The following is a 143,021-nucleotide window of genomic DNA, read 5'->3' on the forward strand; positions in this document are numbered from 1 at the left end:
GTGTCTCTTTCAGTTAAGTCTAAGTACTGAAAGCAGTGAAACTGATCATATAATAATAATAACAATCACCTACTTTGCTGGAGTTGTGCTGTTATTATTTGAGGCAGGCATCTCATGCTACATCTCACTCCTGCTATTGTATTTACAGTAGAAGACATTGACGTGTGCCAGTTGAAATGCATTGTTTGCTGCTCCAGCCCTTCATCTCTAATTATAAAATGCCAAACTTCATTCTGTCTGGCTCTCTTTCTCGTAGGTCGACAGCTAGGCTGTTCATGCTTCATAGCACTTCCCCCGCTCAAGCTATTTCCCCCATAGCCTAACCTAATATTGACTGGAATGGGAAATTCAAAGCTGCTGTAAACATTCAAATGTCTGACAAGCCCACTTCCAATTTCACAGATACAGACCTGGGAGTTATTATGGCAAAACAAACTGCAATCTCGCTGTGCATTAAAGAGGAAAAGACAATACTGTTTTGCTTTCTGGGCAAGGTCTTCCAATCTTGTATGCCAAAGAGGCAATATTTTTACAGGCAGAGCTAAATCAAAATATCAAGTTGATTTGTGTTTTCTCAATAACACACCATTTTACAGGTTAATGCACTGTCTCTGCAGGGAGTTTGTTGAAAATGATGGTAATAATTGGCATTTAAGGAGCCAATGTTTACCTTTAAGGCTTATCTCAGCTGGGGTCAACCCCATGCCTGCTACAACTTCAGCGATTCTGCCCCCTCTGTACTAGCAGGCCTTCGAGGGGTCAGAAAACCATGTCAATGTGTCTCTCAGTTTAATTCTATTAAGCACAGGTTCAAGCTCCAAATTAAAATGCAAATTACCTCCGTAATAAAAGCGAGCGAGAGTACAGGCAGAGATAAGGTACATCCTTCCCTTCTATTGCCGGCGCTTATGAAGTACAAACCTCTTTTTAATGTAAAACTTAATTTAATTCTGAAGAACAAAGTGTCTCGAAAACACATTGTCTCGCAACAGGTTCTGTCCAACTTGTGTCATGTTTGAAACAAAAAGGAATGATGGCTTCAAAGCGTGTTTTGTGTCTTCTCTCATGTTTTTGACTGGGGATAGGTTCTGAATAACATGGACAGTTTTTTAGATTTATGTCCAACTGTCTCTGTGGGATGACTGTGTATCTGTCATTCTGATTTCTGTAAAATATAAAACAAAATCTGATTTATTCTGTCTCCTAAAAAAACAAATCAACTGAAACTGCCAAACTGATGAACCTGAGTTTAGGCCAGCTCTAGTAGTAATAGTAGTAGTAGAAGTAATGCTGCCAATACAAAAATGGATCAGTTAAAAACATAAATCTACACTTCAGTTGGAGGATATAGCTAATTTATTTGTAAATGCATTTTTTGTTCAATTATCAAAATGTGAGCCTCCTTGGTTCCCTGCAGCTGTCTCAGTGAGAGCACTGTACCTTTTGGACACATGTTACAAAGTATATGAGGTGAATGTCAGCATCAAGGAGATAACAGCTTGACGTCTCTCGCTGGTCTGTTATCACTGTGCAACGCTCCAGAGCAGCACAGCTGCAGGAGCAGAAGTCTTATCAATCCCAGAGTTAAGGTGAGAGAACAGCAGGAGGATGAGACTCGAAAACCAACTAGCATGAGCCCTTCAGACACCCCCCCCAAGCGACCCCCTCTGACTCCCCACATGCAGATAGTGTGACTAATATTCAGAAGGGCCGACCTTTTGCATTCCTATAAGGAGAAAAATGGGGGTAAAAAATAGTGTCATAATTCGAGCTCTCTATTCATCCAAGGACGATTAGTGTGGTGCCCTGCGACACAGAAGGTGACGCAGATTCTTTGACGGCTCGGTGCATACTAATTAGGGCTTTTGCTGTACAAGGTAGACAAACTGTACACCTCAATTATAGGTCACCTCAAATCTCTGGGCTGAAAATAAATGACGTAATTATAAACAGAAAATTATGCCCAGCATAAACAGAGAAGAACACAATGAAACATACAGGAAGAGATTCACAGACTGTGACGCAGACACAAGCATCAGTGTCGTTAGTATATGACTCAGATAACATCACCATGGTTATCTTACACCAGAAATACAAGAGAGCATCGTATATGTTCACAGTCACAGTGAGTTGTTGAACAATTCAGTATTGGTGCACTGAAAGAGGCAAGTGAATATATTTTCTTTTATAAATGAACATCTGGTGAATGCCCCAGGCTACTCTTCACCTTTTTCATGGATACATTACTTAAGCGGAACCTTAAACAATACATAATAGATAGCTCTTGTACTCTGAAGTGTTTTGGCCTATATCAAGGCCGTGTGCACTTGAAATTGTTGCATCTCAGAAGCTATGTGAAATGACAGGGAACCAAGGCAAGCACGTATTTCTGTATTTACTTGCCACTGCAGTGTCTACTTTTTTCAGCTAGTGCTGTGTGTACTGTGTACCAAGGCATCAGACAATAAAATACCCACTGCGATTTTCTGCACTGTCAAATGTAAAATAATAGGGGAAAATGGCCTGTGCAAACATTACGGTGATGATATTCCAAGATTATCTACCATCAGAGATTTTGCTGTGCTATCTTTTTAATTTGGGCCAATTTAATTAGGCCATTGTGGACATCAATGAGCACGACTGCTTTGTGATTGCAGTTTTTAATTGTTTATCAATATGATCTTGATTTTTTTTTTGTTTTCTTGCTGTATTAGCCAAAAACAAACATTCCTGACTTTTTATTTCAATGTCAGTTTATCAGACTTCACATAGTTACCTTTGGAGCCACAAATGGCTTTAAAGAACTTTTTTTTTCATATGCAGTAGTACTACGCATAATGTAAACAGACTCTGATGTGTAAAATTGTTTGAGTTCCCCTTTAAGTGCTTAGCTTATTCCTTCAATGAAAATACATGTTTTATATACTGTAAGATGATGAGATGTTTTCAAATCAGACCCAGCAGCATAGGGGAATGTAGTGCAAGAAGTGTAAACATGCAATAAAGAATTATAAAATAAGAAATTATAAAATCTGCTTATCCGGGATCGGGTCGCGGGGACCACAAACTTCCCTTTCCCTGGCCACATCGGCCAACTCTGACTGGTGCTAATCTCTCAAAATGAGATGAAGATGAGATGAATATTATAAAATATAAGACTATGATTAAAAATATATACTGTACACTATATGCAATATGCAGTAAAATAGGGTGCAAAATATTTTAAACCTTTGTGTGACATAATTAAATTCTAAAATGCTGATTTTGTCCTCTAGCTTTACTATGATCTTTTTTTCATTAGCGTTGAAGCATTTGTTTATTAGTGTATAATCACCTGAATATGAAATTGTTGTGTTTTTCGTTACCTTAGAATGAACCCGCCATGAACTGCCATGTTTGTACAGTGTCTGTGAATGGACAAAATACTGGCTGTAGATAAGACCTTTCACACTTTTTGCACGGCCACTAAAGTTTCTCTCACAAAACTTCTGTTCTCATTCCCAGGTTGTCAAATACAGATGCGAGCAGTGTTCAGTTAACTTCACCGCTAGATGCCAAAATTTTCTTTTAGAAGAGAAGTCATCGCTAATGACAATATATTTCCTCGTCATTTCAAAGTTACTCTGATCTGAAGATGTTATGAGTTAAGACATATAAAATAATTAGACTGATCTAGATTACCTCTCGTTTTTTTTCTGAATTGAATCAAGCTATCTGCTGTGGTGTTAACCTTACCACCACATGACCTTCTGTTCATTATGAAAGGCTTGGGGAAGTGCTTGCTCATAGGGTTCTGGTATTACATAAGTAACTGTGCAGACGTTGAGGGCGAGCCAAAAATTAATCGGCACGATTAATTACAAGAGCCATATGGTCAGCAGTGTCTCAGTGCCATTTCCAGTTAGACTGCTAGGGAGGTGCTGGGAGGCCTGCTGACATTTGCACAAAGTCCCTAGTCCAACATTCGTGTTCGGCTACAGTCCCTTTCTCACTCACGTATGTTACAGTCTCACAAACACACACGCACGCATGCACAAATATATAGTATTATATAGGTTAGATGCACTATATTTTAACTGCCACTCCAATATTAATGTAGTCCATTGTTGCTCATTTTCATATGACCATAAATTCATTCATCATTCAGCCATGACAGTGTGTGATGTTGATACAAATATTTAAAACATTGCTGAGCACCCAGAAAAGTCATTAGAGACCAGGCTTCAAAAGAAGTCACAGGTTTTATCCTCTCCTCTATCTAGCCTTGGTGTTTGAGTATGTATGGGGAAAATGGAAATTGAAGTTAATAACAGCCAAGAAGATTCAAGAGCTTACTTAATCACAATGACAGGTGATCGTACACCGTTAAAAATGACAAAGCAGAGGATGGCACCAACATACTCCTCAGAAATTAGATGGATATTGTCCCACCTGCCAACGGCTGTATGAGTCATGGCAGACACTGGTGATATGGTGAGGGTGTACACACAAGCTGTATTAATCATGCATACATTGCCATAGGGAGTTTATGGAGTTTATTTTATCTGAACTCTGCATCATCCTGCTGATACAACTTTGCCATAGGTGTAACATGTAACAATCACATACTGTACTTATTTCATGATAAATGATACAAATATGAAGATATTTTTGAGCAAAACAAATAATAATTTAAGGGAAATGATGATGTAGATTTAAACTAAATGACCTAACCCTTAGTAAAACTAATAAATAATAATAAATGTAGGCGCTTGTTGTTGCCGCTGGTGCTAGTTAATTTTTTTCTATTGTGAGAAGGCCTGCCAAAAAAGTCTATGAGTGACGACATCGTCATCTTCAGTGTTGACAGTGTGTTCATTGTTGGCGAGTTACTGTGGAGCACTCATCAATTAAATTGATTATTTGGTCAGTTTATTCTATATTTGTTAACATGTATTTTAGATTTTTGTGATGGAATAACTTTAACATACATGCCCTTATTCTGTTTACTGTTGTTACCTTCGGCTCATGTGGTTTTATAAATGAAGGTTCGTATTCAGTGTTGCACATTGTTTACTGTTACAGTACTCTCTGAAGATTCCTCAGAGGCAGAGAGAGAGCTCTGACAGAGGCAGCTATAAAGAACGGGCGGGTTTCAAAGCAGCAGCCAACATGTGAACCACTATGATATGAAATATATCTAGTTCTGACACACTTTCTCTCAGTAACTATTTTTTGTCTTTGTATCTTTTTGCATGTTTTTATGAACTGTAAAACTAGCTTGAAGTATTACATCGCTGACATTGCACCCTTTATTTTATAAATTAAGTGTTTTTTTTGCAAGCAGTGTAAGTGCACATTTCTAGCCTACTCTATGTGATGATGAGAGAACTAGATAACTATGTTATGTTAATTGTGATGTTAGCGACACCGCAAGGCCTTGGTATAATTCCTGCCCTGATCTCATACAGATGCTAAAGGGTACCCTGTGCTTCTGTATGAGATGCTGAGAATGGGCTGGTGCGTGCAGGGGCGGGGGAGTCCCCCCCACGGAAGACCAATTCTTTAAAGAGGTACTCCACCCTAAAACGTGTTTTTTGAGCTGTAAACTGTGTTAAAATTAACATTATTACCATATGAAAATCTGCATTTTGTGGGTTAAAAATGGCTCCACACCCCCTCTACTGTTTTAAATCGCTCCAATGCGGACATAGGTTGATCATTTAGTGCAACTCTACGTCATGACATCTATATTAAAAAATGTTAATGCCCTCAAATCACAAACGTGCAGCCCATCACCCCCAACCTCTGCTTTGAGTGAGAATCTGTGAAACTGCTGCACTAATTTTTAGACTCTGAGCGTACCACACAGAAACTTTGTGAACGGCCGTCTGTGTCAGTTTGCTGAACGGAGCAGCTGGCAGAATTGAGGGGGGCAGCTACACTTAAAAGTAACAAACTGACTTATGAACGACTCTTTTGGTTCTGTGTTTTTTAATACTCTCGTTCTCTGAAAAGAGACCATTAAATTAGCAAAATAAAATCATGCAGCTACTAACAGCACGAAAAGAGAACAGTCGGAGCACACACACAGACAGGAATCAGTGTCTCTCCCTCTCTCGCACTGTGTGCAGGCAGGAGTGAGTTACTATGATTACAGGGATGCTCTGTTGCTCTGAAACCTTCTCATAATTCCCAATAAGAGGTTATTATTGGGTTAGTGTTCCTTTGTAAAATCATAAATGTAATTGGAAAGATCCCCAGATTTCCAGGTTATGTCATTTAGGCTATGATGTCTGGAGGTTGGCAAGCGTGCTGATCAGCCATACTCATTCATCATTGACCATGATTATTGAGTTGATATGATAATTAGGATTATTATTATGAATGTGAGATATTTTAGTGTCCAAAAGCTTAAGGCCAGTGTCGGGCCGTGGTTGAGCGTATGCAGCCCTAGTTTTTGGCTCTCGTCTGTGGCTTTTCCCGGCCGACTGAGCATGTGGAATCAGCAGCAGGGGCTATTGGTGAGAGCAATCACTCTGATTGGCTGTTCAGCTTAAGCAAATCAGTTACGAGAAGACAAACGGAAGTGAGGAAAGTAGCAAACGACTTTGTCAAGAAGGCACGCAGGAAAGGAACGTCTAATTTTTTAACTTCATCTCATCTGATCATTCAAAATACACGGACATTTTTTTCGATTAGAAGCATCCGTTTTATGAAACTGTCTGAGGGAGAGCGAGCAGACCTTTTGTTTATAGCACAGTCCTAGGTTTTCTGGTGTTCTCTTTTGAATGACTACAACTGCTGACTACCGCCACCTGCTGGTATGGTATTATTATGTAACATACCTGCTAGTTGGCTGTTCACTGTAGTCGATGCGGTGTGTTCTAGTGTCATTTTTTGCCCAAGACACAGGCAACGTGAGGCGATGCACAGTTGGCTATTTCTACAATATCTGCATATGGTTACTAATATAACACGGAAATGCCACAACACTAAACTCAGCTACCGATGAAGTGTGTGCCTTGATTGTCTGAAGCAAACAAGTATTTAGATCAGTTGTGTGCAAGTTGTTAGTAATTGTGCTGCCTGTGTTGGGCAAGATTTGAATGGTCAGACCATCTGTATAGTCTCTAGCCTCATTAATGACTGTCAATATCTTTGCTTTTAAATTCCTTGTATTTCCTTATTAAATCCTTGGAAATTCATCAGTGTGTGAATGAATGAATGAATGAATAGTGTTTTGCTTATGTACAAGACACATACATCTACGGTGTAGGTAATTAAACATACAGTAACACAAAATCTGTAAATGCTCATTTTCCACAAATTGCAATGCAATATTTTGGAGGAACCACATAGCCCCACAGCTCAGAATGTTAAACAGAAACTGAAACCTTTTCCTAACTAGTTCTCAGAGGAACCAGTGGCTTATTATTAAATCAATTAACAAATGTCAGAAATCTAATTAATTCATTATCATAGTTCAAATAAAAGGGGGAAAAAATGCCTAAAATAATCCAGTACCATCACGCTGGTTATTGTAGAGTGCTGAACTGATGTTACACTGATCTATAGTAACTACAATCCCTTCAGTTTTATTTTAACTAGCTGTGGAAATAGTCAGACCAGATGAAGACTTGTCAGACCAGATCCAAATATGCTGATTTTCCACGCAGTGATTGACAACAGTTCCTAATGCCCTAGGATATTCTGTCCTCTACCATTCCAGGAAGATAGGATTGAATGACGGCTTTTCTCTCTCTTCAACAGCATTTTACTTATTAATCACATTGAGAGTATGAACCGTGAAATGAAAGCCATCCCGCTAAACTACTCTGGCCTTGACTAAATAAATGGTCCTCCAAGGGAAATAACTTTTCATGGGATTGGTTTGGTGGCAATATTCTGAGACTATGCAAAAAAACCCAAATATGCTGTAAATCAAACGCTGACATAAAAATCAAACGCTGAGTATTAGAAAGCTGCTTCTTTTGCATTGATTTCAAAGAACTTCAGATTACTGGAGATTATTTTCAAAATAATCAAACTGAGTTTTAACTATTTCTCATGCGTTGCATTTTTTTTTGAGGAAGAGTTTTTTTTTTGCTTGATTGTTATTTTTTTGTAACAAGTATTATATATATGTCTATATTATGTTGTGGTCCAGAAAAAAACTGGCATACCTGTAGTTCTTTTGCAAATTTCACTACTTTTATCAATAATTTAAGGGAGATGTGCTCCAGATAGAATACATTTTTATTTAGATGTCCGTTTATAGAGGCCATGAATATATATAGTCACTTCTGGCTTGAAGTAGTTTTTGTTACATTCAAGTGACATTGTATCGTAATGGTCAATGCAAAAGTAACCAAAAAGAATCTACAGTACATGTCTATATGGGTATCATAACTGCTTGACTATTATATGTCTAGAGTCAGCAGACCAGACTTAAATTTTAAAACTTTTTTAACACTTAAAAAAATCCTCTCCAACTCCCTCGGAAACCACATTTTTCATAACAATGTAAATACAGTAGGGCCTAATACTGAGCAGTGCTTGGCATCAGCTTTGCCATACTATATGAAAATGAGTCGGTTGCATCTTTTGATTCATTTAAATGAGCTCAATGAACTGTGAAAAAATGTTAATTTTCTTCATGGGAGCCTTTTGTGTTCCACATCCCTAAGGGAGTGGCAAGAATACATTTCCAAAGTTGGACCAGCTCAAACTTGGTTCAAATTCAAAAGTGATGTCATTCTCTGGGCACGGTAAAGCATGTCCTTATTTTAGGTGAGCTTTGCTTCGCTAATATTACATGGTGCATTGGGTCCAACATAAAGTCACCTAACGTTGCCCGCTGAACAAATGGTGACAATCAGGGAATGAAAATATATTTTTTTAAAAAGGCTCTTCCATTTAACAAAGATCGTTAGGACACACTGTAAACTATTTATCAGAGAATGCACACACACACACACACACACATATATATATACTGACTAATTGGTTTAGGATATTTGAAGCTAAACACTGTTTAAAAATAGCCCTGGCAATATCATAAATCCAATCATTAATATCACCATATGTTGTGCATGCAGGTTGATCTGTATATATGTACACCAGGCTTTCATAAACAACACCAACCACTACTGAGTTGCATATGTTATGTGAGGTGTACAATTGCACCAGCATCTTATTTAAATTCAGCTTCATATCTAATAACATTATGTAAATTTTGCTGGGACTTTTTAAAATGTTTATCCCTGTTCCATACACTTATGCAATATGGTGCATAGTTTTACTGAAGATCAAAGACTTAATGGCACAAGTATAGAAAAGTATACACCCCCTGATATCGGTGGACATTGTAATGTGCAAAGTATTTAAGCTGTGATTATAAAGTATGCATGCTCATGATCAACTCCGACATCTATAATTATCATTATATAATCCATCAAAGAAAATGTGACTCTTCTAAGACCTTTCATCATTTAGTTCAAAGAAACCACGTCAGCCATTTGATATGTCTTCCACTTTATCTGATGGCTCCATTTGTAAGAGGCTTTAAAGTATGTAAAACTCACTTGAGTGATAATGACTCTGCCTCTCACTTAAGGTTCTCATCACAGTCCCGTGTCAAAACTAGCTGTTTTAAACAAATAAAATCCACATTATTATATGCAACAATTAAAGAAAGGTGAAATAAAAACAGACTGCTGCTGGCAACAAAAGAAGGTTGAGGAGAACAAAAGCATTTATTTTATTGATCAATAATGGTGACCATTTTGTTAGTTAAAATGACTCATGATCAGAATTACTGACTGTTAGTTTGATTATAGTTACCAGGTGTACTAGAGACAGTAATGCTACTGTGTTCTGGACACTGAAAAAACCTCGAATCTCACAAATTTTATTCATTGGACAAAGAGAAGGGAAATATAGAAGTTATGACCACATTTGGTATTATGAAACATATTAACATTTATACTGTACCACCATCAGGCCAGTGACTACATTAATATAGTCAAATTAAAGTTAAATATCTTTTCCTACTGGGCATTGCATTTCCTATTTGCACATGACACACAATGATGCACACCATTGCCACAGCCATAAAGTGAGAGTGGACATCATTTTAAAACCTGAGCCTGACCCAAGCTGCAGCAGTGTGCAACAGACCAACTACCAGGAGCAGATCCCAAACCTGATACTGTGTCAGGACACATCAGGCTCAGGTCGGCTACCAGAGCTCTCTTTATTAAAAGTGGTGTGACAGTTGGATAAGAAATTTGACCATTATGTGATATAGTAGGCCTCAGCCAGTTTCCAAGTATGGTTAGATGTTGTTGTTAAAGTCAAGTGCAAGTAACAAACATAGACATATTTCATAACACACATAATGGACATTCACTGTAGTGAACCCAGCTGGTCATATGGGAAATGTTTAAGGTAAATAAGGCAAAATCTGGCGTTACTTGAACTTCATCTGTGTAAAATACAACCATTGTGCAGTCTAAATTCCAAATGTTTGCTCTCACAGACACATAGACTTTCAAATTCCAAAAGAAAGTATTACTTTTAAATAGGTCACAGACTTGGATAGCCCAACTAGCTACATTATAGAACAGCATCCTGGGAGTAAGTATGCCGCATTTTGCGTAAAACAAATATGCTGCCACATTCGTAAAAATTTGGACTGAAATTATTGCATTGTGTGGTGAGTATGAGTATCATACTTGTACATTTTTGTTTTAGTTCAGACTTTAATCCTCTATGACCTACCATCACAGGCATGCACTAGAGGTTTTAAATCTTACACAACCCCCAAAAAACGAGGAGGACAATATAGTTATAATCCTTTTGTCTTACATCTTGAACTCTATAAAAACGGCCACACCAAAAATATATTTTCACCTAAAACCAAAACAGCCTTATGCATCAGTGCTTTCATCTCACCAAAACAGCTGGAAATAATTGCAAGTCATTATTTTTTGAAGACAGTTAGTTTCCTTTAATGGAAAAAAGACAAATGACCTTTCCCGTCTGTGCGAATATTAATGGAAATTTGTACCTTTAGGTAACTTTGAGTCCAGCAGGCTTGATGAATGTACACCAGAAAGCAATTCAGGAGGCCGTTATAAAAGTGTCAGGTTTGTGCTCTTTCAGACTCCTGTCACCGAAGATGAGAGTGGGTTCATGCAGTGCGGCCTGTGACAAGCCAAGGCATTGATGAAGGAAACAGCAGGGGCCACACACTCTACGTCCCATCTCCATGGTGCAACGTATTAAACTCTCATTTACTGACAAAAGACATTCAGCCCTGCTGTTAGTCACACTAGTGCTACAACAAGTATTGGCAGAATGAGAGATGGCCTCTCTTTGTCTTAATCACCGTTCAACATATCCGCTCTCTACTTTAAGCTTTTCAGTGGCTTGAAGCCTAAAATATTAAATGCAGCAAGGACACAGCATATCACACAATTCTAACTGAAACACTTGCAATAACCAGCAGGAAGGTACATTACGCTGCTGAGCACTGTGATTGTACTTTGCATGTCTCGCATCCAGGAAAATGTAAATTTGCTCCACACATTTTGGTTCCTATGTTGATAGAGTTCCTATTTTCCATTTCAAACGGGAATTAGAGAGAGAATCCTTTTAACAGAGCAGTCTAAATTCCTACAGTACAGTAAGTGGTTTAAAAGCTGTGGACAAGGATAAAAAGTGAGTCTGTTTAATGGGTGGATTTTGACATAGAAACACCCTAATCTGCTGTTACTTCTGTTGTAAACAGAAATGTTCAAGTCAGTTTTGTCAAAAGCAGAAACATCACTTTTTTTGCTGCTGCTCCCATAACTGATCAAAATGCCATCTGGTATTTTCCTAAATGCCGTTTTTCAGTGTGCAATCGTTTTAATGGCAGAGGTGTGTATGCTAGCAAATTTCAAAGCTCAGTTTTGTTAAACATTTATAAACTCTGAAAGAGAATATCCAAGGCCTCATGTCACACTTTATTGTCAAAAACACATGTGCCGCAAACCTTTTTCCTTCCATATTTTCCAGATGCAAAAAAAAAACTGCAGATGGTGTTCCTGTCAAAGCCCTCACTCACCGAGGAGAGGTTCTGCTAGATTCTCCCATACTGTATTCAAACACGGCAATGTAAGAACAAGGAAGAAAACTGGATCACAAATCGAGGGAGCTCTACATTTGCTATTATTATACAACAGAGAGATTTTTACAAGATTATGTGAATGCAAGTTTACTGGTTTGCTTTGAGAATTCTGTTTCTTGATTAACCACACAACCACTCAAGGCAGGGCTTCAAATTGCACATTTTAAATTTTTTTATTTCACTCACACAAGGGCACAGTATTTTTATAGCACACACAGGATGATTTAGGGTGGCTCAATAGTGTGGTATGCGGTAATACCACCATTTTTGTTTTCTTTGCAAATTAATTTGTGAGGGGTAAAACGGGATAATGGGACAATGTTAGTGTTTTCTGCTACAAGACTGCTGGTGTTTCCAGTCAGGAGTTTTTCCAGAGCGAATGAAGCGGAGGCTACGTGACTTTTTCTCGTGTGATATTGTATTATTGTGTCGAGTCTCTTCAGCCTAGCCGCTCTTAGACTCTTTCGCATTAAAAACAAATACTGAACATGACGTGATGATGTAATGTTACATGCGGTGGCGGCAGCTTGCTATCCCCTGCGGTTGGATTGTCAATACCACAGTTTCATTATTATTAGATGTGTTATGATCCACTAAAGTTAGACAGGAGAGACGAATAAATCCCCGTCGTCTTGACTGTAAAGGAGCCTTTGATGCACCACTCCCTTCACATATCTACCACCCTGTCCTTCCATCTTTCAGTTTCTACACTGAACTTCCTACATCAGCACGTGTTCAACAGGTCCCTTGCAGGTGCATGTCTCACATTTATCTGACATTCTTTTTCATGGTGTATAAATTGACTGTAATGGATCTATTGAGTGAGATTCAACTCTTTGTTTAGGAGTGGAGTGGAGGTTTACTTTTTATCTATTTTTTACATTAAGTGACATTTTCAAATTATTATAAATTATTTTTTTCCCACTGAATTACAATAAAGCAGTCATGGCTGTGGTTTACTCAAACCATGACAGCAGAGTGAGTTATAGCCTACATATAACAGCATTAATTTAGTTAATGTCAAACAATAGTTATAACACATTCATAAATTCCCATATGTCCAGCTCGTAACCAGCATAATGTGCTGAGTTGTTGAAAGACAAACTTTCTCTCTACTTTAATCAAAACTGCCATAGTGTTACAGTGTTACAATCCGCCCGAGGTCCATAAACTCCAGAACTGCTGGCATTTTGACACAGACAAGCAGCATGTAAATAGTTTATGAAGAAAGTTTACGGTTTTATGGTCTTTGAGATTACAGTGGCAGCATAAATGCGCAAAATTTAAAAAGAGAAAAAACTAAACTAAGCAAAGTAGCAACAACAAACATCAAAATGCTTCTTTTGTTTTCTGTTTGCAGCACTCCTGTAGACCACAGAGGAAACTGTGATCATTCAGTAGTTAATCTTATCTCTCCTTATGCAGGCTTAAGTCGGCATGGTCTCTAATTCTGTAGAATAGTGCAACACCAGCATTTTGAGACTGCCTTGATTCAACTGAGTACAATGTGTTCTACAGCTTGACCAGAAACTGTTACAGAAACCTTTGCGGAAACAAATGTTTCTGCACGATAAACAGACACAATAGTCAAGTTTAACAATAACAGGCACCGGTTTCCTCACTTTGCCAAATGACTACTGCTGCCTAATCAGGAAGGAAGCTTTAAGGAGTAAAATCAAAATGGCAAAAATCCAGACATAGAAGGACAAAGCTGCCAGAACAGACATTTTTTATTATTTTTTGTAACACATTTCATAGCTAATGATAATGTGAAAGTTTGTAGGTCCTTTGAACACCACAAATCATTGAAGAAGCTTTTCCTGTCAACAAAGTGCCCCTTTTCTCACCAAGTCACACTGTTTTTTATGCAACATAGAATATCATAATAGGACAGTAGCAGGACTAATGATGAGACTCTCTTTATTGCAAAAGAACTAAATGTAATTTCTACATTTCCTTGAATCAAAGCCCAGTGTGTAATCTGTATTCCAGGCTGGAATGGTTCTGTGCTTTTGCCTTGTCTCTACTCATTCACCTTGTTCACAGCAGCTTTAGGTGACAAACCCAAACAGAGCATAACACACTGAGGAGTGTTGCAGGAAGAGGGATCAGTGCCCAGGGAATGAAAGCTGTTTGCTTCAGACACGCTCATGTCAATGAACTGCGATATCTTAAAGACGCCGAGGCCCCACTGGACACTGTTTCAACTGTGCAAGGCCTCGGGGGGGGAAGCCGGGCCTGATGGCGAGTGTGCTACGCTGCCATTGTAATTCATGCATGTAGAATTCATAGACATGAATCTTTTTTCTGTAAGATTTCATAGAAAGAGCATAAAATGAGATGAGCCTGTTTATCACAAGAATATGCTCGTTCAGTGCAGATATGTGGCCAGTGAATACATTGTCACCTGTTAAACCTAAAGGATTAGCTAAGTAAGAAGTAGCTAATGGCTAACAACTTCCATTAGGGTTAGGATTTAGGCCTGCACGATAGGAGGAGAATCTGTGATGTGCGATAACACGGTTCAGACGATATGATTTGCGATAATAAGCAAATACTGTAGAGTGCATATTAGCTGTATACTTCCTATGTCGGCCTGGGACTGGATAAGAATTGAATATCTAAAATGAAACTAGATGTTGTTACTGGAGCAGCAACTGTAATGTTTACAACAGCAAAGTCACGATAAAAACTCAACAATATCCTAATGTAAACAAATCTTAAATGGTTATAAAAGAAATCATATTGCTTACATCAAAATAGTGACACGGTGTTTACACCAACAACGTGTCAGCTGCGTGGCTGATGCGGAGCTGCTGCTGGCAGCCCTATCTTTCTATACTGGGTATCTTTGATAAATACCACACAATAAAAACCTTGTTAGCATGTGAATGGATTCTGTCCATAGAAACGCCAGAGAGCTTTTAATCTGAAACCTATAGGAGGTATTGAGTTTAAAAAATAAATGTATATTCTACACACACATAGGCATTGGAACTATAGTGTAATGTGTATATGTTGCTGGTGCGTTGTCGATATGACTATGAACAGATCCTTTTCACTGTCTATTTCTTCTGGGAACCGTGCCCGGCTAGCTTATAGTTTATGCTTTTTGTGTGTATTGATAAAGTGTTGGCTTTTTACTAGCACTGGTTTTAAAGCATACTTGTCGCCAAATCGAGTAATAAGTGTTTCTGTGTGGACTCTGATCAGCTGTTTTTGCTCCTTCCGTGTGTGTGTGTGTGTGTGTCTGTCTGGATGAGCTGAGCCCCAACAGAGAGCAGACAGAGAGGCTGCAGTGCCTTAATAAATAGCGTGTTTATTAAGATTAGGGAGTCACTTACCGGTGCACTATTGCATATGCTAACTCTACAAGTTGCTAGCTAGTTAACAGTCTTAGCTGGTAACAGAAATATAACAATTCTTATTTTCACGTGATTATACACTAATGAAAACATAGTTATACATATTATCTTCCATTTCTGCCAATAGATCCTCCTAGATGTTACACACCGGACACTGTAATGTGGTAATTAAGAATCCTATACTTTTTCAGTGCACAGCTGTGGGTGGCTGGTATCATACGGTTTGTGTTGGGTTAATTCAGTGGAATAACAAAGGTGTTGCAATTGGGGCCCATGTAGAAATAAATCATTTTATACTACATTGGTGTTTTGACTCTGCCTTTAGAGCTCAGTGAAAATCCCATTACCAATTATTGTAGCTGCCTGACAAGTTACCACATGAGAGTAAAGCCTTTATTGTAATGCAGTTTCATTTTTCAGACAAAAGATTTTGTAGCAACAACTAGAAACAGGGCTATTTATACAAATGATATTACTTATTAGCTTTGTAGAAGCAAGAACCATGTAAACAACAGCAACAATTGAACAGCAAATATAAACATATTTGTGATAATACTGTGTTGGTTGGATTTGTTGGCTGTAGAACTGATGGAATGTTTCCTGCTTATATTTTACTTGAGTATTTCCATTTCCATTTAAGGGTAAATAATATACTTTTTACCCAACTACAAAACATATAATTATAAAATATGATGCACTGATATAGATTAAAACACTAACCTGACTCTAGATAGGGGTTTTCGTGTTTTTCACTTGTTTTGCAGCCACTGCGTTTGAAACACGAGGGTGAGGCGAGAGTGTGTAGCAGCAATCAGCAACTACACCACTAGATGCTACTAAATCCTACACACTGGATCTTTAAGTCATACTTACAGAGATAACAATTCAATAGAAAAAAAAAGATTATAAGATTAACCCAGAGGGTCCGCTTTTGGGGAAAAAAACCTTTTCGCAAGCTTCACAAACACTGGATAGAAACAGCGTGAGAGACAATTTCGAATGAATGAGGCATGAAGATAGTCTTCCTGATTGAACTTACACTGAACTTCATAATGTAAGACCAAGAAAAGCAGCACATTTTTCTTTTATTTTTTGTTTTGTATTGTATGATTATTTTCTGTTGACCAGCTAATTGATTAATCAACTAATCGTTGCAGTGCAGTGCAAGTGCTCAGTATCTATTTACAGATTAACAGGGCAGCTAGGTTGTATTGTAAGCACTGATTTTTCTCAGTCTAGAAAACAAACCAACAAACTAAACAAGGAAATACTGAGACACTGATTATAATCACACAGTAATACAAAAGTCTGACCTAAGGCCTTTAAACCTGTCAGACTTGTTTGTGCTAAGTTTATTATTTCACACTGTTAATAATGTATGTACTGTGGTCCATATCTGTGAGGTCTTGAGAAAGTCTGTTACTGAGAGGCAATTTCAGATTTCATCTAGATAGACAGATTCTCTTTGGCAAGCTGTGTATTTATAGCAAAGATGAAAAAAGCTTAGTCAGGATTTAAAAGCAAAAGCACAGACTGAAATATCCACATATTTAACAGTCCTTGTACACAGAGCTAGATCATAGACTTTATACAAAGTGTACAGCTGATATAGGCAAGAAAACAAGAACAAAAGAACAAAATATGTGAAATGAAAGCAAAAGGTTCACATACCACTGTGGTTACAGGCTCTTGTTATGTGATACATTCATTAATGAAAGATTGCACAGTCAACATTTATTCTTGGAAACCTGTCTAATCCAATTATTACTTCAATTATTTACAAATATAGTTATATTTTTACATTCCTGTGCAATTGTATGTTGTTTACAGCAGTGATCTGCTGGCGTGTTTCAGTGCTGAGTGGGAATACACAGAAAACCTATCTGCTGTTGAAGTGGAAAACTTTTTGTGTAGAATAAGATTAATATTGAAACACTGAAGAGAAAAAGTATACACATGGTTAGTTCCTAAAACACGTAAACACAAATGTCTTTACTGAGCACAGCTACCATTCTCTCAGCCTGCAGGCTTTCCAGTGTCTCTCGACAACATCACAAGGCTAAGCTGAGTCTGCTTTCAGTTCCAGGACATTTTCTGCAGGCAGGTGCCCTCTCTGAAGTGGCAACCGCAGCATCGATGGTGCTCAGGGCCACTGCATGGGCAGATTATATAACGTCTTAATACTGTACAGCGAGGCTGAAATCTCTCAGTGATGGTGTCTGTTTACCGCTTGACGTAGATGCGGCATGATAACTAATAAAGCCAGACAAACAAAAGCAACAGAAATTCAAAAGTAGCACAATCCCTACAGTGGACACTAATAACATAGTGCCAGAGTAATATAGTGTTAAACATGTGATTCACAGACCCTTTTGAATTTAATGAATCGTAAAATAACAGACCAACATGCATATTCTCATGTTTACTTTAGAAGCCTGCAGGTCAGGTCCACTGGTAGAAGCATCCGATTATTTACTTCCAATCACTGGTCCTGCAGAATACTATTTTTGTTCGAAGCATCTCTGCCACCAGCACTTTTCACTGGAAACTCACACAAAACACACACAAGCAACCACACATAACCTCTACTCCAGTGCTCCAAATAGTCAACCACCAGCAGTCTTCAAGATGACAAATGACTACTGTCACTTGGCTAAACACCTACTTGCACTTTTATTACAGTTATGTACTGTAGTTCTTTTTTGTTTTGGGGTTTTTTTTGTTTTTTTTTGTGAAATGCTCAAAATAACACACAGATTTTTCTTTGTCACACAAAACCCTAACCTTGTTCAAAACTTAAACACCAAATGTCCATAGCCGCATTAAGAATGGGTTTATTTTAAATAATAGCAGGATCTTGTATCGCTGGTATCTGAATGTGAATGCCACAATAATAGAACACGTTTGACTAGATAGAGAAGTGGTTGAATAAACCTGTAACCCTGTGCCCTTCACGCCACCCAGTTTTCTATCTGAGGGCCATTAGGGGACTCGCTAAGAGAGCGAATGTCACTCTGCATTAGTCCACCAGTCTCGTCCATTCATTCCATCCTGTCTGATAGGATACAATCTTATATCATAACCCGCTGTGTCAAATCTAAAATCACATAGACTGCACCAAGCATTATCGCCCCTGCACTGATCCTAATCACGCTAATGCATTCTTTTATGCAAAGGCTAGAACATGATGTCTTGGTGAAAATATCAAGATGATGTCCATACACAGGGATCCTGGTGAATCACCATATCTGCAGCTGGTCAGTGTTGCTCATGTCCAGACAGCAACATTAGCCCTAGTTCTGGAAAAGCACAATTTATTATTAATTGAGCAGAAACTGCACAGGGTCTCCTCCTGATTGACCAAGAGAGAACCAACATGACAATATACCAATTTGCTGTAATAATTCAATGTGTGTGACAGTTGGAGGGGAAGTTCCAGTGTGGCCCGGGGCTTGGAGGCCGTGATTAGTGGGTTTTGTTTGTGTGGGTGTCTCTGTGTATAGGGAATGAGGACACAGTGTTACATGTGATGAGATTTTTTTCAGCTGTTCATTTTCATTTTGTCAAGAACTACTGTCTAATATCCGAACAATCAGCTGAGCACACCTCTTGAACCTGTCACTTCACTGCATTGTGTGGGCGTTTTATCAGTGATGTGATTATTATGTAAGATCTTAGCACTCCAGTTAGATCCTCTGTAGGTATGATATGCAATATCTTGAAGCCATTACTGGTGTTTATAAAGATCATCTGGGAAAAATCAAGGCCAAATTATTGTTTAACTACTCTAAATTTGTATTAATTCGCAAAACAATGGGTCGTGGATTTCAGACAGAGGTAAAAAGCAAGTTTCTAATTCCTAGTCAGTGGCCATTGATTCTGTCGACTGAAATAACTAGATAATTAAACCAACGTTAGGTTCAAGAGTTACCTGGGCAGATAATCGGACTACAATGGAAAATGTATGTTATTATGAATTAGTAGTTAGTAGTAGGATAGTTAAATTATAGATGATAAATTAGCATTTGCAGAACAGATGATAGCCTTAATGTTCTATTATGGGAAAGTATGTTTGAATATTCTTGCCGTCAAGTGTGTAAAAACTACAGGTTATGAACTTAACAAAATGTGAAATTATCTGTATTTTATGGGTATCGGCCATGACGAGCCGGTAATTATCGGTGATCGTTTTGGCTGAGGAAAAATCCATATCACGCTTTAAATGTTTCCGCCTGATTTGTTTTGAAAAGAAAACACTGTTCATGTCTTAAATATACACTTGATGGTTACATACATGACATCATGCTAAGTGCGAGGCTAAAGCTGCATGTCCCAGGCAAAAAGTGAGTTGATGAGCGATGGAAAAGACAAGAAATAGCATTTGTAGATCTAGCTAGTCTTAGTCATTTCTGGTTTCCGAGAGGTGCCTAGTGTACCTGAAGTATGGTTACTAAGCAATGAGTGACAGAGCATGATTAATTTACACAAAAACAGTTCCACGGAATTAGATTTGCAAAAATGATAGTATATAATAATGATACTATCTGTATGTATGTACAGATAAAGTAATACAATATTTCCTCTGTTCACTACTGTATCTTCAATCTGACATTCTACTGATTTCTAAATGATGATATAATATTTGTGAGATATGCCTCCACAGTGATTAGTTGATATTTTTTCTCTTTGAGAAGAAATTATTTAATTAGCTTGCCCTTTCTAGGTAGCTTAACCTTTTGAAATGTCAGGTGAAAAGGTTTTAAAATAAGTGTGCCATATTCTTAGAAAATTCCTGTTTTAGGGGGTTCATGATGACCTATAGAAGTGTGGCAAAAAAGAAGGTCTGACAGTGATGAATCTTACAGCTCAGAGCAATTTGTTATAGTTCCGATATGTTCTTGGAAACCCCTCTCAAAGCGGAACTCCCACCGAGCTGCGCTGACCTGTCTGTGGGCATGTATAACCACCTGTCCAGACTTGTGAAGAACTTAGAGGAAATTGTAATTTTAGGTTTGTGTTCAATGGTGCTGTATTTCTATATAACATTAAACAAAAATATGGGTTTGCTAGATGGGCAATAGAGGGTAAAGTATAACTATTTCCCTAGGTGACAGGGCCATTTGTTTGCTCTGAGGCAGATCAATCCAACTCTATCTTCTCTAGATTTCCTCTGCCTTTGTTGTTACCGCTCTAGCTGTCTTTAGTAATCATCAGCTTTCATGTCAAATAAATGAGCTGTTCTATTGCCAGTGTTGCCGCAGCTCCACCACTGGTCAAAATAAATGGAAATGAATAAGTGTTATTTTGCAAGGACATACCGTATATGCAGAGTAAATGTGGCAAAGCAATAACAATAATAAAAATAATCTTTATTTATCTAGCAATGATTACAAGCACATTACAAAGCGCTTCACATAGAGAGAAAAATATCATAAATATCATCATGAAATTATCGGGTTTTCAAAGAAAAGTTATAAAAAAACAGTTTGGTGTATGAAAACCAATACATTGTAGGAAAATAAATGCATTTTTAAGGAAATATAAGATAGTATAAAAAATTACAAGTAATATCAGGAAAGGCCGTATAATAAAAGTACTCAGTGGTTTAAGAAGGGACAGATCCCTTACTCAGCTGACCTGAGAAAGGCTTCTGCCAGAGTGAATTGGATCACACGGATGACACATCTAGCACACTTTACCTCTAGAAGGAAAAAAAATAAAATATGTGAAAATTTTATGACTCTAAGAGGAATATGGTGTTCAGTAAAAGTGATGTGATAAACAGTAACTTGTCAAAGAAATGTCACAAGCACAGGATGTTAAAAATAAAACAGAAATTGTGGCAAAAAATCTTGTTTTAGCACGGTAAGTTTTTAAATTATGATTTCAGTATAATTTAGTTATTATTAGTTCAATATTGCAAGAAGATCACTTTTATAGACACCACAAACCACAGTATGCACACTTGTCATGACAGCTCTGTGGTTGTCACTTTTTCATTTTTTTATTTTACCTTTATTTATCCAGAGAAGTCAATTGAGAACCAATTATCATTTACAATGACAACCTGGCCAGGCAGCAGCAAGAGGCGATTCAATACAACAAGTACAACGTACATACAGCTAATGCGAAAGACAATACAGTTAAATAAAGTAAATACAACTCAATATATAGAGTATGTACACAACAGAGATCAAAGCGCTGTGCTCCAGAGAAGTACATTTAAAACAGTTAAACTGCAAGCAGTATTCTTAATCGTTATGAAGACATGAAGTGATTAAAGTGCTTATGGAATAACCCCTACAGCTGTCAGGTGTATACTGTATGTTCTAGACATACAGCAGAGCATCTGTGTTTCCTCTGCTGGCATCAGTAAATAATGCACTCCTGTGCATCTGCAGCCCGACTTAATATATAATTCACACAACGTATGCAACCCTTCTGCCATTCACACTAGAGATGGGAACACTGCTTAAACCTACCACAATATGTTGCTACTGACTTTTATTAGCTCCTTAAAATGCTTCGTGGCAAGTTTGTTTTGTGTTTTGTCAATAGAAACATTATCAGCAGCTCTACCACTCACCTATATCACCCATCACCGATCTATCTGTACATAAAATATAGAATAAATGACTTGTACTGTAAAACATTTGCTTAGAGTAGCTCTAAACAGAGAGAATAATGCACATTGTAGATGTTTTAAAGCTATGTTTGCTGTTGTTGCTTTCTTTTTTCTTTCACATTATTTTCCCTCGTATGAGTCACCACTGATGGAAACCTTTCTGAGACGGCTCAGTCTCTGATTCAGTGTTTTACAGAGTCAAGCCGGCATACAGAGATCATTTTGAAGGCCTTGCGTTCCACAGGTGGTGTTTATAGCCCGTTGGTGGCCTTGCAGATGTCCTAATATAATTATAGCAATAGTTGTCTGCGGAACTGAACAAACACTGAAGCCTCTCCGCGCTCCACCGCCACCCGCTGCTGCCACTGACAGCACACTACATGAGAATATGCAAATATGCATCAAAACTGAGAACATTTCCATTAAACTTCATATTCCAAGGTGATGGTTCTAGGATGATGTGTATTTGAAAGAATTCTCATTCGCGTGCATACAGGCAGACTGACCTTGGCCTTGTCAAGCTCTCGTCAGTATCATACATGAAAAATGTTGCAGTTGAGACTTGTTTGGAAAAATGGCTTTGTTTCAACTTGCACTGCTAAACTATTCTGTTGAGAGCATTGCATTAGCTTGATTATAGTTTTATCTGTCAAATGAATGCACAGAAATAGCTGACATAACATTATGTTGCAAATCCAATTTGGTATTGATTGACAGTCCGAGATTCACCAAGCCCATGTTATGGCTTCCTGCACTATTAGAGCGTATTGCGGTGTTATTTGCATTGGAAAGAGGGGGCATTTGCTGGGAGTAATTAGTTAAGCTCCTCTGACTTTGGAAATTTAATTGCAGGTACAGTAGAACCGGCTAACAATGGGATAACTGAAGCATTACAGTCTGTGAGGGACTAACAAACAGCAGGAGCCTCCCTCCTGACAAACAACACTGGAACACACATACAGACACACATACGCACCCATTGGACATACAGTGACACACAAAAATAGAATACATCGCTTCCTGACCTCTTGATTCTTTGATCCATTAATGACATGCAAAATTCATTCTCCCAGCTACTGAATTTTTCATATAACTGCAGAGATGTGGAGTGCATTATTAAGAAGTATCGCACAGACTATCTACAGAATGTTTATCATTTATCATGTGCTGTTGGCTTAGTATGCTGTTCCTATGAAATGCTTGACCTTGAATGTTGCTTTCATGTATCCTTGTATGTTAGAAATCAAAGCATAAGGGACCGCCATTAGGCTAATATCACGTACTAAATGTGCCTGGAAACCTGCATGTCTGTTATATAAAGATAAATATTTTTCTTGCTCTACTAATATGCTCGCGGTTATCATTATTTGCCACAATTTATGAACATGGACTGATCATCATGTTTGCTGTACAGCCTACACAAAACCTTATGTAACAGTGTTGTTAAACCACCTTAAACTGTAGTATTTGCTCACAGAGAATATCTATCATACATTATAATATGTAAGATTGATTTCTCTTTACATTAGCAGGTTTATCTTAACACCCATAATAGCCGGAACATCAATCATAGGAACAGTGCTGGTACAGACACACTGGACACTGGTAATTATTTAAAAGGATCACTGACTATTAATGGTATTTTTCCTCACCTTTCCCATTATCTGTAGCAACCAGTTTGTTTTCCTCTCAATTAGGCACGCAGGCTGTGCGCAACAACCATCTCCTATTACTGCGATATGGCAACAGAGGCCATGGGGGAAGGGAAAATAACAGGCTGCTGTTGTTACCACTGCTGCTGCTAAGGGATTGCTTTTAGCATTTTCTTGGCTGCAATTCATTTCTTTATTCTCTCCACCATAACTTGCCTCCGCTATTAAACCTTTGTCACTCTCTTGTGGAGGTCTAAAATGACTGGGTCACTGAAACCTGACCTGAGTCAAAGGCGTGATGTGGTTGGTGTGTGTTTCCTTTATACCTCATTGCTGTACAGAGGACATTAAGGAGAAAAAAAAAGGTCTGGGATATAATGAAGGAATCTGAAATTCAGCCAGCAGTTAGACAAGCATAATTTAACATGTTCCTTTAGCCATAGCTATTACATGTTATCAGACTGATCTTTAATAACCACATACAGGATCTGAGACTCAGTTTTTAACTGGTTTGCTCCAAACTAATATGATTAGGCATTGCCTTGTCCACTACAGTGACCACATTGGGGTTAAGGGCTTATAATCAATAATCATATAATTTAGAAACTGTCAACAATGCCCATGTTCTGAGACCTCATCTGAGATGCATATAGATTTTTTGTCAAACTAATACGTCAAAGATGCTGATTTATAATTATGTAAAGAAGAGAAAACCAACAAACCTTCAAATTTCAGAAGCTAAAACTAACTATTTCTAGCATTTTTCCTTTTTTGGCATTTGTGCTTCTTAAATGATTTCTGTTGGCCCATTAATTGTGTAATCAACTAATCATTTCACCATTAGACCACATATAATCTCCTCGCCGCTCACATGCATACATTGACATGCATAGGTACATAAACATGTTTGTCCAGTACATATTTGTGTACACCGGGGTACCCTTCTGCGTGCAGACGGCCTATTCCATGAAGCCCAAACCTCATGTGGTGAAGATGTCTTCCTGCCACGCTGCGCTGACTGCTGCGGTCGCATGGTTTCCGTCTCTGCAAAGCCTGAGGCAAGAGAGTGAAGTGTGTCAGCCTGTGCAGCTGATAACACTGCCTCTGTCACACTCAGGCCAAAGAGTGTTTGCTGGGGAGCCAAAGCGCGTGATGGGTTTGTGACGCAGCACGCAGTGGCATTCAAATAGTGAAATTGGGGAAGGCACTTTTTTCCTCATCCCTTGAACTATGTCACGTCATTTATCTTATGCCACATGATGCGTTTTCATTCTCCTCATGGGGAGTTCACAGCGATTCATCCCGAACATATTTTCTATCACTATGTTCTGTCACTTGACATAGTTTTATTCCACTGGAGATTTCTTTTCTTTTTTTTTTTAATACACTTTGTTAACCAAATGTGATTTCCACACTGTACAGTGTTTGTACAGAATGTTTTATTCAACTAGATTTGTTGTTTCTTTACATCTGTGTGACACTCCACCACAATGGCAAGTACTTCTCTATCTCCTTAGGCCATTGCCTTCCCGGAGTCTCTTTCATGGGAAGATGCACTGACAGAATAAAGAAGAGCTCCTTGAGAGCAGAGTCTCTTATCAGCCTCCAACATCTGGCCAAGACTGATGGGCTCTTGGAATAGCTCTCCAAATCATTGAGTTTGAGCTGCATAATGCTTGTTTAACTGCATCCTTCCTACAATACTAATTCACCTTATCTCATTATGTGTCTTTCACTAGAAGAATCCATTTCTATGATTACTGAATTTTGCTCTTCAGGTCCAGGTCTCTGAGGCAGTACTCTAACTGGTCAGGAAAACAGAGATCGAAAGGTGTCCTATGTGAGCAAAGGAAATGAAATATAATGTGCCCAGTCCTGGTCATACGCAACAAGTCAGAAAAATATTGAATTTTCAAGCTGTTCAGCATTTAACTCTTTGACATGAAAGGCAATTTTCTCTGATGTGCACACAATTTCTGCAGAAAATGATTCTCGCTAAATTGAAGTCATCATTGTAGATTTAAAACGTATGGCCTTGAGGCATTGCAACCCATTAGATGAAAGCTCCAAGGTAATCTGCAGCAGATTTAAGAATTTACCCAAACACCTGGTTCTGTATCTGCAAGTCACTGGATGCCAAGCCTCTGATCATACAAGAGGAGACGTTGACCAGATGCGTCACACTGAGCCAGTTTTATTCTTGTCTCATTATAGTATGACATGAGCAGGATGGACCAATCAATTATGTTCATGTTCTGTTTTCTCTTTTACACAGACAAAATATTTTGTTATCACAACATGACACACTTTCTTGTGATCATGAAATAATCATTTCATAACCTAATGACTGAAACTGGTTTTGTATAATCTTTAGATAAAGAGTTGAAGGTTCTTGCTATATTGTAATTTAACTATTAATCACCACTTGTAGTGAATATTTTAGAACTTTTTGGTCAGTTTATGCTGCAGTCAACTCTAATAATGTTGTCTGCTGATGTTTTATAAATTTATTTATTGGTTTTCTTTCCCAATTTCTAAAGGCCAAATCCCCATGTACCGCAGAAACCCGCCGTGGTGACACCCGCTGCTCTCCTGGGGAGGGCGTAGACAGCCACAAAGCTTCCTCCGATGCACATGGAATCACCAGCTGCTTCTTTTCACCTGACAGCGAGGAGCTTCACCGGGAGGATGTAGCACATGCAGAGGTTCAAATAATCCCCTGCAGATCTTAACCCTAACTCCACACAGACATCCTGACCAACCAGTAGGAGTCACCACTGCAGCTACAAGGAACTCTGCCAATTTGGTTTTATGGAGCTGGAAGCACTGGAGCCGGGGATTAAACGCTGCAGTGGTGGGCGAGTATTTTCTCTCTGCACCACCCATGTGCCCACCAATGTTAAATGAAGGCAATAACACAGGCTTTTTGCTTCCCTTGGACTTGCAATACTGTATTGTTTGACTGTTACTTTTGTACCTGATGGTGAGCCAATGTGGGCATTGTAGTTTTTCTAAATGTAACAATTTTAAAGGAAACATTCAGTGCAGTTCATTGAGTGTTGTGAGTCCTTGGGAACAAGACTGATGAACTAACATGACCGCTAACATGAGCTTCAAAGATAAATCGGTGGGTTTAGAAGATGATTCAAGGAATGAGAAATAGCAAATATGTCTTAAGAAAAAACAATTGTTTATTTCATGCAATGTTTCTCAAATGTTTGCCTTTTTTCTTGCCAAATTCTGGATACTTTCAGGCCACTTAAACAAATCCTTCAAATGAAACAATCTTTGAAATGAATTATTCTTTATTCTTTTACTTTTATTTGACAGACACAGTGTAAAGAGAGTCAGGGATCGTGAGGAGATTGCAGTTATGTAGTATGTATTATATTGCATTCAAACTCACAATCATGTTAATGCCAATAATCTTGTCCTGGTCCACCCAAAAAGGACTGACTAGTTTTATTTTCAGCTGTAAAACGTCGTGCTCGGTTCATACTGTGGTAACAATACTTTAATCATTGTTATCAAATGTATGTCAAATATTATTATGGGCTGACATATCATTATGGAGTAAGTTCAACTCTCATATATTGATATCCGTAATATATGGATATATCCTAAGAAATCAGTGACAGTAAATAAGCTTTAGAAAGAACTTACTTCCAAGTGTTGGCCATAGATGAATCCAACATTGCAGGTTTTTATTGTATGATCACAAGAAGACAGTTTGTGTTAAATCATTATTTTATGATCAGCGAGAAAACATAAGCTAGTTATTTCAAGATGACACAATAATTATCCAATAATCATGAACAAATCAGACCTAAAAATAATTACACCCGTGGCCCCTAGACTCCCATAGAGACAGAGACTGTCATTTTTTAAATAAATGTTATAGTTTCTAACTTATTTGTTCACGTATCCTCAAAGAGCCAAAGATGAAGATTTCACCCTGTTGTGTTAGGTAGAGAAGGCAGGGAGCAAATGAATAATTCTTGCTGGTGAGGTTCGTACTGCTCAGAGCTATAGCCTGTGAATCATCATCATCATGAGATAAAAGGCAACATCTTTTCATCTATTTTTCAGTCTTTTCATTTTGCCTGCTCGAGTAACACTCCAGTGAGTGTTTTCAAATCCAAGAAGGCATATCATATAATTATTTGTTTTCATATAGAGATTATATCTGGGATTTCTTACACTCGTGACAAAATTGAATTCCTGCAGAGGTTGAGCTTAGAGGATAATGCGGCATGGCCAAAATGTCCTAATTGCAAATAATGCAGCAGAATCATCACCATTTAATAGCTATTATATTAAGGCCTTATCTAAACTGCCTGTGCTCCCCTCTTAGCAAATAATGTTTCTTCTGTATGGGTTTTGTTTGAAATGATGCATGATTAGCTTGGTTCATACTGAGAATCAGCATGCACTGTAAGTGACCAATTAAACGGCTCCTTTGGTATTCTTTCAATTAATTCTTTTAAACAACATTTTAGCAAAACCAACATCACAGGTGGCCTCTGAAAACAACCATCAACGTTTCACATTCAGGTATGATGTGGTGACAGTTGTGCGGAAATGCCCGACCAGAGAAGTCAGCGGGTCACCATGTGACATTGGTCATTATGACTTCAGCCATTAAGGTCACACAGCCGACGTCCCACGGCTCTGACACAGAGGCTATGGAGACCAGAGAATCAATGTGATGTCATCCCAGATTCATCCCTAGAGAACTGCTGAGTTGTGGGAAGAGAGATCAACTCTGACCCCGTTTGGAAAGGAAATCTTCCCCTCTGATGACTGGGTCACACCACAGCATTACTTTGATTGACATGAATGCTTAACAGCACGCCTTCAAACACATGATCACGGTTACACTTGTGTTATGCACCTCTGAAATATAAATCTTAAGCATTAAGTCATTTCCTTTTCTCGTAGATGTAACACAGGTGCATATGTCCCTTTATTCGGTACTGTATTATTTATGTGTCATTGATGCTTGATCAGCTGCAACGTTGTAGCAGAGCATTATTAGTTACCAGTCATTCATTTTTCTTTAAGATCAGGCTACACAGTGTTACTGCACATGTGTTTTAAAGCTTAGAAGTTAAAACAGGACACAGTCTGCCCCATGTTAAAGGGAAGTCATTGCATTGCAGCATTGCAGTATCAATAGCCGAAGCCTTAGCCATTTGCAATGCAATTAAAAACTCAATTTTCAAAGCGCTTTGCTGAGGGTGATAAATGGGCCAGTAATCCCTTAATTGTTCTCTCTTAGGCAGAATCACAGGAATGATAGATGTTTCATTAGAGACAGAGTAAAACTTAAAGTAAATAAAAGGAGATGCAGATTTTACTGACAGATATCAGTTAGTCGATTATGGTCATCCTACAAAGCAAGCTAAACTTGTGTTGTTGTTTTTTTTTACATGTTTGTAATTTGTGATGAGCCAAATAGAAGATAAAGATATTTTCAGCAGTTTCAGGACCATAGACAGTTCTTTTAGCTCTGTGTCCCCGTGTCCCTCTGCCCTCATCTACGTGTGTGTTTATGTAGGATGCTGTTGTGTGTGTGTGTGTGTGTGTGTGTGTGTGTGTGTGTGTGTGTGTGTGTGTGTGCGTGCGTGTGTGTGTGTGTGAGGGGGGGGATTTTGACTTACAAACCACTTAGTTGCTTTACCTCAAACATTAATGTTGTCTCAGCCAACGCTGGAGATAAACACCGATAAAGTAAATTTGCAGAATGAATGAAAAAGACACAACAACAACAACAACAACGTGAACACAAACTTTCCAGACACGCACCCGCAGCTCTGCACGTTTCTCCCCGCAGGATGCAGCCTTTCCACGGGTTCGGGAGATACGCAGCGGCTGGAGGTGACCGGGCTATGCGGAGTCACTGGCCACCTGAGATTGCAGTGTTTCTATTGATTGAGAAGGCTAATATTGACAAGTGCGCCGCATATTCCAAGCCGTCGTAGTCTGGCGGGCTGAGGCTTTTTAATTTAACGTCAGATCAAGTTTGACCAACATTGGCCCGCCGCAACGGGTCCAATCGCAGTTCAGATCAGCTCCTTCCCCCCCCCACATCTCTCCACCAACCTCCCCCTCCCCCTCTCCTTCTCTCTGTCTCTCTCTCTCTCTCTCTCTCTCTTAGTTGCTCTGCAGCTGGGCTGCACCTCAATGAACCTAATTGGTGCACTGTGAGCGACCATCATCTTTCCACTGGATTTCCATCGCGCCCGGCTTCCATCCAGAACATATGAATTTGCTCAGACAGACCCTTTTAAGGAGTTGAATAGATAGGTCGGAGAAAATGGCACAAAGCGTGGTTTTGTTCCTACTGTGGCTCTTTGACAGATCGTTCGCAGGATTTCCCAATCAGATCAATATCGGTAAGTGTTTTGCTGTGTTGAAAAGGCTGGAGATTTGGGGGGTTTGGGGGGACAAATCAAACGCAACGTTGCAATTTTGTATCGGTCCGTACGGAGCGCGGAGCTCTGCGCAATGATAGAGACTAACTTGATTTTACAGATGCTGCGTGCTTAAATCCGCTGAAAAACTACACAGATTAAAGATACATGTAGTGTTGACTGTGGCATTGTAATCATTGGCTTTAGATAAGTAGAGTGCACAATAAGGGAGACGGGAGACGATCTGAAGAGTTACACACAGGCGCACTGGTTAAAAAAAAATGCATAATTCTTTCAAATAGCAACCAGCCTCCTTTATAATACCACGGGCATATAGAGTTCTTCCTCTCTGAGTGAAATGAGGTCCAAAGCTTACACTATACTATAAAAAAAAGCGACTGTGAGAGCGTTGTCTGTCTGATCTTTGGTTTTCATCTCTTTAAAGGGGGACTGTTCATGCGTTCCACGGTGCAGGAGCACAGTGCGTTCAGGTTCGCAGTCCAACTCTACAACACCAACCAAAACACCACTGAAAAGCCTTTCCACCTCAACTACAATGTCGACAACCTCGAGTCGTCCAACAGCTTTTCAGTCACCCATGCGTGTAAGTGTGCTTCTATTTTCAGTCATGTCCACATTCCACACACCACTTCTGTCCTCCCAGAATGAGCAGAATTATTTATGTCCAACTCATACAGCGTGGAGCTTATAGAGGCTATACATCTCAATCCAGGGGACAAGTTCATCTCACTTCACTCTGGTTCAGAAAGTCACAATAGGTTACTCAGAACATCTACACATACAGATGTTTGCAATGTACACAGTGTTATGTTCTGCAAATTTTATTTTGTTTTTACCATAAATGCATGCACTCTTTTTCTTTTAACAAATGCACATTTGTTTATACAGATAATAACATTTTAAAAAGGATAGCTATGGTTGGAAAAAACTGGACTGGTGCCACATTTACAGCCTTTGTGTCTGTCTTGAGGTGATTTTTTTTATTTTACAACTATATGATATATATATTGTAGAAATAGCTTCATTTGGCAACATGCTGTATACCTGCTGGCCTTGAGAAGAAAATACAGCCAGTTACACAACCCTGTGTCAAGGACTCTGGAGGAGTTCATATGTTGCATTATGGAACAAAATTGGATGGAAGCAGTGGATTCTAAAACTTGATGTTGTGTGTTTGATAAATTTCTTTCATTTTTTATCACATAAAGAATTAAAAAGACATACACTGGTATATTCAAATACAGCACATGATTTTTCCCCCCATGCCTCTCTATGGGTTATATTATATGGCTATAATCCATCCCATGGTGCAACTGGTGCAGTGGCTGATCCAAAAAATAACCTGTTTTCTGTACCCTGCTTTGACTGCAGTTCCTTGAAATCAGCAGAAACAGACGGGACAAGAAGTGGGAGAAATAGAGTCAAGAATGCCATTTTGTGATGTCATTTTAAATGATGAGTTCAGTTTGGCTGAATGTCCGGCTTTAGAGACACACGGCTCTGTCTGACTGGTGAGGTTGAGTCTCTCTAACCCCTGTGTGGCACATAATGGCCCCTCTGACTCTCCTTGTGCCAGAGCATCTCTGCCTGCTCCGTCCTCTGACTCCCCCTGTGTTACAGAGCATCTCCCCCAGCATTGCAGAGTCAGCTCATTAGCACCCAGCCCTCATAGCACCTCACCGTGCTGTCATTGGGTGAAAGGGGGAAAAATCCATAGCTCCCCAACCAACGCCAGCAAATGAGTTGGGCTCAGACCTGCAGAGGAGGTGGGTCTGAGCAGTGAGGGAGATGAAGGCGAGCGTCATATCACAGGCAGCAGAGCTGCAAGCGCCCTAACGAAGGCATCCATAAGAAACAATAAGCAAATGAGAGTGAATAAATAATAGATAGTGCTGTGCAATTTCACGCATGTTGAAGAGGAAGGGAAGCATAGGAGAAAAAGGCTTGATATCAGAATCTAATTAAATTCAGGGGCAGACAGAGCTTTAGTGAGAGGAAGGGGTTCCTGTGGGAGCAGTGGCCCCGTTTCTTGTTTCTTGCTGCCACATCTTAGCATCTCCGTCAGGAGCTGTGTCTCATGACTGCCTTGAACTTCACATACAAGAACACTATGAGCTTTTAATGATGCAAAGCAACTATTGCCTAAAAGAAATTGATTGTTCACTGATGCAAAAGTAGCCAAATTTAAAATGTCATTATAATGTTTGGTGAGAGGATCTCTTTTGCTGCGGTGTGTATATTAATAATCTGCTCTGCTTGAAATTCCTCTTCTGTGTTGAATGTCTAGCCTGCTACATTATATAAGAATAAGTTTTGTACTGAACACACTGAAAGTCCTCCATTTAATAGTAAAATAATCAACAAACCTTTAGTAAAGACTGCTCTTGGAACAGTCTTGAGATGCAGTTTAGTTTTCTTTGGAATCTGTTTTGTGTAATGTATGATCTGGGACTTTTTTCAAGATAGTGCCCTGAGACTCCTGTCAAGCTGAGCTCGCAAACCGCAGACAGCTCATGCTGAGCTCACAACAGTCCACAAGCACCTCAGATTGTCTCTACCAATGTAGTGAACAAAATAGAGATGACGGTTATTAAATATCACTTATCTGCTGACTTCCAGGCCTTTGAGGCTTTGCCTCTGGTGAGTGAGGACCTCCTGTGTTCTGAGTTTTAGATTTGTCAGCGCTGTTGTTTGTTCTGCAAGCTGTCACAATTATTTAGTGGACATTCAAATTTCCTGAGCCCCCTGTGGATGACTCAGACCTTTGTCAGCAATAACACACATCTATTTTATGATCGGTCAAGCTAGGACTTCACAGAAGTGGCATTTATGCGGGTTTGGGGCGTAAATCTATTTTGAGGCAAGCTTCATTGCTTTGATCAAGATGAGATCCGGCTGGCCTTAGGCCTTGCAGAGTCGTTGAAATGACAGCATTAGTTCTGTTTCGCTTGGACTCTCTTTTCTTGAAGCTGATGCTTTAATGTGCATTCTTCCTTTACTTTGGGACAGATACTGCCAAAGCCCTATAGTCTGACTCATCATGTAGATCACTCCCCCTCATTTGCTGTACATCCTTTAAAAGTAATATAAAACAGGCAGAGGAACCTGCATACAGTAATTCAGATTAAACTTGCTTGGAGTTTATTTAGCTTTTTAGCAACAAAATATGGAAATCCTTAGGTATGATGAAGGCTCCGTCTTGTGTCAGAACAATTTCTTTCAAGTCAGTTTAAAGCCTTATGCTATTAATTGAATTAGTGACCGGCAGCAAAACAATGTGTGGCTTCAGTAATCCTTAAGGCTTGGCTTTGTACTGCAGAGGCATGGTGTGTGCTTTGGTGGCAAGACTGTTGTTGCTTTGAAGTGACATCAGAAATTGTGAAATGTGTAATTACCAGTGCAGGGTCCATAATAGCTGTGGAAGCTAGGAGTCAGGTATGCTCACAGAGAAGACAGGAGTAGTTCAAAGCAAAGGGTACCCGTTTAAAGAAAGCAGAGCAGACAGCATTAATGTTCCTGATGGTCACGGCTAGCCAACTTAATGACACCGACATCCTTTTCTCTCCTGTTTACCCTTCTTCCTCTCCTTTCTTTACCTGAGGCGAAAAAACACATCAAGCCCCCCTCCACCTCTCCTTGCCACGCTGTTTATTAGATTACCCGCCTTGATTCCTGTTAAAGGCAAATTTTGCAATGCTTGGCTTTTGAATCTCATCTCACTATTCCTCATTCCTCATTCTGTCATTAAGCTAATGGTCTGTGTCCCCTCTGCCAGCCTTTTTACATGTGCCTACCCCTCTTTTATTGAATCCTCCAGGTCCTTAAACCCTGGCAGTAGCAGATGCTTCTTTGGCTCTACCGTTCAGCCACCGCCTCCCACCACTGTTAGCTACTGTAGAGGAAACTGTTTTGCTCCAAGAGGAAAAAAAAAGACAGGATAAAACAAGTCACTGTGATTGCCTTTTGTCACTTCCAAAGGCAAGGGACAAGAGAGAAAAGGAGAGTGACTGTAAGGTGTGATATGTTATTGTAAATGGGAAGAAGATGAGGTTAAAGGAATCGTTTGACATTTTGTGAAATGCGTGTATTTGCTTTCTTGCGGAGAGTTAGATGAGAAGCTTAATACCACTCTCATCTCTGTACGGTAAATATGAAACTGGAGCCAGCATCTGGCTAACCTAGCCCGGCTAAAAACATGGGGGGAAACAGCTAGCCTTGTAGCTAGAAAGATCTGAAAATCTGCAGAACAGAACCACTAAAGCTCAGTACAGTAATTAACATATATCTCATTTCTTTAATCCATACAAAAACTGGAAGTGTAATAAGAACAATTTTTTCTTGGCAAGGGAGCCAGCTAAGACTCCAGGAAGATACTGTTCCCAGCCAAGAAATAGTCCAGTACATAACCCCACAGCAAATTGTTGTTTTTGCACTTAATTTTTTGTATGGATTAAACAAACAAAGTATAACATGTCAATTATTGAGCTTTAGAAATGCTGGTTGGTGTATTTTGTTACCTTTGGACAGAGCCAGACTGGCTGTTTCCCCTTGTTTCCAGTCTTTTATGCTAAGCTAAGCTAACCTGCTGTTGGCTGTAGCTTCATATTTACCATACAGACATGAGAAAACCATTAATCTGTGTTACCCAAAATGTCATCCTATTCCTTCAACACTGCTTCAGGTAAATAGAAGTTGACTTATGTGATGGTAGAAGCTCATGCTGCTGTATTGCCAATCTGAAGTAGCGCACAGAGAAATGAATTCCCGCATTTAATATGTGTGCTGCATTCTGACTGCATGTTGTATTCCACATACTGCAGGATGATCTATGGTGATAATGTGTGAGCCGTCCTGGATACAGTGTCAGGAGCAGAAAGCGTGTGGAGCCCATTAAGATGCATGGCAGTCAGGAAGAAAACTCCAGCAGATGTTTGTATTTGTATGAATGTGGGATTGCAATATCATTGATTAGGATCATAAACACTCAACAGCACAGTGCACAAGCCTAATTTTTGTCTAGACTCAACACATCCTTAGAAACATCTTCTTCACTGACCTTTACGCCCACCCAGAGAGTGCTAGCTCTGCACATGTTGCCCAGAAACACCAACAGTCTCTTTACACTGGCGGCCTACACTATGACTGAGCACATGTGGCAAATGGCATATGTCGTGAAGCACAGAAGAAAGGGCCCGTACAAAATCTTTGCATGTATTGTTGAGTATAGCTTTTGGGGCTGTTGTTGTTGTCGGTGGTGGTGGTGTGTGAATGGATGGTAAACAAAGCGACAGGCCGACATGTTTTTTCAGACAGGCTATGGTTCAGAGAAGCTCCTCAGGTGATTGTAGTAGTGCCACACTTCTTGTCCTTGCAGGCTGTAACTCAGCTTGAAAGGTGTGACCAGGGAAACATGGCAGGGGAAGCCGGGAAAGAGAGGGGGAAACTGAGTGGTGGGAGGATAGAGATAAAGACTGCAGTAGGAGAAAACAAGAGGAAAAAGAATTTAAGGAGTGTTTTAAAGATTGCTTATATAGAGCGTATGTGTGTACTTAAGTGTGTGACTGGGTGTGAGTGAGATAATTCTCCAGGCCATGGGGGTTGTACTGGGACATGCCATCACAGTCCAGCTGTGTTGGAGGCACAGATGGAGGTTTGTTTATGGCATGTGCATATGCACGCATGTGTGTGCACATATGCACAGAGTTACACACACATAGAAACTGTGGGTGTATATAGTCACACATGCTCAGACAGACACATCCCATCTCCCTCTTCACATTTGTCACTGCATAAATCTCACTGTTTTGTACTAGAGCTCCCATGACACACTTCATCGTTCATCCAAAGTAAAGGTCACGGTAAAAAATATTGCTGGCTCACCCTGTGTCTGTTTGTGCAAACAGCTAACACAATTTTAGAAAAATACAATTTTTGAAATATATGCAGGCTAGGAGTCCAAACGCAAAAGAATAAACAAGCATCAAGCCTATTTGATAAGCACCATGACTGTGCAAAAGCCTCTGAGAGAAACATGAGCCACCGTACTGTAACGTAATGGTGCGATTTTGAGGCCAGCAGGCCAGGCGGTCTCAGAGGCCTTTTGAGGTGGCTCGATGTGGGCCTCAGTCAGATGAATGGTACAGTAATGACCCTGGATGAGGTTACATGCTCTGGGAACTGCAAGGTCTCCGGGAAGGGAGCAGGAACACCAACAGAAGGGGCTGACTGACAGCATAGTTCAGATAGAGAAGCATGAAGCAGAAAAAGGGTGGAGTCACATGTTATGATCTGACTTAAGCTTAAAAATGTCTGGCAGAGTTGCTATCATTTATTTAAGAACACTACTACTAAAAAAAACAAAAAAAAACAAATAATAATTGTTACTACAAGTGCTACAGTAATTGCTACTACATTACAGCAAATCACTGCATGTCTCGTTGCTGATGAAATACATTTTCTACAGTTTTTTTTAAGTCACTGGTACAGTTTGTTGTGATCACATGAGGTTAAAGCTTTTTGATACAGCAAACACATAAAAGCCTGGAAAAATTCCAAAGGCCAAACCTCCAAAGGGAACATTATTTTGACCTAATTTTCTGGCCATGAGATGCCCTCCGCTGTATTTTTATTTATTTATTTATTTATTCTAAAGTCAGGCACACAGCTGAAGCTGTAATGAGATTCAGAATAGAAAACATAGAACACACTCTAAGGCAGATTCAACACAATGAATTTTTAATCAGAATATCAAAAGATCCTCTTAAACCCAACCTGAGGAGAAGTGTTGCTGTCGGAGTGTTATTTGTCTTGGAATCAATGACGCTGGCAGATGTTGTTTGATAAAACAACAGCTTTCCTCTCTCACTGCTGTGGTAGCTTCGAATCTCCATATATCTTTCACAAACACTGGGCATTTGGCCATTTCAGCAGCTATAGGATATAAAAAGGGTTGGGACAGATTTTAGATTTGGAAAGTCAGTATATCAAATCATAAATTTACATCGGTACTTTTTAAAGATTTCTCTCGTCCTGACAGTTATCAATCTTTTGTGGTGTGTTCAGACCTACAGTGGGGATGTTGGGGTCTTTGAATTTCTTATTGATTTTCTTTATCTATCTTCTCAATTTTCTGGGGATGTAATAAATTGCAGAAGAAGTGAGAAGAGGGATTATGGTGAATTGATTATGGACCGACTGTCATGGCACCCTTGAAGATATCACCCTACAGCCTGCAGTTATTTCAAACAGACAACACAGCCAACATAGACTTACTGTATATTGTGTTGTATTAACATGACAGCCGATGCTTTTCATATAATACATACTGCAGTAGCTCTGCCAGACTGGGACATATACAGATGCAGCCGCCTAGAATTGCCGACTGGTGTATGACTGGATCATGCTTATCTGAATGGGATGAATGGATATATCCGGCTGGCAGCCAGCTGGGGCAGACTATTTTAAGTGGCTATTACTAGAGATGTAATGACACTTAACTCACGATTCAATACAAATCACGATAGTCGGTTCACAATATGATTGTTTCACTATTTTTTTTTTTAACAAAATGAGATGAGAAGACAAATTATACCTGAAAAAGATTCCTTTATTTTGCAGACAAAAATCTACAAAATATATTTTTTATTTACTTTTTTTATTTATGAGGTAGGATATAAACAATGCATATCTCCTTTTCTTTTTAAAAGTCAAACTGATGTTGTGCATTGGTGCAGCTACTGCCACAAGTAGCGTAGGACATTGAACAAGCTAAGTCATCTGCCGTTTATAAGACCGTGACAGATCTATCTCACTGATTTGAATGTTCACATAATTGCATATCCGCAATTTAACTGTCTTGCGATATGTCGTTACGTTCTTAGCTAGAACTGTAATATTGCTCATAAAGCTTCAACACTTAAATAGATCTTGTTGACAATAACATTCTACAAATAAAATTTCCTCCACAACCGAGCAGAACAAAACCAGATGTTACCATTAACCAACCAACCAAGAATAGGTTCAAGAATAATTTGTGCAACACTGACCCATATGTGAGCTTTATGACAGACCCATGAAGGCAAGGCGTAGATCAAGTCCCCTTTTTCATCAGCAGACATGATGCAACATGACAGCCCATCTATGCTCCGCACATCTGTTCACCATGGTTTCTGAACTATAAGTAAACAATGACAGGCTAAGTCTGTGTTCTGTTATTGAAGATGATATCAGCGCTGCGTTTTGATGAACAAGAGGAGCAGGTTGACCATATAAAAAGCAGCGATAAAGACTTCCAAGGACCACACAGGAGGATGCACAAAATCTTAGTGGTGCATTACAAACATTCGTTGTTGAGGAGGAAAACTGTTTATGATAAGAAAAAGGCTGTACATGTGGAGCATTTCAAGTAAAATGAACAGGGGGTAGACTGCTATTGTGAACTATTCATCTCAGGTGCATCGGAGATATGTCTGCCAACAGCTCAGCTTCGTGTGATGGCTGCTTTCCATTTTGTTTTCTCAATGAGCAAAACCTCTCAAGGAAAGTGGGATACGTTGTTTGTGGCAGAGATTATTTTTCATTTCAGAATGTCATTTACCCTTATGCACCAGTCATGAAAAGAAAGGGACAGAGTCGGTAAAGAAGAAAAAAAGGAAGAGCATTTTCAAAACTTGTCACTTGTGAAGATCTCTGACATTGCAGTCAGCATTTTTTTTTCTTTCACTCCGCCTCTCTGTCTTTCTCATTTCTATCTCTCTCTCTCTCTTTATATATATTTAATCTCTCCCACAAAGCCCATTACAGCTATGTTCTTGCAGCCGTTGCAGTCACACTCAGCTAGCTATTGGCCATTCACTAGACTCCCCTACAATACCCATAATCACTGAATCAGTAATCCCCTTCTTGAGCTGGAATAGCACATCCGCATCGTGCCTCATCGGAAGTTGCTGCATTGGCCTGGCTTCACTGGGTCCAAAAGAATAAGAGGGAACTCTGTAGTCTTCCTCAATAGGAGCCGCTGACTGCATTGTCCTAACCAAGGTCAGACAGCTTATGAAAGAAAACACTTTTGGGCCTTTTATTATTTCTGAATAGCCCAGAGAAAAGCATTAATTGGCACCTATGTGCTGTCTAATCTTCTCAGTCCACTTGCACTTCGTTGTTTATTGTTTTGGTTTTCCTCTGTATGTGTGTGGTGGAGTATATTTTCTGTGCTAAAGACAGTCAAAAATGAGGAGGACATCAGGGCGGTGTTGTGATGAATACAAAACATCAACAGGGAGTGTCACGATGTACTCTCCCAACTAGTAAATATTGGATCACAGTGCGACGGGGCTTCCAGCTTCCAGCTCTCCGTCTGCCGACTGAGCAGATTGATCCGCACGTTTCTGGCCTGTTTCAAAAGAGGCAGTCGCTAGCAAAGCGCTGCCAGAGCTGCATGTCTGTGCAGAAACAAGGGCTCCATCATAACTGATTGCTTGTGACAGTTCACAGTCGCCGGGCCACTGAAGCATCATAACCTTGTGAAACTAGTGTAGAGGCACTCTAGCATACAGGCTGAAGGAGAGGAGGAAGAAAAAAAATTATATTAGCATATTCCTTGCAGTGTTACAGAGATGCAAATAAGACATGCCGTGCCATGAATAGCCTCTGTGGTTAATATTAAACGCATCTTATGTAATGAAAGACATAATGCAGACCAATACCTCTGGAGAAAAGGTGGATTTATAGACAATTACTGCGACTGTGATTGCAGTTGTAGATTGAAGACCCGAGCGATGTCAGAGCAGGATCTGTTGATGTGTTGGAATAAACTGCTGATGACACTGAAACAGAAATATCTTCTGCCAGGCCTGAGGAGCCAATCCAAGCCACTCAAATCACTTTATCTGTGCTGTCACCATAACAAGCGCCAATATATTTCTGATTGTTCACTGATTCACACTGAACGTGTGAGTTTAATCAAATCTGCGTTATTGCTGTAAAGAGCAGAATGATAATCAAATGGCCATGAATAATATGCTTGGAATTATTCGGTTGTAGGCAACTATAAAGCTTTGACTCATCTGCTTCTCGGTCGCCAAGGAAGTAGTTGCCATTGCTGTTTGTCAGTTTGTCCAACTTAAATTAAGAGGATGTAATAGGTGTGAAGGATAAAACCATTTCGTCAAGACGCGGTGGTGTTGTCTTACTTTACATGCGTCTTACTGCAGTTCTCCTGTTCTTAGTGCTCACTATCCCCATGAGTGAGAATTAAGTGAACATGATGTGCTCGCTCAACCATGACCCTCCTCTGTTTCTCCCTCCAATGGTTAATTCGGAGAGTGCTGTTGTGTGGCTCTTGCCATTTCACACATGGCTACATAAAACCTGTGGGCGGTTGCTCCCAGGCCACTGTCCATGTTTGTGTGTCCATGCATGACTCTGTGATGAAATATTGAAGTGTTCTATCATCGACCATTGGGTCGCCGCTGGCGTGATACCTGTTCCTTAATTTTATTTTTCCTTCCTTCTTTATCTCTGCGGCATGTCTTTATTTTCCCCGGCATGGTGTGCAGATCAGGAAGGCAAACCTCATCTGGACCCATGACAGAGCTAAACCATCGCAGCTGCAGAATGAAAAGGCCGTTTGGAGTGAATCCATTCCAAAAGCCTCAATGGGAAGCTTCTCTCAGATGCCGGTGCCCTTTGCAGCCCTGACAGTGCTAGAATATGATGAAAAAGGACTTGGGAGAGTTCAGTGGCTTAGCTATGTTTATGAGAGAAGGGAATAGTGGAGGAGAGAGGCCCAGTTACTGAAGATGGAGAGATGAAGTGACCAACCACTGTGTTTGTGTATGCCTGTGTGTGCATGTGTGGGTGATGTGAACTGGATTGTAAGTACATAGCACAGTAGCTCTTCCTTCATCTCTTCACATACCTGTCTTCTATACTGAACTAAAGCAAGATGAATATCTAGACTATGCTGTCTTAGGGTATGTGAGGTTTTATACGCTTCTGTAGATAACCTGCAGACATTCAACAGCAATGGAAGGGGACAATGGCTGTGAAGTGGACAGTGGCCAAAAGTAGCCTGATGTCCACTTTGAAATGAACTTCCCATAAAGGGCCGTACAATATGTGTGAATGGTTGAAGCAAAATAGCCCCTTGCTCTTTCTAGTATAAATGGACAGTGAGACTGAATAACATACGTCTTTTAAAAAATGTCAAGGGCCCAGAGAAGTCTCATCAGTTCCCTTGCTTCCTTCTCAGCACTTTGTAGAATGTATTTTCTTCCTGCCCGTTGCACTGCTGCTGCTGCTACTGTAGGCCCATCCCTAAGCTGTAAGGGGATAGACTTTGGGTCTTTTATGCATAAAGAAGCTTAAGTTTGGAATTTGTCTCAAGTGGCCGAAGTTTGTGAGAAGTCAGTGAACATTTCACTCCCAATTTCAGGGGTTTGTCTCAGAGTAAAGCTTTTTAGCCGTAGGACACCCTGTAACTGTATGAAATATTTAGGTGTATAATGTCTTGTTGCATGATGAGTTTCCTACTGTAGAAATTGTGAAGCAGCCTTGTTATTTTTACAATCCCCCAAAGAATGTGATTAGTGCAATTTAAAACATTTATACAACACAGTCTAAAGCTTAAAGTGTCTGTTTACCTCCTCACTTACCACTAGTGGTTTCTAGATTTCTGCCTTCACCCCAATACAGTGGGGGTAAAGGAATCTTCCTTATACTCTGGATAACCCAGAAAACGTGTTGTTGAGTACGATAAACAATTCACCTCCATTGTATTGGGGTGGCTGCAAAATCTTCAGGCCAGCAAATAATACTAATGGCTGGGACATACTGCCCACGTGAGTGTGCATTTCGAAAACTCTTGCTTTTTATTCCAGCGCCCATGTAGCAATGTTTCATAAGAGAAGTCTTGTCTACTTTCCCCACAAACTGAGCACAGTTCTCAGTAAAAATAGACTAAAAATGATCTGTTAATAATCATGTTGACATTATAACAACATCATATACACCTATATCTGTATAATATGTTACAGACTTACAACTTAACTCAACACCTCCTGTATCTGTTTCAGATGAAAAGCTCTCCAGCTTTTCTGTGCAAAGAACTGATTAATTTGTTAACAAGGCTTTTATTGTATTACATTTATCAAAGGCAAATTCAGTGTAGAAAGATAGGGCTTGTAGCAGCAGCAGAAACGCTCTCTGTGTGGACACCACATGCGTGTGAGCCGCGTCAGTTCAGTGAGGCGGCCGCCACGCACTGCTCAGATGCGTATCATCAGAGGTTAGTGAGAATATATGCCTCTTTGTTATTTGGGTGAACCAACCCTTAAATTAAAAAATATTATTTTATGGAAAATTTATCAGTTTAGCTGAAAAGTTAAATTACTTTTGTGGATTTTGCTTTTTGCTGATAAGTCTACCAGGCTGACCCTATCCATTTCAGTGTATCTTTATCATGCTGTCATAAGAGTCATCTCTAAACCTGGGACTTACAGTATTTTGAATTGAATACACTGCCGCAGAGTTACCATGTCATACAAGATATCAGATTGTCACCAAATGAAACTGAAAGTGTGCTTTTGGCGTTTGTGCCCAGCACATACCCAGACAATGAAAGGTCCACTGAGAATAAAATGGAGCACATCTTTTCATCTAATGCAAGAAAACTTCTCGCTCTCGTCTCTCCGAGTGACTATATGAAATGGCTCTAAAGTGAAGCCCCTTGCTAAAAAATCTTTATTGGTTTTTGTGGGGAAATTTGCTTTAGAAAAGTAAGGTGGGTTAGGCATATTCATATATGCCGGCATAAATAGGATTACTGCTCACTCACTGTCATAGCCCTCTGTTTTCCATCTCTCTCTCTCTCTGCTACCTCCAGCATTATCATTCAGGGATGGAGCGCCATCTCAGCAAGGGCACTAATAAGATGAAAAGTGCCACTGGACTCTACATACTTAACCAGGACAGGATTGAGGCTGAGAAGGAGAGGGAATTCTTTATGTGATGTCTTCAAGGTTAAACAACTGGTCCCATCTCCCGCCCTCATTCACTTATTCTATTATTCTTCGGAGAAAGGCAAAGAGCTGGGAGAGACTGGTCCTGGAGAGGGGCTGCTTTAAAATTCAGCCCTGTAATCAAGCTTCACATTGCAAATCCCTCAGTGGCTCGGCTCGCTTTATTTTATCGCCATAGGATATGAATGGTGACATGTAATTTGATTAGTGACACCGGGGGCAAAGGCTTAGTTTACATGCGCAGGAAGGGGACCTTGTGAGAGTGGCAGATAGTCATCCCCTCTTGGTGGCCCCGTGCGGCACGGTCTTTGCTTTGCATGTGCATATAAGCTATACATGAGACACACAGATCAGAAATCTCCCTAAAGGACAGAAACAACCAGTCAGAAAGCATTAAACTCAGATGATTTGCACTGTAACTGGAATATGGAAATTTCAAAACTCATTTCTATTCTGTCTTGGAGATGAGAAAAAGAGAAAATGACAAACAGAAAGTAGTCTAGCAAGCAAGGAACAGATAGATTTGATGTATACAGGAGTGCAGGACAAACAATCCAGCGTTTTGACATTGATGGAAAAATATATGTGCCTGCCAGACATCCAAAAAGTTGACTCTTCTTGTTTTTTTCAGTCACCAAAATAAGAACAGGAACAAGGGAGGTTTTCAGCTGCCAGGTATTTCCCCTGCTGTGTAGAATTGGATTCAAATCAAGTCACCTGGGTGCGGCACTCTATATCACCACAAATCTTTACCCAGGCGAGCCCATCTCTACTGTAGTCAGGTCGAATAATGTAGAAGCATATATTTTTCTAACTATTTTCTATTTTGCTTTAATATCTTTGATGTGGCTGCAACTTTCTTTCCTTGTGTCTTCGTTTCTTCAAGGCATCTGTCATGGAGTCCTAAAGTTAACTGTTTCCTTTGATTCAGCAGGGCTAATCTTCCCTGTTTGTTGTGAAGGCAGCGCCCCAGACCACTTCTGACAGCAACAGTTTGAATGTTTGCTGTTCTGGTCTGACATGTTGAACTCTGTCTCCCTTGTTCCTTTTCGCAGCTGTCCCGGGCGACCTGAAGTCGTCTCACTCCCAGCACAGAGATGGTGATTAGACTCTGTGTGTTAGGACACGTCGGCACGCCTTCAGCGGCTGTCTGTCATCGTGCAGTCATGGCGCAATCCACACCCTCTTCATCTGCGATCTTGCGCTCTTCGTTGCTTCGTGCTCCATTCTCTTCCCTTCCTCCATATTCATCTGCAAAGAAGAGCACGCTTTTAGGCCCGCAGTGCTGATTGGGAGGATTAGTGGTGTGTGAGGGACTTTGTCACCAGCTTTCTTGGAAATCCAATTACAGAATATCATAAGCCTTACATGTTTCATACTCTGCTGAATCCTCCTTGAAAATGCACACAGCCACACTCAAAGGGTCAGTTTTTAGTAGCTGTCCTTGCTGTGTACTGTTGTGACATCTTCCTGAAGGTGAGAGGAGGGATCTTCTCTGAAAGGTTAAGACAAGTCCTGTAGCACTCCTCTTGCCTCTGCATTGCAGCAAATGGTGGACTGCATGAGCCTGTCGAAGAAAGGGATTGTTATTTGTTCAGCGTGATGGGCCGGGATCTCGGAGCATGGCTCTCGAGGTGAAGCGAGGGCCAAGGGTTTAGGTTTGTTATCTGCTCACATAGATAGTCCTTAATTGCATGTGTCAAGGAAATGACATGGAGCAGATGAAGGCATACAAAGTTGGATTTCTGCATGTATCGGTCGAGTCCTATCAAACTGATTTTCCCCAGAGTTATTGAGCAAACAGTCCAATCTCGTTGCTGACATCACAACACTGTTATCTGAACTACTGAAATGGGCAATGTATTGAACATTTGAACAGCATTCTTGGTCAAACCTCCAGTTTTTTGCTCTGCATAATGATTTTTGCTGGTCAAACAAAGGGTATTGCCATGGTAATGAAGACATCACCACATGTGCAGGTCCTCTGTGGCGTGTAGGTCTGTTTGACCCGCACAGTGCTTTCAGCCCTGTGGTCAAACAGAAGCATGACGGTAAGACCTTGAAGGTGAAAATATCTGTCAGAAGGAGATGGAGTAGAGAGTCATTGACTCCTTGGGGACTGCTCACCAGCCACTCTCACAAGTACAGGACTATATCATCAAGATAGCAGGTGGAGAGAAGAATGAGCTGCTGGTTAAAGGGCTGCAGAAAAAAACAAGACAGGAAAGAGAATAGTTAATAAACTCCAGTGATCGGGAAGTGCGTGCTTGTAGGCCACTGCTGACCTCAGTAACTCCTGGATCAGTTTGTCATCTTCAGGGCACCATATACAGTATATATATATATATATATATATATAGAGTATATAGAATAAATTGCAGCAGTCAAACACTTGATGTGTCAGGCATTATTAATGATTAAACAAAGGTTGCAGACGATGGATGGGACTTAGTCCTGTACATTTTTAACTGTGTATATAGAAGGAAAAAGATGTGCTTTTGAGGAAGAAAAAATGGTTCCACTTTATTTGGATAGACATATAGTTTACAGTAGAGTATCTGTAACATTTAAACATCTTATTAGTTGAGATTGAAAAATTCAGCTCTTTTACAAATAAAGGTTTGGTTAGGTTTAGGCACAAAAAACATTAGGGTTAGGCTATATTCACAAACTGTTACATATACTGTATAAATAATATGTTAAACATCTACAGACAAACCAAATACTACAAATACTAAACCACTGTAGGCATACTATCCAAATGAAGTGTTACCAAAAAATATATTGTTTAGATTAGTTACATAATTGTACAGTTGTAATTTACACAGATAAAACTTTGATTCGTGACAATAAGCAATCCTGATTCAAGCCATATATGAATTATGTTGGAAGGGAAGTATTATCAGAGAACAAATAACAAAATAAACATTGAATATCTTAGTATAAAAGTGTTAAAAACACTAGTAGATAGTAGATGTAGCCATTTCTCTGCAGTCTTTCACCTACCACAGAGTCCTAGTTTTATTGGTTTTTCAATTTTAGCCATCTTATTAAAAAATAATTAGACTCATTACATAAACCGTGATTGCAGTCACATCTCAAAATTGTTCAAAAATCATTAGTGTTTAATGGGAATACCAATTTAAAAAGCAGACATTTCTAGTTTGCATAAGTAATCCTTCCTGTTTACTTATTTTGACAAACAGAATCATATCAAGTCATTCAGATGTGATTCCTCAGCTTATAATTTTGTCTTTCTTACAAACAGAGCATAGGTTCGGTCACATCTCATTTGGAATGACCAGGGTCTGAGATTGTATATGAGCATTTCATCAGACGCAGTGAGGTATGGAATACGTAAGTGGTCTTCCTGTAGATGCCTTTATGTCCAATTCATGAGGCTTCAAAGAGAATATAAATCATGTTAACTCGAGTCTGAATTTTATGCTTTTACACGGTCCTTCTCAATTGGATACACTACTCTGCATTGGGCTTGAATTGAAATTTTTATTTTATACTTTTACAAAAATGTCTATTAATAGTTCCTCAGAGGATATTCAAATAGTAACTGTGATCAGTTTTACACAAACCAAAGTCAATATTCTAACTTATCACTGTACCATGCTAATAAATGTTGATCCATTGCAGTTTTTCTATACACTGGTTAACATTTCAGTCTATGCTTGTTCTCATAAATTAATCCTCTCATATCTGCTAGCCATGTAGTGGGCTTCATGTGTTATACAAAAAATATGAGCAGCAGGGGTGACAAAAAATCACTTAACACTTGTTTCCATATATTTTTGGAAAAATAATTTTGTGTTATTTCTAACCTTACATTTCAATCTAAATCGTAACTGTGAGCAAAATTCTCACACATGCGATTGCCATGTTGGAATAAGAGTATGTTTCTTCTAATAGTTGTCCAAGCATTGGAGAAGTTTATATGCTTTTCCTTTGTGTAGAGCCAGCATTACAGGCAGCCACTCAGCCCCCGCTTTGATAGAGACGGACTAATTTGAGCCATTAAAGTTACTGGCCAGTAACCTTTTTTGATGTGACTTTTACTAATGTATCTAGCAGAGAAGGAAATGCATTGGATTTTCACAATCTGCAGTTGTATACACAAGATAGATACAATAAAACTTCCCTTGTCTACTCTATTTCTGCTTTACAGTGCTACTAATCTTGATAGGAAGGTAGAAAATTCTTGAGGTGAGTACGAAGTTCATTCAGTCACCAACAAAATCAACATTTTAAATAATAGATACAAAATATGATAGGTGGGAAATTCATTACATGAAGCTGCAGAAGTTAGACAGCACCTGTCTCCAGCTGTTGTCTTGGTGGGTGAGTTCCAAGCTAACAGGTCTTGGTGACAGAGTATCCCCAGGCCAGGCTCCTTATCCCCTATCATCCATCATACACTTTAGCAGTCAAACACACAAGTACAACATGCATAAAGAGACACATACACAGAGGCACCTCTGAATGGATTCCCAAACTAGCAGGGTTAGCCCAGGACAGAAGATAAACTAAAACTGGTCGTTAAAAAAAGTGAATTTTAAATGTTATCACTTGTAAAACAGCAAGTTTGCTTTAGATTATTGGAGTAGATGGTGTAGGTGATTGGAGTTTTCTTGTAAATAAACAAAAAAATCTGTTTACAATCAGTGTTACTCACCAAAACTCACTGTGTATCCTTGAGGTCTTAAAAAACAGGTTGCATGCATTTCCTTCCTTATAACATATTTGTGAAGCAGCTTTTTTTTTTACTACCACTATCGAGTAAAAATATAAAATGCTCCAAAATTAATAATATTAATGCCAATTCCAATATCAGTAAATATCATAGTATGGCAAAAATCATGTAACAAATATCTGAAAAAACATTTCATACTGTATGTGTAAGACTACTTACTTTATAATTATTATTATTTTTTTTAAAGATTGCATGGAATAACAAAAAGATAATTTCATCATGATCCGGTTCCACATAAAATCGATTAGCAATTATACATACATACAGTATCCCTGCTCTAATGCCAATTACTGGATACATTTTATCGCTGTAGTAAATGTGTGTTTTTATTTGCTCTTTCCACGTTGTGTGTGCATTCATGTCATTTACCCCGGCAGATAATTTGAAGTGTAAATAGGTACTAGATGTTGATGGAGCAGGACCAGTAACAGCTTCCTTTTAACGTTTCACGGCACCGTTGCAGATGAGTCGTTCTTGAATCTGGGTGTGCCATTTGAGTTAACAGTTTGAAGCACTTCACATCTCTGTATGACAAGAGCTGATGCAATCCCCCAGGGCACTTACGAGCTATCTCCCAGTGACAGCATCTCTTCTTTAGAGCAAGCTGGTCCTGATGTAGGCTGCTGGTGGTGGTGGTAGTGATGGTGGGGTGGGGGATCAGTGGATACCAGGAAGAGAAGCCACGAGGACCAGAGGGAGAAGGAGACCGAGGCACAGGCAGGAAATGGAGGACATGTGACTGAGAGGAGAAACAATGGAGCGGAAAAGATAGAGAACGTGGGTTTTGTGAATACGATGAAGAAAACAGCTAAAGAGATACAATCATCATTGACATTTACTGTTCCCGGCCCCCTTCCCAAGGCTGTGCAAAGCTCTGGCTTATGGAACGCGAAAGAACATGGAAGTCCTAATACTTTGAGTGCATGAAAAGGTTTTTTTTTTTTTTTTTTTATGAATTAGCCCAGCATGCCTGCAGGATACCACATATCCCTCTGAACTAGCATTCCAGGCCAGCCATCTCAAGTGATGCATCAGAAATGTAACATCCCCGTAGCACTGCCAAGTGTCCTGATTATAGAAGGGAATGAGGGCGGCACACTGTGTGTGTTTGACCAGTGAACTGGAGATGGGATGCATGGTTCCCTGCAGCAGGGTGGGGGAGGAGAAGGAGGAGGAGGAGGAGGAGGAGGAGGCACGGTTAGCTGCAGAGGAAGAAAAAAAAAAGGGAAAATGAGATTGGAGAAGAAGGAAAAGAGAAGGAGCAGATGAGAGAGATTTTTCTTTGTGTTGTTTACCACTCAGTCCTTATGCAAGCTCCTCTAATGACTCTGTGTACATGCACATAGTTGTCTGAGGACTTGAGTAAATTAGCATTATTGAAATTCAAGGTGACACTCACAGAATCATTGAATTATATTAACTGATGTGTTATTTCTTCAGAGTCGGAGACAGGTTTGGCCGTCTTAATTGCACCTACAGCACAACATTTATTTCATTTTTATTTAATTACTGAGTGGGATGAAACCGAAGCCGGGCCCTTCTGTACAGCAGCTCTCTCCTGACACTTTTCTCTGGCACTTTTTTTTTTTACTAAAGTCCAACACCAATCTCTGCTCCACTGATGGAGCGGGGCGATATTATGGGGGAAACAATGTGAGAGGGGAAAGAGAGGGGCACTCAGGTGGAGAGAGATATCACCATGCTCAAAGAGGATGTATGCTTTGGGGGCTGACCAGATGGCTGAGGCAAAAGACAACAAAAGGAGAGGTCAAATATAGTGGTGAGGATAGAGGGGAGGAGAGGAGAATTGGGAGACAGTGAGGCGTTGAGAGAGTAGGGTGGGGGGATCAGTACTGCATGGAGAGACATCTTGAGTGTAGGAATACATACATATACAGAGTAGGACTTTTTTGGGCTGCAATAGGGCAATCCAGAACTTTCCATACTGTATGTGAAACCTGACGGAAACAGCTACTAAAGTTTGGCTCTTAACAATCACAAATAATAGGAAACTCAGTACATGAATTCTTTGTGTTTAAGTTGTAAGCATTTATCATGTATTTAAGTTATTAAGCTGAAATCTTGGCGCAATTGACTTTCCTTTTCACTGCAAAGACACTTTTTTTTGTCAATATGTTTCTACTGATTGCTATTTTGTTTGCTGTTTCCTATTAATAAACTTGCCAGTGTATATGCTGTGCTCATTTGTTCTGCTGTCTTGTTATTTACCCTTGACTGAAAGAATTAGAGTTTATTAAAATTGAAATGGTTAAGAAATGTACATGCGCCGCAAATTAGTGAGGTAGCAAATTGGTACAGCTTGTAACAAAAAATGTACATTAATTAAAAAGTTGCAATCTTATGCAGAAATATGGGATTAAAAGAAGTAGTTTCAAACCAACTTGCTCGTTCCTCGCAGGTGATCCCGGCTGTTGGTGATAATAGCCAACACTGCTTTGTTTTTCTCTACCCGCGCTGGGTGGAAACCAGCCACTATTGTTTTCCACTATTTTCTCACAGCATTTTGTCTAAATGATGGCTGTAGCTGCCTAGCTTGCCAAAGGAAGGGTCATTTTTACTCATGAGATGACACATTTGCCTAATCAATCACGATCAACAGCACTTCTAGCTCCACCTGAAGGTTTCTGGAGCTCAGATTTACAATCCCTGCTACAATTCTGTTTATAAACACCTTCAGAACCCATGAAGTCTCCACATGTGGTGTTGGCTTGTTAGCCTCTGACCATGGAAATGGGCCAATAGTGATTAAGAGTCAGAAAACAAGAGGTTTTTGCACAGCACAGCTTACGGCACTCCATTGAAAATCAATAACACTGCTTCCAGTAGTGTTACACTAACTGTGGTTGCGTCTATTTATGGCAGTGCATGTATGTGGCTGGGAATGCCAGTCCAGTAGAACCACATTACCTGTCGCAAATGCCCATGAGGTTAAACTCTGATGAAGGTGGAGAATGGATTTATTGTGAAAGAAGCAGCGTGCAGCTTTTGTGGCAGGGTGACTTGTGTCTTAGGGGCAGAGTTGCAGGATGCTGGCAGATCTCGTGCAGTGAGACTGGCTAGTGAGTGCCCCCAAAACACAGCAGGTCATTCTTCATCTAGAACACCCTTCTAAACCTCACCGCCATGGGAGAACCTACCTGGAGCTCAGATCACCTGAGATGGTGTAGCTCACGGGATCCCTGCAACACGCAAACCTTTCCTTTGCAATAAGGGGGCGACCCTGACAAGGTTGCAGCACGAAGACATTGTATCGCTAACAGGGGCAAAATGAGAGCACAACAGGGGGAGGGGAGAGGAGGGAGCGAGATATGGGTGTGTGGACATATCTGTTATTGAAGCTTGGGCTAGCTCAAAGCTCAACCTAATAAGCAGAGGACAGCTGAGCAGAGAGAAAGAGGCTGCCAGATCTTGTCCCCTAGGATAGGTTCTGTGTCAGTACTGGCCCAAATTAAGAGGGAGTGCAGAGAAAACTGGGCCTCGACGAGGGCTGGAACTCTTACTGGCTCCCATTCAGTGTGGGAGATTGCACCACTCACCCTGCAGCACTTAACCACAATACTGCTGTCCATCTGTTGATTCACTTATCAGCAGGCAGTGTTGTCTGTGAGTGTGTATGTGTGTGTGTGTGTGTGTGTGTGTGTGTGTGTGTGTGTGTGTGTGTGTGTGTGTGTGTGTGTGTGTGTGTGTTTGTGAGTGCCTGCTTGTATGTCTGCATATGTGTGTGTGTGGCTTATCCTGCATGTGTGTTGCTGAGAATGGATGCTTATACCTTGGGAGAGGTGTCTGTACCAGGACAGATAGGGAGGGAATAGAATTAAAAAGGATGAGGCAAATCCCACCAGTGACTAGATCTCTCATTCACACAGCAATTGTGCTTAAGAGCCAAGTACGTGAGCGCTGTCATGTTGTCCTCTGAGTGTCTGAAAGGTTTGCACATACTGTAGCACCGTTCTTAACAAAGACAGACATAGGCGGAAAAAGAAAAACACAGTTGTTGTGTGAGCATATGTGTGTGTGCGATTGCATCTTGTGCTTGATTAGGATTAACGAAAAAATACAAACTGTCATGTTGGATAAAGAATTGTTTCCAGTACTGCATCAATAACCTCAGAGAATGCTGAAAGTCATTTTTTTAAATAAGGTCCTAAGCAACAGTATGTCGGCTGAATCCCACCATGCATTAAATGATAACCGTCAGCCAATCAGGAACACATATTTAACATAGTCATTACATAAGATTAGATAGAGCCTTCCCTCCTGTCATCCAACCATTGTACTGGAATACTGGAAAGTATTTACGGATGTTAAGAATGCTTGATTACCCAGCGGGAACACTTGAGAGTCAATCAGAATAAGTGAACAGCCATTCATGATAGGATAGGAAGGCAAAACACATCTGTAGCTCTGAATGTTAGTTTACACATTAATGGCTTCTGACTGAATGGAAGTCGCTCCTGCCTGACAATTTACGCTGTCCCACTAGAGTGCATGATGAATACACAAACAAATAGAAACCTTTTTTTGCCTCTCAAGAAATGTCATCAGATGCACACATTGATAATAGAAAATGCTTGTATTACTGAGATGTTCATTCCCTAAAGTGGTTGTGATAGATTTGATACAGTGAAACACATTCAAATGATTGTGTAACTGTTTATTTTCTTTTACCTTTTGTTGCCTCAGATAGTAATTTCACTGAACAGCGTCTAGTTTTTGTGCAGCTTGTCGTACCTTCTTGGTCAAGCTTGTACTAAAATCTGATCTCTATATGTATATGTCAATACATTTTATGCCTTTTTGTTTAGATTATCATAATTTGGTCTCATTTGTCATCCAAGCTATTTAAAGATACAGAGTATATAGCTGTGACTGACAACGTGGTGCCAGCAAAGACGAACGTTGTAGGTTTAAGGTCATTTAAAAGGAAACCGTGTTCACTTTTTACTCCAGGCAGAAAGAGTTGTCTTTTTCAGCTCTTCCGTAGAAGGCAACAGAAGCGGCGACAGGCAGGAGTAGCGCTCACAGATGCTGTGAATGCTGCAGTGAGTCGTTCACTGTGGATGAGGGAACAGAGCGATAACTGGTGGGAGCTCCTGGTGGGAGCTGGAGACCTTTGGTGAATGCTGTGACGTTTCTGTCCTTTGGCTGGCACTTTCCTACCAGCACACTGTATACTTGCATTTACACCTGCAGGATTTATACTGACATCCTGTCACAAAGCAGGGCGCTATCATCGGATCCATTCACTTTCTGCATGCATGCTTTCTTTTTGTGCAATGTGTATTAACATGTATTTCTCTTGTTCAGATGCAGATTAATGTTGATACTAGATTACTCCAGCATTTTATTTATTAAACAAACTAAAAATAAATTTTAAAAAAAGTATGGCAAAATCGAAGCAGCAGAGGTTCATATATCCTGACTTTAAGTCCTTAGTGTGCATCCTACACTTCCTATAATGCAACTTGATAGTGTGTTTCATTAGACCTTCTTGCTTGCTAAGTGCCTGCATCTTTCAATCTCCTCACTCCCAATCTGAAACACAGGATTTCTATCATCATTTTGTTACTGCCAAACCTGACCCAAGATAACCCTGATGACATCATTAGGGTTATTATACCCAGAAGCCATCATACAGAGTACACCTAATGACAAGTGAACTGAGCCTGATTTGTAAAATCGGTGGAGTGACAGCTCATTTGAATGTCAGAAAATATTGAAAAATGCCCGACTCAAGCCCAAGGTGATGTCATCATACTGGTCGTTTTGTCAGTCCAGACTTTAAAGAGATTCACTTTACTGTTACACAAGACAGATAAAGGCATTAATTCCTTCCAATAAATAAGCATTTTTGCATTTTGTTCATCAGTTGTGCTTAAAAAATTATGATTCGCTGATTATCAAAGTACTTGACACTTAATTTTCTGTTGATCGATTAATCAATTAATTTAATATTTTTTAAGCTCTGGTATAATTTCAAATTGTTTAATACAAAAGTTGCAGTTACCATACCAATGATGAAACATTTTTTTTTAGAAAACCCTTTTTTCATTTAACAAAAGTGTCAATTGCCATATGATATGAATTGTTTAATGAGAAAACAAAACTATAATCTGAGCAGACAGAATATTTAAATAACTTAATACTTACTTACGCTATTATTATAAGCAGTATATATCATTATTTTAAGACATGCAGTACTGTAGATATAAATGCTTTGTAAAGTGAACTGGGGGTCATTTAGACTGACATTAACCCCTAATTGTTGGGTCATTAGTGGTGGGTCAAACAACCCAATCGATCAATTACCATCTAAAGTGATGAGGCACTTATTTGTAATTGTTCATACACCTTTTGTGATTAATGTCTTAACACTTGTGTCCCCGCCCTCTGCTGTCCCTGCAGTTTGCTCCCAGTTCTCCCGCGGAGTGTACGCCATCTTCGGATTCTACGACAAGAAGTCCATGAACACTTTGACCTCGTTCTGCGGCGCTCTGCACACCTCCTTTGTCACACCCAGTTACCCCACCGATAATGAGGTGCAGTTTGTCATCCAGATGCGCCCCGCCCTCCGGGGTGCTGTCCTCAGCCTGCTCTCTCACTACAAGTGGCAGAAGTTTGTCTACCTCTACGACACCGAGCGAGGTAGGTGACAGTGGGGGCCTTGAGTCAGGACTTAAAGCTTGAATTACAGAGTGGAACCACAGGAAATGTTACAGTGACTCAGAATAGCAGCTGCACACCAGGGTTAGCAGAGGATAGATTTACCTTGTAATACTTTATGAAAGCCCTGTAAATGCTCGAACTGTTAACACTGCACTATTTTATTCAGTAGTTTGGCATTATGTAAATGTGAAATATATTCACTAGCAGCTTGTAACACTTGTAATAACACATAACACTTGAAGAAGAGCTATAACCTTTGGTTTCTTCTAACAGTTGGCTGGCTGGTGTCAGTTAATCTTCTGTTTAATCATGTTGTTGATTTTGGCTCGTCTTTTATCTGAAATGAGGTATGTCACAGCTGCTGCTAAAATGTTCTCTACAGAAATCAGAGTCTCTGTCTGCCTGTGGGGGCTGCTTATTGTGCTGCGTCAATGAGCATTTTTTGTGTAGTTCCCAGATTGCATTGCCTTGTTGACAGTAGACACTGGTTTAATGCAACAGCGCGACGTGTGTATGACGACCTGTCAACATGGCGAAGTGTTCATTTCTGCGTGTTCTAATGTCAAATGAGAAAATGAGCTCATTATCTCGCAATAGAATAACGATCCCCTCCTCCGACGGAAACTTCAATTTGTTCAAACAGCACCTGGGTAGGAGAGAAGAGAAGGATATATTCAGGATATGACAGACAAAGAAGACACAATATGTCTTCCCCTTTGTGAGGGTGCCCAAATAAGGGTGACTACACATTCCTCTTGAACTGCACATAGAAGTGTATCTGCTATGTTTATTTGCTCATTATTGGAAGGTCCTGACCTCCAGATATGCGCCAAGCAACCAGTCTTTTCTGCAGTGTGCTCTCTGCTCTCTGTATGGTTCTTTTTTCTGGTCCAGCCTCCCTCCACACCCCCACCTCTCTGTGTCTGGCTTTGAGGCAGAGTATGAAGTGTGCTTTAGCACAGAGTCCTCTGTCTTTGGGTCGTCAGGCCTGTAGGCTCCAGAGCTGAGGGCCTTAATCCTCCACACAGCCTGCAGATAATATGTGGTTAATTAGGGTCACTCTGACTAGAACACTCATTGGATCTTCCCTGAGGATTGTAGCAACCCACACGTCCTTCAGCACAACCAATACTGCCCAGCTACCGGTCCCCAACCCTCTGCTTTTCCTGTTCTGTCTGGCAAGTGAGACTGTCTGGGGCACAGTTGGAAACATAGCGGAGGTGGGGAAAAGAGCCTGAAATACAAACAGAGTAGAGGTGTTAGAGAGAGAAAGAGTGATGACAAATAGACATATACTTTAAACTGAGAAATGAGGGACACAGGGCAAAAGAGGGAGGGGAAGTGAGAAAGAGCAGGAAACAAAACACCAATTCAGTCCAGCAATTAAGGCAACAGCAGGTGCTTGTGATTTACACGCTGTTACCTGTGTACAGACAATTCCCTGTGTACTGTACATCCCCATGCTGAAGCCCATGCCAAGCCACTTTTACCTCTCTCCTTACTGCCAGTGGTGTAAGACGATCCCTTATTAGTGGGAGGACATTGGCCCCAGGAGGGGATTAAAGTCGTTTATTGATGCACTCCATCCAGCACTTTGGGGGGCTTTGACACTTGGCTCATCAAGCAGACAGATGTGTCAGAGAGCCTCTACCTCCGCTTATCAGGTAGTGCAGCTCCCCTGGCAATATGGACACTGACTGCTGGCTAAACCAGAAGGAGTGACAAGGGAAAATAGTCTTCAAGGGTGAATGTTTTTTACCCTCTGGCGAAGAAGCAAAAGGGAATCTGACGGACAACTACTTTCGTCTGTATTATTTTGTGTTATTTATTTATTTAGGTGTTTCCCAACCTCGTTTGGCTAATATACCCCCACAACCCTTTTCAGATGAGCTCAAGCACCCCTTCAGTGAACCCACTCTCCACATTTCAAATGTGTTTGCATTTGTATAATTACCACACAGAGTGGCGGAAGCTGGACTTTACCTAATTATTTCAACTGTTTATACAACACTGTTAGATAGTCATGTCAACTGTTTATCTATTAATTAAGTTAATTACGACACTGATACACACAATGCACATTTCAGAACAATTCACAATATTATTTTCTCACGTTTTTAAACAAAAAAATCCTATATTTTTCAGACAGAAATCTACAAAATATATTTTCTCTTATATCTCCTTTATCATTTTTACTTTTGATGTTAGGTTTAAACTGTGCAAGACTGATGTCTTGGCGCCTCGGTACAGCTACTGATGTGAGTATCGTAGGACATGAAACAAGCAAAGTCAAAAGTAGATTGTGCCCTCTGCTGTTTAAAAAGAATATCGATTTATTTTTAATTTCACCGATTTCAATATTCACATATTTGTATATCACAGTTGAACTGTCAAGTGATACATCTATAACATCTATACAGTCCTACTGGTCGTCCATGAACTTTAGCTTATTATTTCAACTGTCCGCCCATTACTTGTAGCTGTTTCCTCAAGAGTTTTACCTAAGTATTAAGTTAAACTATCTATCTAAAAAAAAAAAACAACAATGATAGTACTGATCATTTTATGCATTTCTTTTAGCTATTTCAACTTGCTTGCTTTTCTGACTATCGTAGTTTTCATTCAACATGTATTACTTTGCTGTAACAAGTACCCCCAGATAGGAATCACAAATCTATTTAATTCTTTGTTCACTCTTGATGATGCTGCTTTGGCTCACCTAATTGAGAATCACTGAAGGATCATTGTCTTGCAGTCCATTGTGTTACTGCTCTACTGTGATTTTCTTGTGGTAGCACTGAAGGAGAGAAGAGGCATGTAAAGAAAAGCCGCTTAGTGATCTCTGACCTTAAATGTGAATACTCTTTACACGGATGGCAAAAATATGAAACAACACATCCCCATAAGCAGCTGGTTCTGACAGATCTCTAATTTTGCTGTAAATCAGAACAGTGATTGAACACATAAACCCAAATAACAAATTAGCCTCCGCTCATGATTTGTGACACAAATGAGATGAATTATTTTCTTGAGTGCCTTTTTGCCTTTTGATTTGTGTTTGATAAAAGCATTGATCATTCACAATACTGGGAGCAACTTTGTAATTATTTGCCAAACTCTTCTATTAGGTAGGGAAAACACAGCATATTCACTAGCTGAGTTCCACCAAGAGGTTTTATTCAGTCAATAGAAAAGATTAATTACAACCACACTATTCATTTGGCTCTGTTATTGGGCTGGCAAAAAATGCTTTTAGGCCTTAGTGCAGTGCTTTCAGACGGAGAGCGATGGTCCATATGCCTCAGTTTCGGATGTATTGGAGGGAAATGGAGGTAAATTGGTACCCTTAATGCCAATATCAGACAGCTGTTTGAAAGCAGACGTTATGATGAAGGAACTGCATTGGAAGCAAATGGAGCCTCCATAGTCAGCCTTATACCAGCCTAATGAGTGGCTACTCTTCTTTTACCCGTGTACCCGTACTTTTTTGTGTAAGGAAATAGAATATTTAAGAGCAGATCCTTTTCCAGAGTCCGCCATTTTGAACCGACATGCTTCTACAGTTGTCCGGATCGGAGTAACCAAACATTGGCTCTAGATATGGCTTTTTGTGTTCTTCGTGAGTTTTGCAGCAACCGTAGTTTCTCCTAAACGCCTGGAATGGGAGGGTGAAACGAGAGGAATGTAATCTGTAACTGCACCGCGAGATGCCAATAACTCCTTCACACTGGATCTTTCAGGTGATGATTGATTTACAATGTTCACAATTCATGCATTGAATAACACGCAAGAAAACATTAACCATTAAAGTTGCCAGTATCGTCCAGCAGCCTTTGAGCATCATAGTGAACTTGATTATTTTTTCTCAGGTGAATAGCTAGCTAGCATTAACTAGTAAAGATAAAAAAGGACCAAAACATTACAAAGCCAGGCTGTTAAATTTGGCCAGCTTGTGTTGCATCCATTATGCCTGCAGGAAATGAAATTTTGCCTACAGTACCAGCCACTCAGAATTGCTGCCCCCAGCTGGCTGCTAGCTGGCTGCTAGCCAGATATATCCATTAATCCCCTTCAGATAAGCAAGGGTTATGGACCAGCAGGAAATTCTGGCACTTGCATCTGTAGCTACGTTTTCATAGCCTAGCTTATTAGATGAGATTGACATCTGCCTACACTGCAGCATCTCCTCAGAATGGATGTTTCGAATGTGACTTCATTTGACTTCAAAAGTAAGTAAATTAAATCCTTCAAAACACAAACTACTTGTGTTCTTTATTATATATTCAAGGTATTGCCCAATACTACTTAGCTAGATGTTTGGCTGATTGCCGCGTGATAACCTCAACATGATGAAACTATTCATAACGTCAGTCTAATATAGTAACATAATATTTAATGATGTGGTCAGTTATAGTTGACTATTATATGTAAACTTGCCTTTAAAATCAGCCACAACTTGCACGCATCTCTGGATGTAATATTTTTGACAGGGTGTGTGTAAATTCATGTGGGCATAGAGAGAGATGAAAGATCCAAACAGATCTTGAACCATTCATTCTTTTGAATCAACCCAAACATCACATACGACTAACTGGAAAAAAATTGTCAATCCCTGCGACACTCCTTCAGCCAAATCCTTTGTTTTCCCAAATCTTAGCTCTCCAAGAGTGAATATTGTTTTTTCTGTCCTTTCAGTTTGCATCAGCAGACGAATTTCCCCTTAAAAATCTCGAGTTGTATAGGGTGAAGGTAGATGGATCTTGCCCTTTCTGTTCTGGCGGTCAGGTATGGGCAGATAATTGCCAGGTCTGTGCAGCAGAGACAGATGATTACAGGCTTTATTGTCTCTCCCAGGCACAATCAACCCTGATTCAGCAATCTCACCTCTACTTGATTTATGAGTCGCACTCTCTCTTTCTCTCTTTCTCGCACCCCTCTATACCATACCTCTTCCTTATATGCTTTTAGCTTTCTCTGGTGTCCCTTCTTCTTGACTGTCTGCCTCTGAGCTAGCTGTGACTAGAGCAGTCACAACCTTTTCTTCCTTAAATGCTACAAAGTGGTCAATAATAGATGAATAGTGGCAGATTTACTGCTCAAATTTTTTTTTGAAACAAATGAAATAGAGGTAGATACAATGAAGGCTTCTCATTTCTACCTGGTGACCACTGATTTGCCAGCTGTAGCCGATTAAGCTAATGTTATCTCCATGAGTTGGTTGTCCTCGGCTGTCTTCTTTTTTTGCAGCTGATGTGCTTTAAATCGAGAACCTGAAAAGGGTCATCAAAATGCACATTATGGATACATACGTAGTACAATGCAGAAAGACTGAGGCTAAAGCTAACATGTCCCAGGCAAAGAGTCAGCATCCTTAGCAGCTGATCCATGTAGGTGACTTGGAAATGAAGAAACAGCATCATGTTGCAGTGTAGAGCTAGTTGGTTGGAAAAATAGACTTAATTCTAAACCTGTTTGGCTGGTTAACTTATATACTTGTTAATTTTTCAAGTATATTTTCATTTTGAAAGTTTCAAGAAAAAAAGCTAACTAACTCACGTGTTTGTCTACTATAACGCTTTCCGAGTTAACTTCGTTGAGGTTGCTGAATTGTAAAATCCAATAAAGAGCAGGACCAAACAGAACAGTTGCATCTTACATTAGAACAGATGATCCTTTTCTTAATCGTTTGCTCTTGTGTTTTGGGATTTGGAAAGGCTATAAGAAGACTTCACCGTCCCAACACAATAATTGCAGAGTATAGCTCTAAATCCAAAGCTTGACAAGCCAGCTGTGCCTATATACAGATACTAAGCTATGATTGGACAGTCGCTGTTTGGGGGAGGGGTTTAGCAGCGGGTCAGTCATATAAATGTAATAAATTGTATATCTATCCTTCCTTCATTGCTCCCCTGCTTTATTTTTATTTTGTCAGTTTTGAGAAAATCCAGTTCACCTTGAACTGAGCAAAAGACAAAAAACAAAACAATGTGAATGAAGGAATAAATATGACTGATTGAGAACTCTGATGGTGTAAAAGCACTTATATTTTCCATTGACATTTTGTGAATACCAATCTGCAGAGAGCAATGCCTGTGATATTTTGTGGTAAGACCTGGAGCTGCCACCTCTTTATATCCATGATGGTGTTGTGAGACAAAGGATTTTAGCTTGTCTCACAATATCCATCGCCACACCAAGGCATTGATGACTTATTAAGAACACTGCCTGGCCTCCTGTCGTCTCTTTCCATCATTTCCTCTACCAATCAATATTCTGAATGTGATATAGTTGGGAGGAAAATGATCCAGCATGTAGCTGCTGTACAGAAAGCACAGAGCTATTTACTTTTATCAGTTAACGGCTGACAGTGGAAACTATAGTTGAAAAAGTGTTAGGTGTCATAGCCTCATTATAGCACCAGGAAGTCAAATGTTCTTTGAACACAAATCTGCCAGGTGGAAGCTGTTTTTCAATATTTAGTCCAAAAATATCTCCAGGGCATTTCTTTTATTCACTCTGTCAATATTTGCAATGACCCTGCAGCAGAGTCAATTCCTCAAACTTATCTGAAACAATAAGGTGCATGTACAGTATTGATCATTACAGGTTGGTATTGTATTTGTAACCACAAAGGGAACAGCTTATAAAATATGCAAATATGTGCAAATTCTGACCTACTATATACCCTCCAAAGTGTATGCAGGCATTTATACATATTATATATATTATATATTTATTTAAGTCAATTGTGTGTTACATTTATTGTTAAAGGTCTTAAACTATTGAATAGATAGCAGAAAAGCAGAAAAAACAGAACGTACCACAAGCAAGTTCTTACAGTGTTCCAGTTTAACTTTAACTATGCCAAACCTGTCCTCAAGAGAAATATATTTATTTTCTAAAACAAAGTTACTGGCTCCTTCATTATAACGCAGGCAGCTGTCTTCCAGACAACAGTCTGAACTTAAACCTAAATCAAACAAGCCAATTTGGGTTTCTCACAGTGGAAGCAATGATGCGCTTCTGTTGTTTTTAAACACAAATTCACTGATGAAATGAAATTGTCCTTCATAAAAACACTACATAAATATATGGTGTTATTCTTTTTACAGTCAAATATATATGTATGGTTGCGGTAGTTAAAGCTAAGTTTTTCTGTTTGAAATGTGCTCCAAAACAACTCAACCCCAACTCAAAATCATCAAGTAATAAAACATTAAAATCAAAAGATTAATTTAATTGAGCTCCTCAAGCATCCACACAGTGTACATAAAATGTTTGTTTAGTGACTGCAGTAAAACTACAGGCTTTAATGAACTTAATAACAAGTAAGAGACTGATCAACTTACCCTATTATAGCAGACGCAGGCAAAATTACTCTCACACTGAAGCTATTAACCATTTTGATACAAGAATGTTAACCAGACACATTTCGGAGAGACAAATAAAATAAAAAAAACAACTAGTTTTAAGTTCCTTTTGTGTATTGAGGGGTCTGTTGGCTCCGTCAGAAGATGTTGACTGGATGTGACTAAAATGACTGAGTGGAACCAGTGTGACACTGACAGAGGACCCGCAAACACGACAGACATGCCACTTGTGTTATGTGGCTTGTGTGGCATTTGAGTCACATGTAGTAACAGTGTAATGTCAATGTCTCAAACTGTAGAATTGATCGGAGCTTTTCAGCACGCTCAGTCTAAGATCTAAGATACAGTAGCTTTTATTACTTTATTATTGAAAAGCTAACGTGAATCACTCAATACAATCCTGACTCCTAACACACTCATTCAAGTAAAGAAAATAAATGAGTATTTATTGGACGCTACAAATAACACAGCCTAATATTCAGTCTTTAATTTTTTTGAAAGAAGTGGATAATGAATTGTTTTTGTCGATATACTTGAGCCTGTAAGTATGAGTTTTGGGCTAAATTATATGGAAGTGGCTGATAATTCTGAACATGCGATTACCTCTGTAATGGTTGCCATTGTCAGTGTATAGGGAATACAATTATTTTCAAGCATGTTAAAATGTAAGAAAATCATCTTATCAGTTTGATAATTTTCTGGTTGCATCAATCAACTGCCACTTGGCTCTGTATTAAACCCTCATAACTCACCACAGACCCTGTTGATCAGCTGTTAAACAGGCAGACAAGATAACTCCAGCCTGGCACAATTGGCAGAGTGATGTGCCAACAGGGCCAAGAGGCTTGTGAATGGGAGGATTGGATGACCGCACATAGTTAGCCTCATTTCTTCTAGCTCCTGCCAAGCTACTGTAGATAGAAAGATAGAAAGGCTGTTATGAGGGTGGGGGGACAATCAGGCAGAGTCAGATACACTGTAACTAAAGTGAACCTTGCTCCCTATTCCTCAGCAATCCCTCTAATTGGCTATCCAGAGACAGTTGCCTTTGTTCCCTAAAAGACTCAAATAATTAAAGACTCCTGCCGTTCTCCTGGATGCCTTTGATGGCAAACCAAATCAAGTCTGTCCTTTGGTTTGATTGTAGTCGTTTGGCATTGCTCTTACTGTTGTAAACATCATTACAAATCAAGCAATGTGATACACTACCAAATGCACTAAGGATAGTCCAAACTCCAGTGATTAAGCAAATGAACACAGGCATGAAATTGCTATTGCTTTTTTTCTTTTACATAACCAGTTAAGAAGGTGTGGTGACATGTTGTCATGTGCAGTGTCTCTGTAGTTTGCATTTTATCTTTTAACCACCATTAGTTAGCAGATGTCTGGCAAACCAAAGCAATATATTTCAATGTGATACTAAAAACCATCAGCTGCTTTTCCCCTTTCAATTTGTTATACAAGTAATGTTTATGCCATTCTAATACATTTCACACAAATAATGTCTAGTCAAGTGCAATATTGTCACCCACAATTGTTGATTTTTACTCTCTGCTCACAATGTGAGATAATAAGTGTGAATGCCAGCTCCCCACTGCAACCATGTCTATATCATAGGCTGCAGCTTGTTTCCTTGGCTTTGTGGTCTCATCACAGCCAATATAATGGCACATCAGCTGCACCCAGCTGAGACTTTATACACACACACACATGCCTCTTGTGCTTTAGTGGCCCTCTCCTTCACGCTGGCTTCATAACAACTAAATTATGCATGCATCAGGAAAATAAATCAGCTTGGACACGCTGACAAGAAAGGGCACATCAGAGAAGCCATAAAATGCACAAGAAAAATAATATTAAAGAAATATGGATGAAGCTATGCATCACTGGCATTTTCTCTCTCTTTTTATTTTGCACACATAAACTGGTATCACTGCTAAAGTGACATCCCAATATACAGATCCAACCTGCAGCAGCAACCCCTGTAATTCAGTAAACCCTTGAAAAACTACGAGTCAAGCACCTGTGCCTTAAAAAAAAAGTGATACGAGTGCCATCGTCTGTCACAATAAGCACACAATAAACCTCTATGCTCTCTCAGTGTCCTCTTTTAACTGAACCTGGAATAAAGCCATTTTACCACCTACCCACTGCTAGCTTCAGCAGCCATGAAATTACTGCTGGGAGCTTTTTCTTTTTTCATTATAACAAAATGTCCTGGCCTTTGCTTCAAGCAGCCATAGTAGAGTTTGATTGCTTTGATGTTACACCATGCCATGGGGCCAATTTGTTTGTAGAAACAACACATCAAATATATATGTCATTCTCAAGAGTAAACAGGAGAGTAAAATAATATTGAGTCTCTTTTTGTCATTTTTCCTTCAGTTTCAGCTGATCAGCCAAAGCTGCTCAGAGAGGTTAGAGGAGCCCTTGATCAATCCCTTCGGACACACACACACAACTCAATGTGTGTGTTAGCGCACATGCCAATGTGCAAATATGTCACAGTGTGCAGTGTGAGTGAGAGAAACGAGGGAACAAAGACAGACAGGGAGAGATGGAGAAGCTCTGAAAAGTCTGTGGGTGGATTTTCACAGTGGAAGAGCGCTATACTCTCCTCCCTCCTGCATGTATGCACTTCTAAAGATACAGCTAGCATGCTGCTTCTGTTTGATTTGACATGCGCTGTCTTTTTGATTAGGACAACACTTGGCAGTGAGACTGTTTTGGTTCTAGGCCTACTGTAAACACCACATCAAAGCCTTGGCTGCACACTGTTAGGCCAGTTTGACATTCGCTTGCTACGTTTTCAACATCGAGGTAAACGTCTAAAGCTTCGACTTTCCCTTGGGCAGGGAGACGAGGAGGAGCTCATACTGTAGTTCCGACTGATTTCACATCTTTTAAAAAAAAAATATTTCCGCCTGTAAATCACCCAACTTGAATGTGCTTGTTTTTGATTCTATATTTTCTTCCTTTTTTAATTGTCTCTTTTCTCAAAGGCACCTAAATTACCTTATCTTTACAGCTGCTTAGAGATTCTCACCTCATTCCTCATCAACCATCAGACATTGATTGCGTTGGTTTCTTGCTTCTGTATATAGTTTGCTGGAGAAAAACTGTATACAGAAGCAAGACAAGTCATGTAAATTTTTATGTATATAGCCCAAAATCACAAATCACAATTTGCCTCATTTACGATGTGTACAGCGTACAACGCCCTCTGTCCCTCCAGAGAACAGGTCATATAATCCCAACAAAATGAAGTCTATTTTATATAAATTGTGGGCCAATGCTAGATGACTAATGAGAGGAAAAGCCTTCTTTCTCTCGAAGCCCAGTCTTTGATCTCCACTGCACAAACACTGGAGGGATCCTCAGAGCCCTGTGAGCATACTTAGCCCAGAGGCAAACACTCACCAGGCCCTAAATACTGTAAGTATTTATTTTGGCTCCCTCAAATGACAATTGGGACTAAGCATTTCAGTGGGAATATTTATAAATTAGAACATACATAGAGATGCAGTTAATGTAGAATGAGAGTTTGACAACTTGAGAATTTTAAGTAGACATCTCAAGTTTGCTCACGGCACAGAGTGCTACAGTGAATGTAGCTCTCAACTGTTATTGTATGACCTTCCTACTTGTAGTAGCTGTTTTGTATTTTTCCAAGGTCACTTAGTGACAATATGGACATAGTTCATTAAATTAATTACAAGCTTCTTGTTAACATACTCATAGTCCAAGTCTAAACCTATTGGCATCACTTGAAGCCTAGAGGTTGGCATTATGGCCGTAACCATGCTGGTTTTTCAGAGCCAGCAGGTGTGACATACTGCAGGTTGATCTGGGCTTATTGGCTGCTCTTAGTTTCAACTCCTCCCTAGCAGGAAACAATGGCGGCTCACCTGGTTACACATGATTGTCATGCTAGATAGTGGTACACAAGGATTTGAACCCAAATGCAGACTAGCACAGCAGCATGTGGGGAGCGAAGGACGACAGACGGAAAAACAAAATTTGCTGAAAGAGGTAATGCTGGTTCTGATAGAAAGGTGTCAGAACACACAGTACATCACAGTTTGTTATGTATGGGGCTGCATAACATTATGACCACCAGCATGCCCAGGTGGTCATAATGTTATGGCTGATCGCTGTATACTCTAGCAAGGGCAAACTCATTCTCACACAGGCGAACACAATGAAGGCGGGGCAAACAATGAAAATCGGTGGGAAAAAGACAAAGACAGGAAGTAAAATAAAACAAGACACAAGAGGAGGAAAACTACAAAGTAAAACTGGAAATAATGAAAACCCATTACATAGACAGCATGTTCAAGATACTGCGCTTTGGCTTCACTATACAGACCTAGAAGCTCTGCCCATTATTTATACTGTCAACAGTGTAGTCGCAAGTCCAGAAGGAAGGCCAGACCTGGTCCACATGATGTCCTATTGCATATTGCACACCATTAAGACAATATAACACAGTGAAAATGGGTTTATATCCAAGTTTTCTTCCTTCTCTATAGCTTAACTAGTACCATGTTTGCCTCACTGCCTCAGTTTTAACTAATGAAAATATATGTACCTGTATTCAGGCATCCAAGTAAATAATAAAATAATTAACTTTAGCATACAAGTCAAACAATAATAAACTCTTATAACTCTTATAAACGCTTAACTTACATGCCTCATCTTAATTGCATATAAATACACTGTAATGTAAGTACAGACAAACTTTAGAAATGTAAGTGACCTTTAATTATGTGTGTCTATGGCAGTGTCTCTTACTGCAGTATTAAAAGGTTGGATAACATCATATATATGTACATCCATATATTTATATTCGTATTTTCACGCCTTCCTCAGACAAGTTTTTATATTATTTGCCCATGTTTTCAGATTTCTGCCTCCACCCATGTATAATGGTGGTAAATTGAATTTCTTCTGTGAATTTTAGATCTAGAAATTTGTTAAAAATATATAAAATAAAATAAATGCACAAAAAACCCTACAGTAACATAACAGTGCATAACTCAATACCAGTAACTACATTTGGGTGAACTGCCAGTTTAAGCAAATGTTACATATAGCAACATATGACAGTAAGTAAATTGCTGTGGCATCTGTAAGGTTCACTTTTCTCTCCAGATTTTCAGTTCTAAACTTGGTATCAAGCCAACCCCACAATTATGAGTCAAAGCCATTATCTTTATGGTTTCAATTCAGTTGTTTCTGATGTCCTCTGAGACCCTGGACAGTGCTCAGCAAGGCGTTTCGGCCTACCACAGACCCTCATTTACCAGAGGATTGGCAAGTTAGAGGGGAAAGCAGCCACATTTACTATTGGCTCAATGACCACTGCCTCTTTTTCCTGTGTGTGCCTTAGATTTTGATCCTGTAGAGATGAGTTCAGATGGTATTTTTTGTGCTATTAATTTCTCAGTCTTTGCTGTTAGCTGGTACAGTTAGTTGCCTGTAGTTTCCTTTATTTATTGTGTACTGTAGTGAAGTTGATGATTACTTATTTACTTACATTTCATTATTTGATTAGATTAGTAGATTAGATGTTGGATTGATGTGGATTAGTGTAATACCAGCAACGATACAGTGTAATGATACAGTGTAATGCTACAATGTAATATAGGCAAGTGGTATAGTTGCGGCTCCAAAGCTGACAGTCAGTTGTGGTTAATGCCGAGTTGTAGTTGTACGCTTAGAGAAATTTGCAATATGGTTCCTCTGATTTGCCTAGTTATCCTGGATCAGCTGTGAGATATGAGAGGGTTGTGTAAGAGAGAGAGAGAGAGATGGAGGCCTGTGACACTCTGCACCGTATCCTAATGAGAGGCAGGGAACCAAAGGAGCTGGGCAATGAGATTAGATGCAACTCAATTCAATTACTGCTGAGCCGCCACGGGTGACGCTTCAAAACTCATCCTGTTAAGATCCGGTTCACAGGCGAAGAAGAGGACTGCGGCTCTCACTCAGCCGCTGTATGCTACGCTGCAAGAACATCTCATTCGCAACAGCTCTGATTTATAAGCACATGGGGCGTCATTAGGCTCCGTCGGGATTTGACAGCAGACTCTGCAATGTTCTGATATAGATTTAAAGGAAAATGCAGAAATAATTGAGTTTTCACCCATCGCAGCCGTTTAATACACTAGTCCACAAACTACAGAGTTGTTTTGAGTGTGTGTTTAGTGATTTGTGTGTGAGATTAAAGACACGCTTAACATCCCGTTTTAGCTTAAACACAATTCAAATGCATTCAGACACTGACTTTGACCCCCACGGCCCTGCCCTTTGCTGTTACCCCATAGGCTCTTCGGACAGAATGCTGAGAAAGGTGTTATGGGTAACCACGGCTCTAAAAGAAACAAAAATACACATGAACTTTATAGTCTTTACAAGTTTAAAAGACACTGACCTCCGTGAAGCCCAAGCATGTTACCGTCTTAAAAAAGTGTTTGTCTGTTTCAGTGCAATCCACAGTCAGCTCCAGCAGACCCGGCAGTTCACCTTTGTTTAACCTTTGACCTGCATCCTGGCAACACTGTCCAATAAAAACACTGTTGTATGCAGTGTTTGGAAATGAAGACATCTTTATATTTTGTGTGTAATATTAGACCACCAGACTATAAACTGCAGTATTTCTCTAATGCACCGTTTACTATCCGTGAGGGTGGTGGTGACCGTGATGTTGCCTTGTTCTTTAGGAGTGTGGAGTGTTATCAGTTTCTCACAGAATGTTTTTTTGGTCTACAGGGCCTTAATATTTTGTTTTCTCTGTAAAAGGGAAAATACTTTTGCAATGAACAATATAGACTGGGGCGAGAATTAATTGATAGTATAATTAACTCAAAAACGTGGATTTAGTGTTAAGTTACTCTATAAACATTATGCAACCCACTGTGGTCCCCTGTGTCCGCAATTGCTGTGATTATGCAATTATAAGCCTGGTACAGTCACTACTTATAACTTACACACAATTACTGCATAAACACTGTACATACTTGCACTACCACTTATTACCTAACTGAACTTTAAATGATCCTCATAGGTGTGTTGAATTGCTGAGTTGCATACTCTTAAAACTAAAAGACTGGTGTACTATGAATAATAATGATTACAATAAAAAAAATTGAAAGAAGACTTTGAAAAGAGAAATTCATTTGTGCAATTTTGCAGTATTAATTGTCTAAAATACAATAAGTCACAACTCACCATTCATGCAGTACAATTACTGGTTACTTTTTTCTGCCTTAATTTTAATGAGTGATTACCAGATACTGTGACAAAAGTAAGAACAAGGTCTATGAATATGAATACACATATTGTAGATACCATGAATATCAGTTCCTGTGTATCTTGAGTTAACATATACAAACCAAATGTGTACAAATATACACATTGGAATATGCAACAACAGCTGTTTGTATGTTTCTCTGTTTACAGTACATAGTGTGACTGGCAGCAGCAGTATCACAGCATGTTAAAACTGTCCCTGTCTCGATGATAGGTAGCTGTGAGGAGCATGATCAGCAGAAGCTACTGCATGCTGCTGCGCCTGCATAGCAAGGATTTATAAGGAAATCTTGTTGTTCCGTGATTTATGTAGTTGGCTATATTACATTTTTAGATGCAGCACAGTTGTGGGGCTCCCAAAGGTGCAGAGGTGAATGGGATTTATATTGGGACTTTTCTGCATGTTGCAAATAAAAATCACTTGCAAAAAACATCTATGAGAGTCTCCAGTGCTGTTTAGGAGGTTGAATCCATTGATTTGCTGCAGTTGAAATAGACTGTCCAAGAAAGGTGACTGGAAGATGTAAATCTATGTGGAGAAGCATGGAATAACAAAATTATGCATTATTTTTACTCGCTGGTAGAGATGAAAAGGGAGCTGTCAGTCCCGTTGCTGCTGTCAGATTAAGTTGCGCTCAAAGGATTTTGTTCATTTTCGATTTTGAAGTCTAAATCACTAAACATAAACTTTTCTGCTGACTGTAAAAAAAAGCTGGAGTAAAAGTAATACATTTCTGGACAAACTATTTACCACCACCAGATTCCATCTCTTAATTTCCATTCAAATGTAAAACTAGACAGGCATGGAATCTTCTGTGAATCTTAAATGAATCCAATTGTTCCAACATAGTTCAGGGTTTGCCAGAGGCAGACACCGCACAAATCAGCAATTTCAAAATAAAAGCCCTGTGTGATTCTAATCTGATTGACAGGACATTGTTTCCTTCTTTCACGCAAGAGTTAGCATAATTCATGTTTTTCTTCCACCTCAGACCTCAGAAATGGAAAATTGGAAATGCACTCAAATATACTCTTATATATGAAGCTCAAATCCCTAGAGCATTCCCCTGTGAGAATTTGTATTTTCCTTTGCCATTTAAAATCTTCTGAGACATGTTATTGTGCCTTTCAAGCAGCACAGGAAATGATTGCACTGATACTTGCAGCCCTGAAGCAAATATCCACCCTATCATTTTAACACATATGCATGGCATGTCGTAACACTCAATGTGATTACCTTGTGTGAGTAAAATGGTTCATTGGCATTTTCACCTATACCAGCCGTATTCTCGGCAATTACCAAACCAACAGAGACCACTTTGACCCAGCTAATCTGCATGACATCTCTTAATGTGAGAAGCTTTTATTGCTGGGAAGACTGCCATGCTATCCAGCTGGCTTGTGGTTGGTGAAGTTCTGAGCATATGCCTGAGGAAGATGAATAATGCATCCATGTTATTCAAACCTTCGTTCTGTAACTTTTGCTTTAGGTAGGGGAGATGTGAGGAGGTATAGTACATGAGAGACTGCCGCTGCTGTGCTCATGTAAAAATGATGATACTTCAGAAAAGCTTCAGATGTTTTCACTCAGAGGAATGAAAAATTGTGGCTTTTCCCAGGTAAAAATTCCTCTACTTTCATATCCTTATTGTCCCGTGGTTTTTCACGTCAGACGTCGAGCTTTGCTTCTTTTAACCAGGTCACCGACCCCGAAGCCACAAAGGGACTATATGTGTACATCTACTTATCATCTGACCTCAGTGTTGTGCTACAAGTTACATTTATAAACTATAGGCTGAACTCCTTGGAGATGTGACCTGATAACCTGGTTACCAGATAACCTTGAGGGCAGGATGAAGTCTCATCTGGACAGATGACACACTGTGCGTCGGTCTCGGCGACTCGCTGTGCCGCTCGCCAAAAGATCATCCGGTGGAGTGCAGACATACACGGTGCAGCAGTCTCAGAGCATTTACAAGTAAAGAAAAAGGCTGCTTGACCATTCAGATGGAATGGAAACGAAGGGAAATGTAAAAGCAGAGCGAGTCACAAAGTAGTTTTCTTGTTATAGCTGTTGTTGTTGTTTCTTTGGTCTCTGTGCTGGCTTTGTTGGCTGTCTGCAGCCGGTTCATAGAGATAAGGTTGAACGAAGGAATGACTCGCAGTAAAAAATATATGACAAATGTTTACTTTGCCCACTGCTGTTCAGACTGTGTCAGAAAATTTGCATAATACCCAATCACATGCAACGATATAAATCGTTATATAAAATCTGTATATGTCTGAATGTGTGCCAGAATTTGCTGTTGCTGGAAATTCTTTTCTTTCCCTTTTTTGTATCAGTTAACCACATGACGCACAATGAAAAATGAATAGTAATATGGGAAAAGAAGCTTATTGTACATACAGTTTGCAATTTCATTGTCCATGGCTTAATGAAATACCAGCAGTGTGCTTGATTTTCATTAATAACCTTCATGTTCATTTCCCGTTGTACATTGGAGAAGAGTTAAGCCATTTTTATTTCAGCTTGTTCTATATGCCATCTATCCCTCCAGAAATAGAACTACATTATTCATTTTGTGGTATGTGATTTGACCATAGTGTTTCTGAGCGCCCTGTTAAATGAAAATATTTCACGTGTGAATTAATCATTAAAAGGGCTCATTCTCCATTCTTCGGGTAGCATAATGATCTCTTTTTACCACTGGCCTGGATGAATCTTTCATTGTCTTTATCTTTAAATGAGTTGGCACAATCCTCCAAGGAGACATGGGCCTTGATGTGTTTCACCACACTGTCAAAGTTAACATGTGGCTGAGCTAAATGCCATAATTTAATTGATGCCAAGCGCAATAACATCACCCACTGATCTTTTAATAATATGGAGATACAATTCCTGTCCTTTCACTTCATTATGATATTGCCTTCTCAATATGCAAATGTAAATTGCACACACTTACACACTTGCACACAAAGTCTAGACTCTAGACAATATTTTAGTGGGCCTGGAGACTTTGGAATGCTATTTTAGATTGTAATGAGATGGCCTTTGACCTTTGGATTCAAGCAAAAACCTCTTTAGAATAAATTAGCAGCCACTCAGTCCTTGCATAACTGTTACTGTGTGCCAGTCTCTTTTGTGTCTAATCCTCTGGGTCACTCTCTCTCTCCCTCTCTCTAGGTTTTTCTATACTGCAGGCCATCATGGAGGCAGCGGTAGCTAACAACTGGCAAGTGACCGCTCGCTCTGTTAGCAGCACGACAGACGCTGCTGAGTTTAAACGCATCATTGAGGAGATGGACAGGAGGCAGGAGAAACGCTATGTGATTGACTGTGAGGTGGCCAGGATCAACACCATATTAGAACAGGTGAGCCTCAGAGTCACTGTACATGTGGTAACGCCTGTAGATTGCATAACCAACCACCTACACTGTCCATATAGCACTTTTGTTGGTTCCCGATTTAGTCATATAATTGCCAAGCAGATTACATTGAAGTATTAAAGGTCCCCTCCACCAATTGTACATGCCAGAGTCAATTTAGTAGTCACGTTGAATACTGCTTAGAAAACCGTTGCAGCACGTCTTATGTCACTCTGGAGGAACTTTGTCACAACTGAGATAATCGTGACTTCAAAATACTGGCCCTGTGGAGTATTAAAGATGTGGTTGTTTACCAGGCAAGAAGGATTTAACAAATGATGCTGTTGAGTTGCATTATGGGAAATGTAGGAGACTGATCATAGTTTTTAAAGCTGCTCTTATCAATATGTATTGTATGAACAAAGATTAAATTATTGCATATAATGAAACAAACCCCCATAGACTTATCACCTGACTCTGCACTTCCCCTCATTTCCACCAAGTGTTTTAGAGCCATTTATTTCATTGTTTTGGTTTTAGGGCTTGCAGCTTTACTACTTTGGTTGCAGCAGCCAAACCAACTCACTGCTCTCATTAGCAATGTTGCTGTTGTCAACTGAACAAAAATAAACACTAAAACTGTGCACTACCTGCCCAGCACCAATCCGAACACACTAGCCGGTGAACATAGTGGTGCTTTTAGCAACTAAAGAGCCAGATTATTCCCCAACAGAGACTAATATTGGACTCGACTAAAACACAACTCTAAATGAATGCTAAAGTTCACCATGGCTGCTTGATGTGTAAATGCCACTGTTTGCATATCAGTGTTATCCCCCAAGTGGCCAAAAAAATTAGTTCATGCATGTTTTAATTTGTCAGTCTATAATTCAGTGTTTTAGAATGCAAAGGCTGTTGTCAATAAACATGTTAATATACTGTGTACAAAGATTTTTTGTAAATGTTTGTACTACTGCTCATTTTATAATAGCAAATCATTATCTTATTATCTAATTTCTGAACAAACTAATTACTTTGAAAGGTGTAGCGTTTGTGTAAGGTCAAATTTTAACAGTGTGTTAAATTGAATGTTTGCCACAGCAGTAGTCTTACCTGTTGGAGGAGCTCAGTTTGGTGTTTGTTTGGCTGCTAAGTTTGAGGCCAGCTTATTTGAAAATCAGTGTGTGTTGAAGCTGCCCAAGAGCCTGTGGTTGAGAGGTCTGAGCGTGAGCAGCCATTTGGAGAGACCACTGATGATGCATCCTTTTTAATCCTCTTCTAACAACCCCGGACCCTTCCGTTCCTCTATCACGTCCACTGCCTGAGGAGGAAATGAAAGGTCCACCAGTCCTTGTAGTAGGGGAAACACAATTACCATGAATAGATGAGTGGCTATTATGCCATGCATCTCCTCTGTTCGCCTGCCCCGCTCCACCCTACACCCCTCCGCTTGCTGCTGCCTGCTTATAAGGCAATCAGCTGCCGAATTGGATTCTGCTCGTTAACATTCATTTAGATATTGGCTTCTCTCTGCCTCACAATATCCCCTCAACGACTGTTAGTTTCACTTGTTTTTTTATGAATCTAATTTGATCCCAGAGTCATAGTTTAAAGCAGAATGGCTTTTAGTATTAATTTGCTGTGTCTAATTTAATTCTTGTGCTGCAAATTTCCTCCCTTTACAATCCAGGGACCATACTGAAATCTATTTCCTTTTTGTGTTAAGAATATGCATCAGCTTTTAAGAAAAGCTTAGAATATTCATTACAAATCACATGTGAGGCATATTAATGGTTGCGTCTTTAATTGCTTTTTTCCCCCCCTTTTGCAAACAATAATAAGGATGCAGGGCAATAATCTGTTTGATGTTCTGCTGTTTCTGCCTTTGTTCACATTAATGAATTATTTCTTTTTCTTCTAGAGGGAGCTCTTTCTCTTCCTCCACCTCCAACTATCACCATCATACATTTTTATGTCTAAAGTTTGTTTTAGCGCAAAAGGGGGAAAAGAAAGCTTTAAAAAAAGCTAACCTTCAAAGCAGCTGTGTGCTCAATTTTGCCCCTTGTTTAAGTGACAACCACAGCGTGGGATTGTTTTTATTCTATTTGATTTTTTTGGTGGAGCTAATTGAAATAATCTGGCTAGCTCTACCAATATGAATGAGTCACAGGCATTCAGGGAAGCTGCTGGACTTCACTCTGCAACCAGCCCCCTACTGGGCCATATCGTTATAAATTGAAACAGGGATGGACCGTCTCCCATGAGGGCAATCACACCACAAATGGCACCCACTGTCAGCTATGTGGAAACCTGCTGCTTTCACCTGCTGCTGTAGTTCCATTAACCAATGATTGTAGACAGATAGAGTTTCATCTCTGGAGGACAGGAGCGAGAGTTCGAACAGAACGCGTGTGCCGAGGCCAGTGTCTGTGTGTCGCAATGTCGACATGTCCCTTCAATCCATCAAGGTCACTGCTGTTGAGAGGGGATCATGAGGCGGGACAGATCCAGCTAGCTGATTGCTGGGGGAAATGGGAATCAGCTCAGTGGCTTAGTTTTATGATTTCAGGCAGAGTAATCCCACCACAGAATGAATGTCTTTATACCAGGCAATGAAGTTCATGGAGTGTGGAGTTATCTTGAATAAGCAAGTGTTGAGCTTTCACACTTTGGTACAATTGTGGCACACAAAGAAAACTCTCTGTGCTGTTCTTCATTAGCACCACTTTTGATCCAGTCATTGCAAATTCTCTAGTCCCACTGGGCCATTGTTGCTCTACTGGTTCACTGAACTGTTAGTTTTTCAATGTTTCAGTAATGTTCCTAAATGTTTTAAAGGACACCCAGTGGTATTATATTTACTCAAGTACAATTTAGAGGTATTTCAACCCTGTGCACGTTTATCTGACTGTGGCTTTAGTTACTTTTTTTTTTTTTGCATTAACAATTTTTATTCAAAACACAAAGAGTATGTAAAACAGCAGCAGCAACCAGCCAGCTATGACATTAAAATACTGCTTACATGCAAATGCATTAGAAACAGTAATAATCAAATTATATGCTCTCTATTTTTTACAAATATATTTAGCCTACTTTTTTATTATATATTATTATATACATGTAATATTTTTACACTGAAGTACTTTTAGGTAAATTAAGCTTCTGGGTACTTCCTCTACCACTATATGTGTTTGAACTAGGGGTTCAATCAAGAATCAATTTAATTTTTTGTCAATTCTTTTTTCAGAAGAATTAAAGACTAAATGTCTTACACAAGTTTCGAGAGCCCTAGATGGTGTCTTGAAATGTCTTGTTATCGGTCCAACAGCCTAAAACCAAACAAATATTATAAAAATCCTCATATCTATCTAGAGCCTGTGTTTGGTTTGTCCGTTCTGGGTTGCTGTAGACACATGGCGTTTCAACATGGCAGCCTCTGTTCCCAGGTAACAAAAACACAACTTGTCTAACGATTCTTATTTTAAGGTGATTATACACTAATGAAAACACATCTATAAATATTTTATTCTGTTTCTGCCAATAGATCCTGAAATGTTTCACACTGGAAATTTAAGAAATAATTGGCATTTCTGCCTCAATAAAACACTGAAACAATGGTGATGGGCCACTAATCAATTAATTAACTAATTGTTCTAATTCTAACCTTTAGCCTTTGGTACAGCAGTTCCTTTAAATGGACTAGGGCTCATCATACATCCACACACACTGGATGTACCTCTTCTTCAGTCGTAAGCATACTCAGCTGACTGTCACTTTTATTAGCTCCATTTATCACTTCACATGATGTCGAAACACAGTAAGAAAAGTATTTGCATATTGCTGCATCAGGCGCAGCTTTGTTTGCTCGTATAAGAGCAGAGTGAGTCTCCCGACAAATTTGTTTTGGGATGCTGAAGAGAATGCTACACCCAGGCTATTATCATTTTATGCTGTAACAACCACTCAGGATTTATCGCCCATAGGACTTTTCCATCAATACACTGCACTGCAGATAAATTAACCCAATGGCAATCCTTCCCTTACGACAAAAAATGGAAGAGCCTCTGCCAGCACAGCTCTCTGAATCAGATCCAACAAATGTGTTTCATTGAACCATCTAAGTTTATGATATTATAAGCTGAGAAAAATGTCTGTGGCATCAAAGAAGGGCAGTATAAACAAGAACTATGATTGAGTATAAGATAATCATCTTTGTATTGCTTCCACTTGTCATAATGATGATTTTTAGGAGTGGGTATAAGTATGCCAATATCTGAGTGTATGTGCATATGCCTGTGTGTTTGACTGTATACACTATAGGCTCATGCCTAATCTGATCCATCTGTGAGATTGCACATATAGCATCATATCTGCCTTTATGCTCCTTCCTGGACCTCTTCCCCCCGGGATTTCTGTGCCGAAGTCTGCTCAGAGGCAACAACCTGCTCATCACTAGTGTAAAGAGAGGCAGGCATGCAAAAAAAAGAAGAAAAAAAGAATGGCGTCTGGGACAGGCCCAGGGCACGCAAGCTGTTCAAAGACAGGCAGGCAATGAGGGCTCTGCCAGCCATAAAGCTGCATTTTCATGCAAGAAAAAGAAAACAATAGGAAGTGAAAAGGATTCACAGAAAAAGAAAAAACTGAGAGGTACATCTGGGGATTTGTTAGAACAACATTCTGCCGCCTGTGGAGGCATGAAGGGTGGCCATATTGCTTCCCCATGGAGAATTGGAGATCCTCCATATCCCTCTTTCTGCTCTTGAATGAAGAACTCAGAAAAAATCCATGGTTAGATGTATTATACAATGTGAAATCTTTGTATTATATCAAATTCAAGAAAGGTAGAGAAATTTGACCATGAGAAATAAGAAGTCATGGACGTTAGATTGCCAGCAGTTGACAGAATAAACTAAAGGTCCTCAACCCTCAATATTGTGGATGACACTGTGAAAAACACTGAGCAATAACAGCATTCTGTAAACCAGAAACCACTTTTGTATGCTCATGTAACATATTGGCAAACACAGATGTATCTAGAGGTATTACAAACCGAAATAAAATCTGAGTCAATGTACTCTGACACTCTTTGATTTGAAGTTACGACACAAAATCTGACACGCAAATCCTTCTCACGCATTCAAAGGTTCTTGATTACTCTGACTCTGTTTTCTAGTAACACTACCTGACATGTTTCTCAATTTGTTCCAAAAAATAGAGGAGAAAAGAGGCACGAAAGTGTATGCTGATATGAAAGTTGCTCCTGATCTCAACATCAGCTTATTGTCCCTGGGCCACTGACAGAAGTATAGCCAAACCCTTCCTGCTCAATGTAAAGCCAAGGATACGTAGTGCTTTCAAATCCCTGGCACCAACCGTGGCCATTTACTAACTGCGATTATAGAATTAAATGGGATTAAAGTGTTATCATTAAACAGAACGTGACCCGCTGACTCTATGACTGAATGAGCGGATGACAACAGTGATGAATTTCACATGTAGTTAAAAGTGGTATTAAAATACAATATCTATACCAGAAGATATTTTTTTTCTTTTATCAATCAAATGAAATTACCCTGATCATTTTCAGTGAAAACAGAATAGGACATCTTACTGTTTCAAAGCCAAGTTTTGGCACACAAACATGAGGGCGTCTCAGCTGCAGTATCAGTGATTCCTTTCTCCCAAGGTATCAAGTCTCGCATTGTTCTCGCATCTCAGAGCAATCACAGACATAATCATCTGAATATGAGTCAGGTGTTTCTAAAATGTTCTGCATTTGGGGGAAGGCCACTAGATGCCCCTACTATCTTCAGGGGCATGTATCGCGACTGCCAAGAAAAGCGTCTCAGCCACAGCCACTGCTGGCTGTTAGGGAGTGCTCCACCAAGAGCACTTCTACCAAGTGCACTTCTACCAAGAGCACTGAAGCAGAAATAGAAACTGAAGAAGAGGAACGTCCTTTTGTATCCAAGCATAGAGCTCAAATTCACCCTTCTGTCCCATCCTGTGTGAAGTGGAGCACTTTGGTATCTCTGCAGCCACTAAATTATATGTAACAATTGTTATTAAGACTATTAATTATGCAAATATGATTAAAAAGGGTGTTTAATGTTTGGGACAGAATGCACCATCGCAACAACCCTTAAAACATAAAATATCCTGTCACTAAGCAGCAGCTTTTCCTGTCAGTTGGTGGAATTGTTACATTAGCTAACGTAATGTTAGCTCAGTAGCCAAAGGGTTTACTGAGAGAGTCAACAGGATTAATTTAGATGATATCTGATATTTTTCATTTTAATTGTTAGACGTGGCTTAGCAGCAATGTATTATTATTACCATGATATATAGCAGTCACTAATTATAATTCCAATTTTGAATGTAATGATTAGAATAATGAAAAAGTAATTTAAGGTATCATAATGTAGCTATTGTCACTAAATGTGCAGTACAGTTAAGGTCTGGCTTGACCTGAAGCAAAATACTGATTCATGATCACTCTTTTTTGATCCGTATAATTTTTGTAATTTCCTAGAAATTAATAAATAATATGTCTAATATAATGTCTAATATCAATCCTCATATAATTTCATATGTGTTAGTAGTATTCACTGGGTGTACAGTTTTTAACAGTGTTGATTATTGTCCCCCATGAATGGAATGGCCAATGATGACTTCCATAAACACCTGATCATCTTTATAGTTATACCATGCCAATTATAGCTAAAATGATTATCTTTGAAATGGAATATACAATCTGCAGAGATCATACTTTTATCTTTTTTGATCATTTAGGAAATATATCAAGGAAAAATGTTAAAACATTTATGTTTTCAGATGTCTTTTATCTGTTTCATATGATTGTAAATGTTGTGTGTTTTGAGTGTCAAGTATTGGTTGGACAAAAGCTTTGAAGCTCAGTTAAAAACAAAGATTTTATTATTTATTGATATTTTAATTAACTGTTTAATTGCCAGAATAATCAACCAATTAATTGAATTTGAACATATTTGTTTTATACAGCCCCAATGCTAATGGGGAAACTCACTAGTGTGGTCAGGAGTCTTGTGTTTTCATATTTCAGGAAGAGACTAAAGTAACTGCATCATTTGCTCCTCTTTTATATGTCTCAGTGAATGCTTATTTACAAACTCTAGGCAACCTATCATTTTCAGTCTGCTTCTTCCTGTGCTGCAGCAAACTCCACGGTAGAAAGGTCAAACTTGGAGGAAAACAGTCTGGCGTTTACTGAAAATGTGTAGCTGTAGTTTTACATTTCGGGCTCTCTGTCTGGCAGGGCTGAGGCACGGCGAGTCTGGATCAGGGTAAAGTCAAGGTCATCCTGGTTGTCTGTCCCCATCAGGCTTTAAAGAAAACTCTGGTCTGCAAAATGCTGGCTCTCCTTCAGAAGCAGAACAAAAGGTGGTGGAGCAGGCTAGTGGATCAATGTGCAAGAGCACACACTGTATGAAAAAGAGGAATCGCATTATTGGAGGGGTAGCACACTAAACGCATTTCTTCTCTTGAGTGTCACCAGGAAACGGAATAATTGGTTAGTAGGCTTGTGTTTGTGTTGAGGTGCTTCAAAGGTGACTAACAGCAGCAGACATCAATTCAAGAAAGAATGGGAGGCAAAAAAAAGAGATTAAAATTCAAGGTGTCTGATTTAATTTAAAATCACCCAAGTCTGTGCTTTTGGTAAATATCCATTTGAATCTGAGCAAAACTATAGTAGCATGAATGAATAATTTAACATAAAGGGAAAAACCATATTTGCAGGAGTAAGATGCATAGATTAATATCACTATGTTAGTTTAGCAGCTAAGTCAAAGTAAAACAAACAGCTAATTATTTTATGAATTAATTATATTATTTGTTAATATTAACCGTAACGGTTTAATTAATCCGAAATCAGTGTTTGTAGGTGGATCCCAACTTCAGCTACGTGTGGACAGCATCGTTCTTTCTCATGTCTTACGAATCACAATCTGTCAGTCAGACTACATGACTACATATTTGTTTAAAGTGAACAAACATACATTTATGTTTAAACATAAATTATTGTCCAACACAATAAACAACATTTAACTTTTGTAACCTTTGGAGAGCAGCCATCTTTTCACCCTAGTGTAGGGAAACATTGATTTTAACATTTCTGAGCCTTAGGTGTTGTTAGGTGTATTTTTGAACGATAAACCAATTCAGGATAGCTGTTTCTTTACGCTAAGCTAAGCTAATCACATCCAGATGTCAGCTATGTAGACATGAGATTGGCATCGATGTTTCTATCTCACACTCGGGGGGTGTATTTCCCAAAACTAGGCCTTCAAAAGTCTGTAACTTAACATTTTCTAATGTCTAATTCGGCTCAATTCTGTTTCTGATAATGTGTTACTGCTCAAATACTATTGGATTGTTAAAGGATACACAAAGGGATCATTTCTTATCATCACCGTAAAAAGAGTTATCTCCATCTGCAGTATCTGAGGGGCTTGCGGACAGGGCAGTCAGCGGTGCATCACAACTAGGAACAATAAAATCTTTCTGTCTCAACTGGAGTTGGGTCTTGCCGTCTGCCTAATTAAAAAGGTTGAGGGGAGAGGCTGGTGTGTTCTGGCCGGAGGTTCTGTGTATCTCTGTGTCATCAGCGTCTTGCTGTGCTTCATCCCAAGGTTGCTGCTTGTAGCCGTTGCCAGGCTGGCTGTGAGCTGCGGGCTGCAGGCGGGGGGTGAGGCCTTTCTCTGCCCAGCTCCAAGGCAGGTGTGAGGAGGCTTACGGCCAGTGTCAAGGTTAGCACACGGAGAAGGAGTTTGGAGCTGTGGGGTTTGTCCAAGAAAATGCAGCGGAGAGCTAAAAGTCTGAAAGTCAGATTTGTGAACAATTACAGTGGACATAGCAGTGCTGCACATAGCTCTGATATTACTGCAGTAGTTGCAGAGATTTCTTTTCATGGCGTTTTCTGTCACTTACTCATTAGATTGATGGATTCTAAAAGCCAGCTCCCGCTATTTCTGCATTATAATCAGCTCATTTCCTCTTTGTTTCTATTTTACTTTCTTAGTTTCTTCCATCTGACATCCTGCAGTGTTGGAAGTTTAAAGCCTTAATGATGGGGAAGCTGTCAGGGAACGCTGACCCACACAAACAGCTTGATAGCATGAGTGAAAGGCTTTGTGTGTTTGTGCTTCATTGTGCGCTGTTCTTTGTGAAAATCACCACCAACCTCTCTTTCTTTTAGTGGACAACCTTCAGTTGTCCATGAAAAAGGGAGAGAAGTGGTTTATTTAATGTGTGGGGGGTTGGGGTAGTCATTCCAAGCAAGGATGATTGTTATGTTGTTTGGTGCTACTGTATACTAGTTCAACCAGGTCAGTGTAAGTTCACCAAAGCTCAATTAAAAAGCTGTAACTGAAATGGGTGAAACTGAAAACGTCCTTCAAAGATTCTTTACAGCCTGAGATGTGAAGATACAAGTTTGCTTTTCATCACTCTCTCCTGCTCAGCGGGAATGTCGTAAACGATCCACAGTAACAAATATCCAATGTCCCTGGCCTAACACGCACACACAAACAGATGATAAACTGACGGTTTGTTTTTGTGACAGAGCCAGAGCCAGAACATGTGCAAACATGCTGATTTTGCTGTAAACTTGTGTTGCTGTGTTTGTAGAACGCAGATGAAAACCGAGACATGGTTGACAGGTTTCTGCATGGCAGCCGCTCAGAAGTCCATCCACAGCAGACTGCAGACTCATAAATAACAGACCTCACAAGGCCCAGTTGAAAACCTTGTCCAGCATGTAATGCGCAAAAAAAGCCAAAGCAATTTAGTTTCACTATTGGATTTATCTGTGGGCCTAGAACAAAAGGAAGAAGAAAATCTAGAATAAAAGGCAGCATATGGTTTGAACCACAGTGATGGAATGGCTTAGAACACCACTTACTATTTTCAGACAGGCTGCGTGGGTTGAAACATGCTGTTATGCTCCAAAGGTGTGATATTTTCAAAGCAGAGCGAGATCTACATCTTACTGTCTCACTGTAGATTCCTTTGAAATATTTTTTCCTATTTCTACCTTCTGTCCAGCAGTTACTGAAGACTCATATCTCTGGACCGTGAATGACTTCAAAGTGAGCAGAATATTCAAGGCTGTTCCACGTCGTTCCTGTTTCTCTCTCATTATCAGCGCCTCCTTAATGAACACTCGCTGTCTGTTGTTATTCCATTGGACATTATTGCATTTACAGAGACTGTTGTAGCCACTTACACAATCTGTGACTCTTAGCTCTCATCTCATGGTACGTTTACTATATTGATGTTTTTCTCCCATAGGTTGTGACCCTGGGGAAGAACAGTCGTGGTTACCACTACATTCTGGCCAATCTTGTGAGTAATAACCGAGCTACTCCCCTGGGAGGGAGTGGAACCTGCTTTGTGCTGCATGTGATGGGACTTAGTCTCAGCCATGAGCACAAATGTGCATGCACAATAAGTGGATTATAGGCTTTTGTATGAAATCAGAAAAAACAGACCTGTATATATTTTGTTTTGTTTTTTCTCTCTACTGTATATATTGTGCTTGTTTGTTCCATGTCATGCTGTGCCATATCAATCACAAACTGGCAGTAAGGACTACACTGCATATTTACTTCGATGAATATATTCATATTTTGCTATAAATTAATGTCCTACGCAATAAATAAACAGCATTTGACCTTTTTAACCATTGTTGGAGGGCAGCCATCTTTTCCTCCCAGTCCAGGGAGGGAAATCTTCATTTAGCCTTGATATTAGCATGAGGTTTTAAAGTGGAGGCCAACCCTGCTCTCACTCGCTGATCCCCTGCTGCTGTTTCCCCGACTTTAGAAGATGTGATTATGCAACAGTCAGACACATGTCCTTGCACGCCATGACACAATGCCGCACTTAAAAAACAGCAATTTGACCATAAAAAGAAATAACTCCATGTCATGGCTCTGGGGTGAAGAAGTAAATTTAAAGGCAGCTGGAGCAGCAGAGGTTTTTGAAATGCATTAAAAAAATGTTTTTTCATGGCAAGGCAATCTGAATGAAAGTAGGCCAGCTGGTTCAAGTAAAATATTTAGTCTTCTAGATGATCTGACACAAACTCTAAAGTATCTACTGGCAGGTTGTTTATCTGTAAATGAATTCAGGTTACACCACAAAGTGTGAAGAGAAACATTTGCCTCAGTGTAATGGCAAACACATGTTGCTTTGTCACACAGCACACAGTTCATAATAAAATGCACCTTGCACTCTGCCAGAATAGCTGATAATATTTTGTGGTGCTTTACCCAGGTTATATATAAAAAAGAAAACTCAAGGAGAAACAAAAAAGTGATATGAGTCCTCTCCTCCCATGTTTCCTTCTGCCTCATCTCAGGGATTTTCTAATGTGAGCTTGGACAAAGTCTTCGCCGGTGGAGCCAACATTTCAGGGTTTCAGATAGTCAACCCTGAGAACCCGATTGTGCAGCAGTTTATGCAGCGCTGGGAGCGGCTGGATGAAAGAGAATTCCCAGAAGCCCGAAACGCTCCGCTGAAGGTACTTTGCTTGCAAGGCCTTTCATTGTGCATGCAGAATACAGCGACCATCCCTTCTGAAGTGCTCTCTATCGGTTCCTCTCATCCTCTGTTTGCCTTTGCCATTCCTCTCTTCCTCCCACCCCTTGCTTTCTCCTCTTTGCTCTGCATCCCCCCAGCAATCAATATATTGATAGGCGGTGCAAGGCAAGGTTATATTGCAGCTTCAATTTACATCTAATTAAACAATGATCAAGAAAGAAATGGATTTTGAATGGCATTTAATTAGATTTTGTCATGGTGCAGTGGTCAACAAACAAGTGGCTCTACCCTCAGTGGTGAAAAGGTCAGGCAAAGTTGGAGGGGAAGTGTGTGGGAGATAAAATCACGCATTAAGGCTCTATTTTCTCCCCAACTCTGCACTAAAAGTTTTGAAGTTGTCTGACAAGTCTTGGCTTTTCTGACCAAATATGTCTAATCCAACTATTTTTATCATAAGCAAGGCAGCAGAACTTGCACCCACCCCACCCACACTGACCTGACCTGACCTGAATTTTTATCTGAAAATGACACATAGTGATTTTAAACAATTAATCTTTACTCTCATTATAGTTAGATAGATTTTGTCCTAAACAAAAATAGTCCCTGCAGACCGTTGTCTCTTTATCTTCAGCCTCTCATCATGTGTTTCTGTCTCACTGTGTGTTCTGCTGGGTTTGATTTTGAACAGTACACATCAGCACTGACCCATGATGCCATCCTGGTGATAGCAGAGGCCTTCAGGTACCTGCGGCGCCAACGTGTGGACGTCTCTCGCCGGGGCAGCGCTGGAGACTGTCTAGCCAATCCCGCTGTACCTTGGAGCCAAGGCATCGACATCGAGAGAGCTCTCAAAACGGTAGGGGGGTGAAGAGAAAAAGAGAGAACGAGGGGAAGAGAGTGGCAAGCTGATAACTAAAGAAAAGGCTAGAAGAAGTGAGGCAGAGATAGCAAGTGAGAGTGTGATAAAGATGGAACGTGACAGAGGGAGAAGGGAAGAGAGTGTCGGGCTGTTCTCCTCCCTCTGCCCCCAGATATCTCTGCACAGAGCTCCCTCAAATCCAGGCCCTCATTACCATAAAACTACATCTTTTATTAAAGCGTATCCAGTTCATCATTTGATTAACAGACTGCTCGCACTCCAGTAGCTCCATGGACACGAGCACCTTAATACCAGCTATATATGCAAAGTGATGGCTATTACACATTCCCCTGTGTCTGTCTGTGTGTCTGTCTGTCTGTCTGTCCCTTGTGGCAGGTCCAAGTGCAGGGCATGACTGGGAACATCCAGTTCGACAACTACGGCCGCAGGACCAACTACACCATAGATGTTTATGAGATGAAAACAGGTGGGCCGAGGAAGGTAAGACGTAGCAGTGACCTATATCAACTGTCATCTATCAACTGTCAAATCCAGACTTGATCAAAACCCCTGGTCTTTATAAAAAGCGAGCAGCTGGCACACAGGTTTGGTTCATTACTTGTCAGAAATCGTGGAATCTGGCCAACACGTTATTTTAAATGATTTATTGATCAACTGTGCTTAAGAACAAAATTGAATGAGTGTTGGCCACATGTTTAAGTGTGCCAAAACATTGCCCTGTTCTGGGATAACTGCAGAATTTTGTGAAAGCAGAAAACATCCTTCAAACAAGCTTCTACCTCCATAAAGTACTGAGGGCATTTGCCGTCATGTGGGACCAGCAGGGTTGACAGGACAGAGCGGAGTAATGCTGATTGCCTTTCTCTACTCTGTTAGGTAGCAGCATCGAGCATCACAAGCCCTACAAATCACACACAGCCTGCGATCTGATAGCTAAAAGTGTTCTCTCAAAAGAATGATATAAGACTGTTGCAGTGCAGTGGGATAGCACAGATACGATTTGACAGTAATTACCATTCAAATAACCAATTACTATAAAAGGGATCCACGAATTCCTCTGGCTCCCCTTCAAAATGGTAATTCCCAGCGGTACATTCACATTATAACCGGTACCATATGATGACCTCTGGTTTTATTTCATAACCTCACAGAGTTCCAAGAGACAGCTGTGAATTTCTCATTAGCTGGATAAGTGTGGGCTCAGTCTGATATGACGTGTGATTATGCCGCCTGCCTCCCAGGCCTTTAAAGCCCACACTTCAGTTAGCATCACACGGCCCTCACAGCCATCCCCTCGCAGCCAAACAGAGATGGGGAGAGCAATAGGAGGGATGGAGATAGAGTGGGAGAAAAAAGGTCAGGGGGAGAGAGTGAGGGAGCGAGGGAAGATGAGACAGGCCGGGCAGCAGTTTGTCAGGACCTGGAGCCCCAGTCACCCCACTGACAGTTAGAGGATGAAGGTTCTTAGCTGTGACTGTCACAAGTGATGTATGGGCTGATATCTGTCCCAGCTGCTCAGGGTGAGATCAGGACTTTGCCTCTGGAGCAGCACTCCATGACACAGCTCCCCACAGTCTCGTCCCCCCGAGCACCGCTTCTCAAATATCACTGTCGGACAAGAGAATAAACTTTTAGAGCTTTCTCCAATCTGGCAAGTGCACTAACTGAACCCACAACTGTAACCACAGTTTTGGAGCTGAAGTTTAAAGACGTTTGCTGCTTTCTAGCGCCTCCACTTGGTTTTTTAAAACCTCTGCACTGTTGTACACCTGTCTGGCCCAAACATTTAAAGATCTGAGGCAAAAAAAAAAAAAAAATGTGGACCAGATGTGACGGGGAAGGCCCTAGCCAGCAACAGTTAGACTATTGGCAGCAACATATGCAACATGTTTCATCGTGAGCCAGAGCAGCCATTATTTCAGATGGGCAAACAAACACTTGACATTGGTTTGACTTAAGCATCTGTACAGCAGAATACAGCCTAACTGCAATGGCAGGACTGTGCAGAAGAAACTGTGGAGCCACTGAAATATTATGTTAAATTATTAAACATGTATGCAGTTCACAGGCCTGAATATCAATTATTTACTATAAAACCTGGGAAGCTGAAGGTGGGCGGGATAGAAGTTGTCTGCCGTATGCTCATGCAGTGCAGCTCTCGCACATTTGGCTATTTGAAAGAAACCATTCGTTTATTTTCATAAAATCTTTTATCATCATGTCACAAACTGCATGTTGAATGTAGAAATATCAACTCTTTATTTATAGTATGCTTAGATTTCTGGGCCATTTTAGTATTCTGCTCATTCGCTGCTATTTTGGTTGAAGTTTAGGGCAAAGGCAGCGGGCCTTTTGGGAAATGCAGTGTTGTTTTAATGAGCCCCACATCACAGCAGTTCCCAATAATACTACCAGTATTCCTGCTATATGCTCACTTACATATTGTCAGTGGGTTGGAATGCATCACTAACCACTGTTTTCTCTTTGCAGATTGGGTACTGGAACGAGTACGCACGATTTGTAAATATTATGGACCCGCAGGTCTCCAACGACTCCTCAGTGGAAAACCGAACGATTGTGGTCACTACTATTATGGTACACTTTCCATGCAGTTTTAAATGTTTCACGTATTCTGCCACTCAAGGTCATGGTGTTGATTCCAATGAGTGATACATTCTGTCCTGGGCGGGTAGAACCACATCTTTTTTGTGTTGCTTTCCATCCACTCACTACATGTTGAAACAGTCGGTCCGAAATGGGGGAGTGTTTCAACTGTATCCGTGTGGGTGTCAAAGCATTTTGATTTTCCATACTTCAGTGGCCTGTCGTAGCAGTGACATCACAATAATGGTATAAATGATAATAGTTGACTCCATCAATTACAAAAAGCATACAATCGCATACGTAAGTAGACCTGTCTGTCCTCATCAAGTAAATGTTCAATGACACTTGGGATAGACTGGCCGAAGAATGACTAGAGGACGATACTGCAATGGTTTCTCAAGCTGGGCAAAGCAAAGTAAACAGTATTGGAGGAGGGATAAGTAGGTGTGGTATTTTTCCTTGTTATCGCCTCTCCAATCTATTTTGTATTGCTCATACATGTGTTCTGTGTTGAAGTATAACTTCCAGTCAGTGATTTAGAAAGGATCATTTTCTAGGAATTTTCCCAGACCAAAGTATGATAAACAAACAAAATATCTTTTTTATTTATTTATTTTCAACTGTATTTACTCAACTAAACGTTTCAGGCTTATTGCATAGCTTCCATTGAAAATGTAGTTACTGACTGTATAATGGCATTATAATTACCTGATGCAGTACCTCATTCTCTCCAAACAAACATTTTAAAAACGATAAAGAAAAATGTGATAGGGATCTCTGGTATTTATGCACAGTTAAAATTCATTTGTATTCCAAAGCATAAGCCGGCGTCACTCAATAGCGAGAGGAAACATTTAACATCCCGAGATGAAAAATACAGTCAGGAGGTAAACATGTGTTAACTGGAGGGAAACACTCAAAGGATCCAAGGTGAGGGGATACATTCAGCACAGAACAAACAAACCATTGCTCTCCTACTTGCACTCTAATTGTGTATGGCTGTAATGACAATGCCTGCTCTCCTGAGCAGTCCTATTGTTTGATAATGATGATGTGCTCAGTAAGAGAAAAGACGAGCTGCACCAGCGTTTTGAAAAGGAGAGGAAAACTAGCACGCTCCTGCTCTCCTGATGTAATTATTTTATTTATGGAGTATTTCTTTTGCATTTTTCTGGATAGCAAATACCGGTAATGGCTCTTTGTTTTTATTTTTTTTATTTTTTGGAATGAAACAGCCTTTAACTGCGCATTGGTGCAATGTGCTTGAATATGTTGAGATACTATTGGCACTCTCTGATCCCTCTCCTGTCACTGGCATTTACTTATGAAACCCATCCCCATTCCCATACCCCACCCACCTCTGAGCTGACCCACACCTTGCATACCAATGACTCCCAGCCCTATTACAATCTCATTCTGGCCTCCTGTCTTCTCCTTTAGAAATGAGAAAAACTTTGTTCTCCCACCCCTTAACCCTCCTTTATTATGCCACAGAGTTGCACCCTTGGGCTCAAAATAGGTTGGGTGCATTGGGCTTGGTGTCTGCTGGCTGCCACGGCTTGATGAAAGCAGTGTGACCACATGATCGTGCTGCTGTTATCAGTGTATATTTGTGCATTTGCGGGGCATCATCTGTGTATGCATGACTGCATGGATGTGATTATAGCAGCTTATAATGTTTTGAATTTCTCTCTATATGTGTGCGCGCGTGTGTGTGTGAGTGTGAGTGTGTGTGCACGGGAACATATGAGTGCATGTATGCATATTTCTGTATAATTGAATGTGTGCCAGGGCATGGGAGTGAATAAACCAGCGTGTGTTTGAATCAACAGGAAGCTCCTTATGTGATGTACAAGAAAAATTATATGCATCTGGATGGGAATGACAGATATGAAGGCTACTGCGTCGATTTAGCATCTGAGATTGCCAAACATGTTGGAATTAAGTACAAACTGTCTATAGTAATGGATGGGAAGTACGGAGCCCGAGACCCCGAGACCAAGACGTGGAACGGGATGGTGGGTGAACTGGTCTATGGGGTGAGTACTGGGAGCCTCGATTTCGCTGATTACATGACAGTTTGCAAGGAACTTCAACATGAGAGGAGATCTCATTTTTCTGTCTTAAGGTTATCACCAACTCGTTGTGAACTCATCAGCTCTTGCACAGTTCAAAGTCTGATGCTGTCTCAGGAAGCTCAGCTGTGAGTGAATTTGTCAAATGCAGCCTCAAGCATTGGGGAGTTGGTGATCATCTTGAGACGGAGAAAATGAAATCATTTCTCAGTGCTGTTCATTGCAATTAATCCTTCTTGCTTAGCCTAGAAAGCTCTCTCTCTCTTACAGTTGAAACAGAGGTAGGTACATGAAAACAATGAGTCCATATGGCAAACACACTGTAATCACTTTGATGAATGAAAGATTGTATGCCTTTGAAGTGATTGTGTAATTATGTTCAATGTTTGATGTGTATGATGAATATGCCACATTGTAAATTCACAGCTGAGAAAATCTGCTTTAGCATCAACAGCTAAATGGTGGTTTGCGGTTTGAAACAACAAGATCCATATGTGTTGTGCTCCATAAAGGCTGAACCTCTCACATTAGGGAAGGGTCATGCCGTGTTTTACATCAGACAGAGCACTCGGGCTCTCGCAGCACCTCGTGCATTCCAAAATTACCCTCCACCCCCACCCCGCTCTCCTTCTCGCCTTTCTCTGAGGCCACAATAGTTGAACAGGGGCCAAATACAAAATGCATGAGGGTTAGGCTTCCTCATCTGTTCAATTTCCCAACTATCAGCCAGAGAGATTGCTTGGTTTGATGTGCTATCGCCACCAAATTATCTTTCAAATGGGAAAAGTCCACTCCCTGCAGATGGAAGGTGAAAAAAATATCCCAATCACGCTGCTGTCAAGTCTTTCCAGGCCTGTAATTTTACAGCAGGTGGGCCGGGACTAATAGTTTTGTACATTTTGACCTTTTGACCAGTAAATTAATTCGATTTTAGTTGTCTTTTAAAGGTTAGGCCCGAGGCTGCTCTTTATTGCTTTGTTTCCCTCCCCATTGATTGAGTGCTGCTTACGCCTGCGCGAGGATTAAATGGTTATAGCCCTTCACAATGTTGTGTTTGACAGGGTAAAGAAAACAGTGGTGTTTATTGGGTCTATTTGTGTTGCTCCTAGTTTGACCTTGTAAGAAACATTTTCTGCCTTGTGCTGCTTCAATCCAATGTTTTCTCAATTTCGACATTAAAAGACAATACAGCACAATACAAAGAACTGTCCTTCACGGAGTGGCTCCTTTGAAGAGGAGCAGTTATTTAATTAATCACATACACACTAGCTGCAGTAACACTGTCGAATGTGATTAATTATTTTCTTCTGCTTTTACAAAGAAACCCATTGTGATTTCTAAAAAGGCAGCACCACCTCCGTGGATGTGTTTTGATAACATAATGTGATTGAAGCAGCAGAGCAAAGGATTGAGATAAAAAGAAACAGCTTGGAAAATTAAAAAAATAAAGCAAATGAAAGAAAAAGCTGTGTTTGGGAAATCCAAATGACTTAATGCCAGTCGCTTGCTGTTTTTGTTTGTACAGGAACCTCTTTACTGTATATTCAGTTTATATTATAGCCTTTTACAGACAAAGGTTACATTCATTATTCTTAAAATATGCTATTTATATATATATATTTTAACAGTTGTATATTTTAATGTAAACAATTCAATTGAAACAGCTATAGTGCTATAGCAGGACATAGTATAAAGCTACTTATTTTAACAAATTAAACAATTGAAACGTTTTCCGCTCAGTAGCCCTTTGGGTCCTGATTAAGGAAGCATTTGGTCAAACATGACTCAAACACCCAGCTGCCCCGGCGGATGTTTTCCAAGCTGTCTCTCCAAAAGTCTTGCAGCGGCCTCGTAAGCTTTTTCTCTATTTCTTACCTCCCAATGTGGCCACTTTGCGAAAAAAACCCTGATGAATTTTTGAATCTCAAATATATTATAGCTAACATCCGAGGTCATAACAGTGTGCAAATACCAATCTGATTTTCCTGTGAGTGTGTGTGTGTGTGTGTGTGTGTGTGTGTGTGTGTGTGTGTGTGTGTGTGTGTGTTGTGTCACAGCTGGTATCTTATTTCTTATAATCATATGTATAATGTGTGATAACAACATTGTTTTATTCTCTTTCTCCAGCTCAAGTCATTCACACATACATTTAAAATGACCTGTTTATTTATGCAGGTCATGACTAATGCTTGCTGTGCATGTCCCTGTTTCCAGAGAGCAGATATAGCTGTTGCACCTCTCACCATAACTCTGGTTCGAGAGGAGGTGATAGACTTTTCCAAGCCCTTTATGAGCTTGGGCATCTCCATTATGATAAAGAAGCCCCAAAAGTCCAAGCCTGGCGTTTTCTCCTTCCTGGACCCACTGGCCTATGAGATCTGGATGTGTATAGTGTTTGCCTATATTGGGGTGAGCGTGGTCCTGTTCCTGGTCAGTCGGTTCAGTCCTTATGAGTGGAACCTCGAGGAACAGGATGAGACCAAAGACCCCCAGACACCCCCCGATCCTCCCAATGACTTTGGCATCTTCAATTCCCTCTGGTTCTCACTGGGCGCCTTCATGCAGCAGGGCTGTGACATCTCCCCCAGGTGGGTCAGCTCCAAAAGACACCAGGAGTGGACAGTAGAAATATATTTGAAAAAAGATAAGCACCACTTCTACCACAACATGCAATTTTAACTGCAAGTGATGAGGTGTGTTTTCAATAAGTACACAGAGTCACTCAAGCATCTTCATTTCCTGTCCTGTACCTTCAGGTGTTCATTATTTGAAGCTAAACTCATTTCACATTTATTGCCGCTATTATATGTGTAATTGAGTTTGTCAGTTTGTATACTGGAATTACCATCATCAGAATGGTTTCATCAATACTTTCTTCAGGCTATGAAACGAACTTTGACCCTGATTGTTTCACAGACAATTAAAGACTTGGATTAGAGTACATTTTAAACAACAAGTGCTACTTTCCTTGGAAATGTGCTGTTCTAGAGTGCTGACACAGTACCAGTGTAATTTAAAAGGAAATTCTGATGATGAAGCAATTAGGTACATTAAACACAACTGGTAGATCTTAGCAAGTTGATAGGCGCCACATGCCACTGTGTAATTACATTCTGTGTTTCCCTGTCATCAACCTCCCTCTCGCAGGTCTCTGTCGGGCCGTATTGTCGGTGGTGTGTGGTGGTTCTTCACCCTCATCATCATCTCTTCCTACACAGCCAACTTGGCTGCCTTCTTGACAGTGGAGAGAATGGTCTCTCCTATAGAAAGTGCAGAAGATCTGGCCAAGCAGACAGAGATAGCATATGGCACTCTGGACTCAGGCTCCACAAAGGAGTTTTTTAGGGTGAGTAGTATCAGAAAACTGTTTGGTTTCACACACACACAGCACCTTAATCAGTTTGCTTTTAGCTAAAAATGACAAAACCTGCAAAAACCTAAATATTTTGCACTCAGGCTTGTTGCATCGTAAAAACTACTTTGTGTAATGTCCTTGATAAACTCCTCCTCGTAGCTTTTCCATTTTGTACCTTTAGTACGGCACTCTTGACCCGCACAAGATTGCTCCAAATGAGGCATGTTGACAGAGAAGCAGTTCTTGAACTCTCATGACATGAACGTGAAATTTATGCGGCAGTACTGCAGTGTGCAACCTTGAGGCACTGGGGCTGTCAGCAGAAAGTGTGATAACAACGTGGAAGACTCAGAGGTGATAAAAACAGGAGGCTAATCAAAGCACCCACATCAGACTCAAACTCAGAAGGGTCAGCTCATGAAATATAATTAGCTAGCCGGCCATGGCTGGCAAATTGGACCTGATGAAGAAGAGCCCTGTAGGTCAAACAGAGCAGTCTGAAAGACGGTTCAGATGGAATAAGCAATATGTCCATCGGCATGAGGGACTAGCCTGGCAATTAAGTCATAAATTAACTAAAATCTGAAGCGAAAGTATATTAGTCTCTGAAAGGCAACCACATGCTCACCATGCAGGAGTTTAACAGTGCTGCATATCTTTAGGGCAATCACCCTTCTGCTGTGAAATTCATAGATGTCTTAGCTTGTGGCAGGGCTACACCAGCAGTCCAATCCTTTGCATTTGCAGAGCAATAAGTTGAGAAAGAATTAATGAAACAGCACTCTGCCTGTGATGACGAAAAGGCAATATGACAGTCTTTTATCTTACGCTCCCTCATTACTCATCACCAAGAGAGAAACAATTCATATGTTTCACAGCTGCAGCCTGTTGGCAGAAAGAGCAATTCATTTGTATTACCCCTGGGTTGAATTGCTCAGAACAACAAAATGCAAAATCAAATCCATGTTTTTTTCAAAGAAGGACAAGATAGCAGAGTTTGATATTTAAAAGAGTTTTGTTTTACGGCTGTTGTGAAAGGCTCTTTGCAGTGCAGATAATATATCCCGGGAAACATGGCACATGACACACATGACAGCAGCACTTTATTCTCCACACAACACCTCAATACAAAGCCTGTCATCACTTTTCCTTTCATCAGAGATGATACTCAGGTGTATAAACAGTGCATGTCTCTATGTCAGAGACATGATGGATGCCAATTACAGATTAGGTTTCAAGCCTGACAATGGATCCACCACAGGTCTGCTGTTAGTGCAATCCGAGGGGTGGTCGGGTAGTCACAGTTTCCCTGTACTCTGAATAATGAGTGTCCTAGTTACATCCCCAAGTCTTCAAATAGGAAATGACATGTGTGAACCGCTATTCCAAGGGACTTTTAATTAAAGCTGTAGAGGTCTGACAAGAAAAAAAACATACTGATTAATAGGAGTTAAAGTTCTATTTCAGATATGTTTTTCAGGAAATACATTCAGGCTTAATTAGACCCATACGGCATCAGCCAGCTGGAAATTTTAACTCAAGCCCAATGTTTCAAACAAGACATATGTCATCATCTCTGCCATCCCCCGCCTTTAATTTTTGATGATTTCACCTGGTTTATTTTACAAAGCTGCGTGACAAGTAGAGCAAACTCAGTAATGTTGTACATTTGTAAAATACCTTTTTTCTGCTCCCTTTCCAAGCACGAAAATCACAAAGTAAGATGTAGTAACATGAATATGGCATGTAATAATGAGCAACAAACCGCTTTAAATCGATTAAATTACCTTATCGTCTCTGTAGTTTAAGATATTCCTACAAGGTGGTTTTTTTTAACTCCTGAAAAATTGACAGTTTGGAAATACGGCTCATTACCTGACAGTGGCAGTATTCACATCACCGTTGCGCATCTTCATTTGGTGGTGGGAATGCAGAGAAGCTGTAGAGGAATTTTCAAAGAGAGAGGCGTTAGAGTAGATCCCTCTTGAAAGCTCAGATTTTGCTGCTCACAACCAACTAGGACAGCTGGCCTGGGAGCCCGTTGATGTGCCCAGTGGAAGCATGAATGGCTCTAGGCGCTTGGCATCATGGCTCTACCCGCACTTGGCTCCTCTTCCCCAGACTACCCTGCTTGTTTGGGCACCCTCTTCTCCTCTGTCTCCAGCCTGTCTGTTGCTTTACCTTGAGACAATGCGGGGTAGCTTCAAGCTTTGTGTTGCTCTTCCTCAACACAGCAGCTGTCATGTGCCGCTGCACCACTGTGATTTGTTTCATCATTTAATTCCTGTCACGGATCTTTTCATGCAGTCAGTTGAATATTTGTGTTTTGGTGATTAGAAAATAAGGAGTTGCACCAGCAAGGCCATGTTTATCCTCTTGATGAGGTTTTATTCCATCAAAAGGCTTGGCTTTGTTACATTTTGAGATGTACATTGAAGGAGAAGCTGGATTGTAATAATGGCTGAGATGATAAAATGGGCTGATGTGGCTGTTTAATTATGTGTAAAGACCGGGGTGAGACCATCAAAGACAACCACACTGCTGTCCCGTCATGCACCTCATTTAACAGCGTAACAATGAAAGAATGATAATTGCGCAGAGAAATGAGACCACAGCATTGTTTTCTGTTCCCCTCAAAAGATTATGCATTACCCAAAGCCTCAACAGCAAACATCATGCATCTTACTGATCTGCAGGTGTGGTAGAGATGGGAACAGCTTGAGTGCAGTCACCAATGCATTTTACTAAGCATGAAAATCAATTTCACGTCTCAGCTATTGTCGCACAGACACTATAGCTTCTTCATGGTCCAACACAGTGTTTAATAAGTGGCTTTAGTATGCATAGCAGACCTGCATTAGGCAAGGGTTGCATGAAGAGGAGCAGGCAAGGAGATTTGTACAAGAAATCCTTAGGTTGCCCTGCAATCATATGCAGCACATTGTAACAAAATTCCCAGAGCTGTTGTCACTATGTGGTTCAGTACAGTGCTGAGCGAAGGGGAGGCTCCTATAAAAGATTAGAGCCCTTTTGCATAAAAGAGAAAGCTGACAAAAGTGATGATAGACTACTGCGAGATAGGCGTAACCTCAGAGGGAATGTGCTGTCCTCAGAGGGCCTTGTCGAACTTTAGATGAGCAGCAACAGCAGGCGTGAGAGGAGCTATTGGAGTCCAGCAACAAGCATCAAAGACGAGTGATTGGTATTCAGGGCGTAGCATGTGGCACTTCAATGACAAGTACACCCCCAGAGCCTCAACTTTCATTTCTGCATACTTGAGATACAGGTAGTCCTGGCATACAGGATATTGGGGGAAAGTGGTGATGTCCACAAACAAAATGGAAGGGAAGTTAAGTAGAAGGAAAATGTAGTGGTGGGTGTTTGGAGATGGCATTTAGATACACAAGCAGTGGAGTGTACGTGGGAGAGGCCATAATCACAGCAGCCTGCGACACCAAAGGAAGAATAAAAAACAGGCTGCAGTTCGAAGGGCAGTGAACAGAGGTCTGGAAATGCTGCATAACTCAGAATCAATACAGATTAAGTGGTTGTTTAGAATGGTGAGGGCAATTTCTTTGACTAATCACTTGTCCCTTGTCGGACATTTTAATGACATTGTTGGAGATTTCAAGGTCAACAAAATCTCTAATTTCTAGATTTACTAATGTTTTTTGAAAATACTGAAAAGCACGTGTTCCTTGTCTTTCTTCCTGTCGGATAGACTTTAAAGGCCAATTTTTTTGGCCAATAAGCATTTTATCTCTAGACTGTGAGTAAATACCTAAGGGGTAGCCTGTAGGTGTCTTTAGTGTAAGAGAGTAATACTTATCCTCTAAGGCAGTGGTAGGCTAATAATGGCCTTTGTTCTAAATCTGTACTGTAGATAACAATATAAATACAACGTATATGTAAACGTCAATAAACATGTCAAAATTATAAATTATATAAATAAATATAGATAATATAATCCACTTTTTTATTGTAAACTATACAAGTATCTTTTGAATTCAAACACAGTTTTAGCATATTTGACATAACAGATTTGAACACAAATAGGTGCCAGTGTAAAAGAGATACATTGTTTTAGAAAATGGGGGAAAATGAGCTGCACTCAGACATAATCCTAAAACCATTTTATTAATACATTTTGTTCTCATAGTGTTTTTTCAACTCCTCCAAGCAGCTGTTTTCAGCAAATAAGCTCTAAAAACCAACACTACCCACCCAGCAAAACAGCAGACGGACACAGTTAGCTGCTAGTTGGTGAACATAGTGGCACATTTAGCAGCTAGAGCACCAGATATTTCTCTGAAGTGTTACTGGACATTAAAAACAGAGCTAAAATAGTAAATATTGGACCTAAATTTATAAGGTGGACCAGGAACTCAACTCTAATGCTAATGTTACTCCATATCTGCTGGATATGTACTATAAATATTCAACAGTTTGCTAACAAGTTTGTCATATAACCTGAAGAGTTGATATGTCAATGTTGTTGTTTTTATACAGCTTGTTTCTGGCGCCCCCAAGAGGCCAAAAAATTGTTGTTGCAGGTTTAATAAAAAAAAATAAGAAATAGTATTATAGACCTGAATTTCCACCGTCCCTATAAAACTATTTGGCCCCCGAAATATGAAATGCTAAAAATAACTGGCCAATGTCTGTACCTAATTGCCGACCCCTGCTCCAAGGAAACCTCCATTTGTATGTGCATGCATTAGTGTGCCCGAGTCCCCGTGCATTGATATCTGCATGTGATTTGTACATGGTGATTCAAAGACTTTTCCCTGGAAGAATAATCAGCATTTTTTTCTCTGGCACCCCTAACTTTGTCTTGCCTGAGGCAAGTCCTGTCCCCTTTATTCCTCATCTTATGTTACCAGGCTGGAATAACAGTCCTCAGTTTGTCTTTATCTTTATTACAAGACAGCAGGAAGCTCACTGCTTCAGACAGGTTTGCCAGAGGGACACCTACACAGATGATGTAACTGTGTCGCTTAGGTAGGAGGGCTGGCTGAGACTGACTATTTAGGTACTTCATTATGAATAGAGCAACATTATGACTGCTTTAGTAAAATTTGAAGACATTAAAAAGAGGAGGATTATGCTGTTTGCAGGTTATCAAACATAGACTATTTCTTTTTACTTCATACAATAGCTATCAAATGTGTCCCACTCTCTGTTAATTGCCTGGAAGCTCATTTAGAATACAGCAGTATGTTCTAACAGGGCCATTATATTGTGTGAAGGAGGGCCAGATGTATAAAGCTGTATTAATGGCAGTATATAATTGCTCAACAAATTGTCTGTTCATTGATGATGGACTTTTTTTGTCATTATTGCCTAATTGAATTTCAAATGACCACCATAGACCGGAATTTGAATTATTAAATTTTTAAGCAGATGAGGGCAGACTCTCAGTGCATTACAGTGTTTGTGTGTGTGTGTGTGTGTGTGTGTGTGTTTGTGTGTGTGTGTGTGTGTGTGTGTGTGTGTGTGTGTGTGTGTGTGTGTGTGTGTGTGTGTGTGTGTGTGTTTCTTTATGCATATTTGTGTGTCAGCAGTCAATAATCAAATATCTCTCTTTCCCTGCTGGGATTTCTCACTGTATCTTGTTCTTTTTCTCTCTCTTATCAGAATCTGCCTTTAGCATCTTACTGGTGACTTTAGTTGCAGTGGAATCGGCCTATTTAGGTTTTGGTCGCACTTCGCCTCCGCTCTGATATTGATGAATTGACTTCATAAAGCACTGAGGCAGCACACTCTGTCGTCAGTAATCAATGCCCAGATCCATTCTTTTCTCTTCATATGAGGAGGCGTCTGGAGCCTTCCCGCTGCTGAGCAGATGAGCCCCGGGTCTTTGGAGAAATTGTCCTCCAAAATAGTGTCCTTTCCATGATGTCTGACACATGCAAATTGAACACATTTAACAAGATTGTCAACAAAAACATCACATCTAACTCTGAAAGACCCCCCCCACCTCCCATCTATTGTGTTTGCATTAAAAAAAGAATCGCTTCAACTTCAAGGCTTTTTCTTCTGAGCAGAGAACATTCATCATGCAGACTTTTTAATTTGTGTTATGTTGCTGTCTCATCTCATCCTCACCCTTGCCCTGATGCTCTGTGACAGATGCCTACAAACAAATTGTATATGATTGCATAAAGCCAGTAAAGCACTTTCGTTAGGTCAAGGTTAATGCTTTTGTTTATTAATGGAAGTGCATTAGAGATGGATATGTGATTGTTAAGGGGGCTTTTACCAATCCAGTTCAGAACAGTGATGAGTCTGTGTACTGATCAGTATGTCTAGACATGCACAGTCTCAGATCACCATGAGCACTTAGTGTATTTTATCTTCAACATTCAATAATAAAGGTTAAAATGCATGATCTTTACTTTTTTTGTAGTTGACTGTTAATAATCGCTACATCGAACAGTTATTTATAATATCAATATCAATTACCTTGAGCATCATTTTTTCAATGAAGTGCATTTGGTCTATAAAATATAAAAAGTTGACATCTTCAAGTTGCTTTTTTTGTCCAACAAACTGTCCAAAAATCCCAGAGAAAACATTTGAGAATGAGTGTCAGGTCAAAATTGAATATTGTAAACTAATGACATTGTAAGATGGAGAAAATGGTATATGATACTTGCTAAACATCAGCATGTTTGTGGGAGCTTAATAAATAACTTAAAGCAACATTATGTAAGAATTTGTATTTTTTGTAGATTTGACAGGCCTATAGTTTTAGAGTGGAGTAGACCTACCCCCAGTAGCAAGCTAGCTAATACTACTTACTAGCCCAACAGCAAGAAACCCAGCCCACCCAAACCCACTTTGGTGTCTATCAGGAAACTCACACAGAGTTGAGGCAAAGCAGCTGGAGGACATCAGTAGGAAAACAAAAAAACATTATCTCCCTAAAAAATGATCCAGTTTCACCAAAATCAGTGACATAGTTGGTGACCTACTGCATTACACACATGTCCCAACACAGAGACCAAAGTAAGGCGCGAGAACAGACGTACAGGGCGTGGAGTGGCAGAGGCACCATTCATCATTAGTGAAGCATCAGCATGATTTGAAGCTGTTATTTTATGGTAGAAAAGTTACATAATGTTGCTTTAATCAATTATCTAATAGTAAAAAATGTGGCTGATTATTTTTCTGTCAATCAACTAATGAATCAGTTGACTAATCATTTCTTGCTAAACTGATGCCTTGTGGTCTTCTGAGGTAAAAGCCCCACAGGGAAATATCTCTGACAGATGTTGGTATATCAACAGCTTGTCCATGTTCCATACACAAACCCTCTTTTTGACAGTAGATCTTCAGCCAGTTTTTGAACACTATCCAACCCCTTCGTCTTTTTCTGGCCTTTACTAAAAGAAAGTATATTTCTTACGTGGGATCCAGTCTGCGGCACACACAGTGCCACTCGGGAACTGGCTCATCACTGCTTGGACTGGGATCTGTTCAAAGTGTGAAATGCCTATGCCAAAATAAATCCAGCGGCATTGAATAATTTAATTGATGCTTATTATAGATAGTGCTCAACTCCCACAGATTTTACAGGCTCGCTAAGCCTGACCCCAGGCGCTGGGAAAATGCTCATCGGTGTCACTTTGTGATGGGTTGCCTTGTGTCTATGTAACCCGCTTTCTTGTTCACTTCTCTTGCTTCTCATGCACATTGCCTCTGAGTCACAGTGGAGATGTTACATTAAGCACAGTGTTGTTGAAATGAATGACTGTAATAAGTTTTACAAGTTAAATTAAGCCTATAAACCAAGGCTTGAATTCACTAACAGAGATTGGTCAAAACTTTTGCAAGTTTCCATATAAATTATCATTACCAACAAATCACTGTTACGAAAGTTCAATTATTGAAGATATTTTTTTCCACAAATGCCAGTATTTCTACTGAAACCAAATTTGCATGACATTTATATACTGCACAGGTGATCTGTGATCCTCATTCGAACTCAGTGAGTTTGAGCCTCAAGCTGCAACATAATGTTAGAAGAGTATGTGTATGCTTATGAAGAGAAATGGATTTAGTAAATTCTTGTACTTCATGATCTTGTAAAAAACCCACCAGCTACATTTTCTGGAAGTATTTAAAGATATCACACTGCCACTTTCTGAGATGTCTATAAATACTTCATGATGCCAGTTTAAATGAAGTGATCATTAAGCACAAAAATCCTACAAAAATCCATTAAATGCATATGATTTTGAGATTTTTAAGCTCCTTTTTTTCTCCTTTTCTTTTCTGCACAGCGATCCAAAATAGCAGTGTATGAGAAGATGTGGTCATACATGAAATCTGCTGAACCCTCAGTGTTTGTTAAGACCACACCCGATGGCGTAGCCCGGGTACGAAAGTCAAAGGGCAAGTTCGCCTTTCTCCTCGAGTCCACCATGAACGAGTACATCGAGCAGCGGAAGCCGTGCGACACCATGAAAGTTGGCGGGAACCTCGACTCGAAAGGCTACGGTGTGGCGACGCCCAAAGGCTCAGCATTAAGGTGGGTGGAATAATATAACAATATTCTCCATGTTGTTATAGTATTCCACCTACCCTGATGTCCCCCTGTTGTCATTGTCTTCTCTTCCTCTTCTTGTTTTTTTATGGACACAGAGGTAACGGTAGTATGTTTTTCAATGCACTTGGATACAAAGGTTAAACGATGATAACGTTTTTTAATTCTTCTATTTCATATATGTTCATATATGTGATAAGAGTTGCTAATTTCTAGAAGGAGGAATCATATACAGATAATAAGGCTAAAGCTAACAATCATTTCATATTTATGTCTCTCTTACTGTTGCTTTTCTCTCTCCTTCGATCTCTCCTTTCTTTCCCGTGTGCTGTCCTACCTGACTGTTGTGTTGTCACTTTTAATTTAACAGTTCAATGGTTTTTCAATTTAGCCTTTAAAAGCTGCGCTGTCACTTGTGACGAATGTTAATTGCATGATGTTTGTTGTTGTTACTTTTCTTCTCAATGACAAGTGTCCCCATCCCGCACACTTCAGTTTCTAAACTACGTAACCCTTCATGCCACCTTTTCCAAGATTTAACACTGTCTTTACCTTATATAAGCCTTTCTTATCTCTCCATATTCCTTAAATTCTTAAACAATTTGTCCTTTCCTAGACCATTCTGATTAACAGATTCTGTGCATAAGCCCCTGCTTTGACAGTGGTAGTCTCACTACCATTACCTATCATTATGATGCTTAGTACAATTATTACTTTGCATTAGATTTCTCACGGACCTGTGCATTTTCTTACAAGTTATGTTTTATCGTTTCAAGAAATGCTGTTAACCTGGCAGTTTTAAAACTGAATGAGCAAGGCCTCTTGGACAAATTGAAAAACAAATGGTGGTACGACAAGGGAGAGTGCGGCAGCGGGGGAGGTGACTCCAAGGTCAGCCTCGATGTCACCACAATCGGGTACCATAGTGCAGAGTAATCGGCAAGGCTGTTACAACTCAACCATAACCAAACCAACTGTCCGCCCCAACCAACCTGCTGCTGCCCCACGGCAGATTACCAAATTAACTGCTAGTCTGACCAGACACTTTAACAGCTCAGATCAAACTAAGGAGCCTTTAAGGAGCTTAATCAACAGAAAAGTAATATTTGTGATTATTGAGAGTGTAATGTTCATGTAGCAGTAGCAGTATTAGCAGATGTAGCGGTATTAGAATTAAGGTAGGAGTTTTCTCTCTGTATGACAAACTTTGAAGTTACTGGAAATTCTCCAAATTAATAGGTGAATGTGGCTGCCCTGCAGTTGTGAAAGGTTGAGCTTTATTTATTCACCCTTACACATGTGTAGGGCAGATCACCTAGAGTCAGATATGAGGACTTTGTCTAGATAGTTTTGACAGTTTGAGTACAAGCAGTTGAAGTCACACGCATGTAATTCAAAAAGGAAGCCTTTAAGTTTGCCAGTGATAGAATATTTTACATTGAAAAGGCCTTAACCTCCAGCCTTCCCTCCTGAAGGTGAAGTTTGCTAATCCTGTAAAATACATGGCTTTGCAGTACTTCACCGCACAGCTGCTTCACATCCATGATACTGGCCCAGAACCCATGAGCTTTAAAGCCAATGTGATAAATTCTACTTAAAACCTCAAAATGGCTGCTCAGCTGAGGCCAACAGGAAAGCAAGGGGAACAGCGGCGTCTTGAGGGGACTAAGCATTACAGGCAAACGTGAGAATTCTAATTAAACAAACGATTTCTTTTTGACGAGTCATCTGATAAACCACTTGTGGTTTGATTCCACTACATGCAGTTCCTACCCAAACTCATTAATAACCCAGCTGTGACCCTTCTGACCATCAGATCGCTCCCTCTTCTTCTGTGGTTAAATGATAAATGGTTTTTTCATTATGGAAGCTAATGGTGCAAAGTGTGAAACCCCACTCAACCATGACATTTTAGTGTAATGTTACTTAGATTACGTGCCATGAAGCATTGTGCTATGGATAACATTACATTATATGCTTCACAATGAAGGCCAATTTTATGACAAATGATGCTGTCAGCACACATGTGATGATATGGGTCAGGTAATTGGCTAGATTACAGACAAGCTGCAAGGTCCCAAGGACTGCATATTGTGCCATTACACTCTTATTGTCATTTGTCATGGATTGGCCAAGACCACAATGAACAGTTAAGCTGGAGAGAGTCATTTTTAAAATAGCCTCACCACAAAAGGCTGCATGAGGCATAGATCAAATAATGTCTTACTAAATGCCTGTGGTTTATTTCTGAAAAGGATTTTGTGTTCAAAAGTCACCTTTTTTCAATGTTTGCATTGCTAACATTGCTATGTTCTGTAGTCACTGAGCTCAGGAGGCCTGCCTGTGCTACTAAGAGCTCATGCTCAGGAGCCATTTGAAAGCATCTCTTATGCTGTCGTCGATCTTTTATCATGCACAGGTATGTACCATCTATCTGTTTCCTGGCTTGTTTTGGCTCCCCAGGACTCAGTGGAAAGGCCCGATTAACTGGAATAATGCGGCCTGGAGCACTCTGCTCCAAACTGCGCATCGCTTGGCCCTGTCCCGCTCACAGCTCCATGTTCCAACAGACATCAGGAGATACACATAATCATGCACACAGCTGCATGCACACCCACTCACACAGTTAACACAGCTCTTTCCTGCCTTCAGGCACAACACAGTGCAGCCTTGATTGAGTTTCAGACACAGAGCATGTTACAGGGTAATTGCATTGTTAATCAATGTCTCTCCAAGCCAAGACAATGGTCTGGTCTTCACAGTCCGTTTCTCTAGATTGGCTATGAGGGATATACAGTGGTGTAATCTTCTTTCAGTGCATTATGCATTTCATGGAATTGCCTATGGGGACATTCTTCCCAGGGAGTAATCAGGTCACTCATTTATCGATGCACTATTTTCCTTTGCTTTTCTCTTTTACACAGAGAAATTGATCTGAACCACAAATGTCATGTTATAACAAAAAAATATGATCTTTACTCAGCTCATGATTTTATTTAGGTGCAGTATTTTGACGTCATGCTATAACCAGCAAGCAGTGGTAGAATAACTAATACCACAATGTGAAAATACTCCACTACAAGTAAAAGTATGTATGTATTATAACATGTACTCACTGTTTGACTTTTATATATGATTTATATTAATAATACTGCTGCATTAATGTGTATGTTGCATTTAATGTGCATGTTTAAGGTTGAGCTGATTTGAACTACTATGTGCTGTCAGGTAGTTTAATCTGCAGCAATGCGTCATATTGTTTCAGATCAGTATATCTTTGCAGTGTCGCTGTCCTGTGAGAACCACGTATCTCTGAAAAGTCAACTTTTCATAAGAAAAACAGCCCTGTTTTCAGGTTTGGACAATGAATCTTCCAACTAATCCAAGGGGAGTTTAAATATTTTTTTTAGCTTAAGAAGTAGGAGAATTGTTTCAACCCACAAAGGAACACTTAATTCTTCACTTTTTCACAAAAACTCAAAATCACCAAATTTGGGGATACTGGTTTTCACTGGATAGTAAGAATATGGAGAATTATAATCTGAAAAGTAACTAAAGCTGTCAGACAAATGCAGTGGAGGAAAAAGTACAATATTTGCAATACAATATGTACAATAAGTATAAAGTTACATAAAATAGAAATACTCAAAGTATAAGTATCTCAGATTTGTACTTCAATGCAGTACTTGAGTAAATGTAATTAGTCACATTCCACTGCTGAGGGCAGGAAACAGCTGTGTCAGACATTAGATTATGCAGCTACAGGCAAATATGAGAGGAATTATTCCGCTGATACTTTTGAGCTTAGTCCTGCAGCTCTGTGCAGTTTGGTTGGGACACACTTCATCTGACACTAATCTGGCGTAATTGGGAGATAAGGTTTTCTTAGCGATATGCTGGGATAGAACAGGCAAGAATTAATTAAGCTCTGTACTTTTGGGCACAGTTGCTTGGATATGAAATTGGTTGTAATACCTCTAGAATTGATTGTTGTCACTCTGGTGACAGTAGTATTAGTAGTATTAGTCATCACAGGATTAGGCTGATATTGTGGAAATGGAAAGGTAGTGTGTGTATCGCTTAGATTTTTCTGTTTGTTAAGACAAAGCTCTTGTTGGACTGAACTTGTTAAATGCTGGTCAGAAAGAAGCCCGTGTGATTCAACACCTGCCCCCAAACCAATGTACCCTGATGCTTTTTAATACTCATAGACTTGCAGATTGTACTGCCAGTACCTGCTTGTCGCCCTGTTAACAGCGTCTGCCGATTACTCAAAGCGATATGGGTAGGTCCTGGCTTTAGACTAGGGGTTATAAAGGTAATAGGTAGAATGCCTGCTCTCTGTGATGTTGACATAGCCAGGAGCCCTGCTTTATCGCTTTGTAAAGTATGTAGTAGTTTAAAAGTTGAATAACATAAAATAACATAATATAATGTTATTTATGTTATTTCCCACGTGAAGAACTCCTGTAAACCTTGCAGTATTGAAACTCAGTGAACAAGGCATCTTAGACAAGCTGAAAAACAAATGGTGGTACGATAAGGGTGAATGTGGAACCAAGGACTCTGGAAGTAAGGTCAGTCGCTGCAGGTCTTTTGTACTGATTCCAAATTGCATTTTGACGTACTGTTCATATGCAAGACAAGACTTCTCTAACATCTATAGTATACATTTTCTTTATTTGCTACACATAATTTTTCTTTTTTTAGTATTTTAGTTTTTCTGCCACAAACTGTAACACAGTTTACACGTGGCTTTAACATGAGGCACTGCTTCCCCAAATTCATTTTTTTTTTTTTTCATGCCATAGAAATGAGACACTTTTTGATGCAATTTAAAATGTAGAGTCTCTTTTTTGTGAAAACTGTAATGATAATACTGTGGGGAAATTGCTAAAGTGCCTTTCAGACACACCATTTCAATTGAATCACAGCAGTTACAGTTGTTGATAAATGCTATTTTTGCTCATTTTCACTCTTGACATTCATGATACTTTGACCATTATGCTGCTGTTTCTATTTACCAAACTGTTAATGAAAATTTGATTTATTTGTGTTGTTACTAGTTTGCATCAAGATGTGTCTATTAGATTCTTTGGCCTCCTGTGGTGTGATGAACAAGCAAAGCCTCTTATTGTGATGAGTTACTCAAATTCAACTTCTCTAAGCGGTGAGAGCACCGTAGGGTGTCCTCTAAATCTTGTGGCTGCTCGGAGTTGAGGTTAGAGGCTCTGTTTGCGCATTACAAGAAGTTGAGGAATGTAATAAACCCACTATTTAACCCTCTGAGATACAGTCAAAGCCTCAGATTACAGGTTAGGGTCGCTAGATAGCTTTATATATATCCATGCTCATAGGGTTAAACTGCAAATAGTAAAACTCTAATGAACAAATTTTTAATGAATATGTTTGGTAGGTAAGCAGCAGCAAAATGGTTTGATTTTTAGTGTTTTTTTTAAACTTTAATGGAGCTATCATTCATCTACTATGAATTTGACTGTACTGTATGACAATGTTGCCAAGAGAGTTATACGTACATGTCGCTAAGAAGATTTAAAAAAGACAGGGATTTTCAGAGCTATTGACCTATGCGATACTGACCAGCTTCCTAACATGGTCAAGAGCAGAAGCCATTTTACACACATGTAGTGTAGGGAAGGGAAAGCTCTACATTCACCAGCAGATAGAGCATTAAGAGTTGGCTTCTTTCTCCTTTGTGGAGAATGGTTTGACTATGGCAGTCTGAAGTTCCTTACAACTTTGTGACAGCCATAGGAAAATCAGTTCAGACGAAATTCTAGCTTTAGCACCTCATTACATCTTCAATTTTTGGTTGCTTGCAGCAGTTAGTCCATAATCTGCCATATGTAGCACCAGTAAGATAGAGTATGATGATTTGCTAAAGCAGTTTTAAGTCAAGGCAATGTTAGACTCAGTTTGAAGGATGCAGGCTGTATTTTGTTCTGCTGCCATTCCTTCACTGCAAATCTCTTAACTATGTTATTCACTTTCCCCCAGGACAAGACAAGTGCTCTCAGCCTAAGCAATGTGGCTGGTGTCTTCTATATTCTGGTTGGAGGGCTGGGGCTGGCCATGATGGTGGCTCTGATAGAGTTCTGTTATAAATCACGGCAAGAAACCAAACGGCTGAAATTGGCCAAGAATGCCCAGAATTTTAAGCCGGCTCCCCCGACCAACACCCAGAACTTTGCCACATACAGAGAAGGCTACAACGTATACGGAACTGAGAGCGTTAAGATCTAGAGGTATGTCACCTCTCCGTACTGTCCACACAGTCCCCGAGCACTGTGGGAGATGAATCATTTAGCTTCTTGTCATATCAGTCGGAGTAAATAATTCATGTGTATGTTTTGCTGTGTGGAGCTGCTTGTGAAATTTTTTATGTTTGTCATGTTGGGTACAACAGAACACACAAGGCCACTCAAATACAAAACTCTGAGATGTCGTTTATACATGGTAACCTATAGCTGCATGGGTAGTGCCTCAGGCTATATGAAGTGCTACAGCACTCTTATAAACAACCGCTTGTTTTGTTCCATTTCATAGAAATGCTGTATCAAGTTATTTTTGCATTGTCTAAGAATTGAATATGCTATTAAAATGCTTTATTTTGTGATGGTAATCTGATCTGTAAATAATAATAATTTAAAAAATTGAAGTTTATATAGCTTTCCAAACAAAGCTATGTAAATAAAAAAGAAGCACTTTACAATTTAAAATACAATTAGCAACAGTTAATTAAATATTATATCCTATTATAAAATCCAATTAAAAATAATGATACAAACAATAAAAAAGCCATTTTTTAGAAGTGACTTAAAATAAAATAATGTTAGCTTCCCTGATCACGTTGCATTTCAGATCATAGGAGGTCAGGAGATCAGCTATATATTCTGGAGCTAACCCCTCTACAAGCCTTAAAAGTTATCACAACCCTAATATAACAAGGAGCCAATGAAGAGATTTTAACACTAGTGAGATGTGTTATCTCCTGTTTTACCTTGTTATGAGTCTGGCTGCGACATATTGGATCATCCACACTTTATTGAGGCCTAAGGCATGGTAAGGGTCAGTTCTCCCGAATTGCATCAACAGAAACAAACATATTTTATATTTACCTCTAATTGTATCTAGTCGAGAAGATATTTTTGGTTTTACTTGGACAGTTTTGAGATTTTAGCCTCCATCTCAATAGATTTCTAATTTCTAGTGATCACAGCATTAAAAAAATCACATTCATGGCAGATTGTTTTTCGTGGCACTTGCAGGCAGTGGAATAATCTGCAAACACAACATTTACATATTATCACCTTCTAAAGTTGATATGTTCGCAAACAGTTGTCTATTTACGCTAACAGCAGGTATGGGGCAGCATTTGATTTATTTTGGTTTTTATGGCCCCCTGATGATTGTAGGTCTAATATTCACTTTTAGTGTTCATCAACTCCTGAGGGAAATATTGGCCTCTAAATGTAGCTAAATGCACAGCTACCAGCTAGCTGCTGGACAGATAGTGTACAGTCAGTTTTTGGAGCTTGAAAACAGAGCTGAATACATCTGCCTGCTGCTGACTCAGAAAACATTGATCAGAGCAGTGTAAATAATCAAAAAGAATTGCGTGATAATTAACAGGTTTACCCCAGTCATATTACAAGTTGGCATTTCACCCATTGTTAATATAAAACATACTGATTCGTGCAGCTTTCAAATCTATTACTCTGAAAAATACACAGAACAGACTGAACAGCTTTCATAGGGACTATTTCTTCTGTAGAAACTTCCACTGAAAACTCACCACAAATAAGTGGGAATTCCCAAAATATCTGTATGTAACAGTACGACAGCATTGAATTAAACAAAACATACCTAGGAAGTACACTCTTAAATAAATTGTTAGTTTTGTATTTGATTGGATTGATTGCATGTGTGTTCGTGTGCTTCTTGTTAAATACTAAGTACAGCTGTACAACAGAGCAACGTAATTAAAAGGCCCTGAAAACATATTAACTCAGTCAACTTCTCACTTTGAGTAATGGAATCCCACATTCGTTAGTTTTGTCTGGGCTCTTCTCACTGGTGGTTAGAGATGACTACTCTTAAACAATACTTGAATTGTTACTCATTCGGTGTTACTTGGAAAAGACGTTTGAATTTGAAAATAAATTGCCTTATTTCCGTTTTTATTCATTTTTAATTCACAGTCACATATTTTCACCCAACATGAGTCACACCCAAATGTAAACTTTTCCTGCCAATCATAAAAACCTCAACTCTACCCATGTTTGCTTCTGCTCTGTATGTTGACACAGGTTAAGAAAACATTTCCATTGTCCCTTACAACTGTGACTAAACATCTATGAAAGGACAGGATCGCGGGGATTGAGCTCCAAGCCAAATCCTCTCGGCGGACACGGCATGATAATCTGCAAATGACGACACGACTGGACTGGTCATGGGAAGAGCCGATGCGGTTCCCTCCTCTCAGTGCCTTATGGAACTCTGAGTCCAATCAATGCAACTCATTCACAATGATATTGCTTTTTTGCTTGAAACTCATACAAAACAGAAGAATGGTGCAGTGATTAAAACATATATATATATATATATATATACATCTATATATATAAATAGATAGATATATATATAATACATTTGACATGTTATAATGAATGAGAGAACTAAAGCCATCATTTGCAACCCTAAGCACATTTTGAAGTGCCAGAAAGAAGACGAATCTTATAAGTGTTTAATTGGTTTCTTGTAATCAATATGATCAGATTACTCTTCATCCTTCTGCTGCCAGATTTTCACTGGTTATATGTGTTCAAATAATTTTATTAGATCTGTTCAGTGCACTGTAAGACACTGGTTATTAGACAATAGCTTTTATACTGCTGTAAGTCACTTATAGTGACCATATACTTGTTTTAAAAGACAGATTGATCTTATTGGAGCGAAATGCCATTTAGCCCGAAAACAATTATGAGTGTGTTGTTTGTACTCTAAACTCTGGTGCTGCTGCCACTGTCTTCTGAACGTTTGATGGGACTCATGAAGATGAGATAATGATCTGGTTTTGCTTTTACGCACCCCAGAACCAGGTCATAATTCGCACTTCCAATACTGCCAAGAGTGTGTTTTGTATGACAAAAGAGTGTGTAAAGCAAGGTATTCATGCTTGAGTAAAAAAAAATTCTGTTTGTGATTTACAGTTTGTAAAATATCAAAGGAGCACTGACTCGCTAAGGTTCGTCGCTCCAGACAGTCTTTCCCTGAAGTCTAGAGTCTTCTGTACATGAAAGTAAAACCAAACAAAAAGGGTAATTCAATTGTAGATTAACTGCAATCCAATTAAAGGATAACAGTAATGGCTTTTAAACTGTAGTATTTTGGATTACCTTACCATTTTCTTTAACAATTGCACATTTTACAATGAGCTGTGGTTTGCTTTTAATTTGATTTCCTTTAATGAGCATTACAGTGTTTGGTGACTTCACTTAGTAAATTAAAATATATGAATACAAACGGAAAATAGATTTATACAAGGTTATACCAGGGAGAGTCCTGAAGCTTAGCACATTTCCATATTGCTGTAATAATTTCTTTTCTTTCAAAAAGACTGTGATTCCATAGGATTTAGGAAGATAATTATCTAATCACCTGAAACTATGGGCAGATAGTTTTGTATAAAAAAAGAAACTGATAATGTGAAGAAAAACAAAGAACGAGTTGTGAAAAATGTGTACATTTAGATAAATGAGAATTATTTATATTACACAATGAAAGATTGGCCTCCCTTTTTTTTCCTTTTTTGTTTTTTTTCTAAGAAATTGCATGTGAAATCAGTGATGCTTGACGAGCTCTGCTACTCACAAACTGCCCTTAGGTTAACGTTAGAAATCCAGCCCTGGTTATTCTTTTGTAAATCAGTTTCACCTTTTTCTTTTTGTACACCTCCCCTTCTGCAAAAAAACAAAAATTTGCCAGGCATAGTAGTGGGTACAAAAGAGCAAGAGATGCATGCATAATTTGAACCTCATTAGTGAGGCGCTGTACAGAGAATTTTAATACATTTTGTAAATAAAAATGTACAGAAAGGGTCCTGTGTCTGTGTTCATGTCATTTCACAACACTGTTTTAACTTGGCTACGCTGAATAAAACCCTGGATGGTTCTGCAGGGATTATAGGAGCACAACTCGGCTCAGGTTAAAGGCACTGCATACTTTAACTCCAGTATGGTGCCACTGGAGTGTCAGTAGCCCGAGCAGCCCCCTGCAGACAAATACACAAAGAGGGGATTTTTTTCCTGTAATGGTCCAATATTGAACCGTTAGTCAGTGGAAGTGTGTGTGCATGTTTTGGATCAATAGTAAGCACCATCTGCCTCAATCTTGCTCTCCTGCCTTGCATCCTCTGATTGAGGGCTCCATTGACAGCTTCATCTGGCATGTGATCTTTCTCTCTGTCTCTCTCTCTTTATAAGATGCTTTGTGACACGATCAATAATGTATTATTATAACCACCAGCTGCTTACAAAACATACTGCACACGGGTGCTGTGTCACACATAATTCCAGCACAAGTTTTAAAAATCTACATTTTAGGGAGGATATTTTCGTCAGGATTTATTTGAGTGAATACAGCAAAGGCACAGTTAATCATTTAAACCCTGCTTATTCCCACAGTGTAAATTCTTGAATATACAGTAAATCAGCACAATAGATTGCCCAGACAGTCTGTGTCATTTTACTGGTCTCTGGGTCTGCATTGTGTGGTAAAAATGAATTCCTGCTTCCAGAGATTCTGCCTGCCCAGCTCAAATAACAAATCCAACAAACGTGGCAAAAGACCAGTGTTTTTTTTTTTCTTTCATTTTTTGGATGCGGACTCTGTGATTCAGGATTATTCACTGCACCAGTCCTGTGGAACAGACTCAGGCAATATAAAATGCTACTGTACGATCCAAACAACCCATTTCTGACAAAGCATGAAAGGATATTGCTTTTTTGTTCTTTCTTTGCTTCACTGCTTCTCTGTTTGTGCTTTTTTTTCTTCTTTGTTATGCCTGGACTGCTTTCAAACAGGAACAAGACGATGTTGGGGAGTGGTGCGCGAGGATGGCACTGCACTGCAGTACACGATGCTCATGAGACTATTCTCTGGAATTAGTTTACTCACCTATCAAAGAGGGCGACACATGGCAGTGTTTGTCCTACAAGAATAGGAGAAAAACAAGAGGCAACAAGCAATTAGGATGAGGCCTTTCATTCAGAAAGTAACACAAGGAAAAGGAACCGTTAATCTAGTCACAGGAGCACACAGGACAACTAATCATCCCCCACTGTGCCGTCACACACTTCTCACATGTGTCGAATTGTATTACTATAGGCTGGCCGCTCGTGCTGGCTGTCTCTTCGGGCCCGTGGCTGCGAAAGTGAATCTGATCTAACATGGGCTCTGTCACTAAGAGGGGAAGATGGTTATATATGTGTGTGTGCATGAGAGAAGAATAAAAAGAGTGAGTGTGTGAGAAAGAAAGAGAGAAAACTCTAAAGGCAGAAGAAGGACGTGTCACGGGGAGGATACTTTGATTACAGCTACCGGAAAAAAAAGGCTTTCTGGTTCACTAGCTCCCTCACTTTGCAGCGTTCTGCAGTCTTTCACCCTATCTCTCTCTCCAAGGACACAATGAATAAATCAGATTCCAACTCAGTTGTTCCATTTCCCTCTTTTCTCCACTTTAGCTCTTCAGCCTTCTTCAAGTGCACCTGAAGAGACCTGTGCTTGACATTCAAGTTCAGTTGACATTGATCAGCTTCCCAAACATGTACCCTATTATTTAAAAAATAGTTCAGAGGCATTGTCATGAATAGAAAGGTTTTTCAATTGAATTCTGACATAAGCGGTGTTTCACATTTAAATCTGTTTAATCTGTTTACCATACTTCCCTCATTGGCTTTTTTGGAACATTTCTCTGTTGATTCTGCTTTTTTAAGCACATTTTAATGACTGCAAAGACAACAAAGATGGAGAGAGATGACACACGGAGTTCATATGTGAAGCCTTCGGGGCTTGACTGAAACAACAAGATTTAAAAAAAACAACAAATATTAGCACAGAAACACCATTAGCATTCTGCTCTGAATAAGAGATAACAATTTACATGAGCTTTGGCACACAACTCATTATTTAACATCATAACTATGACAGAAAATATGTACATTTTGTAGGCATGTCTCCCATTTATGCAAAACCCCACTTCTCCAGACAGTGAGTAATGCCAGTGTGACTCACAGACAGCATGCAGATAGCAAAGAGAAGATCCTGTTAGTGTTTGACTAGACCTGAATGGGCAAGACCCACGATTCGACTTTGAACAGAGTGTGATCGCTGGCGATTGATGTGCCAGTTCCAGAATCTGCAGAGGCAGCTGTCCTCATGGGAGTTTTGTGCACCACAGATTCAGGGTCTAGAGTTAAATAGAGAATGAGTGCTGCAATATATAAAATACATACAGCCAACTGCAGTCCTGACACCAAAAGACAGCTCAAAGATGATGATGGCAAGGGTTTCTCAAGCTGACCACATGTATGTAAGTGGCAGCTCGGAACATAACAAGGCACCTTGTCCAGCAAAGTCCTGCTTTCTGCTGCTAAATGCCAATGAAACATACACCATGGTGCACTTGAACATTACTTTCGTTTGCAAGTGGACTTCTTCCTCAAAGTAACAAAGCACATGGTCTCCAATTTAACGAATGTTGCAGTGGAATAAAGAAAAAGTCTATTTTTAGACACAGCTTCATAACGTATCATCAGTGTTGTTTTCATTTTCCCTCAACCTGCCTCAGTAATACCCCAGGTCATGATTTCCTACATTTCTCTCATTTCCATCCAAAAAAAGAAGTTGTGCTCAGGGAGGCTTTATAGAAGATGTTGAACCTCTTGCTCAAAACACAAAATATCTCAAGGCTGCATTACATTATTGATTGTTGAGGCTCTGTGGAGAAATATCTTCTACTACAATGATGATTTCTCTCAGTAGTAGTACTTGTGCAAAATGTTGAGTGTAAGAAGTCTCGGCTCTTTGATTCTGAGGGACAGACCATAAAACCTGATGGTTAAACACTGCTGTCTCAGCAATGGCCATTGTTGCTGTGCTGTGCACTTATCTACATTCCTTATCCCTAACCTCAAAATTAAGCATTTATAGAATACAGTTAAAGAAGGAATGGCATTTTAAAGTGTTCATAAATGTATTAGTCTACAATTATAAACAGTTAATGACTGACAGCATGTGTAGTGATGAAACATTGATTAACACTATAGGTACAAAACTGTTTCTATGATTCTAAATAAAATAATGTGTTTTAAAATACTAGATAATAAAAAAATAGATTTTCAAGGATTGTAGCCACATCTAATAGCCTTTATCGGAAGATGGAGTTTGCTCAGTTGTTGTGGAGACTGAAAATGTGTTAGTAAATAAATAAATACATCATCAAAAAATGTTATTACTTCACTTTAGTCAAAGGACCAGTTATTTTTTTATTTTATTGTTTATGGAATGCTCTTAAATACTAAATTGAGGAACTTAAAGTTAAGTGCATGTTGCAAATTAAATTGCTGGTGGTTTTTCCAACATAAAATTTGACATTTTGGGAAATACTCCTTTTTGCTTTCTAGTGCAGAGTTTAATGAGGAGATGATACCTCCTAACCAAACAGAGCACCTTTGGGATGAAATGAAAGAAGATGTTCACAACATGGATGGAAAATCTGCAGATAGTGCATGACAGCCGCAAGCATGGCCCAGCATCCCTGTGGAGCAATTCTAGCATTTTGCTGAATTTGATGAATTCAGCTACTTTGGAAGTAAAATGAAGACCTAACTATCAACAAAAGTAAAAGTGAGCTATTGAGGGTATTGAACTGATTTATGGCAGCTCTGATTGTTCATGTATGTAGTTTTGTTCTTTCACTAAATGTGTGGAGGACAGAGTATAGTACTGAAAGGACTTACAGTGCTGAATCAGAAAGAAATGAACAGAAAGTAGTGGGGGTTGAAGTCCTGCAGAGCTTCATTAATACGCCCCATTAGAACTGACAAGTAGCCCAGTGTGACTTCACATCTGGACATTGTACTTCTTCATTATAGCTCAGGGCAGCAGGCTTTTATACAGTAATAGATTTGGCATAGTACGGCTGACTGCGAAAGTATCCCCTTTGAAATAGAATTCATGTTGACGCAAATATATTGCACGGCTCAGTCTACATTTATGAAGTGAAGTGATCATCAGTCATCAGCTGCCACCACGCAGCAAGTTGTTTTATTTCTCACAAAAGGAAATTGCTTTGGTAACTGTTTGTTTGGGTCACTGGTCTTCAGCTTTGGCTTTTATAGTCTAATGTGTAATCCAAACAGCATAAGAGTTTTTCTATGATGTTATAATTGCTCCCCACAATAACAAAAGGGAATATGAGTCAGCTGTGGTCCATCCCTCTAGAAACCACTGATTGGCTTTTGATGAAAGTTCAACTGTATGTTGTTGCCCAACTGCAGCGTTTTCTAAATCACAGTTTGTCCTACGGGGGGCACTACGTAATGGATTTTTACAAAACTGTGGGGAATTATAACATTCTCACATATTCATAAATAAACAGATCAGCCCATAGAAAGGTTGCTACATAATTTGTTGACTCATCCATGAGTCATATGCAGTAATATCTGAGATTGATCCGGGCCATGTGTCCCAAAAGCATCTTGAAGCTTAGATGATTGTAACACATAGACTTACAATCATAGTAAGATGATCTTAGCCTGGAAGGAATAGTTTGACATTTTGGATTTATTTGCTTTCTTGCTGACAGTTAAAGCTCTTTTACATAAAGTGTGATTGGTAGGGCGAATAATTCATAAGATTTAAAAACATATCGCTGAATGTAAAAACACACAAAATTGTGCTCTGATGAAATGCAGCATTTATTTTATGCATTCTAAGGTAAATTTTCCAGTCCACAAGTAAACTGTAAAACAAATAAATAATAAGAATAGTGAATATGAAAAGGCTGTTAAATAAGAAGATTGATGCCACTCTCATGTCTGGGTATATTGAGCTGGGGCCAAGAGGTGATTAGCCTAGCATAGTATAAAAACTGAAACCAGGGAGAAACAGCTAACTATCTCCAAAATTAAAACATAACAACACCTCAAAGAGTCAATAATTAATTAGTTGAATATCATTTGTTTGAGGACTTTATGAACGTATTATGAATTTTGGAAAGAACAGGTCAGCTTTTCTCCTTGCTTCCAGTATTTATGCTAAGCTATGGTAGCTTCACATGTAGCATACAGAAATGAGAGTGGTATGAATCTTCTCATCAGTCTTATTGGCAAATTTTTGGGGAAATGATGCATCAACCTGCTGCATAACCAATATCTTTACACCTTGCAGTACAATTACTTTGACTGGCCCAAGGCAGAAACAGTCTTATAGCTGGTTTCTTTTGTGTTTTAATTAGATTACAATAAATTAGATTCTATCATTATAAATCATTTCAACTTATGTGATTTACATTGTACTTCTGCAGGCCGTAAGAGGTGTCTTTACATTTTTCAGTGTGGTTCCTGCAGGAGACATTACTGATACAGTATTACATTATGTAACTTTTCAACCAGAAAACAGTTCCACTATCATGTTGATGCTACACTGAGGTGACATTCCCTCTCTCTGCCCACTATGCTTGATCTTGCACTTGTGTGACTTATGGTTTCGGGTCAGAGCAAGTTCGCAAGTTAGCTTAGCTGTTCTGCCAGGAACTGGGTGCTCAGAGCAGAGGCAGAGTGTTGGCCTTTACACTGGCAGCACTGGATCTTTGTGCTGTGGGAGATGAAGTTTTCAGGCCAGCGACAGGGGGAGGAATGCTGATGGTGGTTGTGCCAGAACACGACCCAGGCGTGCTGGCAATGTAACCTGCCAGGCTCAGCAGCTTCTATTGAAATAGATTATAGCAGAGGCAAAGAGACTGAAGAGGACGATGGACGAAGCTGAGAAAAGAAAAGGAGCGAGAACAACCACCAGACAAGAGTAAATGTGGGACTGGCTTTCAGTCATTAGTAAAAGCTTCGTGAAATAAAAGTTAGACCGACGTTGAGCTGGCCTTCTTGCTGTTTGACTAGTTAGTAATATTAGCTGGCTTGCTATGGCTTGTGTTGTTGCACAAGTTGTCGACTCACTAGTTTTAATCACATCAAGTAATGTAATCATTACAAATGCGTGTGTACAGCTGTCCATATTTATGACAGTGGTATTGCAACTCTCGCAACAAATACCAAATATTACATGGTGTTGCTCTAATTACTTGACATGAAGGAAATAAAAGCACATTTTCACACACTTAGGCTTAGTTAATATAGACTCTTCTCCTCAGTATTAGAGTTGTTGCCAGTCCATTAGAAGCTCAGTGGCTCAAAAGCAAAAGGTTCTGTCAGTACCTGACAGTGCATGAAGCCCCATCGTTGTTTTAAAATACCAGGCTTCCACTGCAACAAATTCGAACAAGGTACAGGCTGAGAATTACTTGAACAACAAGAATGAGCAGTCGGAGGCGTACTTCATTCACTGAAGCATCAGAAGAGAAAGGAGTATGAGAGGCAGAGGAAACTATGTGGTAATACTCTGGTTGTTCAATGTTTCTATTCAAAATTGACAGCAGTTACAAGATAATGGTAGTGCTTTTTAAATTTGACAAGCCCTTGAGTAAATAAATAAGATGTACCGTCTGAAGGTGAGATTGTAAAAAACAAAACCAGCATGAGGCAAACAGAAAGGGATGTGCCCAGCTCATTACTGCTGGGGGAAAAAATGGTGTGTACAGTGGATGAGCAGCATAGTCCCTGTCTTTGAACAGGAAGTGATGTTCCTGTCACAGTAGCTCCTCTAGAACCTAATTAGAGCTTTAAAGGCAGAGCAGCTCTTTCTTGTCGTCCAGGTAGGTAATGTGGGTGTACCTCAAAACACCTTCGAGCAGTCATCAAAGTATAACCAAAGCTTCAATTTAAATTGCATTTCTACACTGGCTTTTAATGACACACACTAGGTTACAGTGGATGAGATACGAAGTGCAAATGCCATCCGTGTTTTGCATACAAAGCAGCTGCTTGTGAGTCTCATTGCTAGCGCACAAATGATATGTACATCCATATATATATCACAAAGAATTCCTACATGTGTGTGAAATAAAGATCTGATTTGCTATATTATACAACCATGCATTCTAAGGATGCAACTAGTCTTTTAATGAGGTATTGTAGCCTCTGCGTGAATGTTGATCTAATACGCCTTTGGTTTCGAATGGAGAATTAATGAGGTGCTGTAATATTCTAACATTTTTAGTAAGAGAAAGATGTTAAGTGGCGCTTAACCAAAAGCTTTACAGTTTCATACCTCAAAAGAGGCATAAGGTCAGGATAACAGTGTTTTTCTAGGAATTGTGCATGACTTGACTTCTGTACAGTTCATGCTGCTGATGCAGGGATATTATGTTGTTCTATAAAATGTTTACACCCAAATCTTTATGTATTCTCACGTTGTGCCACTGACTGACTGGAATGACCAAAAAAAATGAAATTCAGTCTTATATGAAAAACACTGCTGTCATGTGGTCCTCAGACACACATCGTATCCATTGCCCTGGACAATATAATTTCACATCATCTCCAAGGTGAAATCCCTGCCAACATCATGGGAAACCCTGTGAAGGAGTCAGGGAGTAGGGGTGGGGGTGGGTAACTGCTGTGATGGAAACACTGCCTCTTCTAAATTCAGAAGAATTGCTACTTCGAGTGGAGTCATCAGCATATTTTCAAATTCACTGTCATTTCCTTCATTGACCATAACAGCAAAAACACTTCATCTGCTCCGCCGCTTGACGGGCGCTATTCAACAGGGACCGACTGAAAAGAAGCGCCGAGCCTGCAAGAAGGCCCTGTCCAATCACAGGGCGCGGACAGGCGTACCAAGCCTGAGAGAGAGGGGGGGGGAAGAGGGAGCCAGAGCAGCGGGAGAGATATTCAGAAATTGCATTTCAAGAATATGTGATATAACAATAGGAATGGGTCTGGCCAGTACATTCTCTCTAAATGTCAGAGAGGCATTCTTGGTTACCTCATGCAAAGTTAAGAGTATAAAGAGTTTTGAAGAAATGAGGATTCAGCTGCTACATAGAGTAATATTTCTGCATATTAAAAATGCATAGCAACCACTGAGACAGAAAGAGACCTTACATACTGTGGACTCAGAGTTGCAATCTTTTTCTTTTTCCTTAACACAAAACATTTTCGGCACTCAGAAGGTAATGAAGAGAGAAAAAAAAAACGTTTAAAAGAATCCTTTTAGTAAAAATATTTTACACTGGCAAAATTTATGGGATTTTTCAATTGTCTGCACATAACACCCATGTCTCATATGGAAGGCTATATTTGAGCCATCTCCCGCAGCAATAGCTCAATTTAATAGAACAGTAACGGGATACTAGCCTAGAACACTGTTCAATTTGATTACGCAGTTCATGGGGACTGCGGACTTTGATAAAGGCTTGATTTATTTTGCAGGGAGCTTGAAATAATAATCCTCAGCTAAACCTTCATGGCCTCCAGGCTCAAACTTTTAATAACGTTATGAGAGAGATGAGAACAGTGCATCACTCCAGGCCTGGTGCAGCTCTGCTCAGCCGTCCTGTACAATAGGCTCTTCCCATTGCTGTTGGTGCCTCTGCATGATGGGTTGTTTGTTTTTGTTTGTTGGTAGGCTTCTAAGCCATCCAAGAATGTGCCCTTGGGTCTATCTTAAAAGTCATATGTGCACTTATATAACCTGTGCCATGAATCATAGTGGTGTTGAGTGTTTGCAAAGACAGTAGTTCTTTGTTAAGGCTACAGCATCCTTATAATAGTGCTGGGGATTGTTATTAAAAACCAGAGAAGAACAAAGAGGTTGTAAGCTTCACAGGCTGCAACCAAATGCAGAATTAAGAAAGACTGGGATAAGAGCACATAAGGGAGATTGTGATATAAACAGGCTGAAACTGCCTTGAACTGCCACTGGGGGCTCATAAAAACTGAATGGAGAGTGTGCTTTGTGTGAATTATTTAAATCTGGAGGGCAAAGACCATTCAGACGCTGAATTCTCAATGAGTATGCGTGGGCATGAACATCATTGCTGACATGACAAGCAACCTACAGTTACAAAAGTGATCAGAAACCCTGTTGAGATATGATGATTTGCAGGACAAAATGTGTTTAGAAGGTTGAAATCATTTGAAAGAATATTTTAAAAACCCTGACTTGCTATTAAATAGCTTAGAAGGACTGAGAATTACTTAAACATGTAGGATTTAGTAGTGTAGTTCCAGATTGCAACTCTCCTCCTCCCCTTCCACAAAAATACACAAAAGACCCTATCTACAGCTAGTGTTTGGTTTGTCCGTTCTGGGTTGCTGTAAAAACGTGGCTATATCTGTATATATAAAATGCTCATTCTAAGGTAACTATAACATATTCTTATTTTCAGGTGATTACACACTCATGAAAACAATGTATCATCCTGGAACTTTAAGCTATTAGTACCCTGGCAATGTAATGCAATATTGACAAAATATATCAAGAGTAAATGGAGATATCAAAAAATCAAAGATCACAGCAGTGTCCAGATTCTGTATCTCATTACTTTGAGTTAACAAAGCCTGTTTTCTCAAAATGATAAAATAGTTCATTTGTGATCTTGAGATAACGGCATTTAATTGTAAGCATGGCTGTTCTCAACTTCCATATATAACAGTAATATATAAGTAAAAAAAACACTTTTTCAAATTCAGCCCGGTTTTGATGTTAACATCTAGACCATGATAGAGAGTGTAAAGACAGAGGATATCCTTTGTGATACTGACTGTGAAGCCCTTTGAGGCAAATTTCTGATTTGTGATTTAGGTTACACAAATAAAAAGGGGCTTGACCTGACATCAACATTAGCATTCATGTTCATGTCAAGTTGTAATCATGCCACTCACTGAACGTAAATCTAATATTCACTTTCCTTTTAGCTTTGCTTTGCTCTCCACCAACTCCTGAGGCAATGGTTCTTTATCTTCTAAATGCTCTGTTTACCTGTTTTACCTTCAGCACATTATGAACGTGCAAACAATAAGTTGATATGGCGAACGTGTTAGCAAACAGTTGCTTGTTTTGACAACCAGCAGATACGGAGCAATAGCAGCACTCATTCGCAGTTGTGTTTCTGGCCATTGATGAGTGTAAGTTAAATATTCACTCCCCTTTTTGCTCTATTTTGCTCTATACCAACCCAATGCTCCACCAAATAAAGTTGTCTTTCAATTGCTGGACAGTAAGTTTACAGTGGGTTAGAGCTTCTTTCATCTGCTGTGTATGAAAGCGACACTGATGAGAGCAGTGAAAGTGAGCCAAAACAATTGCGGGCCAATAAAACCAAAACAGTGAGCTGAGAGATGCTAATGCTCTGTATACCTGAGGGGAACTGCAGAGTTTTGTGACAATTCTCTGTGGGTTTGTCATAACGAGTGATCCTTCTCATTACACAGTCATTTGATCCATGATATAAAAGTATAGCCACTTTAAGGAAATTAACTCTAAATGATTTCAACAAGAAAAACCGTCAAATGAAATATCATAACCACTATCTCAATACAGAAGGCATTAGTGTGCTGATGTTTTCATCGAAACAGTACTGAGCTTTGAGATATTGTATACCCATACTGCCTCCCACACGTCATCATATCATTACGTCTGGATGAGATAGGTGTCTGGCCTTACCCGCTATCATCAGACCAAGATGTTATTATTTCACCAGCCGGCGCCTGTCTCCCACGGCCACAAAAGCTCATTACGATTGATAACTGATAGCATCGCTTAATCATGACTGGACAAAGGCCACGGCCATCCAAACAAGTCCCTCGATTGAATTAATGGTATTCATTAAGCCCCAATGAGGGCCTTTACAGATGCCGCGACCTTATCCTGCCACTTCATCTTCTTGGGGATTGACTCAGGTAAAATGCAAGCTAAGGGAGGGAAAGGAGGTGGGAGAAAGAAAGAGAGATTGAGATTAGGGGAAGATGAGAGAATGAGCCCCCAGAGAAGGGAGACAGAGAGGAGTGTAAAGTATGAGAGGTGTTCATTTCACTGCTTGCAGATTGACACATTCTCACTTGGGGAATGGTGCCAGCCCAGATCGTCCCAGAGCAGATTACCATCAGCTTTGCAGTGGCTTGGAGCATGCCTGGACTAATGGCCCTTCAATGCCACATTTCATCAAAAGTCTCCTGAAACATATGTGAACAACATTACAGAGAGCAGGGAAATCACCTCTTCCTCATTAATAGGACTAACCTGAGGCGTAATATCAGCTCAGGGACTCCAGACCTTGAGTTAGAGGACATTATTCGGCTGCTGCTTTAAAAACTGCACTAGCATGAACGTGTCTGCTTGTGCAATATGAATCATTTACAGCCATGCTAACACACTGCTGTGCTCTCAGACTCCCCCAAGCAACGCTGAAACAATAGCTCAGGAATACACAATGATTTTGACCCCGGAGGTCCATGCACAAAAGCGATGTTATGTAGTTAAAGCAGCACTGCACACTGTTCACCCATTAAGAGGGCTTAGTGTTACCCCAAAATCCAATTCCACATCGGGCACAGCTTTATAACGTTGTGTCTGCGTCGCGGTTAGGGTCAGTGATCCACGCGTCTTTAAATCCCACCAAGAGCATTTCAGAGGTGGGGCGTCTTTAGTGCAAGTTGCCTGCCATATGTTGTTTACTTGTGTATTTTGGTTACAAAACAGTGTGTTTCTCTGCTTAAATTTTCCTCTAACCTGCCTCTGACTGATTGACCTCTGGCCTGGTGCCACAATTCAATACAGAGTCTGCAAACGGTATTTTATTTTTGAAATTGATGGGATTCTCAAACTCATGCACTATGTGGGAGGCCTGAGTTTGTTGGCGGACAAGACGGAGAGTGCTCTGTGGTTGGGAGGAATTTTCTCCAGATTTGTTGCCAGACATTTTCCAAAATTAGTGAACTAAGCAACTTTCCAAAGACGTCTACGAGAGACTAGCAGACAACTGGATGAAAAACGCAGAGCAACCAAAGAAAAATGTGGAGGCTAGAAAGGCCACATGGACATTGGAAATTTTATGGAAAAACTTAGTAAGTCCGACCAGATTGTTGTCAAGACTTTATTCAGATTCACATTTACATAATGTGGTGCATGTCTGAAAGGAGCAATCAAATATGGTAAATTTCTAATTTGAACCTAAGTGTACAGAGCCTCCTATTCTCCATATCAGATTTTTGGCCCTCTCAAAAAATGTGAGGGCCCGCCCACATTTTAGACATTTATGGAGGTCATGAACAAAGGGAAGGCTTTTGGATCTGACAGGAATGAAGAGGGTTGCATTTAAAACACTGATGGCTCTCTGTAATACAGATAACAGTAAAACATGAATCTGAGACTGCAGGGTGAGTAATGATTTATGATCAGCCTCATTAATAGTCCACTGGCTCTTCACGTGGAGAGAGGCCAGGACCTCCTTAAATTATATGTCAGGTGAGCACAATTCTACTAAAAACCAACAAAGCAATCCACAAACACCCACACAAATGTCCTACCATCACCAGCCACTGCAGAGATACACGTGTCTCACAAGCGAGGTTAAATTGAATACATCTGTACTTGGCATTGTTGCACATTGCCCCCATGCTGTGCCTTTACACGCACGTTTGAGGATCTCTCGCTGCTGTATGGTGCCCTCTGTTAAAACAGTGTCACCCCGCTGCTGGCTTTGTTTAAATAGTCATTCTTTGAAGTGAATGCATTTCATTTTTATTATGCACTTGATGTACAGAGCTTTGCATATGAGAACAGGGAGCATGTGTGTGACAAACAAGGACAAGTCAATTGAGTTTGTAAAAGGGTGCAAAGTGTGTTTATACATTCAATTTAGGCTGACACTTCAATTCAAGATTTAAGGTTTGGGGACAAATTGCCCAACTGCTGCACACTAGTCATTCATCATTGCCAGCAGTCTAGTCTTTACACAAACAGCACTCCCCCATTGTGAAACATATAGCTGACTAATGCATGTGTGGTAAACACACCAATTCTTTCATTTAATCACAGCTCAGTGTGTAATTACACAGAGGGATGGCTATCAGACTAGCACTCATTGTATAAAGCTTTAGTGGGTCATCTGCAGTGAGACAGAAATGGAGAGAGAGGGAGGGGCAAAGTCCTGTATAAACCTTTCAGGGTATCACATTTGCAAGCAGCAGCGGGGAGTACACCGGGGGAAATGAAGAAGTGTGTTCGCGCTGCGGAAGAGCTGCTAAATGTGTTTGTAATTATCGACTGAGTTGTCAAAATTATGTCATTAATGAATAAATGCTTGGAAAAATTGCTGTCACCTGTGAGTGTGTTTTTCTGACATTGTATAGCTTTCGTCTCTTTTTTGTGCACATGAAAGTCAATGAGTGAACTTGCAGTTTCTAAAGAGGCTCTGAAGTTCACAGGTCAAGCGGCTTTATTTTTGCCCTCTCTTTTCTTCTCTCTCTTTTTTTCGCCCTCTTCCACTGTGACTGGGTAAGACAGGCGCGAATCATCTATGAGCCTATTAATTAGTCCAATCACTGGCAAACAGGCCTGCGTTATCACTGCAGCACGACAGTCTTTCAGAGCTGAAATTAAACCATGCACTCTACTGTTTCAGTGCCAAGGGGAGTAGAGATTTTGCTCCACTGCACCATGCATGGATAAATCACCCCCACTAAGCAGCCTGTAGACTGCCATGGGGGGAAAAAAAGGATAGGACAAATAAAATGTGCTGCTGTTTATGACAAAAAGGCCATTATATATGATGACAAACTGGTGATGAGCACTTTGGTTCAAAGGGAAACTGCTCTGCAGCTTCAAAAGGAGGGAACGTCTGTCGAATAAGAGCGAAAAAACAAAAGAAAGAGACTGAAGAACGTGAGTAACTAAGAAGAGAGATGCCAAAAAGAGCTTCGGCAAACAAAGGTCTCCTCTTTTTGACACAGAAAGATGAATGACAGAATATGTGAAATTTAAATAACAGAGAGAATGAAGGACAGCAAAAGAAAAAATGCAGTGATTGGAAGTGTGTGTGTGTGTGTGTGTGTGTGTGTGTGTGTGTGTGTGCGCGTGTGTGCGTGTGTGTAATAACCATGTTACTGTATCTGTGTCTATTTGCAAAGCAATGTGCATGCCTGAATGTGTCTGGCCCAGACTTTGGGTTGTGGGAGTATTATGAAACTGTGTTTCCCAGCTTAGGCCCTGTTTACTCCCCTTAAAATGCAGATGTTGGTAATAAATCCTGCGTTTGCTCATTTATTTGGGGGGACTGCACCTTGCTTTATTAAACCCATCTATCATTCAGGGCTCCTGAATCAATGGGATGCAGAGGAAAGCAGTGTCAGCACAGAGGCACGCAGGGAGAATACCAGCAGCCTGTAGAAGTCAGAGGAGAGAGGAGCATTGAAGCAGGAATAGATCAAAGCATCTGTCACACATTGTGAATGCATGGTGACAGAGGTCACTTTCTTGTGAGCATTAATATATAAAAAACACAACTCATATTTTATGGGATCTGTATGGCATCCACTTTAGTCTAGATGAAAAATGCAGATTAAATATTACACATTCTGAAGAGGAAAAAGTATCAGGTGCAGTATGTAAATAAAGACCTAAATGTAGTCAGGTAATTAATTACACTCAATCTGCATTTAGTATTCAGATATGCAGTGTTATCCCGTATGGAGCTCATCTAGGGGAACCAGGGGTGAACTGCTTCAAACCGAGCCCATCTGGAGGCTCCCTCCCCGGAATTCACTCTCCTGTGGTAGAGAGGGCCACATCAACCTCTTTTCCACAGCTGCCACATCCACCGCCCAGCCTGCCAGGCACTTCTTAAATAAGTCTGTCTCAGCCTGCGGACCTGAGCAAAAGGAATATGGAAGAGATCTGGCTCAGCAGAGGGAGTGAGGAGAGAAGAAAGTTGCAGACAAAGTGAAAGTGGGAGGGGATAAATGGGCGGGAGGGAAAATACCAGTCTGCGGTGAGGGAGAGTTGCTATGCAAACGGACATCAAAGGCTCAAGATTGGTTTGTACTTTTCAGTGTTGCTGCTAATCGGTGAACTGAACGACACAGCCTCCACTTCGGCTGGAAGGAACACTACCTGAGAGGCAGAATTTTTTCAAAGATGTTAAGAAAGCCTCCTATATGATTTACCCTGAGCCGGGAGAGAGCTGTCAGTCGCTATAGTCAACGTTCAGTAATCTGTCTGTCACTTGTGTGTCTGTCCACCTGAGTCTGCTTGTTTATTTATCCGTGAGTGTTGACAGAAACAAAAGACGTGCACATTTTTTGCCAGAAAGTGGAAAAGCTGACACTCAAGTCAGAGTTAAATATGCATTTGTTAGCAAACAGTCCCACATCCTGCAGACATGGAGCAACATTAACACTCATGTGAAGTCGTATTTTTAGTCAACTGATGAATGTAAATTCAATATTAGCTCTGTTTTAATCTTTGTTTTGGTACCAATTACTGAGGGGGATATCTGGCTCTTTAGCTGCTAAATGCTCCACCATGTTTACCAAGTAACTTTGTCTGCCGGCTGTCTGGTGATGGGCAAGTAGTGTACAGTATCATCTCAAGCAGCAGCAGGCTGATCAAAACGATAAACAATAAACCAATGTGTTGTAAGAGTGAACCAAAACTGAGCTGAAAGATATTAAAAGCTCAGTTGAGCTGTGGAAAATTGCAAAGTTGATTCTGTTGGTTCATCACTACGAGTGACCCTTACACAAAACACAGTCAATTGATCCATGGTTGATATAAAAATATGATAGTAGTGCAGTTTTAAGTCACAAACTTTACTTAAGATTGACTTACCTGAGATTTGCCTCCATAAGACTACTTGAATTGAGACAGCAAAGACATTCAGATGTCAGGATTTTATCTGATATAATTTCACAATAGACCAATAAGCAGCCACGCAACTTGCTTAAGGTAATTATTAGGCCTATTGCTTTAAAAGGACATAGGTCTCAGTTATGTAAAAACACTAACACAGCTTTGGAAGGATCAATATTGAAATGCAGCATAATTTTAATGGTCAGCATTCAGACCTTAAAGACTTATATCATGACTTGCAATTTTCCTATAAAGACGTGAGACTTGGCTAACACACCTAGTGGGTTCCAATGACTAAGTGCATATAAGTAGTGTGCTTGAGACCAATTTTGAAGTATGTAGTCTGCTTCAGTACTTCCACTTTATGCTACTTCTACTCCACCACATTTCAAAGGGAAATATGACTACATGTATCTGATATTATCTATATTACAAATTGTGTGCCAAGGAAGGGTTTAGATAAATACATGCATTAGAAGTCGGAAATATGCTACATTGTTATGGATTAAACTACTCCATCTTGACCAGCTAGAACAATAAAAGTCTGCTTAAACATTAAAGGGATAGCTAGGAGGGGGTTGTACTTATACCCAGTGTATTATGGAGGTCAGCGAGCTCCCAGTTTGGGGAAACAGAAAGGAATCCCAGCACAGAGGCAGAGCTATGCACTCCTGAACACAAGGTCAGTAACAAAATGTATTTCAGCTACATAAAAAAGATCTATATTCATTGTGTTCGCTATATTAACATTTTCACCGCTTTACCTTGCCATCAGAGAGCCCTTCTTCTTTGCCACTAACCACACAACTTTTGTATTCCCACGCATAAGTGTGCCCTGCACTGTATTCCACTGCAGGTCAGCTGTTTTCATTGGCGTATAATCACCTGAAAATAAGAATTGTTGTGTGTTTTCGTTACCTTAGAAGCAGCTTTTATCTACATGTGGGGCGGGTTCTCTTCTACACAGGCCGCCATGTTGAACCGCCATGTTGTTAATTTGAGTTTGAGATGGCATCATCAGTAATAATCCAACAATATAATCATTTTTTTTAAACATATTTTTTGGCTTCATTGACAGGACAGCTCGAGATAGACATGAAGGGGGGCGACAGAGAGGATGACACAAAGCAAAGGGCTACACGGCGAACCCATGGCTGCTGCAGCAAGGATTCAAGGCCTTGGTGGAATCATGAGGCTCTACCAGGTGAGCTACCAGGGCACCCAGTGGCGGACTGGCCATCGGGAGCACCAGGACATTTCCCGGTGGCCTGGCCGCCGAACTGGCCCGCTTGGGACCAAAGGCTCGGTTCGGGTCGCGCTTGGTTTTTAAATAAACAATCCGTCGTGCAGCTCATTAGGGTATCTGCCTCGCTGAAGCTAACACAGCAACGTTGGGCACAAACACGCCCCTTCCTCTCTTTTTCTGAGGCTCTCTGTCACAGCACTGCAGGCACACACACACACACACACCAAGTTGTGCCCCTGCCCCCCTCCTCCCTCCTCCCGCACCTGTAGTTCTACATGCTTGAAAAATGGAGCGAGATCGACAGCCCAAGAGGAAAGGTGGAGCAGAGAGGGAGAGGCTTAAAAAGCTAAAAGCATTGGCCACAGATTCAGCGAAGTGCTGTAAAATAACTGACATGTTTGTCAGTAAGGGAGCAGGTAAGACATTATACACTAGTGGTGACAACAGACGCACAACCAGAGCCTATCTAGCACGACCAGCTTAATGAGGAGGTTAGTTCCACTTTGTGGAAGCTGATGGGGCTAAAACTGACTTAATAAAACAAATGTTTTAAGTTGTAACAAAGGATATTGCAAATTTCTCTCTGTGTGTGTTTGAAGTTTCCTTGTTTAATGTTACAGAGAATAAACCTACACATCTGCAGTGCGCCACCTGTGTACCTCTCACTTGTGGTATGATACTATGGTTGACACAGTGGTCAAATGTATAACTAGTCTGGTACCTGTTACATTAAAAATAGGATTGATCTCAAGTTTAGGTGGATGATGGTGTAACCTATTTTATTTCATCTACTACTACACTGTTAAATGTGCAGCCTGCACATTAAAAGTGTAGTAGGAAATTAAATAGAAATTATGTGATTTGAGTACAGGTTATTGCAGCACAACAGAAACATTTATTTTGTAGGGGAAAGAAACAAAAATCTGTGTGTGGGTGCATGTGGAGCCTTTGCTTTATTTCTTTACACTCTTACATCAGTAGGCGCCCAACCTAACTCACTCTTGGTGTTTTGCGTTAATCGGGTGGTGGTGGCCTGGGATGGTATCAAATTCCCGGCCTGAATTATTGTCCATAATATAACACTCTGTACTGCATAATGAGTACTTTTGATAGTTTGATCATACATTTCTGCTCCTGACACTTTGCTTTAAATAGAATATGAATGCAGGACTTGAGTATTTTGACATTGTGGTATTACTTTAAATAAAATGTCTGAATACTTACAATACAATACAGCACAGCAAACACCAGAGTCAGGTGGTTCCTAGTAAAAGGCAGGGACTGTGGAGAAAACTTCGTAGGAGGAGTAAACAGACCAGTGCATCATAATCTATCAAAGCTAACAGGAAGACTCTAGGGCTCGGTGTAACAGGCGCACACACTGGGGCTGTCTGGGAGGCCTTGTCTGTGTTTATCGAAGGGTCAACACCCTCATGAGATGAGCTCACAGGAAGGTCAATGCACACATCACTCTCATATAACCATCAATCACCGTGCTAATTCAAGTCTATTGCTGGCAAGTCAGGCAATTATGGCGGCCTAATTGCAGGTAATGTCAGTGAAAGCCCAAAGTCAAACAGAGACATGCAACTAACTGAATACTGAATGTAGTCTGAACGCAACATGACAGCTTACAACGCGTTTCCTAATGGCTTTGTACAAGCGTTTGGTAAATATTCAAACAAACAAGCCACTGTTATCTTATACTTCCACGTTAAACACTTATTCAGTTGCATTCCGACACATTCAAAAATGGCCCTGTGAGTGATGTAGTCAAGTGCCTAAACAAACATTTTGAGAACAGTGACAAAAGCTCTAATTTCAGAATTTTCAAGGACTTCTATTGGGCGGGATAGTCTTAAGGTGCCATGACGCTCATGCATAAATCATGCAATCATCATCAATGCATATTCAGAGAGGCTGTATCGTTCTGCTTCTCTATGGGAGATTAGAGGGAGCCCGGACTGTGACAAAACCCAGCTGATTGTAATGAGCTTTTTTGTGGCTTCCTGCGCTGACAAAACAAGCCTAAATTAATCATGATACCACCCTCCTACTGCGGCAAAGAAGCCTTAAGCTTCCATCGGCACTCCCTGTTGTAAATTGGACCCTGAGACAGAAATTTCTATGATGCGAAGTGAATTAGGCTCCAAAACGCTTTAATTTAAGTCATTCATAGCAATTGGGTGAAAGAATATGTTTTCAATAATTGGCTTGCCTTTATGAAACATGACTCAAACGGTTGCAGTTTGTTTGTTGCACCATCTGCAGTGAAAGGCGTTAGATAAGTGAGAGGGATGAGGGAATAAACAGAAGCAGAAATACACGCTGAAACCTACAGCTGGCGTCACAGGAAGCAAAATGTTAGTGTGTGTGTGCGTGCATGCACTGAAATTTGCTGGCAGAGATTTGTTATTTTTAGATTTTTTTGCATATCTTTATTAGCCTGCATTGACTTTCTATCTCTTTCTGACAACTTAAGCTCCATCCATTACTTCAGCATAAATGTTGGATTTTCAACTCATAACTAGTAATTCCACCACAGTAAATCTGACTCCCCAGGTAGAACCTGACATCTGTTTGTCACTTTGAATACTTGTTTGGCACATAATGTTTTACGTATTGAATGAATTTACTGTTTGTTACTCCCGTTGCTATGCCTGTCATGCTTGTTTACGTGTTTACAGTGATAACGGTAGCAAAGTTACCACTCAAAACTTTTAATACGTTTTGAAACAATGAGTCCTTGAGTTCAGACAGAGGAAGACAAAAGCAAGCTTCTCATTTCAAACCGGCGGATGTCGGCTTTTGCCAGCTGAAATGAGTGTACCAGATTTTATTCACTGTAGCAAGCTAGTTAATTAAGATAATGTTAGCTCCGTGTCAGTGGTTCTCAGCTGGTCTCAACTTGGGACCCACATTTTCCCATGGTCATTAAATCAAGACCCACTTTTACCAAGAATTCAAACCAAGCAAATGTATTTTTTAAATAGGCTAGTAAACACAAATACAATGTCATCTTGACAGTTTTTTTTAACATAAAATATACACATATTTTCATCTCTGCATTCAGGGAGGGTGCTGTTAGATGCCTTGTATACTTCTACACACACTGGCACAAACACACACTACCAAGATTAGTACAACACACATGGAGCAGTCATACGGCTAGTAGACACACAACATCATCATCAACATAAAATACACACACATCTTCATCCCTGCAATCGGAGTACATTACTCTAATAATAAACTGAGTATGAACATCACAACTGTGTGCTGCTGATTTTTATGAATATTAATAAAATTCATCATAACTGTGTAAGAAAGGCCTACAAAATGGACTTTTTGGTCCAAATAAAAGTCGGACATCAGATAGCAGTTACTTTTGTACTTTGTAGTAATATCCAGGACCAGCATCCACATATGCACACACACACACACACACACACACACACACACACAGTGGATGTGCTATTGTTTTTTATTTTTAACCCCACAATAACTAGCTATTGAAATGCTCTTGCCCTTGGAAGTAACACTGGGTTAGGCTACTGCAGTAAGCTAGTTAGTTAGTTAGTTTTGCTCTTGTGTTTTTGGTCATAGACATAGCAACATATGGTTGCTAACCTCTGAGGGAAGCAGCTGTGCGACAGTACGATCTCATCCCAAATAAGCACTGGCTGCCTTTAAGGCTGCCAATAATTGAACTAAAATGCAAACAAAACTGAAAACCTTTGACTATTAAATCTATCCTGGTTGTACTGCGGCCAGTGAGAACTGATAGCTCAACTTAAAAAAATCTGGCAGATGGTTTAGATTTGGAAAATGTGTTATTTCTGTCTGAACTTTATCATATAGGTAATAGCATTACCTTATCAGCTAATCCACCAGCTGAAGGTGTCCTCTGGTCAAGGATGATGACACTGTGGGGGTTATGATTTGACAGGAAGCCGAGGACAGGTCTCATCAGACTCTTTAGTCACACTGAGAAGAGACGCTCACATCCTCTATGTCTAACTGATACTTGCCTCATGATTCCATTACCTGGAGTGCCAGAGGGCCTGTGGGACAGGAGCCATCCACACAGGAAGCCAAGAAGCAAGTGAAGGCAGGGACGAGATGAAGGCAGGTGCTCAGTGGACGAGTGCAACATGAATATATCAAAAAGGCTTGAATGTCTCCTTCCCTGGCAAACAGATTGCCTGGGCTGGGTAGATTTCATTCCAGCCATATGCCTCAAGGATATACTGGGTCTTCTCATTTTAAGGCTCATCTTCCCATTTTTGCATGTTCAACATTTTGTGATAATAGAGAAACTGGGTCAAACTAGCTCTCACATTCCAGTCACATAACTTCAATGGAGGGAGAACTTTTGAGCATTTGCATTGTGCTCTCGTGTGCTGGAAAGAAGAGAGCAAGTTTTAATTCAGTGAGTGAACTTTGGTGACTGCTGTTTTCCAGCGGGATATGGAAGGAGTTAGTGTCTGACCACTTAGACAACTGCAGTATGGGAATAGAAGATGGGGAAAATTGTTGTAAGAATTACTTCTGCCCCAAGACCCATTGTCTCAAGGACAGGTTATCAAATCTAAACTCTCACGATTGCAACAAAACTAAGTGCTCTGCTCAACGTAGAACAAAAATAAGAGAAATTTGCACATCCTGCAAGTTCAATATGAGAACAGGGATGCCCCAAAGTAATTTACCCAGAATGATCCACACTGTAGCACATGAATAATGTACAAAGGCCATAATAGGAACTTTAATGGTTTTACCTCGCCTTATACAAACCATCCCAAGAGATGTGACATGACAAAAAAATCATATGGAAACAGCAGCTACCAAAGCAATAAAAGCCATAATAAACTTGCTGACTGCAGTAAATATGACTCCCATCTCAGCATACAGTTTAACTGATACTGAAAGGCACTGAACTGAAGACTGACTTTGTGAAGGAACTCATTTTATCAATGCAGAATCGTCCTTTAAAGAAGGCTTTAACAAAGATTTCTCAGGCAGGGGGGAACAGCCATAGGGGAAATGAGTGGATGTGTGAAAGAGGGAGTAGGAGTGAGAATGAAAGAGGAGAGGCAGGGGGTGGGGGGGTAGAGGAGGGATTCAGCGCTAGGACTGGGCCATTCTAACTGAGCGAAGACTATAGGCAGCTATTTGGATGCCATCCAGACACCTGGAGCTGTTATCAGGTTGCGGTGAGTGCGGCTTTCAGAGGGTTGTGAATGGGAAGCCGGAGCTCAGCACTAACAGGCATTTCAAGGCTCTTTTCCTCTGATGATGGTGGTATTTTAAAACAGGTCAAGCTGACGGAGCAGCAGCCAGGACCCCTGTGCCCCTCTCCGCTTCGAAGAAATCTGACTGAAGGAGGGGACGACTGGACTGTCTAACTACCAGGACAGCTCCTGGAGCTACATTACACACGCCAGGGAGCAGAACAGCATGTTCAGCCAGCCATACATCTGTAAATGTGCACATGAGATGTAAACACCTATGGTAAATGGCAGAACAGACAAATACAATTTTCCAGTATATATCTCTCTTATATATGGGGGCTTTCTGCTTTTATTTGATAGGGCAGCCAAATAGTGACAGGAAAGGGGGTGAGACACGCAGGGCCACAGGTCAGAGTTGGATCCATGGTCGCAGCATCAAGGTACCTTGACTAAAATTACAAAAGTATATAGAAATATTATCACTGTTGCATTAACATGGAGTAAAAAATGTTTTTTGTGTGTAAAATCTTAATCTCCAAAGTAACTAATAACTGGACTTGTCAGATAAATATAGTGCAAGTAAAATACATGCCTTTGAAATGTGGTGGAGTAACTTCAAATGCAAATACTCATTCACTCAAGTACAAGTACTGGGCTGGAGTAAACGTACTTTTCATCACTGATCATCATCATCATCATCATTGTCTTGATCTTTTCATGCCCGCTTAGGACACAAAAAAATTAGAAAACATAATTTTCTTACAACAACAATGATGACGAATGTGTGGAAATATGAAGTCTTTGCACCAACAATGAGTCCAACTAAAATGGACCAGACACAATGAAAGCCTGACAGTCATTCATCTTTAGCTGGTGTTCTGGCTGAGTGGAGCTGGAAGGAAAAGCAGAAGGAGGAAGAGGAGAAGGAGGAGGGATTTTTTTCCACTGAACATTAGTCCTTGGTTCTGTCAGTCAGTGCTGATCCAGCCTTTTTGTTTCCTAGCTGATTCCTTTACTATTCCCTCTGAAATGCTAATATGCTTAGTGCGCCAGCGTCAGCCTTTCCCAGCCTTCACCTCACATGTTTATCTCCTGGATGAGATCACTCTCCCTCCCTTGTTCTGTCCCCCTCTCTTCTAGACTCTAGAGTTTAGTTCCAGCTTATTTAAAATATCTACAAACTTAGGAGAAGGTCAGCGGTCATGTAAATTTTGCATCCTCCAAGACAAGAAGAATAAAAAACAGCCACATACTATTAAACACTACCTCTCGTCACAATTCGCCAACGCAGTGACCTTTCTTTGTACTGTTCTGAAAAGAACCAATTTCAGGCACCTTTATTCGCTTTGCGTGTGGATGAAAGCTATAATTTCAGCTGTTTCTCAAAACTTCCTCTGACAGTTCTTTCAGTGTACCTGAATCCCCAGGGTGCTCGCCCGAATATGAGAGAGACTGGCGCTTTCACAGTCTCAACACATTGTGCCAAGTTCTTCCCATTGCAGATGCACACAGGCTTTTACATCTTCCTGACAGACAAATCGAACTGTTCATTCAGCCGAGGAAAATGAATGTGATGACAATTAAAAAGGCCTCTGTTTATCAGTCAAAACCGATGCATAAGGAATTCAAACGTGGGTGTAATCTGAAAGCATCGGATGGCGCTGCAGCTGTATCAAAACCTCAGATCTGTCTTGCAGAGGAACTCTCAAAATTACACTTCACATTGTGATTACAGTATGCCACGTCTGCACTCTATCGGATCTGTTCTTTGGTTGGCTGAGTCCTTTCCTAGTATCTATTCTAATAAGCGACAGAGTTAATCGAGAGCATAGACCAACACAGCTTCCCCCTGGGAGCAGCCAGGCAGTGCTGCTGACTGTGGCGCTGACAGCCAGAGAGCATTAAGCACAGGGGTACTGCCGCCCAGTGCAGGCGCTCAGTGAACCATGACGGTGTCATTTCTTTTAATAGGGCTTCTTTCTTTCTCCTTCTCTCTTTTTTTCTCTCATAGCCTGTTTCCTCCTCTCTCTCTCTCTCTCTCTCGCTCACTTTTTTCTTCTACCATAGTTTCTTTCTTACTCTTACTCTTACTATACTGCCAAATGTGAACCCTTCCCAGTCTCCTAAACATCCTCATTCCAGCTCTCACTTCCTTTCTTTCTTTAATCCCGGCCCTCGTCTGCCTATTTAAAATGCAAGACGTGGGGATGCAGTTGTTGCCGAGAACCCCAACGGCGTGTGGGGAACTCTAATTGGTTTGCTTAACCTTCAGAGCACAATGAGCAGGCTGTAATGAAGGCTCATGATTCATGGCCAGGTAATAAAGCTGAAGAGGGCCGTTTACCCAACAGCATACACACACACACATACCTTAAACACGGTCTGAGTAACACACAGCTGCATATGGGATTTAACACAACATCAGGAGTGTGTTGTCAGACAGGCGTATGGTCCCTAATAAAGCCCTAAGCTATTCTACTGAGAGACTATTGAAAAGCATTCCTTCTTGGCAAGTGATTTTCATCAAAAACATGCAACCAACATGGCAACCAGGTGCGGGTAATTTGAACGCTGGATGCCAGAAGGGAAAATTATCAGGGTATGTGACAGCTGATGACATAATGTAAAAGTTTTCAGGTCAGCAGCACTGCTTGTGACAGACCAAAGCTACACAGGTTGAGAACAGGTTGTGGACAGCACACTCTTTGCAAATTACAGTACATTAAATTTTACTTCAGACAAAGGCTTCTCAGAGGGGACAACATCTACATCTTGCACCCAGATAAGACACTATATGAGAGCAAGGGAAACTTGTTAGCACCACAGGGCAACGCTTCTCAGAAAGCTGAATTAGCTTCTGTGTGTATGTTGGTGTGTGTGTGTGTGTGTGTGTGTGTGTGTGTGTGTGTGTGTGTGTGTGTGTGTGTCTTTGAGTGTTTGTGTTGTGCATGTTTGATGAGGTTTTTTAATGAACTGGCGGACTCCTGGTGGATATTGCTGTGTCAGGGTATAGTCTGTCTTTTAAGGGCTTCTGAATAAGTTATGATATTTGGAGAGATAATGAGATGGAGAGAAGGAGATAGAGGGCGTGAAGGAGTTGAGATCATCAGCAGAAAAGTCTTAACACAAACTGACAGTTGGAGGTTTGAGGTACTTTTCAAGGTCAAACTGAGATATTTAGTCCAGAAACACCCACTCTTTAAAACACTTTTCTGCATTTGAACAAATAATAATGTGGCAGGTTTTTAGGCACTATTGGGAATTTTTTAATGACTTCTTGTTAACGTTTCCTTTACATTTTAGATCTAATGTGAGCATATTTAAATTGAACATAACTCTTTCAGAATGTGAGCATATAACAAGATTTAAAAAAGTAAGTTTTCATTTGATTAAACGAAAAGCAACAGAGAAAGTGCAAAGACTGCATGACATCATTTTTGCCACTTGTATGAGCTAATGTCATTGCGGCACAAGCTGATTGCTGTACTTCCACCTGAGCTTTAAGCCCACATTTCAGATTTACTCTCCTTTCAGCCTGTGTTGCCACAGACACACTGCAAATCAGAGGAGCACTGATGCACAGATGCACTGTGTCATAGAGGTGCAATGAATTATGGTGATTGTGGTTCACTAACAGGCTTTCAGATCTTAGCAGCATTAAATCTTGATAGTTTGAAAACCACATCATTGAAAACCTCAGGCTTCATGTATCATGGTCGTAAATCCGAAACAAAGGTTTACTTTTTTCAATTTTATTGGATTGTTAATTTAGCTAGTAATACACCCTGTGATGCCTGCAGTCATCTATAAATAACCACTGTCTTTGCTAGGTCAGATTTTATGGAATACCTGTTTCCACCAGTTAATGCCAGTAAAGCAGAATGTAGCCTTACCCACAGTGTGTGGGGGGAGTGAGTAGAATTGTATCTAAGTTTAAAACCTCACGCAACTGAGGTCTGTGCCTAACCTCAAAAAATCTAATCCAATCTGTCTCAAACATGAGGAAAGGGGATCAGGGCACATCAGAAGGGTAGTGTAGCTGTAGCCTTAAAACTCATGGTGGTCCTTTGCCCCATGATTCCCCAATGAAAAGCTTTGGGAAGCAGTTGTGCACTTCTCTTTAGCAGAGGTGGGGACGTTAACCAGAAATAAATTTTGCCATAACAACCAGTAAACATACTGTCTGAAAAGGCTTCCAGTGAAGCATAATCTCAATAGCTGTGAAGCTGTATTCACACATTCGCACTGCTACCCTGAACTTCTCCGGACATTACATGAATGAGCTGTATGTGTGAACGCAAATTTCTGAATCGGTTGTACTGGCCATTAAATGGACTTAACTCTGCCATTTCCCTCAAACAAAGTCCTTGTCATGTCTGATTGAGCCCATATGTGAATAGTGCAGGTAATTGTCTGGAGAATCCACAGCAAAATGGCTTAGGGCACTGCACACTAAAGTGTTCTTGGACACAAAGGTGAGATTTTTGCTTTATCTGCTCTTTTTTCAAACATAATTTTTTTTGTTAGTTGTAAGTAGCTATTATATAGTTTTACAATAGAAAAGATCTCAAGGATGCAGTATAATGGCGAGTTTAGAAAATGTACATCTGGTTCCCCACATGCTAGAAAGAGCAGGGCACAGCAGCTTGCCTAAGCTTTTGGAACCATATGGGACTATCTTCCACAGTAGATGAGGGTTAGGGTTAGGGTTATAGAATCCCAGACAGTGTTATGTGGTTCTGTGCTTTCTATTTTGAGCTTCTACTTCACAAAGTCAAAGGCAGTTGTAGCTGGCCAGTTCTTATAGCCAGATCAATGTGAGAGCTCGAGAGAAAAACAACCACCTGCAGAGGTGCTTGTTGATTGTTCTCTCCACTCCTGCCAGACAGCATTCAACTAAAATGCCAGACAGGACCCTATAACACTTAAGTCAAAGGTTATTGTAGGATCTTTTTGCACAGTAGATTGTGTTATATCCAGGCATTGAACTCCTTTTCCCTATCTTAGAGGATATATTTTATTGATTGGAGTTGATGAGAAGACTTCAAAATCATAAAACTGTGTTAATGAAGGTTAATTTCCCATGTCTTGATTACCAACAGCTTTATTTCTGTGCCTTTAACCTCATGCTGGCCCACAACGTCATGCTGTCATACGTGTTTGCTCCTTCACAGAATGTATTACTGACTGTAAATCATCAACTGGCTGCTTGTTGAGCCCCAGACTCCACCACTTTTCTTAGCCATACATATAAACAACATGGGGGGAGATTGTGCTGACATTACGGTCATACCTCACAGAGCCCATTGCACAGCTGTAGACTCTTAGTCTTGTTTTAACCGGAGTGAGTGCTTTTAGATGAGATCTAAGGTTGTAGTGTCACCAGTATGGGTCCTGTAGCAAAATAATTTTATCTTGTATGGAAGTGATATGAGCACAAATAGGCCAAATTGGAACCAGAATTGTTTAAAACCTGCCATATCCCTTATTGCTTTGCAAACTACGTTGTAAAACCAAATGAAAAAGTTATTTTATGTGGATTATAACCACGGCTGAATTTAAACATTGCACAGGGAAACAGTGCATAAAATATAAGCTCTATAGAGGGATTTCTACAAAATATAATTTTACCACTCGTAAAAAAAGAACCTGTAAATGTATTATATGGGTACAGGCGCTCCCAGGATATCTTCCCCACCCAAAGAAATGAACTAAAAACCTTGAAACACACGCCCTCAACAAGATGACTTACCAGTGTTGGATTTTTTTCCCCCCCTTCTTTGTCCCTTTGGTAACCTTTGGTATAAACCATCACATCCTGAGAGTGCTGTGTGTAGTTCACTTGCACCACATTACATGATGTGTGGGTATCAGAGTACACGTTTTTCAGTTGTCTCTTGCTGCCTTTTAAAGTCACCAATGTGTGACAGTGCCTAGCAGCAGTAACACAGATCTTTCTGTTGGGAGTGCCTGTCAGAAAGAAAGTCAGAATAGTAGACAATTCATGCTTTAAAATGAATTAGTTCATTTCATGTGATTGAACCTTTGCCACTTCTACCTGGGCAATTTGATATGTTGCTCTCACGGTGTGCTGCAAACAACTTCTTTGTAAGTTGTTTTCTTTCCCTCTGGTGAACACAACAGCAATTACTTTCAGTGGTTGGCCTTTTCACACCTCCCATTCACATTTTTTTAGCCTGTCCATTCAGCTGTTTGGAGGACGGGGGGAGGGGGATTGTATTGTTTAACTTCAGCCATTTCCCAGTGAGATCACTCGAGTCATTCATCTTGTAGAGTACAGGTGAATTCACCCTCTAAGGAAGAAAAATATGAACACTGACCTGAGCAAACTGATCTTTTTCTTCCCAGCAATGGCTGTGCTGGGAAGTGGGGATCTGAGTTTAGGATAAGAGTGAGATTGAGGGAGAAAGAAAAAAAAAAAAAGATGACAGTGCACGGTTGGCAAAAAATGAAATGGACCAAGGTCACTAGGTCCTGGGTAGGAAATGGAAAACCCTAGCATATGAGAGTGTGAGATTATCATGACATATCATTGAGGATTCGGTGAAGTCGAATCAAAGAGGTGACAAGGAGGCAAAATGTTGCTCCCATTCCAAACCAGGAGAAAATATAAGTAAGTAAAACACAAAAGACAGAGAGAAATAAACTAAGTGAGTGGCACAGAGAGAGAGGCTGAAGGGTAGATTACCTCTGGGTTCACCTCAGGTGTGCCTCTTGATCATGCTGTTGGTCTGGCTTAGAGGTTTTGATATGGGTAGTGACTGTTTATTGAAGCTGGCAGAGGTTGTGCTCTCGGAGGTGGCAGCTTCACATGAGCCTCAGAAACAAACAGCGTGGAAAACATCCAGGGAACGGAGAGGCCATAAACCATCATCCTGGCACATATAAAGGCGCATATAAACATGCATCTCACTCATATTTCACCTCTTTATTGGACTCAGATTCACAGCACATCCAAGATATACAAGTGTCTACAAGAAGATAGTCTAAATTATCTCTATCTCTGTACCTGCTCTGGGTTACTGAGCAATTTGATGCCTAAAAACCCAAAGTGTAAACATTCCTCTGATGATGGAGCTGGCAGCAAAGCATGAAAAAGTCTGAGTGGGATAATGGCTCAAAGTATTCAGATTTATATCTTGTGAATTCTTTCCGGTGACATACTTTTCGTTGTCATTTTCTGAATTTAAACACAATAGAAAGAGCCACAGAAACTCTCTTTATAATGTTTTAATGAGATGTATTTTATTGTTGTTGTTAGCCACAACCTAACTTGTGCGTTAGCGATTAAGTATACTTCACTTGGCTCATATACTGATTAACATTTAAACGTACAGTACGTAACTTATGCAAATCAAAACAATGAGGAAAGACTAGTTTGATGACATTGATGAATGATGGGGGCTCTTGTCTTCAATGTTAAACAACCACCATAGCTGATGAAAATCAATCGGACCTGCAGAAATTGTTCATGGTCGAGGTAATGTATTGAAGTTTTATTGACAATATATTTAGTCATGTTCTTTTTTTTTACGTTTAGTCACGCTCACCGACTTCCTTCCTCACTCTCTGACTTGTCAGACATATCCAATGCTTACCAAGGAAACAAAAAAAAAAAGTTATGGAAATATCAAATATTCAAATGAAACATTTACAGACCTGCTGATTATTAATTTTGCATGGTAGGCTATGAACTAACCCTTAGCTATAAAACAACAAAGGCATATATTTCATGGTTATCAGAGAGCCATGAAATACCAGATCTTGATCATCAGAAAATGATAGCATTAGTTAACACGCTCAGAGTTAATTTAGTTAGGTATTAGCACAGTTTAGCTAACTTACTAACGTTAGTCTGTTACTCACGTATGCATAAAAAGCTCAGAGCGTTGTAAACGTGGCATAACATTAACGATGTATGTGTATACATTTCTGAATTAACATACACATGAAATTAAATGAAAACATATGAAATAAAAACACACCAAAATACAGGTGCCTCCATCACCCACATTGATAACCTGTGGAACTGAGAGGGGAGAGATGAAGGAGTGGTCTGCACATTCACCACTATGCTAACTGTGTTTAGTTTCCTTGGTGTTAGTGTTGGTGTTCACCCAGAAGTTATGGCAAGAGGCAAGCAAGGAAACCCACCACCTGATTAAAATTACGGATTTCTCAAAAAATAAAATATATAACATAGGTCTAGTGTTTACAGACATTTAAAGGTGGAAATCTTCAATATCTTTAAATAAGATATAATCACTATATACATCAACCATGGATCAAATGGCCACAAGTGAAAGGGTCACTTATAGTGATGAACCCACGTATAATTAACCCTGCATCTGTAAGCTCAGTGTTGTGTGTTAGTTTTTTTTTTTTTTTGCAACTTTGATGTTTAAGTTCACGTCTATGCCTTTAGTTTACAGCCAGCAGCGAGAGAGCTCTGATATACACACTCCACGTTACCTGCCCAGCACCAAACAGTTGATAGACAAAGTTAGCAGCTTGCTGGTGAACATGGTGGAGCCTTTAGCTGCTAAAGAGCCAGATATTGACCTCAGGTGTTAGCTGAGACAAAAACAGAGCTAAAGAGGGCAAATACAAATACATACTAAAGTTACTCCATATCTGCTGGATGTAAATAGACAACTGTTGGCCACCAG

General features: G+C 40.0%; 1 protein-coding gene across 6 annotated transcripts; it reads left to right on the forward strand.

Annotated features, from left to right (window-relative positions):
* The first annotated feature begins 29,946 nt into the window (after window positions 1-29,946).
* On the forward strand, window positions 29,947-111,923 carry LOC127375217 (glutamate receptor 3). Of its 6 annotated transcripts, none has more exons than XR_007887338.1 (16): window positions 29,947-30,197; window positions 30,661-30,819; window positions 54,444-54,683; window positions 72,573-72,760; window positions 83,084-83,137; window positions 84,156-84,317; window positions 85,026-85,193; window positions 85,593-85,697; window positions 87,708-87,812; window positions 89,654-89,860; window positions 92,111-92,484; window positions 93,044-93,242; window positions 101,540-101,787; window positions 102,579-102,693; window positions 106,265-106,379; window positions 107,821-107,952. XR_007887338.1 is itself a non-coding variant. In XM_051421176.1 (16 exons), the coding sequence occupies exons 1-15, from the start codon at window positions 30,119-30,121 to the stop codon at window positions 108,064-108,066; spliced, it is 2,649 nt and encodes an 882-aa protein (XP_051277136.1). In that variant the 5' UTR covers window positions 29,949-30,118; the 3' UTR covers window positions 108,067-108,068; window positions 110,133-111,923. The 6 variants fall into 6 exon arrangements, 5 of the variants coding, with proteins under 5 accessions (XP_051277139.1, XP_051277138.1, XP_051277140.1 ...); XM_051421176.1 differs by lacking the exon at window positions 106,265-106,379 and adding an exon at window positions 110,133-111,923 and having other exon boundaries at window positions 29,949-30,197; window positions 107,821-108,068; XM_051421177.1 differs by lacking the exon at window positions 102,579-102,693 and adding an exon at window positions 110,133-111,923 and having other exon boundaries at window positions 29,950-30,197; window positions 107,821-108,068.
* The last annotated feature ends 31,098 nt before the right edge of the window (window positions 111,924-143,021 follow it).

This window comes from Dicentrarchus labrax, unplaced genomic scaffold (assembly GCF_905237075.1).
Source record: "Dicentrarchus labrax unplaced genomic scaffold, dlabrax2021, whole genome shotgun sequence".
NCBI lineage: Eukaryota > Metazoa > Chordata > Actinopteri > Moronidae > Dicentrarchus > Dicentrarchus labrax.

Excerpts from the sequence above, each read along its gene's own strand:
- LOC127375217 (XM_051421176.1), top strand. The coding sequence starts at position 30,119 with ATGGCACAAAGCGTGGTTTTGTTCCTACTGTGGCTCTTTGACAGATCG. Across the intron at positions 87,813-89,653 it reads TTGTGGTCACTACTATTATG|GAAGCTCCTTATGTGATGTA; the intron begins GTACACTTTCCA and ends TTGAATCAACAG. Across the intron at positions 92,485-93,043 it reads GGCTGTGACATCTCCCCCAG|GTCTCTGTCGGGCCGTATTG; the intron begins GTGGGTCAGCTC and ends TCCCTCTCGCAG.